Below are 144,179 nucleotides of genomic sequence, written 5' to 3'. Positions count from 1 at the left end.
AGATGTGGATTACCACCTGTTCGCCTTTGAGGGACACACCAGTCTGGGCAGTTGTGACCTGCAAAATGAATGTTATGGCACATGGCCTGTGAGTTTGGGAAAGGAGGTCATATATTGTGTGTAGTGGTGTCATAAAATTATTTTGTTGTATCAGAAACAGCTACATGTTATAGGAAACAGTATTAGCAACTATAATGCTACAAGAATAACCTTAACGTATGCAAACCGGTGAAGTAGTCAGTTTATTACTGGCTGTGGGTATGTGTTGCCTTGCCAAATGTGATAGCTCTACATATAGGTCCTATAGGGCTGCCACCATTCCAAATGGCCAAAGTGGGACCTGCTCTGTAGAAATGTCAGACGTACCAGGGCAGAACATACCTACAGCCATGCATAGTACAGAAATATACATATTAGCACAAATCAAAGCTTAGTCTAGCAGCAGTCAAGTTGCTTATGCTACTTCACATAACATATCGACGTGTCATGTATACAAGACCCGCTACATGCAACTATTACAGACACGTAGAATATAAGAATGTCCTCTAATCAGGACAGTTGCAATGGCTAGAGTATTGTCACATGACACATATGCGTAATGAGGGACTGTCCCATGCAAAGTGGGAAAGGTGTTACTGCTACAGTCTCCCGTCGTCCAATCTAAAAGGTGGAAAACCTACATTAGGTATGCGGTAGCATGACCCGGCAGAGAGCTGCGTTAACCAAATAACATTCACATGTCAGCATTGCAGAGTATCGGTTCCCATGTATCAGCCAGATGGGAGCAGATTGTATGAGGAACAAGCATATAATATGATTATGTCACTGGACAGGCCACCGAGTCCATACAGTCGAATGCCTGCCATCGCCTAATGGTTAGACATACCCGATACTGTAATCATGTAGTCCGATGTAATACGCATCACAAGGGATCACACACACCCAGCGTGAGTGACAAATGTAAGCACAAATGTCGGTGAGCGGGTGTAAGCGTGTTTGTCTACCAGTATGCCAGTAGTGCACTGTTAAAGAAATGTGGAGTCTAAACGGGTATAAGGAGCTGTAACCAGAGATCAGCAGTGCTTAACACCGTGCAAACCCATGCACAACTGCTCCCACCTGCTGGAATGTTATTTACCCACTCCGTATCCACAGGCGTCGTTCTGTCCGCAAACAAAGAACCGTCCTTTGCATGTGTTGGTAGCAATACCCTGCGCACATAGCTCATGTGAATTATGAATACACCATGGCATATGTACAGACAATAGACCACACACATACCATACAGCACAGTCATCCAACAGTATAGCAATGTACTGGCAGATATGTCCGGACCACTGGTGTTTGCAGGCCTGGCCGTCCTGTGTTGCAGTGTGTGAGCATGCCCAGTATGACTGTTACGCATGTTGTCAACTGACATTACCGTCATACCGTCATGTGTGTGAGCATGCCAAGTATGGTCAACTGGATTGCATGTGTCACATGTCCAGATAGTCAGTACTGTGGTGCCAACCCCTGCATTCTACACCAACAGGTGGCATGCTGTGTCTGCAGGGTAGCTAATGGTCATGTGGCATTGACAGTTGCTACATTTCTGCATAGCGTGGGGGGACATCCATCCGCATCCACAGTCCTACACAGCACCGGGGGTGGTGCACATGACTCTCACATTTGTACATTGGAAGGGGAGCACAGCTGACAGTTGTACACATTTGCCACTACTGTACTGGTATGCCAGGTACTCCATGTCAGTGTGCGGACCTACCTAAATTGCTGGTTGGAGGCATACCAGTGTACGTCAGATCCTAGCTTTAATTACCAGCATAGTGGTGTCAGACGTCCTAGCTTTCACAACCTACATCCAACTGCCTGGCCTGCTATAGTCTGTGTGTGTCTGTGGGGGTTGGGGTCATTCATTGGGCATATCCAGAGGCCATTGTATATCATTTGTCTGTAGTGGTCTACACCTGTCCAGCTGTATGGAACGTGTGTGGGCTGTATGGACACACATAATGTTCGGCCCATAACCTGCAGTGGGTTAGGACACCCTGTGTACTACCGGCTACTATTGTGACCCCAGTATGTGCTACAAATGTCATGGTGCCACTATGGACGTGTACTCTCTGCTGCCCTAACATTCGGCCACCAAATTCTCTTGTATGCTCACATCCATACCATAGCAATGGGTAAATACACATTCTAATACAACTGCCAATTGTTAGGTCGATAGACGTACCTTGGGTGTGTTCCAGACCTGAGGATGATGCTGGAGGGCTGCCTATGTCAGATGCACACAGTGCACTTCCTATACATGGCTGAGCACAGGTAGTGTCATGTTTGGCATCTATTGTACTGTGTGTGAGTCAGAGAGGGTGAAATCCCTGGGTACCTACTGTGTCATTGCATATGCCTTGTGTTGCCTCTTTGCCAAGGGCAGGTCATACTGTGGACGGCCCTTTCGCCTACTGGGCCCAGCTCAGGTAGTTCCTCCTCCAGGTCACACTGTGCCTGTACAGGCCTTGGCAGTGGTGGTGGGCCATGTGGCCCTGCCCCATGCTGTTCCTGCTGCAACTGTTACTGCAGGATCAGATTGTGTAGCATAGTAATACCATAACAATTTGTGTGCATGTAGCTAGTGAATACTGTCGGGATCCACTGGATGTGTCCAGATATCAGAACCGTGACCTGAGCATCCCAAACACATGCTCAATTATATGTCTTGCCTGTGCATCTGCCTCATTATGTTGTGATTGTTCAGGTGTGTGTGCATTGCTGATGGGTGTCATCAGCCACGACTCCAGTGGTTACCCAGCAACTCCCACTAGGAGACTGTAGGGGATGTCCATATTGGCAAAGGTGTGGTACAGCTGTGTCAGATGCCATATATCAGAATCGTCATAGCTTCCAGGGAGACAGCACACACATTCAGTTTAATGCCCTGGCCATCGCATATGGCCTAGCTGTTGGAGGGTATGCTCCTGCAGTTAATGTAGGCCCTACCCCGCTCACTGGGTGGTGCTTTGATGCATATGTGTTTGCAGGCTATAGCACCCAGTACCCCAGGGTAGTCAGCCATGTGGTAGAAGAGATGCATATTGCTGGTCTACTAATCACGTGTGTTGAGGACATGTACGTCCTCATTAGCATGTGTTGACATGGTGTCTGTGAACTGGTGCAATAGGATGCAGATGCCTGTGAGATCCACATGATATCCCCAGTTGGGCTTTGGGAGGTACCTGTGGCTAGTATACCTAGGCCAACACATACCGTGGTATCCACTGTGATGGGTTTCCCTCGGCCTGTTTGATGTGTCAGGTGTGGCAGGCACAGGTCAACAAGCCGCTGTAGGAGGTCTCTGTCCACCCCATAGCGCTCCACTATCCCCAGCTCATGTAGCCCGTGGTAAGTCACCCTGGGTCTATAAAGTCTTATGTCACCCCAGTAAGGGTTGTTCGGCAGCATACACATCCTCACTGCCCTCAGCCTCCTGCACATGTTGGTCTATGTTGCCTGCTGCAGCCCTTCTCATTTGGTTGGACTGTGTTGTGAAATGTCTCCACATGTATACACCGGTGGTGTAGATTGTGGAAGAAACCTGTGTGTATGCTGCTTGCTCACATTACCGTACTGTTCATGTGCGGGCTGGCCATGTCATCTGCTGATTGTGCTGATCATCACCTGTTTGTGCAGCCTGTTCACCCTGACTACCCCACTACTGCTTTTGTCCCTCCCAATGTCACCAGGCAGGTATAGACACACCCCTAGTTTAGGCGTGCTAAGGCAGGAGCACTCCCGAGGCACAGGTCTCCCATGTACGTACAGTATGCCTGACCCCCCTCCCATGCTTTCATCTATATTCGAGCCCTGCACCCAGCTATCTACACACATACACTCCAGGGATCTGCATCACACCCTGGGGATAAATAGGATACACTATTGTCAACCTCATCTGCATAGTATAGTCTTCTAATGCGTAGTTATATGACCCATACCGAACCTCCAAATTAATAACCACTGCTTACTGTCACTCAGATCCATAGACAACTGGTTACAGGTGCCTTACTATCACCATATTCGATGACCCATGGTCTTCCCAGCAACAAAATAACTGGCGTTTACACGACTAGAACCCAGGACCCTGCACACCACAGATGATGTACTTTACCACTACGCCATGGCAGATATACATACATCCAAGGTGATCATGTACAGATCATCCAGCACAAACATTCAATAGTGCTAATGTCCACATACATATATGTATATATCTATGTCTATCTATCTATATCTACATATATCATATATATTAAATATATACACACACATATATATATATATATATATATATATATATATATATATATATACATACATACACACACATATACATATACACACATACGTAGATATTGCATTTATATCACAACGGCAGACCACATGACACCAAAGCATTAGACAGGAATGAAAAGGAAACTACACGTGCCACCTGCATTATGTAGTGTTGTTACTAGCAAGGCAAGTGTGTTTCGTTGCGTCACACGGGTCAGACTGTATTAAGGGTAAGAGTAGGGCTGCTGACATTTACTCACCAGACCTATTGGTGAATGTATGTGTTGACAACCCAGTGTCTTGGCCGATTATGCGAGCTGTGGACACTATATAGGAAAGCAACAAAACACACTCAACACATCCTGAAGCTAGCCACCCACAGATACCAACACATAGGGTATGACTGCCAAACACACACACCTGCCATGCCTTGGAATCAAGCCCCTATCTGTCTATTCTATCACACTACAGCATTATGCAGTAACAGAATGCGCTACCGAGATTTCTGGATCACAGTACTCCCAGAGGCATACTTCTAGGTGGGTGACATCATCAGCAAAGGCAAAGACGCTGATAGGGAGTGTACGGAGAGTGGGCTGTGTAAAAACATTATTCTGCCCCCAGTCAGCTGGATACACACACGGCAAGGCTGGGATTTGAACATAGAACTGACTACCTTATCACACTACAGCATTACCCAGTTACAGAACGCACTACTGAGATTACTGGACCACAACACTCCCAGAGGCATACTTCTAGGTGGGTGACATCATCAGCAAAGGCAAAGACGCCAATAGGGAGTGTATGGAGAGTGAGCTGTCTAAAACATTATTCTGTCCCCATGCAGCTGGAAGCACACACACACACACGGCAAGGCTGGGATTTGAACATAGACCTGACTACCTTATCACACTACAGCATTACGCAGTTACAGAACGTGCTACCGAGATTACTGGAAAGCAGCATTCCCAGAGGCATACTTCTAGGTGGGTGACATCATCAGCAAAGGCAAAGACACCAATAGGGAGTGTACAGAGAGTGAGCTGTCTAAAAACATTACTCTATCCCCAGGCAGCTGGAAACACACACACATGGCAGAGCTGGGATTAGAACATAGACCTGACTACCTTATCACACTACAACATTACACAGTTATAGAATGCGCTACCGAAATTATTGGATCGCAGCAGTCCCAGAGGCATACTTCTAGGTGGGTGACATCATCAGCAAAGGCAAAGATGCCAATAGGGAGTGTACAGGGAGTGAGCTGTCTAAAAACATTATTATGTCCCCAGGCAGCTGGAAACATACATATGGCAGAGCTGGGATTAGAACATAGACCTGACTACCTTAACACACTACAGCATTACACAGTTATAGAATGTGCTACCGAGATTACTGGATCACAGCACTCCCAGAGGCATACTTCGAGGTGGGTGACATCATCAGCAAAGACAAAGACACTGATAGGGATTGTATGGAGTGTGATCAGTCTAAAAGCATATTAGTGTCCCAAGGCAGATGGAGATGAACACACGGCAGTGGTGAGAGCAGGACAACTGGCTATCTATGGAGCACTAGTACAACACTACTTTGATACGAGACACGCCACAGACAGTACACCTTGCAAGACAGTCAATATGACCTACTAGGAATGCAGACATCGACATGGATGCTGGCAGTTACGGTGTACATAGCTGTGAACCAGTGTGTTAAATGTAGGAATCCATCCTGACGTGGGGTATGGCCAACTGATGCTTGGATGACCACTATCGCTATACAGGATAACAATGGTCATGCCCATACACAGGGGCACACAACCGGCACAAGGTGTCACTGGGCATGCTCACACACTTAGTGCATTCCAGACTAACGTGTGCTACTATGTGTCCATCTACATAACGGCGTACTGGGCATGCTCACACAGTAGCGAAGGGCTGTCTTGTATGCACACAGATTCTAAACAGGGAAGGGCACAGTGTGTCGATAGTCATCATTGTTAGCATGAACGCTGTACGACATATGTCTGACACCGGTCTTCTACACAACGTCTGCTGCTGTCCATCACCTTAGCTGTACCAATCTAAACCTGGCACACTAATACCACCCATGGTGTTGATCTGGCAGGAGTGGGTACTTCGCACATGTAGTACCATACATAGACAAAGAACCTGAGACCAGGTAAACACCCTGACACCTACAGGACAACTGCATTGTATGTGTATGCTAAATAGTGCTAGATGTGTAGCATTCGTAATCATAGCTGCCAATCTAGATCCAACAATGGGGAATACTGACATCTGTGCAGTGAAGAACACCTGGCATAAGGCTCAGTTGTGCACAATAGCACTACCACTGTATACCTCAGATACAGACATGTGGGCCATAAGACCGTTACGGACCGTTCCAGGTGTTAGTGTCCCCACGTATATGAAGGCCACGCACATGTACTGACCAGTACACTCTCAAAAGCCATCACAGATGTGCCAGGTGCAGATCACAGTGGTAAATGCTGCACTGTAGTATGTAGCCCTCACACATCACCTTGTCCTTGGACCAGCAACACACATCCATACATTAGTACAACACCATGTTACTCATGACCAGTGGACTGTATCTAGCTGTACAGCAACTGTGCAGACTACCCATGTACTGACAGGGTTCCATCATGTGTTATGCAATGCACTGATACCACTATTCATAACCAGGTCGGCTGTACACATAACAGGGGCCCTGGGTCTTATACAGCTGCAACAGATAACTGTTGCTGTACACCAGGTGACACACCCATGTTTGGATGTGACATACATGTAACCGCCGTGGATATGTACATGTCCCCCAAACACACAACACATATGTACATAGGATAGCTAATGCTGTCCTTCATGCAGACACATGGCTACAGCGATTACATGCATGCACATGGAAGGTAGGTCCATGGCTGTTCAATGCTAACAGTACATAAGGTAGCAATGTTGACTGAGTTAACATTCCTTCTGTACTGGTTACCCATGACAACTATCATAGCATACATCAGTCCATGTGTCATGTATGTCACACATGTTCACCAATTGCAATGCATACACACATGGCTACATGACAAGAATGTAGGATCTATACACATGTACATGTAGAGGTGTGCATTCAGCTACCATGCATGAGCAGTAGCCGATGTTTGCAGTTTATTTGTGTCTGACTACAACGTGCAGTTGCAATGCAGTCCCATCATTGACACTTGTATATGGTGAAATACTGACAATACGGTAAGATGTACATCAGGTATGGATGGATGTGTGTACATAAAGTGGTGGGCCACCTTTGCAGGTGGATGTTTGCTGAAGACAGCTCACAGGTGTGTCACAAGCTGTCCTACCATAACATGTGCAAACAGTAAGCTATGTTTCCGGTAATTGAAGGTGAAGATATACAACCTACACAGTGGTCTGGGTGTCACGGACTGTAAAGCAGTTGACACCTGTAACACTTACGTCCTCCTGTGTGCATATAGCAGCACACTTGCCGAAGGTAGCGGCGGTACACATTGTAATGCGGGCAATACTGCTGCATGTCTGTCAGATGTATCAGAAGATAGCAGGTGTTTGTTTCACAGTACTGCCATGTGTGTTTGCCTGTGTAACCATATATGCCACGTATGGTGGGGAATACATCCCAATTGTTACCCACCCCAGTACACTGTTGTAGAGATCTGTACATACTACAATGTAGACAGCAAGACATAGGCAGGGGTGGTGTGTGTATCACACACGTTAGCTATCTGTATGTGCACGACATGTGTACTCCAGTGTGTGTATGTGTATGTATGTATGGCTGTCTGGTGCATGGAGTGAGGATGTATGCTACCATTGAGAATAGACAGGGCCCCTAACCCCTCAAGGTGATGCAATCTACTACCCTGTTGATGCCGTCAGTTTTACGCATTACTGACTACCTGTACATGTTCATTCTCTGTGTCGCTTCATGTGGGTGCACAGTACTGTAATGGTGATTAGCACATAGGCAGGGATCCTCACCTCAGCACTATCATGTGCGTTACAGTGTCGTTGACCATGTGAGTGTGGGCGTTACTGTGTGTGTCTGTGTATGTCTGTGTGTGTTCACATCCTGTAATGTGACAGTGTTTTACTGCTACACAGTGAGTCCTCATGGCCCCCACCCTTGACATCAGCTAGACCGCTGTGTAAACCCACCGCACCATGTAGCTGTACCTGTGAAGTCACCTGGTATGGATGTCCCGTCCCTAGCCACCGTAGCCTAGTACACAGCTCACATGCTCCTGGATCAGTAGGTGTGAAGAGATCTATGGAATGTCAGCCTTACTAACAGTGAGGTAGAGGCTACGTATAGCATGCTGGTATTGCCATCCATGCCTGTGAGTACTCCACATTTACACATGTGAAACTGGAAACACTGGTACTTAATGGCACATGCAATTAGACCTGAAGGAGGGAAGCAGGGCATCCTTACCAACATGCTGTTACTGTTGTTACCAAGACACATACTGTGAACATAAAACAATGCATTCTAACTGCAAACACTGTCACGTAATGGCACATGCAATTAGACCTTCAGGAGGGATGCAGGCCAGCATTACCAACATGCTGTGACTGTTGTTACCAAGACACATACTGTGAACATAAAACAATGCAGTGTAATCCTGTACTACATGGTATGTCTGCTGCGTGCCAACAGTACACATCAATTGTAATATACAACTATCTCACTATTCTGTTCACCCTGTGCATCAGACCATATGAGCATATCCCTGCACCAATGGTGTGGATGACAGGGATGCGGCACAGGCATCATCATATGCACAGGGTGATAATGTTTGCCAGCGGCCTAGGCTGCACCAGTGGATGACATCATGTGTGTGGGTTAGGGCCTGTAATCTACTTGGACATGTGTGGTTATTATGCATGAGGGTGTTGGTGCCCTACAGATGTTTCTGGTGTGTGCGTGTATGTGTGCACACAGTTCTGCCATGTATCCAGCCTACACAGGGGTATTGTTGACAGCTCCAGATTGTACAGACCAGGATGTACAGCTTACTGTGTCCATCCATGGCTACATGACCTGTGCCTGCCAGGGGTTGCACGGGCACTACCAGACAGAGGTACAGAATGGGTACTGTCCAATGACACATGTCCACTGGAACCGTGTCCCCGATGGGACCATCCTGGGCCACGTCCATATGGCCTGCTGTGACCTGGTGTGGGTAGCACAGCACCAGCTGCACTGTTGCTGCTACCGGCACTATGGGAGCGGGCATGTGAGGTAGCTCGTTCGCGTAGACCTGCACCAGGTGGTGTAGCTGGCCTACATCCATGTGGCCTACGTCTCACTCCTACCAGATGTTTCAGCACAGACAGCTTACATTCATGGATTGCCATGCCATGGTCAAGGATTCCAACCATGTCACCCAATCGCCTGTCCAAAACATCAGCAATCTGCTGTTGAGCATTTGCCAATGCCTGGATGTTTTCGTTTAAAGAACGGATTGCAGCCATCTGAAGCCTCTGCCCTTCTCTGTTCTGTCATTCAGCACATGCCTGTGCCACCATTACAGTCTGAAACATGTGTCTGGTGACACCAGCTGCTGTGCTCTGTCGTGCAGGTGCTTATCGGCCAAGGGTCCTCCTACGAGCAGCACTGGCCATATGCCTGTGTGGCACATCTGCGATCAGTTCACTGACACCATGGTGTGACGACACACCTTCCGTTGCCACCACACATTCCTGTTCCGAGCTAACATATGGTAACTGTCCTTCCTCTATGGCCACTGGTGATGGGGTATGTGTTGGTATGAGAACTGTGTGCGGGGAAGAGGGGGATATAGGTGGGATGGCAACCAAAGGCACAGATTCAGCCCCTGACAACCCTGCCTGTACCTCAAGCATATGTTCATCACTGCTAGAGTCTGTGGGGACACTAACATCAGATGGACCGCAGGAGGGCAACGCACCTACATCACCTGTGAAGGCAAACAAAGACTCTACATTACAACAGAGACACACACACATACACACACACAGACACACACACAGACACACACAGACACACACACACAGACACACACAGACAACCGTGCATGTGATATGACAGAAGGAATGCAGCATGCATGTGATACAGCAGACGGCATGCAGCTCAGAAATTAACAGTGTAAGTTAGATTACATCCTTGGGTTGCACACAACAGCAAGCATGTGTCATAGCAGAAGCCATGCATATCACACAATCATGGTAGTAAGCATGCATCCCTGTGATACACCATGTGGACCAGCATAGGTTAACAGTACACATGGCTGATGTGAGGCATATGTCCTTGACATTAACATGTAGTATGACATGTAATCTGCTGATGTGTGCAGTGACATGCATACATGTTTGACACAATGGTGTCCTGACACATGTACAGCGGTGTAATGGTGTCACATTGCAGTGTTGTCTGTATGCTCTACAGATAGAATGCACTTTTAGCAGATGTGTATGACCATTGAGGGTAGTATGAGGTGTCTATATTGCTATACAGTGTGAAGTACAGACACAGTGCCATTGCATGGAATCATGAGGCGTCCCTATTGCTATACAGTGTGGAATACACATACAGTGCATATCCATGACTGCGTGCATACACAGTACAGACATACTGTGGATTGTGACCCACGTCGCTGAGGTGTATACACACTAAACCATGCTGTGACATGTGTGACAGGTCACCGGACGATATACCGATGACACCCCTGCACAACTGCTAACATGTCTTAGCTGCCAGTCAACCATGCCAACACATGGCAGACTGCTCAATACACCATGTTTCACATACATTTATGTACCACACACACAAGGTGCATGGCTGACAGTGATGTCTAACAGCAGCAAGGGAAATGTACGGTATCTCTGGCCTGATGCGGTGTCTGTGTATGTATGTGGAAGCTGTACAGGTGACTACTTTCATGCTGTGATGCAGTCATGATGTGCAACACATCATATGTGGTCAAATTAATTGACAACTCCACAAGCTGTGCACAGGCTGTTAGGATGTCCAGTGTTCCACATCTACTATACAACCATTCAACAAAGGCTATAGTTGGACCATGTGTAGACAATGTGCAACAGGGTGTACACACATACACATCACATCTACTGTGTGTTACTACATGTCTCTGGCCATCCTCCATGGCGATGTGTGAACATGTGTTGGCCAGATGTGTGTGATGGCCGTCTATGTCCCATATGACATACACCCATAGATGTCAGATACTCCAGTGTCCACAGGGTTACACAGACAAAGAGTTGTATGCTTGGTATGTGGGGTATGTTTATTGGGATAGTGTGACAATGTTGCAGCCGGACCACTACATGTCTGGGACATGTCAGTTGGCACATCACAATGTCTGCACTCATTGCAGGGGCACATTCCACAATGGTGGATCATGTGGGCTGCCCATATACCAGCTCACTGTGTAGTACTGTTTGCGTACCCCACATGTGTTGTTCTGATGTGTAGTACATATTCCTACATTGAACAACGCCTACACCGTTGTATGGACAGCTGTCCACACATCTAACAATGACAGTTACTTTGGGTTCATATTGTTGTTTCATTTGGTTTATATATATTGCACATGGGTAGCCAGTGTGATTGATGAAAGCTGCAACCTGTATATTGTGACTGGACCATACATTATGTGTACATGTGTTAACTGGCCACATGGCGAATAGATCTGTGCATTCACATGCCTGATACTTATAACTGTCTCACCTGCAATGGACTGCTGTCTCTGCGGCACGCCAGAGGTACCTGTATAGGGGTGACACAGCAGTTAGATCATTATCCATGACTGTATGACAGCTACAGGGTGCACTTTGCATGTTAACACATTCGAGAGTACAATAGCATATACTATGGAGTATGCACATGTGTGCATACACAGGGTAGCATACTATAGTATGCGGCATGTGTGTAAACATACCTTGCATATGATGTTACATTACATAGTGTACAGTGACACATGCGACTAAATGGGATATAATATTTATATGTGCAGTAGTGACTTACCAGGCAGCTCCAGGCTCTGTGGTTGGGAGACACCCACCTCCATGATGGCAGCTAGAGTTTGTGGATGCTGTTCTGATGGGGTCCCCAGGCTGGCCAGTAGCTCTTCGGTAGGTGTGAGTGGGGGCTGGGTTGGTGGCCCTCCACCTGTTCCACCTTGTTGCCTGGTGATTGCATTGGCACGCTGTTTTGCATGTTGGATCAGGTCCATGCAGTGTCTGCACACCTGCTGGTAGGTGCGGTTATGGCCACCCACATCATTGACCCTCCTGCGAAGTTCCTGCCACAGGTCATCACGCTGCTAGGCATGCTGTGGCACATGGCTGAACAGTACCTCATAGTTATCATGGAGGTATGGTATGAGGGCATCATCCTCTAAGTAGCTATATGCTGGTAGTCGTGATTGAGGCATTATCTGTAAGACATAATGATGGAGACAGGTCACAGCATCTCAGAGATGCACAGAGATACAGATGCACATTCATGTGTATTACATTTAGTACTTATGAACAGTTGTCTTTGCAAATCGTCATAACACTCACATGACTGACATGTTTGTTTCACACACATGTAACACCCGATGGGGATTGGATATTATCACCATATACGTGTGTCACCTCATTACATTGCTCATACTCCATGTGAATGCTGTCATGATGTGGGCATGTCTGTTTGCCTGTACTGGTGTTCCTACCTATCAGCACATGCTTGCATGTGTGCACATTAATGCTGTTGACCTTGATGCTGTGTATATGTCACATATCATCAAATACACTGCCTTCACGGACATGGGCAGTGACAATGCAGACATGTGCACGGAAACCTTTACAAGCATGTGTTTTGCCATATACATCTACACGGCACTGGTCAACAGTTCAACATCCTGCCACGTATCGCCGGTGTTGCACATGTGATACACATGGGACAATGGCTAGCCGGATGGTATTCGCAGGGATGGTTATCAACTATAGCATGTATGGCCAAGATCATGTAGTAGTGTGCATGCCCTGGGCCATGTATGGGCATAGGATCTCAGGTTTACTAGCTGTATCTGACAGCCATGTTCCCGGCAACAGGTGAATCAGTGCCACATTACTGATCCAGACAGTCACTGATACATCTACCATGCGGTCATCACACCATGTATGACAGAGATGACATGTGCAGCTTTGATGGACAGGGTTGCATGGTATGGCAGGTGTATGTCACATGTATGGCACAGGGATCTGTCCAGCATGTGGCGACCCTTGTACTAGGACGGTGGCTGTCCATGACGTATGTCTTTCAGATCAGGATATGTACGTGCAGCATGTCCAGCATCACAGTGTTGCACGTCTTTATGCAGGGTAGGCAGTATGCTGCATAGTGGAGATGAGGATTGTGAAGGCTGGTGATGCCCATCCAAGCATGGCCAATACCCCTTAAAGGTGATATGTGATCCGATATTGGTCACGTGAGTGCTGAGTATGACTGTCCAATGATCTCCACGCTCATGGATGGCACCCTGTCATGACGTGGGTTGCCTCTTATGACTACCTAATAGGCCTGGTGATGTCACTAGCTCAGGGAGGTAAACTGCACAGCACTATCCCTTACACACAGTGTCCATAATGTTGACCGCTGCCGAGGTGGTAGTTAATGGGTACAGGGTTATTTACATAGCGGTGACAATGCAATAAGCAGCTGTCAGATTGTGCACATATGTCACGCACCTCACCCACAAAGCCCATGCTGTATATTGTCCACAACACTGAGTGAGCTATTGCTCCTAGGTCATGGCCATTCACATTCTCACATATGCTGATGCCACCCATTTGTCTGTGTGGTATGGGCTACAATGACAGGGGAGTACAACACATTAACCCTGTTTTACCATAGCTTCCACTGGTGTGCTATGCACATGTCACTCGGACACCTTTTGTAGTGTTGCTTCTGTGAACAGGCCACTGGTAGAACAGTCCTGTGACATACGATGGTACATGTAGCATACTGAGTGTAGGTGGAACACAGTATGGGTGATGATGTCCTCTGACCTGTCACAGGTATGCTATGCAGTGTGTATTCATCGGTACTGTCATCTACATCTCTACTGCTAACAACATCTACGTTGATTAAGGTTCATAGGCTTTCAGACCATACTCAGCAGGGTAGTAGTGCTGTACCTCCCATTATGAGTGGCGTCTCCACTTTGTGGGTTGTGATAACTGTTAGTGTGATCCATTCCGTATTTACACAGACTGCCATGAACCTATGTTTTACATGGCAGTGTATGTGTAGAGCCAACTGTTTTTCCATATGTGTATTATACGACCAGGCATTTGGACAAGTCACATGCAGCCGGAGTGTACCTTGTACCATCATAGTTATGGTTACAGGGGCTCTGTCATGTTCATGGATATGTGATTGTGTACCTATTGGGGTGGCAGTGAGTTTAAACTATCCAATGCCCTATCTGTATTGCTTATTCATGCTCAGCACTTGTTCAGTACATGTACACACTTCATGAGCTACTAATTACTATATCACTCAACCCTACTCATTTCCTACAGGTAAACACTGTTTGTCCTTACATTTCCAGTATGCTTACAGTGCAACAGCTGTTGTACACACTTACCGCACATATCTTGTGAGTAATGGTTGACTAGACAGGCATGTCCAAATGTCAATTACCAGTGTTATTGCCTGTCTATATGATGAATGTGGGCAACATGTGGCAATATAGCAATCGGCTCATGTACACAATCAATGCTCACCTCATAACATACGACACTACAGCCTGTGGGAGATGCACATATGTAGCCATGCTGGAGGTAATGCTCTCTCCAACCCAGACTTACCCTGACAATCATGTGGGGATGTTAAACATTTGCAGCACACCCCACTCATCACATAGTCTCAGTAGATCTCCACCACCACAGGCCACACATAGAAAGAGTACAACATTTGTGGAGCCTCACCATACTACTCTATGTAGGCAACAGAGGCAGCCCCCATCACCAAACACAACACCAATTACTTATAGCTTACAGACTCATGTGTGCCCGTCAACTACAGCCAATAGGGTGTTATAACATACCCAACACACTAGTCATAGATGACTCTATAGGTGGTCACACTGATGTCCCACTCAGCAGGCCACACAAGGTGATAGTCACTGTCATCTGGCTGTCAGGTAACAGGATCCACAACATGACCTATGCACTCAGGTCACTCCTCAACAGGTACAATATGACTGTCATTCTCCACGTTAGTGTGAATGCCCTGAGATGTAACTTCCTGGACTACATGTACAGGGACATGCAATAGCTCTCCGATCTTGTAGCCCAGGCAGGTATCACCCTAGCCCTGAGAAGCATTCTGCATTAGTCCAGACTGATGACACAGTAGAACAACAGAATTATTCATGTCAACAGTTGCCTATGCTTCTGGTGTCATTCTAAGGGTATCCAGTATCTGTCTGCTTTGACTGACATGGTCAACAAACCACAATGCTTTGCCACAGATGGCCTGCACCTGTCAGCCCTGGGATAATGGGTAACATCTCAGGTGCTTGCTGCTCCTATACTGCCTGTTTTAGACACATTTCAGACACATATTCACCACCAGAACAGGTACAGGCAAGCAAAACCTGAGGGTATTGTTACTCAATGCTTGACATCTTCATCTCAAACGCACTCATCCGAGGCACTCCTTATAATGGACCTCTTCAATATCTCTGTGGTGACTGTGATCTGCTTCTAGACTCCAGAGAGCACCCCTGCATTGACAGGCTATTACTCAGACCACACCTTTCAGTCATGTAACCAGGACCGGAACACCCATGGCGGAGGTGTGTCCATATTTCACAGGGATGTGCACACCTCCATGCTGGTTGCTTAGCACGATGCATTGGAGGCAATCGAAGTGCAACTAACTGTGGCCAGAACTGCTATACACATTGTAGCTTGCTACGGATTCCACACCATACCCCATGGTTAATGGGCCTCATTTCTTGGTGTACTGGAAAGTAGGGTTCAAACAGGAACCACTGATGTGACACTGACACTACCCCACACCTAACTGTGATACCTACTCATATACCGACACATTAGGCCAACACTTTTGTGGGTTAATACACTCCATTCAGCTGGATCAACCTATACACAAAGCCACCAAGGGCCAACAATATCGTAGACCTGGACATTACCAACATGTGTGACTGGTGTTACACACCTGGGGTATCCCCTCGTTGGTTAGTTCCGAACATATGCTAATCACCCTTGTTATCCACATCCCGGCACTACACCCTTTACGGAAAACACAGTACAATATTTCTATAAAGCCAACTTCACACTTTGTATGACAGAAGTAGTAAACGCCATGACACCCGTGCAGATGGACAATATAGTTACAAAAGCAGAAACATTCCCAAATGCACTTCATTAGCACTTACATGACTGCATGGATCATGCTATCCCAAACAGAGCCATGACAGTACCCACCACATAACGAACACCCCTCTGGGGGTCCACCACCATGGACATACTGCACGACAGAAGGAGACAGTTGCAAAGTAGGGTACACTCCCATGGGTGGGGTAGCTCCCTAGTCCGCCTCAGTAGGATTCTGGGATCACTTCTTACATCCTCCAACACTAGCTACGTAAGCATTACTGCGACACATTCAAAGGACTACCATTAAGCGTTATGGAGGTATGACATTACTCTCGATAGCAATACCCACATCTGCTCTGACATACAACAGTTAGGCAGAAACATTACAGAACCGACTGATATTGGCAACAACCTGGCAGCTAACTTTACACCCCTCTCACACCCTAAAGGGCCTACATCTATACAGGATCAATGCAGAGTCCCTGCGGTCACAACTACGCCGTTCAGCCCTGCTCTCTCTAAAGCCTGGAACCCACACTCCATGTGACTATCCAACATCCCAGGCTGCGATTTACACAGACCTCAGAACGACATGGCTCCCCACTTGGGCACCAGATTCACTAATAGCCTTGTATCATGCATTGTGGACCCTGAATGGCACACAGCAATAGTTATCACACTCCACAAAGGTGGCGCCACAATGGACCAGAGGAACTATTGCCCTATACAGCTGACTAGACTGTTCTGCAAGGCTATTGAGAACATCATCATGGAAGTCATTCACAGAGACATTGTTGGCCTCCAAACCTTTGATACCACCCAGGATGGAGTTGTTAGGGCCACACCATGGCTCCTACACCTGGTGGAGTCCTGTGAGACAGTTACCAAGGTAGTAGATGATGGTAAGGGGGTCCACACAGCCTACCTTGCCCTCTCATTGCCTTTCAACACCGTTCACCATTCTGGTATTATCAATATACACATCCACCTGCACAGCGACCCATACATCTTGAAATGTTATGCAAAGTGGCTCATGGACAGGACACACGCAGTGAGGGTAGCATACCGCAGTTCTTACTGTACATCAGTTACACTTGGCATACCCCAGTCCTCGGTCATAGGGACCCTCATGTTCGTTATATGCTTCCCTGAGGTACAGTCTAGCACAGAAAGACTTTCCCTGAATAGGTTTCCAGACGACTGCAAACTAGGGGCCATGATTGATTCACCAGCTAATATACACACCCTCCATATGGATATCACTGTGACGGATACCTGGTGTCGGTAACATGGCCTCAAGCAGCATGGCAGATGGTGCATAGACATCCCCTTTGGATTACAACAATCACCCTGTGACTATCACATAGGTGGTAGTCCCCTACATACATAAGACATTATAAGGGATCTTAGTACACACGTAGATAACACCCACTCCTTTGATAACCTTATTGCCAAGGGGGCATGGATATCCTGCTACATGGCCACCCTAATCTGTAATGGTTTGTATCCGGAACAAAGGCTGCCATTGTACCTCTATACTCCTGACTTATGAAACACATTCAGGGGTACAACACCCCTTTGGGGTGTACATTACAGGACAGCAATGGCTTTAAATACCACAACATTAATGCACCAACAGTATTACTCACCTCCAAAGGATGGCGTATGCAGCACAACTGCTGAAACCCCAACTATAGTCATTTGCATACTGCATACTCAGAGGTGACCTCTGCTGAACATACAAGGCCCATGTCCACACCAATATTGATGGATATGCTCCACATAAGCAACATAAGCAAAAGCCACTGAGAGCGACATGCTCTGGGATATGTACCCAAATGCAATGATGAGTAGCACGTGCTGGAGGGATACATTCCTGAAATGGACACTCACCATGCTTTGGAACATGATTCCTATGTACATCAGGCAGGGACCCTCACTAGCACTCTTCGTGAGATACCTCGATGGCTGGATGGGGGAACAGACATGTACGTCAGGAATCACTGCAGTGGCTGTACTGTCCACAGGTGCAGGAAACAAATGGCTGTGCTGTTCACAGGCACAGGACACTAACCTAGGGAGGTGCCGCCAGTGACAACACTGTATTAGGGCTTACAAATGGACTTGGCCAGACAGCATAGTACCTAACTATGAACATATGAAGCTATTACATGTCCTTTGTGCATGGATAATTGAGTAGCTCTTCCATTTCAATTAGCTATCATGCTGTTACACTGTCTGGTGACTACAAGACATATGTATCCTGTTATTGTGTATTGTACAGTCCAATACACATACCTTATGTTTGCATAATATACCAGTCATGCTATGTAACATATTTGAGTTATCTACCTACAATACTGTACTTTTCACATATTTGAAACCATATCCCATAATGCAAAGCATAATTGCACAGCAGGACCACCTTAGGCATGTTATTCTCATTATACGCCCATACATATGCCTACTGTTACAGTTATGGCACATACTTGTTGGACAAACCCTACCACCAACAGCAGCTGGAGTGAAATTGTTATGTTTAAAGCCCTTATGTAGCATCCCTTGTGGTGTCTGAGGTGTTTACCTTGTGGCCCACAGCAGTACACACAATTTCTACAAGTGTTACTATGCTCAACAAGACATCACTACATAATACCTTTTCCCACTGTCTGCATTGCATACACTTTCATTAATACAGAACAGGCACTACATACACTAACATACTGCGTGTTCTACATACCTTCCTAGTTGTCCGAGTATACGATAATATCTGTGTTACTCCTTTCCTCTTTAAATGATTCAATGGTATGAGCATATGGTTTGAATGTATGGCAAGCCATCGTTTTATACGTGGATACCTGTAACATGTGGTATCCTGCCTCCAATTGGTGTTCCGGAGTAGATTATTACATGCACATCAGCTGTGCAGCTACTCCATTGGCCAATTACACGGCAACAGTGGGGTATAATTGAATACTCCACTTGGGCGTTGCCCTTTTGCCCTACCTTCGAGGGAGACAGTCTGGATGCATTGTATTGTGATGAATTGCAACAGCTATATGGAGAGACACAGATACTTTGAATTCATGTCCCCTGTGGATTGTGTGTGACGGCTAGAGTAAATAGTTCTACATGTGAGTGTAGCTGTTATCTCAACCATCTGATACGAGACTATTGCAAACAAAACCTGTAATATTGGCGTCTGTTCCATTGTACAACAGCAACGATTTCACATGGCGCCATTACAAGTGTGTCTCTCACAAGGTATGTTAACACTTCTGCAGATGTCATTCAGTGAGTGGATGTTTGTGATGTTATTGCAGTCTGTATTGCAATTGTTTTGGGTGTGGGGGAGATGTAGGTGAGTGTACATAGCAGATAAAAGTTTGTGGGGACTGCATTTATACATATTACATATGTGTGTGGGGGCCCCTTCCCTAATTGAAGACCTGTCATTTAGTAGACTAATACTATGGTTATTGCAGGCTTATTCATTAAACCATTGTTAATTGGTTTCTATATAGCATACAGGTGAGGTTGATCCTTCAATCCCTCCGAAATACATCGATATGTACTGAACTGTTGCTACATGAAAGCTGTCTCGTGTATTTCTGTCACGAATATTTGCACTCATTGCAGTTGTGTTGGTGACTCCAACTCTTTGGCTTGGGTTGCCACCTTTTCAATTGGCCATATTGGGACATTTGCAGGGCACACATCACGGTTTAGAGGCTGACACAAACCCACTGTCAGTACAAAGGATAGAACTTACTTTTGCCCTAAAATAAAACTTATTCTTGTAGCACTTTAGCTGCTTATTATGTTTCTTGTACAATTTACGTATTTGAGAGACGGACATGACTATTTCATGCAACTATTACTTAATATACGGGACATCATTATGTCCTACAATCTCAGTACATTTGCCCTTTTTAATATTTGTTGTCAGGACACAACTGGCCAAAGAGGGACTGTCCCTCTCAAAGTGGGACAGGTGGTAGCCATATGCCTAAGGCCGGCTATGACCACAACTACTGTAATAATCTACCTCAGAGTTAGCACAAACAGACCCATGATGCAAACACACACACACACACACACACACACACACACACACACACACACACACACACACACACACATTACAGTCCCATGGAAACACACACCGCACTCTCAACACGCACTTACACACACTACAGCAATCGGAACCACACTTAAACACAGTACCTACCTGGACCGCAGCACCGGCAGCAATAACTAAATGTCCCTTAACATCGTGATTATATTACTCACGATTATACTGTTCCGGTACTGTGGTCTTTCGGTCTTTAAGCCTCGTGATTACACGTGTCGGTATGTAAAGCATTCGGTAGTTGGCAGTATGCTATTCATTTGTAACTCCATGGTTGTGTACATGTCGTTAACCTGTCTATACATTCGCAGATATATGTATTTCCGTATATATCGCCATACATCTCTCTATCACCCTTTCTATCCCTATTTTATATATATATATATATATATATATATATATATATATATATATATATATATATATATATAGACAGGGAAAAGGAGAGAGAGTGTACACACCTTTCACTGGGTACATGGTGGTGTATTCTGTTTGCTGAACCACGCCCTTTTGTGTTTTAACCTGTCACAATACACACCTGCCGTTGGTACATCTCAGGTAGCTTAGTGGTAGGTGATTGTGTACATGGTTGCGTGTTCTACTCCTGCCAGTGGTCGTTTTACCTCTCAGAGCAGGCACTGCTAGTACATGGGTGAATAATGCTGGTTTCACCTGTTCTGGACATCCTTGACCATGATCTGCGCGGAATTCGGCAAAGCTTACACCTGTTTTGCGCATATCTGTGTAGTCTTGTTTAAACGACGCTTACCGTCACTTGCCGCCGCATAAACCCGCTAACATGTGCTTACACGTGCTCTAATGACCTATATCCAACATCCATTATTCGTGCCATCGGGATTACATAACGGACCTTGCAGGACGTGGAACCAGGTACATACACAGCACAGTCAGTGGCTTTACCACTTGGTCATCTGGTGTTTGTACAGGTGTTAATGGTGTTTTGTATGTGGACTGTACTACGGCTGTTCCTCCATACTGCAGTCAAATGTGTAACTCAGTTAGTTTACATATGGATGATACCACATCATGGTATGTCCAAGTGATGTTTAATGGATGTGCTCCAGCATTGGGGATCTATGTCAGAATGAGCCACACACTGTAATGTGCTACACCTTCACACAACCATAACTGGAGAATGCTGGGGTGGGGGAGACCTGTCATGGGTACTCCCCATGCTTTGGCACTACATCCCTAATTACATTATATGGAGGCCCTCATTAACACACCGGGGAATCCATACAGAGTAGGTGGGGAGCAGTGGTTACACACGTGGATCCCGCAATTGGCTCTGCTCCACAGAGGGACAGTTGGTTGACCGATGGGATGGTGATAGCAGACACATTTTGCTGCTGAATGGCCTCTGACAATCGGGCATGTACTTACCGATGTACCTAGGAACCTATACATACAGTATCAACATATGCTGTTAGCTTCGTTTACTGTTCAGGTGTTGACTTTCCTTGTTCCAATAGCTGTTGTGTGTGCAATAGTTGAGGGCTGCCTATATAGGATTCACACAGTAGGCCACCTATACATTACAATTTGCAGGTGGTCGTGTGTGTGTGCCATCCATTTTACTGTGTGTACAGGTGGAGAAGTGTGTCAGTCTGTAGGGGCCTACACAGTCAGTGCATGTGCTATACGTTTCCTCTTTGCCAAGGCATGGGCATATTGGGCATGCCTCCGTCTGCCTACTGGGGCTGGCACAGGTTGTTCGTGGTCTGAATCCCTCTGTGCCTGTGATGGCTTTGGCAATTGCGGTGGGCTGTGAGGGCCTTCACCATTATGTTCCTGCTGCAGCTGTTTCCGCAGGATCATATTATGTAGCATGGCACATACTATGAAGATGTGGGCACACATGCCTGCAGAGTACTGCAAGGCTCCACCAGATATGTCCAAGCAACAGAACTGTGATTTCAGCATCCCAAACACATGCTCTATGATGATTCTGGTTTGTGCGTGTGCCTCATTATGGCATTCTTGCATGGGTGTGTGTGCATTTCTGATGGGAGTCATCATCCACGGCTCCAGTGCATAGCCAGCATCCCCCACAAGGTGGCCATATGGGATGTCCCCCCTGACAAATACCTGATACAGCTGTGAGGCATGCCAGATGTGGGAGTCATGGTAGCTTCCAGGGCTGCCAGCACACACATCTGTGATAATGCCCTGGGCATTGCACACGACCTGGCAGTTGATGGAGTGGTATGCCTTGTGGTTCATGTAGCGCCTACCATGGTCTCCGGGTGGTGACTTGATATGTATGTGCGTGCAGTCTATTGCACCCAGTACCTCTGGGTAGTGTGCCACATGGTGGAAGAGACGCATATTGCTGGCCAACTCCTCCTGAGTTCGGGGGAAGTATATATGCTCACTGGCATGTGGTAACATGGCATCCAGGAACTGGTGGAGTACCCTGGATGCTGATGCCTGTGAGATCCCCATGATATCTCCAGTTGGCCTTTGAAAGGTACCTGTGGCTAGTATTCTCAGGCTTACACATGCCTTCGTGTCCACTGGGATGGGTTCCCCTCTGTTGTTTCTGGCTCTCAGGCGTGGCCGGCACAGCTCAACTATTTGCTGTATGATGTCCCTGTCCACCCTGTAACACTCTACTATCTCCAGATCATGTAGCCCCTGGTAGGTTACCCTTGGTCTTAACACTCTTCTCCTCCTCTGGGGCCTGAGGTGGTTGTCAGCATCATCCTCCGCAACACCTTCAGTCTCCAACACATGCTGATGAATCACAGCTATGGCAGCTCCCAACAAGTACATTGTAAAAGTTCCCCGTCTGTTTACACCGATGGTGCAGTGTTTGGGAAAACACAAGTGTGTGTGAGGTGCCTTCACACTTTATACTATTGTGCTTTGAACACTGATGATGTCATAGGGTGTGTATGTACATTCGGAGCTGCAGGGTATCTTGTGTTTTACCACAGATACTGCTATTGTGCTGCCTTTGGTGTTAAATTACATTTAGCTGCCGTGGATTTCCTCTTGCCCTTGCCTCCACTTTTCTTAACGATTCCCCTCCCATTGTCTGGCATGCATCCAGCAGCCTGCTTTCTTGTGTTGTACTTTCCCAAACCAGGATTGTCTTGCGAAATGTGTTCTATTGCCAATCTACTGCAGGTTTGTTTTGCTCGGCAGTTACCGTTCTCTTTTCTTTGCAATACGCCACCTACCCTATCTTGTTCTGCAGGTTGCTGCTAGCAGCCTTGTTAGCTGGCGTCAATTGCCCACTGTGAGTTAATAGGTGTTAATTGCTCAGTTGTACTCCAATTACCCTACTGTAGCATTTCCTTATTGTCTTCCCCTAAACTTCCTTTTTGGGCTGTGGTGCGTGGTGCGTGAGTCCGCTTACCGTGTTTCGGGCACGTTTTCATCCACGTACACATGTGCTTTCGGGCACCATGTGTGCTCTCAGCTGAGCAAAACTATACCTACATCCACGCCCCTGTCCTGCAGCTTTGCTTAGCAATGGGCAGCCCGGATTTGCATTGCTCCAATGTGCTTACAGCTGCAGTGGCACACCCCACTGCTGATGTCATGTATTCCTCCAGACCACTCCTCAGTGTTGTAGTGCTGCGCCGTATTGTACATCCTTAGGCCGGCGGGACATTTGCGATTCACTATTACTTGCCTCATTTGCATGGCATTGACTACTAATTCATAGTTACCGCACCAAACACTGTCACAGGCCCTTAGCAACCCTTACAGTTTGGTTGTGGTGTAACATGCATACCATTGACTATTATGGTGAAATCATGATTTGTGTTACATTGCTATTTTATGACATTTGTATATGTTTTCCTTGTGTTCTCATTTGCGCACACATGCCCTACAGTTGTACTTTGCGTTACTGTGGCCATGACATTAAATGTTATTTTGTATGTGTTGTGCATCTTTTCTTAAGGCATTGGCTGTATATTTAGCAATTGGCATATGTTAACTTTGTAATACATGAGTCTGGTCCACTTCCAAGGCTCTGATGTTCTGTTTGTCTACATGTAAACCATTTTTTTGGTTTACATTTCTGTAGGCTTATGCTACGCCTACGCCACTTCATGAATTGCTATGTACCTTCATTTGCATGCTGCAGTACTGCGCATGGGGTGATTTGCATGCCTACGCTGGGTGCTGCACAGATCTGGCGTATGCTGGTAGTGCACGTGGAATTGGATCGTACCTGAATCGCTCGGTGGCCATATTTGGCATTATACCACCTACGCTACGCCTGCGCCTGGCGCAAGCTTCATGAATCCCGGAGCTTGTTATTAGAGTAAACCAAGAGTATTAATTCAGACATTCACCTGTGCAAAGGTAAGAGAAAACATATCAGGTCTACATATGTTATGATCTGTGTACTTTTGCACCCCATTCCCCACCTCAGCAAACCAAGATTCTAGCCTATTAACTTAAACATGTTTTTGCCTAGCCTTTTTTATCTTTTGCATTGTAATGTCTATATTTCATAGTACTAAAAAAGAAGAAAGAAAGAAAGAAAATAAGTATCTGTTTACTTTAGTATGTCTATCCCATACAAGTTGTTTTTTTTTGGCTTTTCCAGTAGATTTTTACGGTGCCGAGGTGCCAGCACGATGCCCAACCTTCAACGAAGGCATGCTCATTCACGCATGTCTTTCGAATGCTACTTGACCATGGGGAGGACATGCAGACTCCACACAGAAGGCGCTCCAGCCTAGAATCGAATGGAACAACTGAAAATGCTTTACTATAAAACATGCAATTATCATAAAAAAGTTTCATAGAACTACTGTTAAGAACAGAAAATGTTATATTTACAGTTGCCTTTTTCTTTCTTTTCCCCCTCCCTTCAGTGTTCTTCCAAACATTAATGACATGAAATGAAGCAAATGACTTTTAAGTTCTGCACAAGTTTAACAAAGTCAACAAAAGTCCTTTCTTTCCACTTTTTCTTATACAGCCATATTTCACAAATGTGATTGATGATTTGCAGCCTCATATTTATTCACTAATTTCCATGTTGCTGGTCTTCCTGTTCATCTTCATCACCCAGTGCCAGACTCCAGTTCATTTCCGATGTACTCCTGATTCTTCTTGTCAGCACCTGTGCTTTTCACTGTCTTTCATACATTTTCTTTTGAAACAATGGAAAAAGGTTTCACTGGTGGTCTCTGTGTGCTTTATTATCAGAAGAATGAGAAGCAGAGTCCCCTTCTGCTTGATGACTTACTGTTTCTGGATAACATTTTGTATTTCTTCCTTAGCCTGTTCTGCATCACAAAATTTACTTTGATCCTCCAGGAAAAAAATATTCTGAAGACAGCTGGATACAGCAGCTTGAATCTCACACTTGCCTCTTGACATTCCCTGACTGCTGGAATAAATGTGTTTCTCTTCTGCCTGTTGTACAGTGAATAATAATTTTCCACAAACACTCTATTATTTCCAACTTTTAATATTTTTCCATTTTGACACAGTTTGTCAGGATTAACTCTTTCTGCTGTTAGGTTTGTGTCTTTGCTAGTAAAGGTCTTAGCCACTTTCTCATGACCAGTTTGGAGCATACACACAATCTGCCCTTTCAGTTATCAGTTCATGCTGTGGAATACCATTCCACTTGCTTATTTGTGCCTTCATAACATGAATACATATTTTCTGACTTTTCTCTAAATGTCACAGACATCTTTGATGCTGCATTCAAGTAATCTTAAAATGTAAAGTAGTTTCTCTGTTAGAGCAGAAAATCTCACATTTTCCCTATGTGCTCTGTCCTCTACATCTACCATTTTTTGAAACATCTGCCTTGAGCAGTCTCATACTCAGCCAGCCTTTTCTTCATTTCAACCTCGGATTTTTGCAGTTTTATCAGCTCATCTGAACAACTGTTTAAAGCTTTTTTTTTAAATTTTCTAGCCTTTTATTATTTTAGTTGATATATCTCTATCCTATGACTGGCTCATATGGTACTAATGGACAGAGGCAGCTCCTAAATACTTTGTCCTATACATGGATCCCCTCAAATTATCTATCGTTTGATCCTAGTTATTCTCACTAGAAGTAATATATAATTATCGATCATGGCATGAGTGAGGCCAGTGCCAAATGGGATAGGTTAATTTAAAAATCCAAACAAGAAATTGGCTAGTCTTAAAATGGACCACAAGGGCAGCTAGCCTAATAGCTAACCTGTCAACCTATAAACCAACAAAATTTTGAGTTCTTGGTAAACACAAAATATATTTTATTACCCTGATCTTATAACCTTTTACTGCTCTTGTAAAATAATTTTACATATGCACCACCTATCACATTGCTTTCCACAATCTAATGATTAAACAATTATCATATTAAACTCCATTACTACCAATAGTTTTTTTTTAAATCAACATGTTGTTATTGTCAGTCTTTGAATCATACTATTATTCATTAAAGGTCTGGTAACCCATTTTGCTCTTTCCTTTTCCTTTAATAAAGAATTCTCTGCATATTTAAAGGAAAACTCCAACTCCACCTTCTCCTACAGTTTAACTCAGCTCTTGGGCTACTTTTCTCCCTACAATATGATTTCAGTATTGTGTAGGTACCAGAAACCTGCTTGTACTTTATAAAACTTTCATTTCCTTCCCCTGGAATCAAAGAAAGGGATAGACCACCCACTTTTTTTTAAGTTTAACTTCTCACATAATATGCAGAAGAAACTGTCTATACCTGCATAACATACCATGGACACTGAGAAATTTGTAGTTAGGTACGGCTGACAATAAAAAGACAGAGAGGTGTGGAACTGTTTTCCATTGACTTTATTGTAGAGAGGACGAGAACTTACACTGATACACAACTGCTTCTAATGTAGCCATGTCTTTCATAGCAAAACAGAGAAATTATATCAGTCAATGGTTCAAAGACAGTTGTTACCTCTTTTGACAGATTTACATAAGCAACATCACAATGCTGAAATGCTAAGCTTTAAACTTTAAATATTTGTTGTTTATACTACTTTACATTTTAAGATTACTTGAATGCAGCATCAAAGATGTCTGTGACATTTAGAGAAAAGTCAGAAAATATGTTTTCTTGTAATTCTTCAAAGTATCAATGCATTTACCAAAGTGTGGGGAGAGGGAACTGTCAATTCATCTTGGACTACAAAAAAGATCAAAGGCCTTCAATTTAACCATGTTTGATTGCAGCTGTGTAACTCCTTTGTATACCATAAAGCAAGCCCTGAGACACACACATGATGGCAATTCAAGAAATAAAATAATTGGTCCTGTTACAGAAGGTATATAAGATGACAGTGACTGACACTAATCCCATTATATGTCACTGGTATGGGAATACATCACTACTTCCTTATGTCTAGTTTGACTCATATAAAGCAGACCTGAAATGGATTATGGGAAAGAGAAAGGCTAAAGAAGAAGAAGATCGCGTTAATATGTCAAGCCCTGTTGGCAGCCATTTTGCAGAAAACATAGTAAAGTTCTCTAAGAAGCAATCAGGTGTTAAAATAGCTTAGAAAACAAAGATAGAGTGAAACATGGATTTTTTTTAGTTCTAAGGTAGAATTTTCCTTTACATATTGTTCCTTTCATCTGTTTTGTATAAACAACTGTTTCATATTGCTCATTTGCACAAAATATCTGAAGTACACAGCCTTTCTTAAAGCCCTGTAAAAATCACACTTGGAACATTTCTTACTGTATGGTGAAATGGGATAGCTTTTAAATTTTAAATATGTATTAACATAATTTCTGTTTCAGCTTGCCGTGCATACAATATTTTATTGATTTGGGTCTTAAAACATTTAATTTAAGGTAGAAACTTTTTAAAGTGGATTTTTTATTGATTTATCTTTTGAATGTAACCTGCTATTGTCTTAATAATTATTGCCACAGTATATTTCAATTTATGCTGAGGGAAATGTATTAATGAAGGCATGTACAATGTTCTGACTGAGCTTTTCAGATGTTATCATTACTGCTGTATACATAGCTAGAGTACAGAACAATTTGACTAGAGTTTCAGCAGGGTACTGCATTACTGCATCTGTGGTGCAAACTAAGCATTTGTTATACAAAGACAAATAGTACACTGAAGTGAGAGGCAAAACTGTTGGTTAATGTTTTTTTGGAAGTACTAGGTTTCTGCAAAATCATAGCAAATGCTCAAAGTTTTGGAATTTTCCATGCAGCTCTTGCATGAACTGTAGGTGTGGTGAACAGACTATAAAATGTATTGTGGCACGTTCCCCTTTAACGAGGAAATGTCAAGAAGTGTTATCTCTTGCGATATCATATGTCTGATCTATTTGGCTGTTTGTACTTGTTTCACGTGTGCATGAGTTAGTGGAAGCTCAGATGGTTGCAAAAAGATTCCACCGCTTTTACTGAAAAGATGAGTTCTTTATTAAATTAAAAACATCATTTACATATTTACACCCTATTATGTATATACATTACATATCTTATTTGCAATACATGCACATTCTTTTCTTTTTTCAACCCGCAATCTACAATGCCCCCTTTAATATGTACAAATTCAAGCCTATTGCTCAACTGGAAAGGCCCCAAAGATTTCTAACCAAGAAAATTGAAGGTCTTAAATCTTTCAACTACTCCAACAGATTAGCATGGCTCTCCTTATGCTCAGTAATCTACAGGTTGATGCGAGGTGACCTGTGTCTTACTTTTCAAGTCATGGAAGACTCAGCCCTATTTGACCTCCTATTTCTTTGCAAAACAGTGGCTCAGCAAACACCTGCACTTAGGACCTAAATCTACACCACCAAATAAGACTCGCTGGAGAGGTAGGCTTGTAACTCAACGTATTCCTAGCTTATGGAGGTCAAAGTACTACTTTGGCTACCTTTAAGGCTAGTCTTGATTATTGGAGGGTTAGACACAAATTAACACTAGGGTTATCGTGTACAGTCTTGCCCAGTTTGGGGAGTGAGCATTATTAATTGCTTGATAATGATCTGCTTAAAGGTGTATATGGCTAGATATCTTATGGTTCCAGTTATTGCTCGCCTAGTGTGTTCCTGTGTTTATATGTTCCATATAATAACTTTATTCTTAGACTCTGTCACAATACTTACTTCCCGTATTTTCCCATTTGTTTTTTTTCCAAACTCTCATGTACATCTTTATATTTCTCATGTATCGATGTACCTAATCACTCCCTTCATATCTCAACACCAAAAGTAGAAAAATGTACCTAGAATCCTCAAAAAGTAAAAATAAAGTTTATAATTTATTTTCTCTTCCATCTGATTTTTATATATATATATATATATATATATATATATATATATATATATATATATGTGTGTGTGTGTGTGTGTGTGTGTGTGTGTGTGTGTGTATATATATATATATATATATATATATATATGTATGTATGTGTGTGTGTGTGTGTGTGTATATATATATATATATATATATATATATATATATATATATATATATATATATATATATATATATATAAAAAACCTATTAGGGCCATTGATATCCCTTTTATTAAATACATTTTTTTCTGAAATTTATTCTAAATGTTTTTCACATATTAATTCATTAGCATCATCATTAGCCCCCTTTTCCCCCATTTTTCTACATGGGCTCAAAGTGCCTTGTCAACTGTCACTATATCTCACTCTCCTATCTTCGTTGACAGTCATGCCTGACAGTCACAGGTCTTCTCTTACTAATACATCCATCTCCTTGCTAGACTCCCACATTTCTTCTTACCTTCTTCCTGTCTGCACAAATCTTCTATACTAGATTGTGTTCTGCTTTTCTGTACATGTGCCTGAACCACTGTAATCTGTTCTCTTTGACCATCTGTGCAATTTGAGCTATTTTTGCTTCTATACTGATGTCCTCATTTCTACATCTGTCCCACAGTGTGCATCCTACCACCCATCTCAGGGATTTCATCACTAGCACATCTAGTTTCCTTCAGGTTTCTGTACCATACAGTAGTATTGGTTGCACCACTGTTTTGTACAACTTACTTTTCAGCTTTGGCATTCTCTATCATTCAATGCGCCCTGACATTCTTTGTGCTATTTGGCTGCAGCCCCACTGATTATAGCTTTGACCTCCTCATTCAGACTTCCCTTCTACTAGATACTCGAAGCTGTTAACCTGTTCCTCTATTTTCCATTCTATCTCACTTCTCATCTTCTTCTGATTTCCCCCATTCGCTGCCATTATAACTGTTTTATCTGTACTTAGTTTCATCCCATGTGAATTTCATTCCCCTATCATTTGCTGAAGTTCTTCCTCAGAGTCTGTCAGTAATGACAAATCGTCTGTTTACAGCAACTTTGTTAATCTATCCCCCCAGGCTGTTTGCTAATGTAGTCCACCACCAGTATGACCAACAGTGGGCTCACAGCTGAACACTGATGTACAAGCACTCCCACTGGGAACCCCCTCTGTGAGACCAAATGCTGTTCATACTTGAGTTATTTGGTCCTTGCACATAGTCTGAACTAATTCTATCAGTGTTTCTGGGACTTCAAACTACAGCAGGACTGCCAAAATCATCTTTCTTGGTTCATAGGTTCATACTAGGCTATCTGCCCTAGGGCATTTATAAGCCTAGCCAGAGTGTGTTTGGCTTTCGCCAGCCATTTTAAATTAATTTTACTGTGCCTCTGTCTAACAGTGACACAGAAGTGATACCCGGGGTAAACCTACGATCTCCCATCCACTCATCAAGATTCCTCTTGAAGAGAGTCAATGAGGGACTCTGCCTAACCTGGACTGGGATTTTATTCCAGAGTGAAGGGAGCCTCTGGGTTATGAATCTGTCCCTCCAGCATGTCCTATTTATTTCAGTGCTGAGGTTGAAGTCTCTCGAGTGCGTAGCTCGATGGGATTTGGATTTTCTGAGGTGCAGCATGTCAATTAATTCCGGGTTGGACATGGCTTTATACATCAGGCACAGATCGCCTCTGAGCAGGCGGTATGCCACTGAGTAGAGCTGGAGTTTCTTTAACTGGGCAGCATATGGCATCTGTTTGAGCCCTTTGATCCTCTTGGTGAGGTACTTTTGGGGTCTTTCCAGTTGCTGCAGGTGTCTGGTAAGGTACATCCCAAAAGGGGCATTGTACTCAATTATGGGCCTGATGAGGGATGAGTAAAGAGGCACGATGACCTCCCCTGAACTAGATGTGAATCCCTTCATGATTAGGTGGGCTATATAAAATGTTTTTCTAACCACTTTGGCCACGTGGTTGTCAAATGAGAGATTGCTATCAACTTGGGTCCCCAGGTCCCTAATTACTTCTTCTGTACTTAATGGATTACCACCTATGTGGTAATTTGTGGGCACTTTGTTTTTGCCAAAGGGGATGACTATACATTTTTTGGTGTTTAGCTTGAGGCCATGGCTCTGGCACCAGTTGTCTGTTTCTATGAGGCCCTTTTGGAGGATGCTTGTGTCGGCTGGAGAGTCGATTATGGCACCCAGTTTGCAGTCATCTGCGAACTTGGTCAGCCACAGTCCTTCCGTGTTGGTCTGTACCTCTGAGAAATATATACCGAACAAGAAAGGTCCCAGGACTGAGCCTTGTGGGATGCCACGTGTAACTGGTTTGGAGTCTGACATGGCTCCAGCAATTCTAACCATGTGGGTTCTGTCCTTGAGCCAGTTTGCACCCATCTAGTGACATAGGGGTTTATATTTAAGCTGGTGAGCTTATCTATAATGCCCAAGTGGGGTATTGTATCGAAGGCTTTTGCGAGGTCCAGGTAGGCTGTGTGGACTACCTTCCCCTCGTCAATGGCCTTGGTGACTGTTTCAAAGAAATCGTCCAGGTTTAAGAGGCAGGATCTGCCCTTAACAAAGCCGAACTGGGTAGGATCCAGTGTCTGTAGGTCCCCAATATCTTTATTTATGAGGTCCATGATGATCCTTTCCATAGCTTTGCAGACCAAGCTAGTCAGGCTTATGGGGCGATAGTTTCCAGGATCCGTTGAGGCACCACCTTTGTGGAGAGGGACCACTGTTGCTGTACGCCACTCTTTGGGTACATATCCTGTAGTAAGGCTGAGACTGAACAGTAGTTTTATGTTTGGGTTTAGCTCTTCTTGGAGTTCATGTAGGACACAGCCTGGGACACCGTCTGGTCCCATTGGTGCTGTGTTTTTTGCTTTGGAGAGGGCGGCTCTTACCTGAGCATCTGAGATGCCGGGGGGCAGCACTCTGCTGGGATAGATATTTGCCCTTTTGGTGGGGAGGGGGGGGGGAAGTTTGCGCTGAACCTGTCAGCTAGGATGATGGCAATGTCTGTGGGTTCAGTGTATTTTTTGTCATTTTGGACTACTTCTGAGCATATCTGGGAATTCCCACCCAGGTTCCTAACATAACTAAAGAAAGCCTTGTGATTATCCTTAGTGAACTGTGCAATTTTTCTCTTGAAGCTGGCCGTAGACGATTTTATGAGTGCCCATAGTTTTTTGCTAATACTGATCAGAGATGCCTTCCCTTTTTGGGATTTTGCTCTATCATGTAGTAGCTTCCACCTTCTATTGTATAGTTTGTTTATGGCTGGGGTCAACCAGACAGGACGTCTGCCTTTGGAGGATTGGGTCTTGGTTTTATTTGGGATTGCATGACCCATGCATTCCTGAAGGTGTTCATAGAATGCATTTATAAAGGATTCTGCGGTCTGGGACATATTTTCCACAGGCCCGGGGGCTTTGAAGGATTCCACCTCGGTTTTGAGGAGTGTGAAATTTGCTTTAGAGAAGTTTTTTACTGTGGTTTTCTGGGCAGGGGGTGGGGTCGGGATGTGAATATCCAGTGAGATTAGTTTATGGTCTGATCTTACCAGTGAGGGATACACTTCTGGTCTGGAGCATAGAGTCCCCATGTTGGTGATGATCAGGTCCAATATGTTTTCCCCTCTTGTGGGAGTGGTAACAAGTTGTTCCATAGCATTTGAGTTTATAAATTCTAGGAACCTTTGGGCTAGGGTGTTGGAGCTAGAGTAATGCTCCCAGTCTATGTTTGGGTAGTTGAAGTCGCCCAATATAATGGTGTTTGGAGAGACCTTCATATTTTCCAGTGTTCTCAGGAAGGCCAAGTGGGGTTCCTGGGTTTGGGAGGGTGGTCTATAGCAGGCTATAAACTGGAAGGCAGTTTTACCCACTGTTAGTTGCACATAGATAGTCTCTGATGCTTCGTGCTGTGCCACCAACCTGGAGGTGTGGGTATCTTTGACGAATATTGATACTCTCCCTCCTTTTGTGGTTCGGTCCAAGTTTTGGGGCCGAAAAGCATGGTATGAGGTATAACCTGGTAGTGCTGGGGTGCTCTCAGGAGCCTTGAACCAGGTTTCTGTTACTGCACAGATATCGATGTTCTCCATGCTAAGGAGAGTTTCTAGTGCATGCATCTTGAGGTTTAGACTTCTGGCGCTTATCTTTTGTTTTCTCTTAGTCTAGGAATGCCCAGTTGGACTGTTTCCTCATCTGTAGCTTCTTCTCAACTATCTCTCTCACTGCAAACATTGGGTCATTTGTGATGCATCCTGTTCTGAATCTGAATTGTTCATCTCCCATCTTACTTTCTACTACCTTGTTTATTCATTTATTAATTACCCACCCAATCTAACAGGAGTTTGGTACCTTGGTGATGCCTACAATTGTGAAGTTCCCCTTTGTTCTTGCACACTGGCACTAGTATGGTTGCTCTTCAGTCATCTGGGATATGACTTTTTCTCTCTCTCCATACTGCTATGAGTACCCTCAGGAGCCCTTTCTCCCCACCTGAGGGTTCCAGTACTTGCCACTAGTCAGTCATTTGTTCTGCAGTGGGGCTTTCCTGCCCTAGCTGAGATCCCTATGGTCCATTTGTTCCTCCATGGGAATCCCTGTCAGCCCATCCATTCCCCTAGCAGAGAGAGTATTTCGGTAGGGAACAGGCCAGCTATGGACTCACCATAACTGCCTGGTCAGGAAGAGGAGACAAGTTTGCTCCCATACACACCTTTTGTTTCCACATCTGAGCAAAGAGGTCTCTGGCTAATGTAGTATAAACAGAAATGGCTTCTATATGTAGGTAATACACTCAGCTACTGAAAAGTGACACCAATACCATGGAACTCCCTTCCCCCAGGATAATGAACTCATGTTAGCTGCTGAAGCTCATCCTCCCTCACCTATTCCCTCAAGTGCCTGTGTGCTAATTGAATGTGTTCCACATGGGCTATAGCGAGGTTTAATCCCTCTTTGTCAAGGGACCAGGCTCCCCAATCTTTTAATCTTGTCACCAGTTCCCTAAGTTTACTCTTTATTTAAATTCAGACCAAAATGTCATTCTGCTTCTGTCATTCATTTCTTCCATTTACATCTTATTATGTGTCGCTAACAGGAAATCGTCAGTGTAGGCCAAAGCCCAAGGCACCATAACAGTTTCCTATAATTCCCATCTAACACAATTTAGTTTGCTGTCATAGTCATCAATGATTATATTCAGAACTACAAAAAATAAAATGGCAGTAATTAGGCAACCTTGCCTTACCCCTTATTCACTCTTAGTGTGTGTCCTACCCTTCTGTTTGTAAGTAACTTGACTTGTATAATTTTATATTGCTTTAAATTCAAAATCATATTTTGTATATCTAAACATTCAAATATTTACTTACGATTTATGTTATCAAAAACTTTAGTTATGCAAAATGCCACAAACGTACATTCATCTTTTTTCATTGCTATTTTATCCGCTACTTCCTTACTCATAACTAACATTTCTTTTATCTTCATTTTTATCCTGTACATTATTTTAGGTACTAATCCGTGTAATACATGAAGCAATGTGTTTGAATTATTTTCTTTAATAATTTATTGTCCACATTGCACAAAGCAATGGACACCAACCAGTTCCTAATGTCCTCACTTTCTTATTTCTTTGATATAAATCTCATTACTGATTTTCCTATACTCTCTTCATGTATTTCATTTTTAAACCATTCGTTTAAAAGGTGAACAAAGCACTTTTTTCCATCACTAGATAAATTCTTGTAAAAAAATCATAGCTTATGCTGTCCATTCTAGGAAAATTATATTAATTAATTAATTAATTTATTTATTTATTCATTTATTTATTTATTTCAAAACCCTGTTCCATGCTTTCTCTGTTATTCCTTTCTGTAACCCTTGTGTCTGTATGTTAGCTAATGATTTAACCTCCTACTGTTAAATGAGCTCCACATCCTCTTTGGTACAGTAATTTGGTTATTAAATAAGCTCCACATCCTCTTTGGTACATACTTTGTTTACACATTCCTCTGGTATTCCCATTATTTGTTCTTGCACACACATTAACATTATCTTTATCTTTTTAACTCCTCATTACATGCTCTTCCTCTTCATTTTTTGCTTCACCAACAGAGGAACCTCTTTTTACATTTTAAGAAAAATCTCTGTTCAAAATAATTTTCATTATCTCTTTATTCTTCTCACACAAAATCATTTCAGTGTTGTAACTTTTAATAGTGTTGTTTTTCTGTCAAACTCTCATATTTAGTTTTAGTTGTTATATGTTCTCATTTATTCTTCTTTTTAGTTCCTTATCTCATTTTATATAGTTACTCTTATAATTAGCATTGAATATCACCAGCCAGTCTTACTATCTAATATAAAATTCTTTCAGTAGTTTGTAGTCATCCCACAATTGTTTAATTTGTTTTAATAAATTTTAATTTCATATTCCACCCCTACAATATACACATATTCCCATCACTTTTAAGTCCTTTCCAGTTCTTATTATACTTTCATTTCATCAAACTGTTTTAAAATAGCACAATATTACTAACTTCTTTTCTTGTTTTTCATTTTTTTTAAATATAAATTTCTATGATTTATTTTTACCGTTCCCTTATGGTACGTTTAACCCTTAGTTGCTCCAACCTCTATACTTTCACATTTAATTATTTCCTGAAATCTTTTTTTAATAACCTTTCTTCTTTTCCCAGTAATCATCTTGTATTACAGTTTGAATCTCCAGTGAATAATGCTGCCATGTTTATTACAACACATCTCTTTATTTCTTCAAATAAAACATTTTTTGTAAGTTTAATGTAGGCAAAAACAGCTATTGATCTTATTTTTTCATTCTTAAGATCTAAATCAACCACTAAACCTCTCCTTTTTTATAGCTATTATGTCTAGTACCTTGTATCTTTTTCTTTCAATAAAATAGCAATACCTGAGCATGTGTATCATCAAAGTCCATCTCGCTTTGCCCAATTAAATCAACTCACACTCTCTTCTCTGTTCAGTAAAAATAAATCTGGTGTCTAATAGACACATTATATCATATTTCAGCTGCTTATACTGTATAAGTACAAGTAATTTCCTGAAGGGATTCTTTAAATGTTAGCATTTAACTAATGCATAGAAGAATTAGCCTCCCCTTATTGCAATATTTTCTAAGTTTTTCTCTTCCTTCTTTATTTCTCTTTTGTACTCTATTCCCTGTAATACTTTCTTCTCTATTTTCTGGACTCTTCTTATGTACATCATCTTCCTTCTTTGCTCATTAGTATTCAAATATATTCTGAGACCCTACAACCATTTTTTTCAATTACAATATTAGATATGATGTTTTATTCATCTCTTCAGCATGCACATTTCTCTCCACTATCACATTTGCTCTTTTCTGTTTTGTTTTCAACATGATCATACTGTATAACATTGCCATTAATTATTTACATTGTGTTGTTCTTCTATGTGAACAAACCATAACTACCTCAGAATTGCAATTCTTCTAAGCATATCTGTTCCCGCTACCCTATGCACACCTCTTTTAAACCGAGTTACTAAGTGTTCTAAATCACAAGAGATGCAAAAAAAAAAAAAAAAAAGTGTCTGTCCCCAGTGGCTGAGTGTTCCTCTCTCAACATTAATTATCATTACTAGTATTACATTAGTCAAATGAGAAAACTTGTTACTTCCCACTTCCAAGGAAGCCACAACTTTCCCAAGTCATATTTCTAACTTCCTATATTCTTTACTTTTTCATTTTTTTCATTATCTCCACTTGCATGTATATTTCCTTGTACTTTTTTCTCTAAATGTAATTTACCATTTAGACCATGTATCATAAATTGGTCTAACAGTTATATACTAATCACACAACTGTTTTCTTTCACTTTCATCCATTCTCTATTACAGATAACTCCTGTTAGCCATTTTACAAATTCCCATTCTTTAACAATATCTTCATTTTCTCCAAATGCTGCTAATACTACTGTGTGATCAGTAAAGTTTGCCATTTTCTTTAACTTTATTTTCTTTCAGTCTTTTAGACATAAGTAAATAATCAGTTTAAATTCTGATATTCCCTGTGACATACATATATTAATTCTTCTTTCTTATTATTAAACTTCAATACTTTATCACATCTAAACATGTTTTAACATCTTCAGTACTTTTCCTTTTGTCATCCAGAAATTAAAAAAAATCTCCAACCATTATATCCATATTTATATTTATAACCATCTTCTCATTCTTCTGTAAATGTTCTAACACTGTATTTATTTCCTTTATTGGATACTAAAAGATCCGGGGGGGGATTCAATAAATTATTTTTACCATGTGTGCATCACGGCACAATGCACACATGGGCGCAGCAGGCTTTAGGTTCAGTAAACTCTGTATAGGGGCGCGAAATCACTCGCAATCACACGCACTTACATGCAAATCCAAAATTTTTGTGGAATGCAAATTACGGCATAAGTAGCTGAAATTTATGCTAATGAAGCAAACTGGCATGACTGAGTGAACAACCTAAAAGAAAACTATGTAAACTCCTTATACGTGTTGGTAGTGTACGTGGAAATTTTCCATGTGCAGGAGTTTACACGGAAACAGGGCCAATAAAAAATATAGAAGTTTGAACAGAATTGACCTTAACAGAAAACAGCAGATATATTTAGGGCTAAATACACATGGTGGATGGCAGAACAACAGTAACTGAAATAAAAATGTAATTTTTACTGCCCTGACATAAATGCACCTTTGGTCTTCCACCCCCAAACTAAATTAAAAACTTGTACATAATGGAGGCTTTTCAAGATGTAAAACTGATGAAACATATTATTATAGTTTAATGTAAGCATAATGTGTTCTGTATCACATATATAGGCAGAGTAATACCCTGCCTTATGTTTACAATATTGTGCTCCCGTGCAGTTGCCCTGCTTACACGGCTACTAACCATGTAGAATTCAGGCTGTTAGCATGGACATTATGTAAATAAGGCCAAAAATCAGTAGACTTATTGAATCACCAAAACCAGTAACCATGTAGGGATGTTCAGTCCGCATAGGGATCTACACACTGTTTATGTTTCCAATGGATGTCAACAGTGAGTGCTGACATCACAGGAGTGTATCAGTTTCCATTTTTTTTAATGTCAATATGAGCTTTGCAGGGAAGTATGTGTACAATATACAGTCCATGCTTTGATAGCAGTATACATTTTTATGCAGGTGGTTGTGTGATGAATAACCCCAGTTCTGTTATGGCAAGTTGCTTCTCTGGCCAAAAGGAATGAGGCAGCCATCTTGTTTGCTGAAGTTGTATTGCTGTTGAGGGTTTATGATGCTGATATAAGTAGAAATTTTGGAGGTAGATTAGCAATAGGTAGTGTGTCATACAGACTTTTACTGTGTCCCATACTGTTTTCATCTTTGTCTTATTTTAATTGCACATTTGTAATGGTGCACCGCGTGTTGCAGTTTCGATAAGGCTTAGCTAGTTTGCGTGACACGCAGCATTGCAGAAACAGGAAAATCAGATAAGATTTATATCAGGCTGCCAACAGAAAATGGATACATTTAATTGCTGACCTTAATAATTACGAAATCCCAGCCTGGAGTAGTGATAGGAGTGGGCTACAGTAGTACTTATATATTAAATAATATGAAGGCTCAGATATTAGCAATGGGCTTCGTGTTTGCACCCTGCTTATATATGCACAAACAGTTAAAAGAGGCAAACTCACATGTGTGTACACTTAGCGCATTAAGCATTGCATTTGTACTATGGCTAACTATTACATTACATACATAGATCTGTGTTCTTATTGTTCTATAATTCCCAGATGCTTTATCTGACCTAAGACTACATGTGTAAACATTGCAAACTGAGGGCACAATAAAACTATATGCACATACCTTTAATATCCAATTGTTTCCCCACCACCAACCACACCAACAATCAGTACAATTCTGGGGTTTCCTTAATTTTATAACAGATATATCAAACACAAAACAAAATGTGTAATATATAATGCTGTGTGCTCACAGGCTTTCACTGCCAAACTCAAACAGACATATATGCTCAATAAGGGGACTTGTTTGGTACACAGTTAGGCTTCTAAACAGTATACTAATGTTATAGTACTAGCCTCATATGACACTAAGTAGCGATGTGCCTATGCAGGCCTCCCAATCTATTGTTCCCCACATGGTTTGCTGATGTCATCTTCTATAAGTTCACCTGCAGTCTCACATAAATCAAACTTGTGATGTGGTGCTTATGTTAAATGCTGTGTTCTGCAGTCTGTGAACTTAGGTAGGAGTTTGTTTCTCATTGCAGTAGACTGTGAGTGTGAGTGTGTGTGTGCGGGGAGGAGGGGTGTGTGTGTGTGTGTGTGTGTGTGTGTGTGTGTGTGTGTCTGTTTGTGTCCATAAAAGAGTGTAGAGGTGTGTATTCCAAACTGACATCTAAAGTGGCATGGTTTTGTAGTGTTTTTGTGCTTGCATAAACATCCATTCCTAGCAGGCCTCCAACCTCTTGTCCCCCACATGGCCTGCTGATGTCATCTACTATAAGAACACATGCAATCCTATTAAAATCAGACTTGTGCCATGGTGCATGCAATAAATACTGTATTCTGTAGTCTCTGTACTTAAAGAGGTAGGGGTTCTATTCTCACTGCAGTCAAGTGTGTGTGTGTGTGTGTGTGTGTGTGTGTGTGTGTGTGTGTGTGTGTGTGTGTGTGTCTGTAAAAGAGAGTGGAAGTGTGTATCCCTAACTGACATCTCCAATGGCATGGTTTTGCAGTGCTTTTGTGATTCCGCAAACATTCATTTCTAACACGCCTCCAACCTCTTATCCCCCACATGGCCACCTGATGTCATCTTCTATAGGTTCACCTGCAATCTCACATAAATCAGACTTGTGCTGTGGTGCTTATGTTAAATGCTGTGTTCTGTAGTCTGTGAATGTGGGTAGGGGTTCATTTCTCACTGCAGTAGACTGTGAGTGTGTGTGTGTGTGTGTGTGTGTGTGTGTGTGTGTGTGTGTGTGTGTGTGTCCATAAAAGAAAGTGGATGTGTGTATCCCAAACTGATATCTACAATGGCATGGTTTTGCAGTGATAAACATCCATTCCTAGCAGGACTCTGACCTCTTGTCCCCCACATGGCCTGCTGATGTCATATACTATAAGAACACATGCAGTCCTGTTAAAATAGGACTTGTTCCATGGTGTGTGCATTAAGTATTGTGTTCTGAAATCTTTGTACTTAGATAGGTAGGGGTTCTATTCTCACTGCAGTCAACTGTGTGTGTGTGTCCATAAAAGAGAGTGGGAGTATGTATCCCAAATTGACATCTTCAATGGCATGGTTTTGTAGTGTTTTTGTGCTTGAAGAAACATCTATTCCTAGCAGGCATCCAACTTCTTGTCTCCCACATGACTTGCTGATGTCATCTACTATAAGAACACCTGCAGTCCTGTAGAAATCAGACTTGTGGTGCAGCATATGTGTTAAGTACTTTGTTCTGTACTCCCTGTACTTAGATAGATAGGGATTCTATTCTCACTGCAGTTAACTGTGTGTGTGTGTGTGTGTGTGTGTGTGTGTGTGTGTGTGTGTGTGTGTGTGTGTGTGTGTGTGTGTGTGTGTGTGTGTGTGTGTGTGTGTGTCTGTAAAAGAGAGTGGAAGTGTGTATCCCTAACTGACATCTCCAATGGCATGGTTTTGCAGTGCTTTTGTGATTCCGCAAACATTCATTTCTAACACGCCTCCAACCTCTTATCCCCCACATGGCCACCTGATGTCATCTTTTATAGGTTCACCTGCAATCTCACATAAATCAGACTTGTGCTGTGGTGCTTATGTTAAATGCTGTGTTCTGTAGTCTGTGAATGTGGGTAGGGGTTCATTTCTCACTGCAGTAGACTGTGAGTGTGTGTATGTGTGTGTGTGTGTGTGTGTGTGTGTGTGTGTGTGTGTGTGTGTGTGTGTGTGTCTGTGTGTGTGTCCATAAAAGAAAGTGGATGTGTGTATCCCAAACTGATATCTACAATGGCATGGTTTTGCAGTGATTTTGTGCTTGCACAAACATCCATTCCTAGCAGGACTCTGACCTCTTGTCCCCCACATGGCCTGCTGATGTCATATACTATAAGAACACATGCAGTCCTGTTAAAATAGGACTTGTTCCATGGTGTGTGCATTAAGTATTGCGTTCTGAAATCTCTGTACTTAGATAGGTAGGGGTTCTATTCTCACTGCAGTCAACTGTGTGTGTGTCCATAAAAGAGAGTGGGAGTATGTATCCCAAATTGACATCTTCATTGGCATGGTTTTGTAGTGTTTTTGTGCTTGAAGAAACATCTATTCCTAGCAGGCATCCAACTTCTTGTCTCCCACATGACTTGCTGATGTCATCTACTATAAGAACACCTGCAGTCCTGTAGAAATCAGACTTGTGGTGCAGCATATGTGTTAAGTACTTTGTTCTGTACTCCCTGTACTTAGATAGATAGGGATTCTATTCTCACTGCAGTTAACTGTGTGTGTGTGTGTGTGTGTGTGTGTGTGTGTGTGTGTGTGTGTGTGTGTGTGTGTGTGTGTGTGTGTGTGTGTGTGTGTCTGTAAAAGAGAGTGGAAGTGTGTATCCCTAACTGACATCTCCAATGGCATGGTTTTGCAGTGCTTTTGTGATTCCGCAAACATTCATTTCTAACACGCCTCCAACCTCTTATCCCCCACATGGCCACCTGATGTCATCTTCTATAGGTTCACCTGCAATCTCACATAAATCAGACTTGTGCTGTGGTGCTTATGTTAAATGCTGTGTTCTGTAGTCTGTGAATGTGGGTAGGGGTTCATTTCTCACTGCAGTAGACTGTGAGTGTGTGTATGTGTGTGTGTGTGTGTGTGTGTGTGTGTGTGTGTGTGTGTGTGTGTGTGTGTGTGTGTGTCCATAAAAGAAAGTGGATGTGTGTATCCCAAACTGATATCTACAATGGCATGGTTTTGCAGTGATTTTGTGCTTGCACAAACATCCATTCTTAGCAGGACTCTGACCTCTTGTCCCCCACATGGCCTGCTGATGTCATATACTATAAGAACACATGCAGTCCTGTTAAATAGGACTTGTTCCATTGTGTGTGCATTAAGTATTGCGTTCTGAAATCTCTGTACTTAGATAGGTAGGGGTTCTATTCTCACTGCAGTCAACTGTGTGTGTGTCCATAAAAGAGAGTGGGAGTATGTATCCCAAATTGACATCTTCAATGGCATAGTTTTGTAGTGTTTTTGTGCTTGAAGAAACATCTATTCCTAGCAGGCATCCAACTTCTTGTCTCCCACATGACTTGCTGATGTCATCTACTATAAGAACACCTGCAGTCCTGTAGAAATCAGACTTGTGGTGCAGCATATGTGTTAAGTACTTTGTTCTGTACTCCCTGTACTTAGATAGATAGGGATTCTATTCTCACTGCAGTCAACTGTGTGTGTGTGTGTGTGTGTGTGTGTGTGTGTGTGTGTGTGTGTGTGTGTGTGTGTGTGTGTGTGTGTGTGTGGGGGGGTGTATGTGTCCGTAAAAGACAGTGGAAGTGTGTATCCCAAACTGACATCTGCAATGGCATGGTTTTGCAGTGTTTTTGTGCTTGCACAAACAATCATTTCTAGCAGGCCTTCAACCTCTGTTCCCCAACATGGTCTACTGATAGCATCTACTATAAGAACACTGGAATTTCTGTTAAAATCACACTTGCGCTGTGGTGCATGCATTAAGTATTGTGTTCTGTAGTCTCTGTACCTAGATAAGTAGGGGTTCAATTCTCACTGCAGTCAACTGGGGGGGGGGTGCCGGAGCTGTTTCTGGGCATTACACAGAGATTGTCCTACAGCAGCCTATGGAACACTGTTCTGTGCACATTCATCATGCTGTTTTATTTACTCACTGTTATGACATGAAAGCCCAGCAGTATATACATTAATGTTATTAGTTATGTAATAAAAAAATAGTTAATGTTCTTTGTGTTGCTATGATTCTTTTAAAAAAATGGTGCTGCTTTGTTACCTATGTAATGTTATGAGCAAATAGTCATTTACTGCTTTTATTCTGTTGGAGTTGTGTTGCTCACATTATACATTGGATTCACACTTCATGAATCCAGTTCAGTTCATCTATTGATAAGTAAACATCATGACGCATGATTTGTGAGAAAACACCCCTGTACCCTTGTGCCTGGAGTGTACAGTAGGACTATATATCGTAAGGTAATTATTTCTGGTATACTTTTGAGCTTTAACACTGTTTCATTGTCTTAGCTACTCTGCTGTTTTTTGTGTGCAGAGAGCTTAACTCATTGTGGCTATAGATGCAGAAACAACAATTAAATTATTTTACCTTACAATTGGCTGATGCTATCTAGCAGAGCAAGTATTTTACAGCTCAACATAGCTGGCCAAATGTCAGTTAAATGAACAGTAATATAGCACCTAATTTCTCCACAACATATGTATAGATCACATTTTAGATAGCCCTCCTACTCTACACCACATATGTTAGTCCTCAAAAATAGCACAATACCATATACACCTATCCTTTGCTCATTCACTATGCAGATACTAGGATCACACCTCACATTATGAGTTGCCAGTGTCCCACTTTTTCATCTGATAGCCTAATTGACATATCTCTGACTTAGGGCAGATAATTCCTCAGGTCTGTACTACAACATCAATGAAGTACCATCATGGGCAGAGGTAGTCTCCAGCAAACTACAGAAACAGCAGAGACATCCAAAACAGAAGCATGGTACATCTAACACTAAACACAAAGCACACAATACATATAAAAAAGGAGCACCAGTGTCTCAACAAGGATGTGCCTAAGGCAATATTTATCTATTGCAATGGTTGTCCTTACAATTGATTGTACAGTGAGACACCTCCCCCACTCTTCAGCTTAAACAAGGGGAAATGTAGAGTTAGCTGTGTGTCACAAATAATTGCCACACCACACATGAAATCAAGTCTTTCCACAATAAGTCCCACTATTAATTCATCATAGTTGGTGTGGTATGCACAACGTGAGATGTATCTCTAGAGATTATATGGAGACAGGCATGACTGAGTTCACTAAATGTGTGCCCCAACTATGTATGTCCCTATGTGTAAACATCATTACAAGCTCACCTAGGACGACACAACAATATAAAGAATAAACAATCTTCTGAAATTGGTTGTGTCTGGTGTCATTCTAAGGGGCTCCAATTCCTCTCAGTGTGAGATGACACTGTGGATAGACCACACTGCTTTTCAAGACATGGACTTCACCTGGCACCTGTAGGCATTTGTTTGCTGGGTAAGGCACATGCATAATCCATAATGTATTCATTAGGTAATGTCACCAAAACAGAGGTTACTGTGTGAAAATATGTAACTATCACAAAGTATGGCTCATGCTGCTAAACATCAGGAGTTCACATCAGAAAATACGCTCTCTGTCAGCATTTGTCATAGTGGAAGTGGTGGATGCCTGCTCAGTTACAGGCACCTGATTCAATGATGCAGTAAGTAACCTGGCTTTGCAAGGCTACAAAGCCTTTCATACATTCAGACTGCAATTTGAAGTTCTAGGAACCACAGGAGGTGGATTATCTTCCCTCACTGAAGATATTTCCTCCTCTACAGAAGTTAGACAACATAGGCCTATGGAGTTAGTGTGATTCCAGTTTACTGTGACTCGGAAATCACAAATGTTATCGATCACTTCCATGAACAAGAAAGGACACACAGTATAGTTATAAGTACTTGTAACAATTAAAGTTGAACAAAACAACCTACCCAGATACGGTAACAACTCTAACTGCATTTATTGTGCAACTTATATGAGGCCAAACTCAGTTGCACAATCATTCCTGGACTTTGATATCTCATATGCCATGGAACTAAGACTGCAGCACTCTACAAATGTCTGTAATATTCTTGATGTAGTCCTCACAAATGGCATTGACCAATGCAACCACTCATCTGTAGGGGCTGCACTGTTTCAATCCAAGCATAAGTTATTTATTCATGATTTGTAATATGTACAGAATTAAAAAATGATAGGTCAGATGAACTTACATTTTCCAATGTATATTCACCATGCTAAGGGATGGTATAATCATCTTCCCTACTCCGGTTTCCACAGAGGACATTGAATACTATAGTAAGGAATACCCTGATAGCCTGTATAAACATCTACATGAATAGACACAGATGTAACAGACAGGATCAAACAAAAATCCTTAATAAAATCATAACCACACTAATGGATGAATGAAATTGCTTGAGTATACAGTAAGCAAATGAAGCTGAAGTCAACAAATTCAAAAGTGTAAATCCCAAACTGGAAGACTAACATCCCCAGCCTAAACAAGACAATAAGACACCTTGTAAAATCCTCACACAACAGCTATGGGAAATATATCAAACCATAGCCAACGATAACCATAAGACTTTTCTCTGCTACATCTGCAACAACATCAAAGGTATAACTCAGATGTGTACTGAATTAATTGTGGATGGTATTGCACACACTGAACCTGCTGTGTAAATTGAAAATCAGCTAGCAGACATGCTTGGAGAAAAAATACCCTCCCACACACCCACAAGCTTAACACAACACATGTCTTCAACATCACCTTCAACCTCCTTCTACAATTAGCAAGTAAGCACTGCTCTCTCCAAGAGCAGGAACACAGCATCCATGTGACAAGATGGCATTCCGACATGCGTTCTTAATGTTCTTAACCAGTGAATCACTGCATTAGGCACCATATTCAATCACACCCTGATTTGAAATCAGAAACCTATTTCACCCTACACAAGGGTGGATAAGCAACATGCACATGTATTTATAGTCCATTAAGATTCACAAGCATCAACTGTAAGACAATGGAATGGATTTTCATGGATGTCAGATACAACAACAGAGTTGATATCCAAACACTACATCTGTTCCAGCATGGTTCTCCCTAGGAAAGGTTGTGCATGCTAAAACTGTTGGTATTCAATTATGTGACCAGAGACATAGTATGTGTGCACATCAGTGATACTGTCTGTCTTGACTTGGCCAAGGCCTTCCACACAATCCCACATTTGTGCTTCAGTGAGAAGTGAAACCAGGTGAATATCAAGTGCTATGCTGTCTGGTGGGTTGCAAACTGATTCACAGACAAACACTCATTCAAAGTGGGAGAGTTAACCTGTAGGAGCAGAACCATTACCCATGGGTCACCACAGGTGTCACTGCTGTGTCCATTCCTGTTCGCCATGTATGTCTCGGAGGTCCAGACCAAAACCGTATGTCTGTGGCTAGCCAAGTTTGAGGTTGAGTGACACCTAGGTGCTATCATTTTCTCCCGTAACCATGTGAGTGCTGTTCAAAAGGGGCTTACACAGACAAATGTCTGTGTAGTTAAATGACTGTCATATAAATGCATCATCATTTCCATTGGTATTAACACTGTTCCAGATTATTATGACATAACGCTGAATACCTTAATAACCAAATATGTATCGATAGACTTTGGAACACAAGTAGACTGCAACATGCGTCTACTGTTGTTTTCTGCATATTGCATCAGATTAGCAAAGCCATTGCAATGGTATCACATTCATTTCTATATCTCCTATAGTCATCCCTCCTCAGGCCTGCTTTTGAATATAATGCTCCCTTTGCTATGCATTGTAACAGACACCTGAAGAAGCTTGACAGACATCAAAGATTTACAAGTAATATACATCATTCTATCAAACAGGTGTCTAATATGGACAGACTTATGTAGATGTCACTGTACTCAGTATGATATGGACTGCTTCAAGGTGACTTATGTATGCCTTACAGTGCCATCTGTGACCTACCTGTGATGGAAATGATGCCCCTACATATGTCATTTGGGACTACAGTCAGCTGTTAAAGGGCCATCAATGTAGAGTTACGTATTTAGGACATGCTCAACAGACAGATACATCTCCCATAGGTTGTCACACCTCTGGAGTGGTCTCCAAAACCATGTCATGCTGAGCATCTCCATGACACTGTTTCATTACAGCCAGGATGACTTGATGTAAAACTGTTAATTTCTGCCCTGCAGTGCCCCTGCTTCTCACCTGGACATGGGTAGTCCTTTCTAGACAAGTCTTGTCTATACATGATGTCTGACATTGACTTTTATATTGTGATTTCATGGCTAGGCTTCTAAACACCATCAGGTCATTAGCCTAGTAATATCCTATGTACCTATGAAGCTATGCTGATGTAAATGCCAGAAATAATGATATACTGTATTACTGTCTTTATGAGAGTTGAGTACCGTGCATACCTAAAATCCTGATCTCTCACTCTGATGTTGTGACATCTGATGTGCACCAAAACTCGGTAATTAAAATAAGTACAGGAGATATTTCATCTTGTATGTTACAAATTTCAGTTGTTACCTTTGCAACCTTTACAACAGCATCCACTGTACAGAAATGAAAGGATGACAGTAGCATCTCTCTAACTGGCCAAGTACTATATAACTGAGAGGTACAATCATCAGTTCAACACCACACATGCATATGTAATCATCCTTTATGTAAATATTCACCCTGTGCATCAGACACATAGCTTTACTATCCCCCAAATCCAAGAGATAGAAAACAGGGATATGGTACAGTTATCATCACTTGCACAGGGTGTTGTGTGAGGGTGCAGGAGGCATTGATGGACATATAAGGTGTGTGAGTATGTGTGAGTAAGGACGTGAAGCAGGCAAGATGGACGATGAAACTGTTTTTTGTGTGTGTGTGTGTGTGTGTGTGTGTGTGTGTGTGTGTGTGTGTGTGTGTGTGTGTATGTATGTGTGTCTGTAGGTGCCCTTAATGTAACATTGCTGTGTGAGTGCTGCATGCACACAGCCAAGCTCAGTGCTAGCAATATGTGTCTGTATGTTGCACAGATGTGAGTCATGCATGGTAGAGTTTACAGTTCGTCGTTGTCACCCCCCACTATGAGAACTGGCTCTGCCAGGAGTTGCACTGGCACCTCCATATCCAAGGTCAGATGTGGGGCTACTACCTGCAGGAGGAATATGTCTGGTGGATGTGCTCCCTTCATGGGAATGCCCAGGAACATGACCCCATGGCCTGCCATGTCTCGTTGTGGACAGTACACTCCCTGATAGATCAGTGGAAGTACTGCCACTACAGGAGAGTGATCAGGAACAGCCACATTGGCTCTCAGTAGATATAGTTGCTGTCTTACACCCACAAGGCCAATGTCCCCCCCAGCAGATGCTCCATTACAGACAATGTGCGTTCCATGACAGATACTCCACTTTCCATCACAGACACACCTTGCAAAAATGTGTTCTTCATCTGATGCATGGAATCAACAACACTGTGTGGAGGCAGTCACTGATGTCAGACTGTGCCACATCTAAAACCCTGACCATTTCTCAGGAGTGCCTTTTTGAAAGTGCCTGTGCCTCCATGACAGCCCTAAACTGAAGAGACACCTGCACCAGGTGGAGGATGGACAGCAGGCCTCCTCTGAGTACCCCTATCAAGCCCCCTGCATGGCACTTCACCAACAGTTTGCCTATGGCCAGAGTCTACAGGCTCTGAAGTAGCAGTAGCCACACTTCTCTGGTCAATGTCCTCACCCTCCACCTGTCCAGTACCTGTGGCCCCAGTGGACTGGAGATGTCTAGGCATACTGGCTGTGCACAGGGACAATGAAGGTAGTCTCTGAGTGCCAACCTATGTGTCAGATTCTGCCTCTGCAAGCCCTGGCTGTGCCTCACTTTGGCCACCATCATCATCAGAGTTGGATGAGACACTGACATCAGTTGGTGCAGGAGACACAAAACCATGTCCATGATCACCTGTGATAAAAGGAAGAAACCCAAGCAGACATTAATGCCTGCAAACTGTGCTGCAATATATGTTAAACAATTTACTCTGCTGTCACTATTACAGACAGTCATACCTCTCACCCTCCTAAAGTAAGGTGTCTGTACAAAGCCATAAATAATGGTTAGTCAAAGGGCCAAGAATAGGGCGAATTTAGAAATAGTGCACTTACAAACCAGATCTCTGTCATCATTATCTTATGCCCAGAACTCCTTACTGTAACGCTAAACTTTAAAATATTGTTTCTGTTCGGAGATATGCACCCAAACCCTGGCCCTTTCAATAGCATCACCCATAACACACTCCCCCATCCCTCATCTCCTCCTCCAAAATCTTAACATTATACTCCCTGAACATACACAGCATTCTCAATAAGGTGAATGAATTCTACCCCTGCACTGTCCAATACTCACCTGATATAGTAATTCTTACAGAAACATGTCTTATACCCCACAACACTGATAACAAAATTATTCCACCTGGATACAACATCTTCTGCCTGGACAGGATCCAAACTAAAAAGGTGGAAGCATAGCTATACTCTATTCTGAACAACTCAGCATATCCCCTGTCAAACTCTCACTTCCTAACTTTCAACCAGCACAACTCTTAATTGTCAACTGTAAACTTAATAGCCACAAAAAATTACCACTGATGCTATCTACATTCCCCCAGGCAATAATATATCCATACTTGAACAATGTCTCTCCTGGCTAACTGACTTCATATCTAATGAAATTATAATACTAGGTGATGTCAACATCGACTAGCAAACCCTCACTGCTGAATCCCCTAACTGCACTATAAGTTTTCACGGCTTCACTCAACTCATCACTACCCCTATCCATTTAGGTAAGACAACTGACTCTGGCACTATCCTGGACTGGATCCTTATTTCTCTAATCCTAACCTATACCAAAATCCCAAAACACTACCCGACTCTCTAAGTGACCAATTAACCACCTGCATCCAAAGATTTACCTAAAACACTGCAAAACATATAAATACATAGAACAACATACCCTTTCCAATTTTGACCCTGTGCTAGCAAATGGCTGTCTGTCTGCCATTGAGTGGTCTTTCCTTATCCACCTACTCCTTGACAAAGCCGTTCTGAAATTTAAAACTATATTTCTTGGTATCCCTGGCTCCCCACAGGAAAATTAAAATAAAATCCCACCCTGCACCTTGGCTATCAAATGCTACCTGCTCCCTAATGCTTGAAAGAGACAACACTTGGAAATACTGGTTAAAATGTAAATTCCAGATCCACCTCAAAAACTACAAGAAAATCTGCAAGCTCACTAAAAGGCAGGTCACCAGTGACAAGAAAAAACTACTGTCATAAACCACAATCTAATCATCAAAGGAACCCTAGATAATTTTGGATTAGTATTTATACAATTCTCCATCCTGGCAACTGTATGTCACCTAACCCTTGTCCTAACAGTTCTCCTCTGCAGACAGTCAACATTTTTAACTCCTACTTCATAGACTCCATCTCTCATGAACCCTCAATTGTAACACCACTAACCTCTCTCATAACCTCTTCCCTCTATCAGTACTACCACATGCTCACTCACACCTGTCCCCAAATTCTAAATAAAATCTCTTTTCAGCAAACTTAAGACATGCTCCCCCTCAGCAGACGACGTATAGCTCTACTTCCTAAAGCTCACCACTAGCTCCTTAGCCTGTGCCGTCTCCATCCTTATTAACCGATCTATCCAAGAACTCACTCTTCCCTCTATATGGAAACAATTTTATACTATTCCTATCCACAAGGGAGGTCACTCCACAGACCTCTCTAACTACTGCCTCACAGCCATTATATCCCCTCTCTCTCTAAGTTATTGGAAAAATGTATTCATAAACAACTCCTTGACTACCTCCTACAGGAGTATCTAGTCACATTCACCCAGACTGGTTTCTGCCCTTACCATAGGACTACTGCCACTCTAATTTCCTTCATACAAACTAGCGTACAAGTCAAAGATAATAACAAATTCATGTCCACTCTGTTCCTAGACCTCTCCAAAGCCTTTGACTCTGTCCCCCACTCAAAGCTCCTTACCAAATTGTCCAACCTTAATATCTGTAACCCTACCCTGACATGGTTCTCTAGCTACCTCTCCAACAGGCAGCAATCTGTCACTTAGCTCTCTTCCTTCTCCCCCTTTCTCCCAGTCAGTACAGGTGTACCACAAGGCTCTATCCGTGGACCACTACTATTCAATATTTTCACTAACTCTCTTCAGACTTTTTGCTCTCACTCCTCACTCATACAATATGCTGATGACTCTACTATCATATCAGCCTGAGACAACCTCACTGACTTTCCCTTTCTAACCCAAAACTCCTTTCAGGCAGTAGAAAATTGGCTCACCAACAATCAATTCATACTCAGTCCAAAAAAAACCTCCTATTTCTGCCTAGTCCCTTTCTCATCACAAATCATCATTCACCATCACATCACTCAACACTGTCATAAACATTGACACACACACTAAATTATTGGGTGCACTCATTGACGACCAACTTAAATTTGATCTGCACATACTAAACTCTATAAAGAAGACACACCAAAACATACCTAGGACTACTTTATAGAAATAAACATATCTCACAAAATACTCGAGACTTTCTGTAGCATATGCCTATCTTCTACCTAGCCTTCTCTATGCTTTTCCAGCCATAACAAATCTACACTCCTCTGTCAAAGCTAAGCTTGAACTCACAGCAATGTTGTCAGGTTCAATGTAAAGCAACCCTACAACTCTCACCACTGCCTTTCTCTACTAACCTTATACTGGCTAGAATTTCCCCATCTACTCTTACTCCCCCAACTGCTTCTTATTCACTCCTTCCTAAACAATCCCTCATTCTGCCCCGCCACATCTTCTCTTGTTTCCCAATACACCCCCACACATTCTTTTAGAAGCACTGACCAGTTTTTCTTAGCAATCCATAAGCCAAAAATTAAAAAATGGACAAAGTTTATATAGCTACTCAGTTGCCCTAGGTTGGAACAACCTCCCAATGAACATCATAAATCTGCCCCACACTCAATGCTTCAAAACAGCATTGATAAAAACCCTACTAAAACTAGGGTCTGTAGATGCCCAAACACTGACTAACACTGTCTGCCTCTCCCTCCACTCACCCTTGCTCTTTCTGTCCACTGTCTACTCTTCTCGGCACAATTAGTCTTACAACCTCTCCCTCTTACCTGCACGTCTCCTACTTCAGATCTATACATCAGATTTCTTCTTTCCTACCACCATTTAATTGCTACTTGCACCCTCTTCTAATCTCAGTGATGGACCACCATATTGTACTGTGTATGTCATATACCTTGTCATGTAGTTAATTCAAATTAAATGTTTCATACATGTACTATTAAACCTTGTGAGAGTACTGCTATCCTACCACTGTAATCAATTTCTGTAAGTGTCTTTTCCCCAGGCCTCCACTGAAAACGGGCCTTCTCTCAGATGGACATACCCAGTTAAGAAATGTCAAAATAAATAAATAATGTTATGTCTGCAAACTTTCATGCCTTGTCAATTATTTGCAGGAAATTACTATGATATGAACTACAAGACAGAAATATGAGTCACAATTCTGGACATTCAGCAAAAATTTGTACAGTTGACAGGTATGCAGACAGTACAGCAATATGTACAACAGGTCTGAGAGGACACATTAGCAGATATCCTACCATTTATCTTTAGTAGTGACATAAATGTATTATGCTTGCCAGCTGCAGGAACCCTAAATCTCAGAATCCCTGATGGTCCTGAAATTAGTAATGGAAGAGATGATGGCAACAGAACCACATTTAACAGTATAACAGGGGTTAATACCTTTACTCATCTATATCTCCACCAACACAACTGTTAACAAAAATGTGGCTGACAACCTCAAAATAAGTATAAAACTGCAACTAACAAATAACTCAAACAGAAAAAATTGCACACACAGATATACTATTGACACCATGTCAGAATTTCTCAGTATTCAGATGATGAGCTAACAAAGCATACCTGGAAGCTCCTCTTGAGATGCAGAAGTGGCGCCCACATCAAGAATGTACTGTGTCATTGTCTGGTGGGAACTGTCCTGTGTGGCAATGTTTGTCAGGAATTCCTCTGCTGCAGTGAGAGGGGGTTCTGCATCAGGCCCACCACCAATTATCTGGTGATCACATGCCACTACAGCTGCACACCTCCTTGCAGCTGTCATCATGTCTGTTGCTTGGTGACACACCTTCTCATAGCTGCGACTGTGTTGCCCAATATCATTAATACGCCATACCAAATCTTCCCACAGGGCTGTCCACTGAACCATATTGGCCTGCCCTCTGGACAGCAGTACCACATGATGTTGACATAGTCCTTCGATGATGAGATCATTCTCAGCCTCAGTAAATGGGGGTCTATGTCTAACAGGCATTTTGTGTCCTGAAAAACAGTAACATAATGACACATATAAGGATCACATAACTAAAAATAAACTGTTTACAGATACAGCAGTAAATGAAGGCTATCAGTCTTCCCCACTTGGTAAATTATAAATATTCAACAGTGGTCAAAATATAACAATGGAGGGTACAAAACAAGGAGAGTAACAAGAGGGACATACCATTGTTTGTGCCGTAACAGATACTCAACTATGCTCACCCACCCAAATTAACAGTCCATTGTAGTTTGTGACATAGCAGGAACTCATTATTGTCATCTTGCTAACCAAACAACTGTGACATGCTGCAATCAAAGGTAATTTCACTGAAACATGTGACAGGACTGGCCTTAGGTCAACTGGCACCCTAGGCAAAAGGGCTCCATGGCACCCCCCCACACCACCTGGTACCCCCATCTTGATTTCCCTACACCAAATAAATACTGGAAAAGTGCCCCTGCTAGAGCGATGCCCTAGGCGGCCACCTAGTTGGCCTATGCCTAAGGCCGGCTATATGTGTACATAGTTATCACACAGCATTATATTTTTAGCATACTCTACATCCTTCATACCTCTGATATAGTTTGAAAACAAGGCCATGCCATGATTACAGTTCAAAGACATGCATACAGATTTACGGTACATTATCCTTAAATACATTCCAGCATATGCATTATATAGGCAACAAATTGGATACATACTTGCTGGAGTACAGTACTCCCCTGTAAAGATTTAATATTTAAAATGAATGTGTAACTGAGTTCAACAGTACAATAACTCTCATTCACATCAGTTTGCCTACCTACACATTTGCCTTTTTATAATGGAGTACATTAACTAATTTATTGCATTTATGCTTGTCTGTGCTTCATAGATGCTAATTACAGCATACGCAGCTGAAGTGCATGCTAATCAACCAGTCTTGTGGAGCTAGTCAACAATATATAAAGCATCGCTGTAGACTCCATGCTTGTTTCTTTTATGTGGATTGTGAAAATAGCGGAATGAAGATACAAAGTAATCAGTGACAGCTAGTTAGTAGCTGATGCTTTTCTAATACATTTGTCTTTGCTGCAGGCTGAAGACAATGCTGCTGCTGCTATTGCCAATAGCCATAGACAATGATGGTGAAGGATTTGCAGGTCAAGGACACAGTTCAGGAAGTGTACGACCTCCGGCAGCCTTGAGGCACAGCCAGAGCCAAACACAGAGAACGCATCACAGTGGAAGGTATGTGTTGAACTTAGAATCTTAGCCACAGGTACCTTTTACAGACTAACACGGGAGATGCTTGGTGTGTAATAGGCATCAGAATCCAGGATCTTCCAAACATTCCTACATGCTATACTACAACATGGCTGACAGCGCATATATTTTATCATTAGTTCTGAGGAAAGGGTCACAAGAATGCTACAACTGTACCCCGTATCGCACTACCCTTAAGTGATGTGTGCCATACATCACTGTCATGTACACATGAGAAAAACACCTGGAGAACAGGGTAGAGTCAACATAAACAATAAGGTCTACCACTCGAACAACTGCCATGTCATGGAAATCATCTGGAATGTGTGTGCTGGCAATCTTTCCAGTTAACATGACTTCCATATGTGCCACATCTCCCAAGTCCACCAGATGTGTGCTATGAGGGATATCTCACAGGCTCAATTAGGGGTGGATGCATGCTATGCACTCTGGTCATGGGAGCTGAAACCCATCAGAAATGCACACACAGTGGAACACCTTAATGAGACACACAGCCCAAACTGCAATGCCATAGAGCCTGTTTTCCAGCTACTGCATTCATAGTGCAAGTGCCTACATACCTCTGGCCAAGGGCACCATTACAATCTATTGACATGTCCCTCAATTGACATGCCCCTCAATACTCATAGTATGTACTATGTTACCCAAGTTAATCTAGTGGGAACATCTGCAGCAGGATCAGCAAGGGGAAGGGGAACACATCCTCCCAACAATGCTAAGGTCAACACAGCCACAGGCTGATGATTCAGAGGAGGAACCAGCAGCAAATGTGGTTGTAGGCAGACATAGGCATGCTCTGTATGTCCTTGCCTTGGCTATGAGACAAGCCATAGCACACTGACTCACCACCTAGGAGCCTAAAACCATCCTCCTACATTACTATACTTTAGTACTAGGGAAGCATTAGAGATAACAGTTCATAGGTTCAAACATAAAACCTATGTTTTATTATGTATAATTTTATATTGCCTTGTTGTTAAATACATTTTCATGTCTTATTATTTATCATTGTGTAATTATATGATTTGTTACTTTTATGATAATTTATCATATTATTATTTCATTTATTTAATTTTATTATTTCCATTTGCTTTGTTTATGTTTCATTTCATTATTGATTTTTAACTTTATGTATGTTATTACTACAGCATAGCAGGTAGGCCAGTTCCCCGTGATCCGCCTACAGTTGCTCCACCGGCTACAGCACCAAGGCCCAGCACTTCTAGGCTGCAGCCTGGCGGCAACCTCCCTGCTGCCCCTGCTCTACCTGGACCCTCAGGTAGTTCTGCCCCAGAGGATAGGGCTGTGGTTCCCTCTGGGAGCAGAGGCAGAGGGGGTGATTTGTCACCCGAGCTGAACTGCCAGGTCTGGTGCATTTCAGTGACTGCACAGATATTAGTATCTTCCCAGGTGAGTAGTGCTTCCAGGGAGTGCAGTTTCATGTTTAGACTCCTAACATTAAGCTGCAGAACCTTGAGTTTGTCTTGAGTGGATTTTGCTACTTTGGAAATTTTATAGTTTTGACATAGCCTAAAAAAGGCACTATGGGGGAAGCAAGCACCTTAGCCAGTATCTGAAAGATTAGAGGAGACAGGTGCGGACCATCTCTGGCAAAGCAGTGTGGCCTGTCAACCATGTCTTCCTAGGCTGACAAATACTGGATCCCCATGGATTGACACCAGAAGCTAAGTCAATTATTGAAGTCAGTCATTTTTTATTTATATTGTGGCATCATCCTGGGTGAAGATAGAATGCTGCTTAGGGCTAGGGTCATACCTGCCTGGGACACGTAATCTGAGAGTTCAGTCATGGCTCTCTTCATATAGTCCAGGGAGGTACATCTCAAGTCATTCACTCCAACATGGGCAATGACAGAGAGTTATAATGGTGCTTAACAGCAACAAACATATAAAGGAGGCTCCAGACCACAGCAAATCCAAGCATTAATGTATTTATTCGGTAAAAGGTGAGCGCTTTCGCAGCCAAAAGGCCACTTCATCAGACAATGCATAAAACTCATTCATACTATTTAAATACAAACTAACCAATCAGCATGCTTCTCCACATAATAAAAATTAACATTTAAAAGAGCATTTCATAAAAACATTCAATAAAATATGCACATTTTATTTATTTATTTCCTAAGTGGTCTATTTATCAAAGAGGGTTTAATAGAAATGTTTTCATTTAAACCACTTGCCATGTTAGCCTTTAGCCTAATAATCCCGTCCAGTTCTTTTGCCTCCACCCTATTTTTGACAGCACCCCCTCTATTTCCTATTGATACTTTTTCTATAACCATAAATCTAAATCTATCTGTGTCGTCTGTCTCCATGATATGTTTAGCTAGAGCATTTGTATCTGCTCTTCTATGAATGTCATACATATGTTCTCTCATTCTATCCCTAAGTCTATGGATAGTCATCCCTACATAAAATTTGTAGCAGACATCACAGTAAGCCAAATAAATAAAATTTGTGGTATTACAGTCAGCTTTCCCCTTAAATTTCCAACACTTCCCTGTATCTGGGTGTAGGAAAAATCCTTTAGTATCCACTAAGTCACAGTGATTACAATTACCACATGGTAGTGTTCCAGTTATGTCTTCTTCTAATGAATTTAACAATTCAGTGTTCCTGGGAAAACATAACATCCTTTTTAAGGATTTATTATTCTTATATGCATATCTTGGCAAATCCCCCACTATGTTCTTAACTAACTTGCTCATCTGCACATAAGATATTCCAGTTTCTCTTGAATATATTTTTAATAGATCTATGTTACTTGAGTAGGTTACCGGTACTCTTAGAAAACTTCTATCAGATTTTCTATGTTTTGCCTCCTCAGGCATCTTACTTGAGAAGTAAGGTTTAATCATTTCTCTGTTTTGAACAGTTGATGTCATGGTGGGCTCTAGCTCTTTTGGATTGTACCCTCTTGCAACAAATTTATTTTCTAGTTTCTTTATTTCTTCTTTAAAGGCATTATCATCCGCCATAAGCCTAGATGTTCTATGTGCTTGCCCCTTTACTAAGTTGTCAAAGACGTGTTTCAGATGCATGCTATTTCTATGCAGATAAGCATTAACATAGCATTCTTCCCGATATATTTCAGTTGAATACAACTCTTTTTCATTTCTTAATATTCTGATGTCAAGGTAATTTATATCCTTAACTGAGAATTTAGCTGTGAAGTTTAAAAATTCCGTACTATCATTTATTTGATGTATAAAAGACTGCAACAGGTTCTCTCCCCCTTCCCATAGAAGGAAGAGATAATCCACAAATCTTCGATAAAATATCACTTGAGTTTGTAGTTGGGACTGCAGTATATTATATCGTTCCCATATAGCCATAACGTTCCAACTGTCTATAAAGTTGTTGTTCAAACAAAAAGATGTTATTCTCAAGGATTATTTCCATCAAGAAGCATAAAAATTCAACTGTCTTAAGGTCATATGTACTGTCCTCTATTAAGTATTGTTTTAAAAGTTCTATTCGTAAGCCATTCGGAATGGCTGTAAATAATGATTGGACATCTATTACAACCATTAAATATGTCTCACTTGGTACATTCATTGTGGTATATTCATATAGATCTCTTAAAAACTGTTGATTGTCTCTCAAAATAGTTGAATTTTTCCCTAATATAGGTTTCAAATACTTCTCTACATAGATAGATAGAGGTTCTGACATGCATCCACCCCCTGTCACAATGGGCCTCCTGGGTGGTAATACTGGGTCCTTGTGTATTTTCGGGAGCCCTTGGACTAGGGGAATGAGAGATTCATTAATCACAAAATAGTTAAACAATTCCAAATTAATAGTATGAGTTTGTAAGCATTCATATAGTGCTTGTTGTACTCTGTTAATGATACTATTAACATCTTCTAGACGAACAATCTCATAAACATTAGTACCGTTAAGCATAGAAATCATGACATTTCTGTAGTAAGTGTAATCCATCACAAGCATAGGACCCCCTTTATTGGCTGGTCTAATACTAATCGATGTATCATGCTGTAATACTTTTAATGCATTCTTTTCTTTAGCATTCAAATTTGCAAAACATTTAGTATGTAACCTATCTTCATGCATGCTGTAAATTTCCTTTATACAAACTTTTTTGAAAGTTTCTACTATGCCATTATTAATCGGTATGTAGCTACTTTCCTTCTTAAAGGTCTGCACATTATCAGCATCATTAATACTATTGAACTACAGTTTCAACATGATATTACTAGTAAATGTTTTTAACTCTATGATATTATTGGTTAATGTAATTTTTTTAGCTGGTATGAAGGACATACCTTTATTCATCAAACTCAGTTCATCTTGACTTAATTCTCGTTTGGATATATTCCAAACTAATGTTTGTCCCCATGCTGCCACATTTTCTTGATGGTGAGCATGCTGTTGTCATCTGCTAAGGCTTTCCTCTTCACACGCCCTCTGTGTTGCTGGCGTTCGTGAAAAGACATTGCTTTAATAGGATATGGCAGAGTGAAATTACCCCCTTCTGCTAGTTGTAAATGTTCATCAACATAAGTATCAGTTCGTTCATGCGCCTTCAGCTACATGTCTTTGAGTCTCAGAGGCGAACTGCTTTGAAATACTCGCAACTTCCCATTGCGTATTAACAGGATCATGTACGGTTTTCTCAATGCTACTAGCCCTTGCAGCAGCATTATCTAAGGTGGTATTTTCTACTCACTCAGATTGTACAGTAGTAGTAGGCATAGGAGCAGCTGCTTTCATATTAATTGTTAAGTTATTACGTTGCTCTTCTCGAGGCCAATCAAAGACCCTCCCATTTGCAAAATCATGAGTATCACTCATGATTTTCTTTCTTTTATAACCCAGTAGTTGCTTCTCATAATCTGCAATGTTCCCAAGTACCTGATCCACCTTCACATCAAGCACTGGGGGTGGAAACCTACTGTATAGTTCACTTTGAGATTCACATACCTTACTAGCTAATGTTTCTTCTTCTGGTGTGAAGAATTTAATTAATAAACACATGTAGTTCTTGTTAGTTTCCAGATTTATTTTCTGCCATTCAATCAATAAATCTTGGTATACATCTCCATGCCTGGGCATATTTAAAACTCTAAGTCCACAATGTATAATGTTAATTTTAAGGCATGCTTCAAAGTAAAATATTTGAGAATGTAAACAAACCAGTTTATGAGCATCATTCTCAAGTTTAAACAGTTCTCTTTCAATGCTAGGGAATCATACTCACAATCTTTTTCATTTTGATCAGCAACTGAAGGTATAAAGTCCAATAATGGATAATAAAAGAGATTAGTGTTTGGTGGAAGGAGGAGAGGGTTGTCTGTGTACATGAGGCAATTGTAACATTGCCTCAAAATGCCCAGGATTCACCAGTTGGACTGGAGAGTACACCTGAAACTGCCCTTTGGATATGCCTGGATAGGTACAGTGTATTGTTTTACTGATTGGCTGGTAAGGTCGAATAGAGACCCTTGTCCTTCTCTACAGTATAGGGGGGGTCTAGTGCTAAGGATTATTAGTGCTTGCTATGTGTTTTGAGTATGTGTCGGTATGAGAAGTGAATGGTTTGAGTGCTTAAGTTGAAAGTTTGTCTAGTTCCAAGGGAAAATTTGAAGAGTAGGCTTTGTGGAGCCGGGAATAGTTATACCCTAGCTAACTGGCACTGCCCGGCGTGCAAAAGCACGCAAATGCGGGTTTTATAGCATGGAAATGAAAGAGATAGAAATTAGCCCAAAATGGCCAATAAACTACTAATTTCTGGGCAGAAACCACTCCTCCAGGGACAGATAGGCCACTCAAAGCTCCCTCTCTCACAGTGAACAGAGAAACTTCCATCAATTCAAGTAAGGTATGGGCAAACACAGAAACTTGTAACATAGCCCTGAATTCAGCACTAACCTGAAAACTGGACTATACTAGTTAGAAAGGCGGGAAAACAAGTTTTTTTTTAGAAAATAAAGCAGATACAATCAAAAAAACACTTTAAATGCACAGAAATGGCTATCACACTTGAGTGTGTAGCCTACAACAGTTAAACAGGTAATTTAAACACAAAAATGACTTTGTTAAAGTGCAGGCAGTAAAATAAGTACAATATGCAGCTGAAACAAGCTTTTTAAATCACAGAAACTCTAGAAAATCGGCGTTTTATGCGGAATTAGCTAAAGGCAGCAAAAAAATGCAGAAAAATGATACGTAATCTCTTCAAAGTCTCTCTTTTGTCTATCTGCTGCTGTAGAACTCTGCAGGGCACCAGGCAGGAGCTTGCTGAGCTGTATACTAGCACAAAAACCTTGTAAATGTGGGTTTTATAGCAGGGAAATGAAAGAGATAGAAATTAGCCCAAAATGGCCAATAAACTACTAATTTCTGGGCTGAAACCACTCATCCAGGGACAGATAGGCTGCTCAAAGCTCCCTCTCTCACAGTGAACAGAGAAACTTCCTTCTATCCAAGTAAGGTATGGGCAAACACAGAAACTTGTAACACAGCCCTGAATTCAGCACTAACCTGAAAACTGGACTATACTAGTTAGAAAGGCGGGAAAACAAGTATTTTTTTTTCAGAAAATAAAGCAGATATGATCAAAAAAACACTTTAAATACACAGAAATGGCTATCACACTTGAGTGTGTAGCCTACAACAGTTAAACAGGTAATTTAAACACAAAACCGACTTTGTTAAAGTGCAGGCAGTAAAATAAGTACAATATGTAGCTGAAACAAGCTTTTTAAATCACAGAAACTCTAGAAAATTGGCGTTTAGGCGGAATTAGCTAAAGACAGCAAGAAAATGCAGAAAAATGATACTTAATCACTCCAAAGTGTCTCTTTTGTCCCTCTGCTGCTGTACAGACAACCATTTAATCCTCAAAGAAACAAACACAGTATGTGAGAGATGCACATACACAACTTAACCGGAGGCAAAAATTGTGCATACAAACAAGATTGTCAAGAACATATACTAAATTCACCACACATAGTGTCCACCATACAGATAGACTGACTTATGTTGAGCCACTAAACAGCAATCTTCCAACACCTAAAAGACCTTGCAAGCTTATAAACTGCAATGCCTGTCTTCAGCAGTCTCTAAAAGTACTCACTGAAAGCAATGCTAAACACCACACATATGCCTGCACCCATTGGAGCCCCAAGACCAAAGCACTTAAGGCAAGCAAACACATTACCCAGGACTCTTATCATAGGGGACTCCATTGTACAGCACACAGATGCCCCACTCACCAGACTGAATAAGGAGAAGGTAATGGTTAGCTGCTTATCTGGAGCCAGGATCCACCAAGTTACACATGCATTCAGTTCACTACATCACAGGTACCAGTATGATTCTATCATAGTCCATGTGGTTGTTAATGACTTGAGGCATACCTCCCGGACTATATGAACAGAGGCATTACTGATCTCTCTCTCTCTCTCTCTCTTTTTCTCTGAATATGTGTCTCAGGCAGATATGCACTTTGCATTGAGCAGCATTCTACTTTGACCAAAAATTATGTCACAGTATGAACAAAACATGTTTGACTTCAATAATTGGCTTAGTTTCCAGTGTCTTTCCAGGGAGTTCAATATTTGTCAGCATGGATGGACATGGTTTATAAACCAGCTTGCTTTGTAAAGGATGGGCTACACCAGTCTTCCCTAGCCTTCTGAATATTGGCTAAAATTATATTCACCCCCTTAGAACTATGTTTAGGCACTGGGAAACTGACAAACCAACCAACATATCAAATAAAACCAAAATAAATCTAAAGGTATTACTGTTCAATGTTGAGCTTAAACAAGAAACTCCACACCCTACAAGTTCTCCTTACTGTGGATAATATAGACATCTGTACCATTTCTGAGACATGGTTTAAATCAACAGAAAGTGCTCTGGCAGAGCAAGGCTTCAGTGCCTTCTACACATTTAGACTGTCGCAGAGCAGCAAAACAATTCCAAAGGCACACCAGTGGCTAATAATCCAAAACTTCAATGTAAAAAAAGAGACCTTTATTGTAGCAGAACTTCTCAACACACTAAGCGCTTTCACGTTATATAAACGCTTCTTCAGACCTCAACATAATACAATGAATTTCATGTCTTTAAATACTAAAGTCACTAGAGACTTAGCTAATTAATCAATTAAGCGATGTTCTAAATTATTAAAGTGCGAGTGCTCACTGAATATATAAATGAAAGAAACATAGAATACATAATAATTTATACACATATATTTTAAAAAACTATCATAAAAAACTGTTGTAAAAATTCTTATAACACATTAGGGAACTTAATGTTTAAAAGCCTTGGCTGCTAAAAATGGTTTCAGAGTAATTTTTTCATTTAGACCATATTTATGTGCCTGCAGACTAAGAATCCATCTATTCTCAACCTCCTCTGTACGATTCTTAATGTTCCCTAACCTGCTACTTTTAACCAATTCTAAAACTTTAAACTTAAAATGATGTAGGGACCCCTTCTCCATGACATGTCGTGCTAATGCATTGGTCGTATCTTCCTTATTGACTGCATATGCATGCTCTCTTATGCGTTCACGCAATGTACAGTTTGTTTTGCCTACATAGTACTTCTGACAAAGTTGACATTGTGCCAGGTAGACTAAATTTTTAGATCTACAGTCAGCATAGCACCTAAAAGTATAAATTCTTCCAGTATGTGGATGAATGAAGGCATTTTCTTCTGTTATGAATCTGCATTGGTTGCAAGTTCTACAAGGGAATGTACCTGCTCTCTGAGATTTTGAATGCTCTATATCTGTTCTTTCATAGCATAAGAGCCTCTTTAAGGACTTCATGTTCCTATAGGCTATGTTTGGTACCTCTTCAACCAAGGTCTTAATACTCTCATCCATGACTAAAATTTTCCAATTGTTTTCTATGATCTTTTTGATCTGGCCATTTCTATTGGTGAATGGTATAATAAGTCTATTCTTCACAAGAGATGGCTTCTTTCTGTCTGTAATGTTAGTCTCTGTCTTTTTGTAATAAAATGGTCGACCCTTGTCTAATCTTATTTTGTCACTTATAGCTATGGTATCATGTATCACTTTCTTATTATATCCTCTTGATATAAAATTCCTTTCTAGACTGTCTTTCTGATTTGTAAAAGCTAGCTCATCAGTAGTTAGCTTGGATGCCCTAAGTGTTTGATTCATGACTATGTTCGAGTAGATATGTCTAGGGTGCATGCTATTATGATGAAGGAGGTTGTTCCTCCAGCATGTCTTCCTAAACATTTCCGTATTAATACCATTTGGTCCCTTGGTCAACTGAACATCAAGAAATTGTATTATCTCACGTGAGTGAGTACTTTGAAACTCAAGAAAGTCAGTGGTCCCATTCAAATAACGAGTGAATTCAACTAGATCTTGTTCTGTCCCTCTCCATATCAAAAAAACGTCGTCCACAAAATGACTATAATGTATTATATGCTGATTAAATAATAAATTGTTCAGTACATAAGCATCCTCCCAATATGCCAACACTAGGTTGGCATAGGAGTTTGCACAAGGGGTTCCCATTGCAACTCCCTTTTTTTGCAGATAGTACTTGTTTCCATATACCAGAACATTATTTTCTAGTACTATTTCAAGCAGGGACATCCATCTAATAATTTTATTATTTTCTATACCATTCTTCAACAAAAATAGTCTCAAATACTCAATGCCTGTGCTATTGGGAATCGACGTGAACAGAGATTTCACATCTAAGGTGACAAAAAAGTCATATTTTTCAATTGGATTCTTGTCATTGCATCTTGCAAGATTCTCTATAAACTGTTGTGTATCTCATAATATATATTCAGTGTTATTGACTACTGGTTTGAAATGCTTGTCTAGAAATATGGACAGTGATTCAATCAGCCAGCCTTTGCTGGAGACAATTGGTCTTAAAGGTGAATCATGCAGTTCTTTGTGTATTTTAGGCAGGCCCCTAAACGTAGGAACTAAGGGGTTTTCAATAAGGAAGTATCTATATAATTCCATATCAATAACATTACTAAGGGCCAAGTCATATAATTGTCCATGTACACCCTTAATCAATTTATTCAGCAAACTTGCATTTAGGGGAATATAAATGTCAACCTCTGCAAGCATCAGAGATATTTTCCTGTTATACATCTCCCTATCCATGATGACTATGGCTCCCCCTTTTATAGACTGTCAACTGCACAGACAGGAACAAAAGGTGGAGGTGTCTCAATCTACAATAGCAACAACTATAACTCTAGGTTGGTTAAACAGGATGATGTCCTGGAGTTCATCCACATGCAAATCACCATAGACAAAGTTCCATACAATATCCTAGCAAGCTATATGTCACTCTCTGTGTCCCAAGATTCTCATAGCTCATACCTAGAACTACTGGAGATACTTACCATTAAACCAAATACCCTATTCATGGGAGACTTTAACCACCCCTCTATAGAATGGGAAACATACACTGCCTAAAACTCACAGGCACAAGATTACTGGAATTTATTAGCACAAATACCCACCAGAAGTTCAAACATACTGGACCTAGTACTCAACAATATGGAAGAGAACTGCACCCCCCATGTCATATCCTCATTGGAGATGTCAGACCACAAAGCTGCCTCCTTCAAACTAAAAATCAACTCGGTAACCCCAGTAAACCCTGTAACAGTTAGGAACTATTCCAGAGCAAATTACATCCTATTAAATAAGTTTGTCAAAATTCAATGCCCCTCCTAACCTCGAGTTCACAGCAATCTATGGAGAATTGTTCACAGAAGCCCTGTACAACTACGTAAATGGCTGTATAGAGGGTGTGTACCTACTACAAGTAAGTCCAAACAAACTCTAAGAGCAAGCCATACTGGTGGAATCCTAACCTTAAAAGGGAATGTAACAAAAGGAAAAACGTATGGCTAAAATCAGAAAGAGAAGCTCCAATAATGAAAATAGATCTCTCATTAAAGTAAACAGGAAGATAAGAAGTACAATTAAGTCCAACAAGGACCTTCTACAGCTATGTCCATAACCTCAAAGCACACAGCACTGCGCCGAATTGGTTGTCAAGGATGCTACCTTCAATGAGCACATAGCGAATCTGCTAGCTAGCAAATTCAACTCAAATTTCATCCCCAATTCCCCCCATGAAATATCTACTAGCATAATTACCTCAAACTGTAAGCAGGGAGCTGGTCCTGGTGACATTAACTGAGGTGAAAAATTTAACCTCAGTGGGCCCCAACAATATCCTGGGGATGTCTAAAAATAACTTGAAACATGACCTATCAGGACCACTTGAGTCACTTTTCAACTATAGCCTCAAAACAGGCTTTATACCATGAGAACGGAGGACTGCAATGGTTATCTCACTGCTCAAGGGTGGACCATCAACCAGCTACAGACCCATTAGTCCGACTAGTCTTGTATACAAAGCCAATGAATTATCATAGAAATTATCAAAAAAATACATGTGCCCAACCCAGTTTGGCTTTGTTAAGGGAGGGTCATGTCTACTAAACCTGGTAGACTTCTTTGAGAAGGTCACTAAGACAATGGATGAGGGGAACACAGTGCACACCACTTACCTGTACCTGGCTAAGGTGTTCAGTACAATACCCCACTCTGGTAGAGTTGGCAAACTCACCAAACTGGGCATAAACCCCTACATAATTCAATGGATTGTCATGTGGCTCACAGATAGGACCCAGGAAGTCAGGATTAGTGGGACCACCTCCCAGCAGGATACCTCAGGGCTCTGTGCTGGGACCACTCCTATTTGGCATCTACTTCTTAGAGGTAAAGGCTAATGTCTAAGGACTGCAAATTTGGAGCTATCGTAAATTCCTCCTGTGACACAAACATCTTATAAGAGGGCTGACACAGACAAATGACTGGTGCCAAAGTCACAGATTAAAACTCAGTGCCATGAAATGTATTATTGTCCTTTTTGGGGAAATGGCCCGGCTGATCATTCTATCAATAAGAGTTGACCTGGTTGACAGTAATCTGGACTTTAACCAACATGTAGCCAAGGTAGTGATAACATCATTCTATGTCCCCCAACTTATAAGTAAGGGCATGGCAATTCAGGTCCAAGGAATTCATAGTCCCACTTTATTCTGCCGTTATCAGACCCATTATCGAGTACAATGCCCCCTTTGACATATACCTGACCAGACGTATACAACAGTTGGAATGCCCGCAAAGGCTCCTTGCCAGGAGAATCTAGGATATAAACATATATGGATCACCTTAAAGCCCTATCTCTATACTCAGTCTCATACATGTTACTGAGAGGCAATCTATGTCTGATATAGAAGGCATCCCTTGATCCAGCTCTGATGAACCTTTTACACATCCACAAAATTACAGCATCAGAAACACAAGATCCAAGGATTTACGTTTTGCTTACAACATAAATAGGACATGTTGGCGAGACAGATATGTGTTTCAGAGGATTCCCATGATCTGGAACAAGCTCTTCATCCATGTGAAGCTGAGTCCATCCCTAACCATATTTAAGTGTAACCTTGGCCTATGAATGGGAAGTTAGAAATTCACCATGGGTCTGGTCCCCATGTCTTTTTTAGACAAAGGCAGACAGTAACTATGCCTGAGCTATCATACCCTTCACATAACCTTTAGAAACTTCCTAACATACCCCCTCCTTATAAACACCCATGATGCATAAGGACACAATTGGGTTGGGTTGTTTGGGTAGGCTTATAAAGGCCCTGGTGGTCATTACCTAGTATATACCTTTGAACCTGTGAACTTATGAGATAGATAAGCTACTGAGAGGTAAAGGGATTTCTTTTTATTGGTGCAAATTTTTATTAGAATCAGTTTGGGAGAACATCTGAATGCACATTAAGTGTGGCTATGGGTTGTGATTTTTAGATGTGATTTATATAGAAGGAAATTACCACTACCATTTCTTAGGCCTTGTCTAACATCCATGTAGTAGTTGCATTGTAGGAAAAAGTGGTGTAAGTAAAGGTTGTACTTTTTAGTGGAGAATTCTGTTATGGCTGCAATATCTGGGTCATGTTGTGAAAGTGGTGAGCTTATCTTGTTTAATTGGTTTTGAAGCTTTGTGCATTTATTAGCTTGTGTGAGACCATGAAACGGAACCTGGTCAGATTTGGCATTGCTTCTTAATAGTAGTATTAGTATAAAGGGTCTGAATTTTATGAAAAAAGAAATGTGATTGGAGGGGGAAGGGAGGTGAGTAAGAATTCCTGTGAGATGGTTGAATATTGGTGGAGTTGGTGGTACCTAACGGTGGGATAGGAAAGTGTAAGAGTGAAACTGATATGTAGGTCACGTTGTGTGTTAAGAGGAAGGAGGAGGTTGAGTGTGTGTGTGTGTGTGTGTGTGTGTGTGTGTGTGTGTGTGTGTGTGTGTGTGTGTGTGTGTGATAAGGACATTTTGATGGTGTAAAGAGGTGTATGTTTTAATGTACTGTTGTTTTGTGTCATATTAACATGATGGGCATACAAACTCGGAAAAAAAGATAAAAGTAAAAAAAAATGTATGTCATCCCTTACTTCAGTGTCATCTGCTTACAGGTATGCAACACTTCAAGCGTCAACAAAATGCTACATAACAAATGGTAGCAATCCATTTTATCATTCTAAGTAATGTAAAAAGATATTTAAGAACATGCAGTGGAATTTTTGCAAGCATATATTTGCAGAAAATAAAAAAGGAGATCCTCTTGAAAGCTTTCCAGATGAAATAAAGCAACCTACTTCATGTAGCACAGAAAAAGTGTTTTGCAGGCTACAGTAGAAACATTTTGATGCCTACATAGGAAAAAGTAAACTAAAACTAATCTGAAAGAGAAAGGCTGGGTAAAATTATTTTCTATTAAAACCTTAACGTGTTCAGTTACACTTTATACATGCATCATGATAGGAGGTAGCTGAAGTGCCATGTTGTATTCCCCCATCATCCATATTTTATGTGGGCAACTTCTTTAATAGAAAGATTCATACAATTTTCATTAATGATCTGCCATATAATTCCACTTCATCCATTGGTGAAGTCACTAAAGGGATTGCATGAGGATGGGTCCATAGACTTTAATGAGTGGGGTCCAGCACATGAGCTATGATGTATCCGTACCAAGACTGTCTCTCAGCTAATCGCACCACTGCATGATTAAGTTCACTGAAAGCTGACCTGATATCAGTGTTGGAAAGTCAGTATTTTATGAAGAGTTTTTATTGAAAAATGTGCCACTTATGTTGGGAATGTCATAAAGTGAGGAAAGTGCTTTATAGCACTGTAAGTACCACATGCCAAGGTGCTTAGAAGAAGTAAAGAAACTGAGTGCATATGCTTCAATGGACACATTAGTGCTACATATTAACTAAAATGGACCATCCCACATGTTCTAAGGTATGGAAAACACAGACACTGAGTGAGGAATGATAGACTGTATGACAGAAAAAAAAGTGCCCAAATGCTGCAGCATGAGTCATACTTGCAGACAGAGTGCTTTCATTCCAATAGTAGGAGAGCTATAATGACAGCTTTCAACTTCTACTGTTTCTAAAGTAACTTTAAATAATGGTGTTTGAAGTTACAAAACTAAGATGGACTATTATGGATAATGGCAATAAATATGTGTGTAGCATGCACACACACACACACACACACACACACACACACACACACACACACATATATATATATATATATATATATATATATATATATATATATATATATATATATATATATATATCCCAAAGTGCAGTCACCACGGCTACAGTCATAAAACATTTTGGTACTTATGTATTATCGCAACCACATTCCAAACAGCTGGATAATACGCAACTGCCAATAGCAGCTTAGTAAGTGTATATTAGAAAAATTATTTATTGACAATTCATGTGTACTTTTAGGCTTTCTCCACACTTCTTGTCTAGCAGGTTGAGTTCCGTTAAATCAGGAGCCAAATCGGTCAAAGTGGGGGGTTGGGACACAAGTCTGTCATTGATCCTGTGCTGCTTGCAGGAAAAGTCTCCCAAGCCTATGTGTGTACTCCAAAAATAACTGTTCACTACGAATGAATGAACCAGACTTGAAAAGTATTAAACCATCTTAGGATAATGCTGCAACATAAATACGCATTGTTTGGAACCGTCAGCAAAGACCGCTATTGTACAAAAGAAGGAAACGGCAAACACTGAAAATTAAGGATCTAGATATGGGGAGGGGTGTCCCTTACAGCTGCAGAAGTTGTCAAAAGGACATCTACAGACCATCATGTAGGTTTGGCTGTCATTTCTTTATTTCTGCGTAGGTCAAATGCTGTAGATTGACAACATTCTGCATAATGCATACTGAACATTTGTTTGTGCTTGTCTAATGATGTAGATATAGCTTATAATGAATTAAAATGCTTAATTCAGACATTTCACAGAATTTAGATATGACCAATAAAAACATTCAACTGTAACCTTAATTCCACAGCAATCTGATGCTATTCTGTGCCATAAAGCACTTCTGTCTGAACAGTTTTCTGGCATTTCTAGTTATTATTTTCTGCCTTTGTTTCTGCTGAGGCGGCTTTGGAATGTGGTTGCGATAATACGTAAGTATGAACATTTTTAATGAAGAATATAAAAAAAGAATGAGCACTTTTGGGTGGCTTCCACCCCTCTTCAGATTCAAAAATGTCTGAACAAGCAAGAAATATTTATATAAATCCTGTCCAATCACATTTGTCTGTTGTAATTATCAACCAATAAGAACTTATTAAAATTTAACCAATAAAGGTGCTAGAATGGAGTACTTAACCAATTAAAAATAGTCATTTAACCTGTAGTATTATGCATACAGAGGAAATGCTCCATCTAAGAACTTATCATTGTTACTGAGAAAAATGTGTGTCTAAAACATATATAGAATGAATACATAGCTATATGTTTCCTATAATAACCTCTAAATCACAAAAAATAAATAAAAATAATCATTAAGAGTAACAAATGTGAAGAACGTTCACAGACCAATCATCAGGCTAATACCAGTGAAAAAGCCAATAAGATAACAGCAGTGTAACAAACAATGAACTATGGTAAAAGCTAGGTCTGATCTGAATAAGGATGGCATGGAATGCAAACAACCATCAAGTTGTTTAAATCCAAGAATAGACCAATGGAGTAGATAGCCTATGTCATAACTCAAATTGAGATCTTGACCAATAAAGGACTAGGGGGCAAACAGCCGATCAAATTGTTTAAATATGTGTATGAACCAATGGGACAGCCAGCCAATGTCATAACTCAAGTCAAAATCTCATCCAATGAAGGACTAGAGACCAAACAGCCAATCAAATTGTTTAAATGTGAAAATAGACCTATAGCATAAATAGCAAATTAAAAGAACAAAGTACCCAGCTTTATAAAAATTGATCACAACTGTAGTATTATAAATACAAATAAAATACTCCAACTAAAAACTTATCATTATTACTTAGAGAAGTGTGTCCAAGACATATATAGAATGAATAAATAACTGAATTTCCTATAATGACCTCTAAATCACAAAATAAAGAATACTCATTAAAAGTAACAAGTGCGAAGAACATTCACAGACCAATCATCAGGCTAATACCAGCCGGAGAGCCAATAAGATGACAGCATTGTGACAAACAGTAGACAATGGTAAAAAGCTGGGTCTAGTCTGAATAAGTATAACATGGAATGCAAACAACCAATGAAGTTGTTTAAATCTAAGAATGGGTCAATGGAGTAGACAGCCAATGTCATGACTCAAATCAAGATCTTGACCAGTAAAGAACTAGGAAGCGAACACTCAATCAAATTATTTAAATATATGTATAAACCAATAGAATAGTCAGCCAATGTCATAGCTCAAATCAAAATCTAAGCCAATAAAGGATTAAGTAGCAAGCAGCCAATCAGATAGTTTAAATGTAAAACTAGAACAATAGGATAAATTGCAAATTAAGAACAGCAAAGTGCCCAACTGTGTAAAAGTTAATCACAGCTAAACAGCCAATGCTCCTGATATTCCAGACAGTCTCCAATCAAAGTACTAACCAGGCCTGACCCTGCTTAGTTTCCAAGATCAGAAGCATTCAGGGTAGTGTGGCTGTTGGTGATTCAAATCTGAATCTCAACCAATGAACCGGCAGGAAAGAACAATATATAAAATTCTTCATGTAAACATCATGAATTTACCAAAAAGTAAAACAAGTTGAAAGGACTCAATCATAATCTTCGCCACTAATTAAAGGATAACAGTCATGGAGCACAAACATCTAGTAGCCAGATATAAAACAAAGTCAGGCAAAATAAGACAAAGGTTAAGTGACCTTGACTTATAGTGTTTGACAAGAAAAAGCTGAGCCACCAATAGAATATGCCCAAAAAATGGCATGTGTAAACTGAAGTTTAAAAGTAAACATTGCAATGATATATTTTAGAAAATATACAATGTTTAGCATTTGAATGGCAGCTGTAGCAAGACATAGTAAGATTCTCATTTAATACGTCATTTCTTCAGTGCTGGCTTCAAAGGTATATTAGAATTCAGGCCTGGTGTTTTGTCTGCCTGTAGTTCACTGATCCACTTCATTTCAGCCAGTTCAGTCATAAGTGCTATGTCAACACCTCCAATATCACAAGTTATTGTTTATAAAACCATAAAATGGAAAGAATGGTAATCATTGGTTGATACATGCCGCACAAGTGTATTCTTCATAGCCCTGAGCCTCAAATCACTCACATGCTTGGATATACATTCTTTAAAAAGTCTGTTAGTTGCATAAGAATTATAAAAATGCCACACTGTTACATGTGGTATTTTGTTTTTTGATGTTTCACTTTAGGAAAAATATCTGGAAAAAGTTTTAATATTGATGTGGTGTTCATACAATGTTACAAGCTAAAGTGAAAATGTCATGATTTCCTGTATGGTGAGCTGAGATAATCCTTCATTCTGTACACTTTAAACTTCTCCTGTGGTGCTTGTGACTAATACTGTGTTCTGTAGATTATGTAACTAAATAGGTAGGAAGTTCAAATCTCACAGTGGTGTACTTCTGTGCATGACTGCAATATCAGCTACATATAGCTTAGTGAAAAGGCATGCTTTATCAACTTCCAGTCAGGGGAAAAATGTATAGCTTATCTGGAGCAAGGATCCACAATATGATGCACACACGCAGGTCACTGCTCCACAGGTACCAATACTATTCTACCATAGTCCATGTGGGGGTAAATGACCTGATACGTACCTTACTGGACTATATGAAAAGAAACATTATGGAGTGCTCTGAATATGTGCCACAGACAGGTATGTGTCTGCCAATGAGCATGATTCTACCTTCACCAAGGATGATGCCACAGTATGAACATAAATTATTGATTTTCATAACTTACTTAGTTTCTAGTTTCACTCCAGGGGAATCTAATATCTGTCAGCATGGGAGGACATGGTTAGCAGATGACATTGCTTTGCCAAGGATGGTCTGCGCCTATCCCCTTTGGATTTCAGATATTGGCTAAAAGTTTATCCATCCCCTTAGAGCCTTTTTACGGAATGTCAAAATAACAAGACTGCCAAAAAAGAAATACAACTCAAAGCGACATTAAGGTATTACTAATCAATGTTCAGAGCCTAAACATTATCTCCTGATACACTCAGTCACTATCTTTCTTGATAGAGCAGAGCCTGCAGTCACTACATCTGACCTCAATACTGCAGGAGGTCTGTCACAAGGCCCTACCCTACAAATTAACTGATAATTTTGCCATTGTAAAATAGCCTGTGGTCACTGCATCTGACCTTAATACTGCATTAGCTCTGCCATAGGGGCCTACTCCTAGAGGTTTACTGAGAATTTTGTCATCGTATAATAGCTTGTGGTCACTACATCTGACATCGTTACTGTAGGAGCTCTGCCACAAGGCCCCACTCCTACAAGTTTGCTGATAATTTTGTCATTGTGTAAAAGCCTACGGTCATGCCACAGTACTCTACTCCTACAAGTTTACTGATAATTTTGTCATTGTGTAATAGCCTGTGGTCACTATATCTGACCTCGATACTGCAGGAGCTCCACCACAAGACTCTACTCCTACAAGTTTACAGAGAATGTTGTCATTGTATAATATAAACACATTTATCCTGAAGAACCTTGCTGTGTATTAACTTTAATTAGACAAATACATGCCTGCCCTGTGTTTGATATTCTCTGTCAAATAATGCATACACTCTAAGGACCTCTTACTAAGCTGGCCACTATCTCCTTTTCTTGACCAGTAGACTGTACAGCATATGCCAGTTATTTAGCCACAGGAAATGACAGAAAACCTGTTTTACTTTGTATCCCTTTGTTAATTGCTTTTTACTGGCTATAAACTGATTGCACTCAGTTATAATTTAACCCTAGTAAATACACTACCACAGGTACAATGTCAGATTCTCTCAGTGATAATCTCCCAGTCTATATGACCAGACATTTCACACATCCAGTTAAACAGCATATTTATAAAACAACATGCAAACTTTCCAAGTTTAACCCAGAAAAGTTAATTACTGCACTAACATCTATTAACTGGAACTTCCTAAAAAGCTTCCCCCTAGACGATGCTGTAAATGTATTCAATACAACTTTTCTAAATATTCTGAATAACCTTGCATCTCCTAGAAGGAAGAGAATAAAAGAAATAATTCAATCTGACTATCCAAAAGGAGTAGAATGTCAATGCAAGATAGAGGAAAAAGCATGAAAAGAATGGCAAAAATACAAAACACCTCAATATCTTGAGAAGGTTAGAATGCTTCGCAATTGTACTAAAAAGCTAATAAATGAAGACAAAAAACTATACTATAATAACTTTCAGAATAATACTAAACACAACCCTAAAAAAAATGGATATCCATTAAAGAAATCTTACATTCCAGCCAAAATTCAACCCAAACCCCTCTCCCAATAACTTACCAGTCAAAACTGCAATACAGGTCAACTCTTATTTCATAGATAGTATAGCATCTATAACCAAAGATTCCTCAACATCTAATCCCAACTCTGCTCATCAGCCACATATCACCACATCCACTTTCACCTTCAAACCTGTGCCCATGTCCTATATAAAACTACTCTTAAACAAAAAAAAAAAAAAAAAAAATACTTAATACTTAAAAAAAATAAGAAATACTTTGAGGTTTATTGATGCATATTTTTGCTAGACTGTTTTATTCTTTTTCTTTTTTTGTGTTTTGTTTTATTTTACTGTTTATTCATCTTACTTTATTGCATTCTATTTAATTTAATATGACCACACATTGTTGTTTTTATATATAAGTAATTTATACATATATATATTCTGACATATAATATTGCAGAACAGAGGGAAACTGATATATTGGACTAAGTATAGATTCATTGTGACTTTAAGAGACAGTTATGCTGTTTGATAGAGACAGGTGTTTTTAATTAACAAGTTAATTGCATTAATTAAGTAAAGTAATATACTATTTAAACTGAGCTGCTTCAATGTACATTGAAATCTGAGTTCTCTGTTTTATGGAATAAAGAAGAAGTTTGCTTTATCCTGGACTGATTTTGATTCTGTGGAAACAGTGACTGAAGTAGCCGTTTTGTTCTGGTTCACTTGTGTTCTACATTTGTACTCTTAAACAAACTTAAACCATTCTCTTCTTCAGCGGATGACCTTCCAAGTGAGCACCTAAAATGGCAACCAGTAGCATTGCCTATCCTGTCTCACTCCTTATAAATAGTTCAATCCAGGAATCCCACATTTCCTCTCTCTGGAAAAAGTTGCACATTTTCCCTCTACACAAAGGAGGAAATTTGACAGACATTAATAACTTAAGCCCTATAGCAATATTATCTCCTCTTAACAAAATAATTAAAAAATGTATTCAAAAACAATTGTTAGACTATCTCCTGCAGGAAGAACTCCTATCCCCTACACAACATGGCTTCCATCCTCCCCGTAGAACTAGCACTGCCCTTCTAACATATATGGATACTGTCAATAAAGGTAAAGATAATGGCAAACTAGTCTCTTCCTTATTTCTAGACTTGTCTAAAGTCTTCGACACAGTTTGTCACAGCAAACATTTATTTCAAATGTCCTCACTAGGTCTCTCTCAGCCCACCCTTCTGTGGCTCAAAAGCTACTTGTCCAATAGGTATCAGTCAGTAAAATGGCACTCCACACTCTCTCCTTACTTCCCAGTCACCACCAGTGTACCACAAGGCTCTATCCTTGGTCCCCTCCTCTTTAACATTTTCTCCAACACCCTCTATATATCCATACAACAGGCCACCGTAATACAATATACAGATGACTCCACTTTCATTTGCACATCAGATAATGTGGTACACCTCCAAAAAATACTCAAGAGGCTTTAACAACCACTGAAACATGGCTTCATAACTCACAACTCATGCGCAATGCAAAAAAAGACCAGACTACTACTTTTCTTCCACAAATCCCTCTTTCTTGAAAAACAAAATTTAGTCCTCGCTGTTGATAATATAACCACTGAAGTCACTTTGCATAGCAAATTATTAGGGGTGCTAGTGGATGATAAGCTTACATTTGACCTGCATATACAATATTGCATAAGAAAAACTCATCAAAAACTAAGGATGCTTTGCAAATACAAAAACTTCCTCTTTGATACAACTAAAACTACACTTGCCACTGCTTATCTCCTCCCCACACTTCTTTATGGCTCTCCCATCCTTAATAACCTCCAGGCTTCACAAAAATTAAAATGAACAATACAATAACAAAGCTACTAAATTTGCAGCAAATACCCCTTTCAGAACCCACTACTGTATAGCACTAAAAAGCCTAAATTGGTTAGAACTACACAGTTTCATACCACTTTTAAAATTATCCAGCATCCATCTGCCTGTCCAGCACTAAAAACTATTCTACACAGCCATGCTTCCTTTGGCCATTGTAATCCAGTGACCAAAATCTCCTGTCTGTCTACAAACCTATCAAATCCGCTGGGCATTGTTTGTACTCATGTGACAAAGGGAAATACTGCCAGCCCAGCTAGCTGAAATTTTGTAAATAATCATATGTCATTTGTGAATATCAGCATGATTCATATGTTTGTCTTACAAATGTATTAGAACTGTATGATATGTGTATATTAAACTGCTGGCACTGAAGTGTGTATTGAACAGGGTTTGTACAGTGCTGAGCCTGGATGTGTGACCACAGTATGCCCTGCTGGATTAGAAGAGAAATGTATATAAACTATTGTACATGTGTAAATGTATGTTTTAACAGTGAGAACTAGAACATAGAGAGTTAACTTGCAAAACTTCAAGATAATAGTTGAAGTTAAATTGTTTTATGATTGATGTTAATGTGCTATAAAAGTTAGTTTCAATGCAGCAAGGAGACAAGATGTCTAGAACTAGGATGTCTTCTGCATTATTTTGTAAGTGTTTTATTGTTTTATGTCTTCCAGCAGTTGCAAAGATCTGAGAGATATATATTTTTCACAGGGAAATACTAAAATGTTGGTAGTTTCTGACAATGGGGGTTTAGCTTGGGATCTAAAGTCAGGTGACAAAAAGTGAAGTTATCCAACTAACCCAGCAGTAATGTTTGATATTAATTTAAGAGCTCTCTGCGAGAAAGAGAAAGAGGGCATTTTGTATTTGTCTTTTACCTGACAACATCCACTCACCTCTGCACTTGCCTTGCTGTAAGTAAGGTTTTAGGGCATAGTAACGCTTTTAGATTCAGATAGGAATATAGCAAACTATAGTTTAGATGTTGTCTTTATTTATTTGAGACTGTCCTGCAATGTTGTTTTAAATATTTTCTGTGATTCTGAACTCTAATATAACTGATTACTTACTGAGTATTGTCTTGTTCTTTTATTATTTATTATTAAATATATTTAAACCTTTCAACATTGGCTGGTCAGTTTAGAGATATTTAAGCTCTTAGTGTACTTGCATATCTATTTGGAGACACTGTACAGGCCACTCCTAATAGCCTGGCGATTGGTCTAACTACCATTTGGATTTATAGTTTACACAGTAGGATTGGACACCCTTTGTTAAGGGCCTTAGAGTAGCTGATAAAGAGTGGCTGGTGTCAGTTGGAACTACCTTATAGACTGGGCAGAAAGGGGGCATAGCTAGTAAACCTGTGCCAGCCTTTCCCAGGAGTGCATGTGTGTGTGTGTGTGTGTGTGTGTGTGTGTGTGTGTGTGTGTGTGTGTGTGTGTGTGTGTGTTTGTATATAAATCAAATATCAAAGGGTGTGTGTGTGTTGGCTATTTGGGCAGGGACATGAAGCACTAGTTGGACAGAGAGGGTACTGAAGATCTTGATTTGGCCACTCAGCTAAGATCTCAACCCTATAGCTGTGCCAGTGGGGAGTCTTATCAGAGATCTGGAGAAAGAGAGAGAAACCAGCCCCAGACTGACTGTGATCTCTATGTGCTCTTAAGGGAAATTGCACTTTACTGTGTGTGTACTTGTTATCCTCACAGTGTGTATGTTCCCAGCTGTTGCCAGTGGTGAGGATTGAGGCTCCTTGATTACTGGGCCAGTGCTGAGGCATCAGAACTCATACAAAGTTCTTAAGGCCTGGAACCCCTTACTTGTATCCATCAGGTCAATAATCACCCTCCCATCTTTCAAAACCACTCTGAAAGACTTCCTTCTGGCTCTGTTCTTGCTCAAAACCAGGATAAACTATATCCTTAAATGTGAACAAGTACCTTTTCATTCCTTATACCTCCGTACTCTACTTTCTTCACATACTTCCGTACTTCTATCAAATTGTCTTCTTTTCTCTCTAAATATACCATAAGACTATTTTCCCCTCACTTCATATTGCAATTCCTGTTTGTATTAGACTAACTTACACTTAATTTCTCCACAAACTGCCTAAAATTTGTCTAAATATTAAATGATTGTCATATAACTTGTATCAATTCTTAACCAATGTTTTTATATTATCACTAATTTGTTATAATTATTTAAACTGCAGATGATTTGTTTTATTTTTAAAGATTGTACAGTTATTGTTCTTAAAATGTTTTGTAATAATTTGGAACTTTTCTCTCCCAGCCTCCACTGAAAATGGGCCTCTACTCAATAGGACTTTCCAGGTAATCAAGTGTCAATAAATAAATAAATGAATAAATAAATACATAAATATGTAAACAAGAAACTCCACACCCTACAAGCTCTCCTCACTTTGGAGAATATAGACATCTGTGTGGTCACCAAGACTTTGCTTAAAGCCATAGAAAGTACTCTGGCAGTGGAAGGTTATAGTGCCTTCCATACATTTAGACCAAAAGCAGCATAGACAGGGGCTAATGGTGGAGGTGTTCTGCTCTACATTAGCAAAAAATACAACTTCAGGTTGGTTAAATAGGGTGATGTCATCCATGTCTAAGTCTCCACAGACAAGGTTCCTTACCATGTCCTGCCAAATACAGGTCACCCACTATGACCCATGAAGCTCACAACTTTTAACCAGACTTACTAGAGGTGCTCACTATCCAACCAAATACTGTATTCATTGGAGACTTTAACTACTTCTGTATAGACTGGGAAATATACACTGCTTCTAACTCACAGGCACATTTCCTGCACTTTATCAACACAAACACCCAGGACCAGATAGTGAGCACTCCAACCAGAGGATGAAGCATATTGGATCTAGTACTTACCAACATGGGAGAGCATTTCAGCCCCCCCCCCCATTTCACATCCCCTTGAAATAAAAATCAACATGGACACCCCAACTAAACATATAACAGTTAGGAACTATTCAAAAGCAAACTACTTCCTATTAAGTGACTGTTTGCCAAAATTCATGGCACCCCCAACCCCGAGAACACAGCTACCTATGCAGAATTATTTACAGAAACCCTGTACAAACATGTAAATGGCTACATCAAGGCTGCTGAGCCTACGAGAAGTAAGCCCAGATCTGACATCAAGAGAAACCCAGGTGAAATCCTTACCTTAAGAGGGTATATAACAAAAGAAAAAAAACCATGGCCAAAATCAGGAAGAGCAACTCTCATAGAGATAGAGCTCTGATTCAACTAAACAAGACACTAAAAGGTCTAATAAAGTTCTACTAGGCCAATTACTAGGTCAGGATAGCCTCCCAGGCTAAAGGACGATCACAAAACATTCTTCAGCTATGTCTGGAATCTTAAAGGTAATACTCAACAGTATGCAGAACTGGTGGTAAATGGAACAACCTTCACTGACTTGGGTGACATAGTGAATCTACTGGCTGATAAATTTAGTTTTAATTGAACCCCCTAATGAGATCACTTCTAGTATATCCTGCCAATTTCAGCAAGGAGCACATCCTGCTGGTGCTCGCTAAGGCCAAAAATACTGCTTCAGTGGGCCAAGAAAATATCTTCAGTAGCCTCCTAAATAGCCTAAAACAAGACCTAGCAGGACAAATCGAGGCACTCTTTAACTATAGTCTCAAAACAGGTTATGTGCAAGGTGAAAAGAGGCCTGCAACAGTTATCCCGCTTCATAAGGGTGGACCATCAACCGACCTCGGGAAGTACAGATCCATCAGTCTGAAAAGTCTGATGTGCAAAGCCATGGAACTAATCATCATGGAAATGATTAACAAAGACATTGGCAACCTACAGACACTGGATCCATCCCAGTTTCGCTTTGTTAAGGGAAGCTTTTGCCTACTCAGCCTAGTAGACTTCTTTGAGAGGGTCACCAAGGCTATAGATGAGAGAAAAATTGTGTATAACATGTACCTTGACCTGGAAAAGGCATTCAGTACAATACCCCACTCAAGTATTGTTGACAAACTCTCAGAATTAGGCATAAATCCCTCAATAACTCACCTGGATTTCTGAGTGAGACTACCTCCACCAGGAGAATGGTCACCAGCAGAGCACCTTGGGGCTCCGTTTTGGGTCTGCTCCTGTTTGGCATCTACTTCTCAGAAGTAAAGGCTTATGTCAAAGGCCTCTGGCTCACAAGTATGCAGATGACTATAAATTGGGAGCTATCAAAGATTCCTCCCATGAGATCAACATCCTACATAAGGGTCCAACACAAACAAATGACTGGTGACAAGGCTACTGATTAAAATTCAGTGTGAAGAAATGTATTATAGTACCCTTTGGGAAATTGTCCACCCAAGCTGATTACTCCATTGATAAAATACTCCATTGATAAAACACCCTTAAGAGATGACCTGATAGGGATATGTGAACATATGTAGACAGCAATCTAGCCTTCAACCAATATACAGCCAAGATAATAAGAAGATGATTCTCTGTTGCCCAACTCATAAGCAAGGGTATAGCATCCAAGTCCAAAGAAATTGTAGTTTCATCCTACTCATCCCTATCTTGTCCATCAAGGAGTACACTGCTCCCTTTGGCATGTACCTAATCAGGCATTTGTAGCAGTTGGAATGCCCTCAAAGGTTACTCACCCGGAGAATCCAGGGTGTACTACTGAGATCACCTTAAGGCCCTATCTATGTGCTCAGTCTCCTACAGGTTACCGACAGGCGATCTATGCTTAGCGTATAAGGCATCCTCTGATCCAGATCTGATGGAAGTCTTGCACATCTGCTAAATAAACAGCACAAGAAACACTAGGTCCAAGGACCTGAACTTTGCCTGTGACATAAACAGAACATGCTAGAAAGACTGATATGTGTCTCAAGGGATACCTGTGCTATGGAACAAGCTCCATATCTATGTAAAGCAGAACTTATCCTGATCACTATTCAAATGAAACCTTGATCATCAGATGAAAAATCACAAATTCACCCCCGGGCTGGCCTCCCATGTTCCTGATGGACAGAGGTTAAATTAATCTCCAACTAACATACCCCCCATAACCCTTAGCTACCTCTTTACTAACATATCCCACTATATAGATGTCCAAAGAACTCTAGGACAAAACTGGGTTGGGTTGCGCAGCTAGGCTTGTAAAGACACTGGAGGTCATTAGCCAGGTATAAACCCATGAACCTAGTGTTACACCATGTTATTAATGCTATACACTGGCTTAGAATGAACTCTGCATAAACATGTAGAAATGAACTAATGCCTTGAGAAAGGGACTGTGGCCCTAAAAAGTACAGTTCATCTAGTGTATAATAAATTGCTTTTTGTAGAAGATGCAGTAATTTTATACTGTTTTGAGTCAAGCTTAACAACATTACTTGCCACCTTCCATGCGTGTTCCTATAAATATTTTGTTTAAAGATGAGAAAAAGTCTGCTTGATATTCATTTGGTAATATTTTTGTAACAGTTAGATGCACTTTTTTTTTTTTGCAGTGACAATCCTCCTACTCAAAGCCAACATATGGCCGACTGAACTGAGCTGCACTGGTTATATGTCAAGGTCACCACTGACTTTGGCTCTTAGCACAGCAAATAGCTTGTCCTCCCTCAGTGCTCATCGCTATTCCTGGACATGTTCTACTGTTAGCTCTCTTGCCTTGAAGGGTTTTTGCCACTCTAACTGAAAATACCTAATCAGCATGTGAGTACTGCTCATGTCTCAGCACCTGAGAGTGCAGCAGCTGTGCAAGGTCATTATACAGTGGCCAATTCTACAGCTAAAGTATGTGTAGATGGACTTCTACCCTCTAGTGATATTCTGACCTCCTGTATGCTGCTGTTGTATGTTATGAGGTATGGGTTACTACTGCTGTCACTTTGCACCAAAACTAGAAAACACCCAACAGGGTAACTTCATCCAAACTCTGTCCACTGACATAACCAAACTGCTCTGATCTATGAAAAAAACACAGAATAGCAAAGATATTCAATAGCCTAAGAATATAATTGGCTGTGAGAGGCAGGAGCTGAGATGACTAGCTGCATACTAAAAGTGAACAGAAAAAAACCCACATGACCATAAATTTCTCTACAGTATTAATGACAATGCATTACTGTAAATGTGTTTGAAATTTTTGTATATTTAATTTGCAATACCTCAAAAAAGGTCAGATGAGGATATCATGTCGATGTGATTTTATTATTTTGTATCATAATGAAAGAACATTAGGCAGCCAAAACATTTCTGTTGTATTTTCTTTAACTTACAGTTAGAGTACCGTGGCTTCTTGCTTTATTGATATCTAGCAGGAATATAATTTTGCCATCTCTTTAAAAACCTTTTCAGGTGCATTTATATGGTAGAATTGAAACAGTTGTTCATGTCATTGTTTTTGTTCAAGCTCAGAACTGTAATGCCAAGCTATGCTTTCTAGCTGAGGTTTGAAGCTGGTTATCTCCAACTGTTAAATTATACTTGGAAATAATTATTGATCCTGTAGCTGATAACTGTAACAGAAATCAGCAAACTTTGTTTTCTTAATGCTCTAAGTTTCATTTACCCCTTCCATATTCACTGAATTGACTCAGATAAAAATCTGCCTGTAACATATGTAACAAACAGTGTGAGAAAAATCAAAATGAAATATTGTTAGATTTCACGGAAAGCCAAATTAGCATGAAAGGAATGTGGGGCAATACTTAAATCATAGTACATGTGTATGTGGCATTTTTGGGGATGTACTAAGGGAAAAGAAAAGCACAATGAGAAGGGAAAAAAACGTTTTAACATCTGGTTGGGGTTGTCTTAAACTTTGGAGCCAAAAAGCTTAACATTTGGAAGGATTGTCTTTTAAACTTTGGAGGCTTCTCTTAAAGGTCATATGTGGCAGCTGCTAAAATTTGCAGTAACTCGATTAGTTTATGACTTTTTATTTAGATAGGTAAATATATTAAGTTAAAACATGATAAAATATTGAGACAGATGGGTTAGATACATTTGGAGTATCAGACAATGCAGGTAAGCAGACCTGGGAGGTGTCAAAGAGCTACAACTTCCACCATGTATTGTGCTTTTATTAAATGGTCAGAAATTAACTCATTACTTTTTCACTGGTTTGTGCCTGGATTTATAAGTGTTACATGTTGCCATTGAATCAATTGTATCTTATTCAGAAAATGATGGTCAACCATAATGCTTATGCACATCAGGCCAAGAATGTTATTCATAATAAGGCATTAATATAGATAAAAACCTTATTCAAAGAAAAGGGCTTCCAGATGCATTCCTTATTTGAGAGGGTAAACAGTAAAGGTTTAGTAATGTTTGAAGCTCGTATTTCATATTAGTTGTGCATTATGTTACAAAATTATATTATTTAGTTCTATACTTTTTTTATGTTAGTGGAATGTTTCTGAAAAGGTGCACAGAAGACATGCATTTGTTGTTTTAAAGAGTAAGATGCCCCTAGGCACTTTGTTTTCTGTGTTGGGATTTTAGTTCCCATTGGAAATGGAACATGCTACTACACAAAGTTTAATTATTTATTTTATTGATTGGTTGATTATTTATATATTTATTTAAACTTTTTTTTAACTGGATGGGTCCAGGGCACCTTTTCAACCAGGATGCCAGAAAAATATAATGGTGCCAGTATAACCACTATTATACAGAGGTAGGCATTGTTTTATACAGACAGACATTTCAGTGTCAATGGATACGTGCATACAAGGGCATTATACTTAATATGATCTTTGTAGTGGTGTATTTTGATTGTATTTAGTTATTATATATGGCATTATACATAAACCCTCGAAAAGGAACACCAAATTCAATTACATTCTTGAGGTTTCCTCAGAAAATAAAGATACATGTGCTTTATGCATGTGCAATTGTATGAACTGAATAACAGTGATATACATGAGAAGCATGAAAGGAGAGAAAGAAGGTGAGTGAAAATACAGGGTAAGGATTATCTCTGGGAAAGGTCGGGGGAGTGAGAGTTAGATGGAAGAATGGAAAGGGTGAGCCAGGGGAGAGAGTCGGAAAGGGTTGATAAATACAGGGAAAAAAGAGGTTGTTTAAGAAAATCACACATGTCAATAGACTAAAGTGATGCTTTAATTATTCAGGATGTAGGATAACTGCTTACTAACTGGAGCATTCTCTTTGTCTTTTGTCAAGTAAGGCTTTAACTGTTTTCTGAAAATAGGCAAATCGGTTTGATATCTAAGGTTAGCAGATAGAACATGATGCCAGGGAACACCTGTATGAAGTCTAAAAACATTAAATGAGAATGATTAATGAATTTTCTGGCTTACTATTTATGCATTTATAATTTCTTAGTCTAGTACGGACATATAGACAAAAACTTTTAATTGTCAATCACCAAGCCTGCTGGGATAATTCTTTATACTCATAAAATAATACCACTTACTTTTAGAAATGTCGATACTAGGAGGTGTCATTGTTAACAAGTTAAAATTATACCTGCCCATTGACACTGCAGTCAGAAAGACACACTGCAAACTAAGCTGACTATACAGAGCAAAGCAACTGCTATTTGGTCATAGTTAAAAAAACTACGACCTCCCTTCTCCATCCTACCCTCCTATATGCCTCAACAATATTCACAATTGTCAACTCTTTCACCAAACACAAACTAGAAAGCACCTACAACAAAATTAACAAATTTGCCAGCAGCCTCCCAAAATGCTGCCATAACTGTACGGCTCTCAACCCCCTTAACTGACTTGAACTTTCTCAACACATCACCCTCTCCCACCTCCTCATAACACACAAAACACTTCACCATCCACTTTAAAACACCGTCACTATCAAATCTCATCCAATAGCATATATCAATTAGAATGCTAAGACCCTTAGAACTTAAACTAACAAATAAATCTTGTAATTATTAGTGATTCACTATTATCTATTGCCCTCTCCAAGGCATGGAACAAACTTCCAAACCACATCAGGCTTTTAAATAACCTGCAACAATTCAAATCTGTCCTGAAATATCACCTTGCAACAAATAAACTATGCAACTGTACCACATCTCCAGTTTGATATACTTAATCCTAACTCTGTCCACTATGGATAGTATAGAAGTGTATTAATGTAGCCTTTTTGATTCTATTCAGAATATCTTGAAAACATGTATTTCCTTAATCTGATATGCTTTGTAAATAATGTTTGTTGATTGTTTGCTTTGAAATATTTTGTAAATAATGTTTGTTGACTGTTTTTATTTTGAATTGACAAAAACATATTTCTTTCCTTGTTTTGGAGCTTTTTCCCCCAGGTTTCCACTGAAATGGAAATTTTAGTTCCCAGGTGAGCTTTCCCAGAAAACAAAAGCAAGCAAATAAATAAATATTAGAGCTGGATATTATGTGACTTGGAAACTTGTTCCATTGTACATGCAAGTGGAGACTGTGAAAATTTTCTTATGGCAACAGTTGTTTTCCTTAACTTAATACTATAATTTTACATCAGTAAGACACACAGAAATAATGCAAACATTGTGCCATAAGATATTTTAATTACATTGGTATATGACAGCAAAAGGACAGGGATATACCTCTCAACCTCTTAAAGCAAGAAATCTGGACAAAGCCATTAATAAAAGAATGACAAAGGCACAAAAATAGGGAGACTTTTCAAATATTGCTCTTACCAAACTTAGAAAGTTGATAGAATAACAGGTTTTACATTAGAATGAATTTTCTGAAGGGGTATGAAGTCTGAAACTCAAATGTCTGCCATTATTTTCTAACTTCGTCTTCACTGATTTGCCACTAATTTACCAGGAAACCACAAGTTTATGAAAAACGAACCAAAAATATGAAGAAAATATCTGGACATTCTGCGAAAGTCTGTACAGTTGAGAGGTAACTCAGGGAATAAGAAAATGAAATAAATAAAGCAGTCATATTTTTCATTTATTGAGATTGCCTTGTATCTGGAGTAGAGGAAGTTATTATTTTATTACCAAGGTACATCATGTAGCTTTAAGCTGTAATAAACCTGGTTTACTCTTATAACACTGGAAACACTATTCAAATAATTCTGAAAATACAAAACATTAGAGTCAGTTTGCACAGCAGGGCAGATTTTACAGCAACCCGCCAGCATACCAATGTGCTGGAATTGCCAATATAAAATGTGAATAAAAATTATCAGAGCTGAACCTGAGACACACAACTAGGTAAGGCATTTCAACCAGATGTTCTCTGTACAAGAGCTTTAATATTTTATCATTTAAGAATTATTTTATCCACTGAATAATATGCAAATTATTTTGTAATTTCTTTAAGTAATTGCCACATGGAGTATATAAAAACTTTGCCATCTCAAAGCTAATTTCATTCCTGTATGAACCAGTGTCCATCAAATGCTGACTCATCGATGAGTATTATTTTTGCAAACAAGAACTACCTACTTGAAGTCGAACCTGACTGAGACCTACTATAAACTAGTCCCTGAGGTTCTCCACTCTCTTTCCTAATGATACTGTTTTACACAATTTTAGTAAATGAGATATCAGAATAAGAAGATGATAGTTATCTGCATTATCAGTGTCCTTCTACATTGAAGGAATGTGTTTGGATGCACTGCAGTAATAAAGTGAACACATTTATTAATAAATCCCAACTGTTATCAGTAATGTATTTATTCCCTCATTGTATTCACAGGCATCAATGAGCAAATAGCAGACCATCACATTGTCAAGCTCAAAACATTGACTATGGAGTGATTGACTGCATATACTATACACACACACACACACACACACACACACACACACACACACACACACACACACACACACACACACACACACACACACACACACACAGAAAAATGTGTGTTTGCATGGCAAGCTTTGCCCCCACAGCCCCAACATGGTCACTCCCACACTCCCTTAGTTAGTGTATACACTAAATCCATAGCTGAACAAACATCCCAATCAGTCCAATAAGTAAAAAACATTATTGCATGCAATTCAACAAGTCAGTTATTTGATCAAAAGTAAAGTTTCACTTCATAGTTCATGGATTACCTGACCTTTTGACAAAGTGTCCTGTTACCATTCATCAGAACTAGCATTGTGGATCACTCACTGGTGGTCCCAATAATTGATTTTATATATTTTTTTAAGGTTTTCCATGGAAGTTCAAGACATGTCCAATTTAGTTTACTACTGGAGATGTAGAAACTGGGTTGTTTACATTAACATAGCTAAAATGCTGAGAGAAATACCACAAATATGAACATATTTAAGAAGAAGTGCATGCCAAGTATTAAAGCTCCATTTTGAGTAGTAGCAATTTTCAGTGTATTAATACAAATGAAAAAGTAATTTTTTAAATCTGAAACCTTAACTGTCAAGCTTAATTTGAAATGTTTTCTTTTTTCAACATTTGGAGTATTAATTTAGAATTTTTAAATTATATCATCTATGAGATTAGCTTCTCTTTATAACTTATAGTAATTTATTCTTCTAAATTTATGTTGTTTGGCATACAGAATGCATTGGTGAGTTATACCATTGAAATGACCCCACATTACTGCATATGAAATGTTGTTAACTGTATAATTCAAACCATTCTTGTTTAGATATTTTTCTTACAACATTATAGATAACACCATGGAAATTATAAAGATGATTAAGCCTTTATAGTAGATATTTTCCTTAGATAATATTTTGTTTAATAATAACATTTGCAGAAAAACATAAAGTGGGGATGAAGAGAGGATAACTCATATGCAATGTTAATCATGAAGAAGTATAACATGTCAGCCTGGGGTGGATAAAGAAGCTGTTGGTGTAGTTCTGTTATGCAGAAAAGGGCTGCCATTAGCCTCTCCAAGAACTGAGGCTGTTGTAGTAGTTACAGTTATTATTTATTATTATTATTATTATTACTAATATTATTGTTGTTGTTAATTAATTTGTTTATTGCTAGTGTTTCCCCCACCCTAACCCTATAGCTGAACCAGTCACCTGCCCCACCGAGCCATTCACTTTCCTCCATGGTGCACATCCATTTAACACTGGACATTACCATATGTGAGTCCTCCCTTTAAATAAAGAATATTTGTTGTATCAGAGCTTTCAGTCTTATGTAGCCAGCAGTGAAGGATGACAGTCAGGAGCCTTGCAAATAGTCATCTACTGCTGGTGCAGCTTTTTTATGTGCTGTCCCTGTCCCCACTCCAGCAATATCTAAGTTCCAGATGTGTACATTTCTGGGCTAAAATGTGTGCACACATCATGTGCATACAGAGTCCCCAGCTGCAGGGAATGCACATAAGCTCAGTGGCACATGTGATAAGTATGTAGCACTATAGTATATACTTGATAGGGTAGTGCTCACTCATCAGGCTTTTTTTACTACTTTTGTACCTCCTAGCCTCCATCAGGTGGCACTCATGCGCTGGCCAACAGTGTTCTGCCTGAGATATGTGAATTGATTATGTTTGCTCATTTCCATTATTCCCAGCTGACTCTTTCAGTACCTGGATCACTAGTTGAACCAGGGATATCTGATGCTGACTCTGAGCTTTGTCATTTGTGTTACAGAACAAGCATTGCATGTAGCAAAGTCTGAAAAAAATCTAACTATTGTAGATGGATCTACCTAGTTAGTATGTCACAGGCTGTACACGAAAGTCTACCCACTTGCCATTCCCTGAGAAGTTCCATGATGCTGCTTATGAAGTTAATTTAAATATGTCCAGGACTATATTGACCTTTTGGGTATACGCATACAGACAGACACACACACACACACACACACACACACACACACACACACACACACACACACACACACACACACACACTCGCATAGCCCAGGACATAAACACAGCTGCATATACATGTACAGTCCAAGAGACATACAAAGCTGCTTATACATGCAGAGTTCCATAAATGTTGCCTATACATACATAGCTCAAGACACATACATAGCTGCATGCACATGCACAGCCCAGAATGCATACAGAGTTCCATTTACCTGCACAGCTAAAACATATACACAGATGAATATGCATATGCAGTCCAAGACACATACACAGCTGCATACACATGCACAACCCAGAATGCATGCCAAGTTCCATTTACATGCGCAGCTAAGAACATGTACACAGATGAATAAGCATATGCAGTGCAGGACACATACACAGCTGCATACACATGCACAGTCAAGGAAACATACACAGATGGATGCGCATGTATATCCAACTTCTCAGTACATAGCTACATACACAGTTATAGCCCAGGATATGTATATAGCTGCATACAGACATACAGCTTAGGATATCAGGATATATATATATATATATATATATATATATATATATATATATATATATATATATATATATATATCACTGCATAAACAAGTACCGCCCAACACACACACACACACACACACACACACACACACACATACACACACACACCTGCATATGCCCAAACAAATGTGTATGCATGCATAGCCCAAAACACATACACAGCTGTATATGTAAATGCAGCCTGGGGCACACACACACACACACACACACACACACACACACACACACACACACACACACACACACACACACACACACACACACACACAGATTTGCATATGCATGCACAGCCTAGGACACATACACAGCTATGTATAAATGCACAATCTAGTACAGATAGAGAGGTGCATATATGGGTCTATATTATTTCCTTGAAAGATGTCTCCATCGAATAGCTTTTCATGGATCACTACTCACTGAACAGACGTTCAGTGAATGTTACAGTCATTGAACTTCTTTCCTAGGGAAAGAACCTACTTGGCCACCAGAGCAACTGTAATATGAACAACATCATTTTACACTCACGAAGGTGGGGGTTTCACCCCCCCACACCCCCCTACTTATATATACCCACTCTGAGAGTGCACTACAGTGGGGAAAACGGCTAGTTCATAATGCTGGCCACCTGGTTACTTTCCCAGGGAAAAATATTGATGTAGTGATCATTGCTGAATGCAGCATTTGATGTAGTTGTGTCGATGAACAGGAATTTGAGGATATAATATAGGTCTGCATATACATACACAAAGGCAGCACAGTGGCATACAGACAGAATTGTCACCTCACAGCAAAAGGTTCTCTGGTCGATTCTTGGCCAAGATGCCTTTTGTGGAGAGTCTGCATGTCTTCCCTGTGTTCTTGTGGGTTTTCTCCAGGTGCTCTGGTTTCCACCCACATTCTAAAGGTATGAAATAGGTGGATTGGACCCACACAACTGGCAATAGGAATGAGGGTGCTTGAGTGCATCTATGGTATGGAAGAACAATGGCAGCAGGGCTAGCCCCCGGTGGTTTTCTCATTGGCTCTAGATGATTGTTACTGTTGATGTTTTAGCCTAAGCATATGTGAAAACATGAGAAAAAAATCCCATATGAATATGCAGCCCAGGACACATACAGATATGCATATACATGCACAATTCAAAACACATGCAAAGCTGCATACATGTGCACATTCCAGGACACATACACAGCTGCATATCCACACTCAACACAGGGCCCATACTCCGCTGCTCACACACACACACACACACACACACACACACACACACACACACACACACACACACACACACACACACACACACACACACACACACACACACACACACACACACACACACACACACACACACACACACACACACACACACACACACACACACACAAGCAGCTGTATACACATACACAACCCAGGGCATATACATATCTGCATACACAGGACACATCTGCATCTACGTGTACAGCCCAGAAGACATAATATATATATATATATATATATATATATATATATATATATATATATATATATATATATATATATATAGTCCAGGACACATCTGCAGCATAACCTGAAGATACAATAGTACCATATTGTTGTGTGAGTGTTATAGTGTCATCATTCAATAAATTAAAGTACCTGTGATAAATTGTGGAATTAAAATTACAAATGTCCTCTTAAATGGTACTTAGGAGATCAAGTGTAAAGCATATAAGGTATTTTTATCTTCATTTTACATTTTGAATTATTGCTTAATGGGGCAAACATATTAGCTTTGATATTTGAAGCTGTATTGAAGATTATGGATTTAGCTTTGATTAGCATAACAAATACAACAATTAAACATTAAAGGTATGTTTGAAAAATCAGGATATGTCATGGTATAACTAGTTTAGTATTTTACAACAGAGAACCTAAAAAGTTAAAAAATGCACTTTCCAAATGTGTGTGTTTTTTATAATAAAGATAATGTGGTTGCCTTAATTTATTTATGCTGCTATTTGTAGTTGATGTGTCTCTATTTAGAGGCCACAATTCTCCGTGTGCCCTCTCAAGCGATAACAGGCTTGTCAGCTGAATAAAGATGAAAATAGTACTCAAGTTTTTTTTCGCCTGTCTCAAAGGGGTTTATAAATTATTGCATCTACACTATTCTTTTATTTTGCATTTTTTACCATAATAAAAGTACTTAAGTTTTTTTTCACCTGCCTCAAAGGAGTTTATAACCAGTTGCATCTATGCTATTCTTTTATTTTGTATTTTTACCTTAGTAGTTATTATCCGCAATATTCAAACAGTGTGGAACAGGCAAATGTATTTTAGCCACAGTGTTTGGAAATGCATTTAAACTGAATGCGCTACAGATGATTATGCGTTATGTTGTTGTGTCTTGAAATACTCCATTTGTAAAACTGCACGTCAATTTTGTTGATGCTTGAGTTCATCAAAGCTCACTTCATCATAGATGATGTGTTCTGTTGCGACTTCTCAGGACTCGAAGAGGGAAGAGATGACTTTTATGTTTTTGTACATTTCCCTTTTTCTCTGAGTTTGTAGGTATTATATTTAGAGATCAGGGGTGTGAGTGGAGGCATACACCTCATATCAGGGCTGCAGAGCACTGCATCACCCCTGCAAAAGCTATTATTTTGGAGTGTTTATGCTATTTTGTACAGTGATATTTTAAGAATGTGATGTCACTGAAGTTAAACAGTGTTGTAATGCTTTGACTACAGGAATTCAAGTTAAATCCATCTAAATTTCTTTCTTATCCTTCTGGGAATGCTTTCTATTTAATCAGGTAAAAAACATTATTGGTCTGCATTCCTATTACTGTTAAACACGAAACAACTAGTGAACAATACAGAGAGTGAATTATTATTGTCAACAGATTAACAGCATAGCTAATCTTTGAATAATTGCAAGATGCCCTTAACTGCTTTGAAAATGAAGGTCATGATGTCATCTAGAGAATCTAATGAAACTAAAGGCTGAAAGGGTTAAGTAATGTGATTAACCCTTGCCAGCCATCTACTGATCTTTACAGTATAGAGAGCAATTGAGGGCTCAACATCTGCTTCCTCAGTCTAGCCTAGACTTTCCTTTGAAGGTGTTGCTTTATTTATTTTTCAGACACTTTAGGTGCCTGCATTTGAATTAATTGCAATGTCTTGTCTGCAGAGGCCGAAGTGAGTTAATTGCTTCCACGATGTAGATAAGACAGTGTTAAGCGCACATTCCTCGCATTGCAGAGGGTCTTCTATGTATACTCGAAATATAATCAGAGCTGTATGAAAGGAAACAACTATATTAGAAGATAAATATTATCCTACATCACTGTTTACATTTCAGATCTGTTATTCTCCTAGGTCACCCATGGAATATTACATAGCTTGCTACAAATTGCTGGCAACAGTCAAAAACAATTATAAGCATAAAACTCTTCTGCAAAGAATTTAAGTCCTAATTGTGTAACAGTTTGAACTGCACAAATAACTCTAAAATAAGTATGATTATATAAGTTTTAAATTCTTGAAGTCAAATGGCCAAGGACTTTGGTACAGTATTTTCTGAGACAATATTGCATGTACACTTATATTCCTATGAAAACCTTTTTTTGAAATTTAAATATTTCCATGGCAAGGTCATCAAAAATCTGTAATCAGCATAAATATTATCTTTATATGTAAACTGCACAGTGGTTTAGGTACTAAGATTACAATTAGAGCCAGTATCAACACGTGAAATTATGGACTGGAATGTGATGGCTGCATACAAAATAAATTTTAATGTAAAATTTGTTATTGTTTTTTTTTTTGTATGATTGTTCTGTTGTGTCTGTTTGTGTTGATTTATATTGTTTTTTTTGTTGTAATTTTAGTTTGTTAATGGAGCTTTTCTCCTCGGGCCTCTGCTGAAAATGGACATTGTATCCAGCCAGACTAGCCCGGTTAACAAATGTAAAATAAATAAATAAAAATAAAAATAAATAAATAATAAATTGCTTTTACTCTCTTATGTAAGTTGCTAAGTGTTGTATATTGATCATTTGATGTCATGTTACTTTTTAAATAATCATCCTCATGCGCTTTTCAAGAATTGACATGGAATCTGTAACATTCACATGAATTACTGTTAAAACAAACAGAAATGACTTTTGGCAGGATTCTATAAAGCCTACATGGTCATTTTGATGTGCACATGACCACAACAACTTTTATATTCAGCAAGTGCTGTGTAGAGTTGTGCCCCCCTGCGCAAACAAGGTAAACACCTTGGCATCTTAATTACACTATAAGCAGCTGAACTGTATGCTAATCAATCAATCCAACATAGTGGAGCTATTCAACAAGCTATAAAGCATCCGTGTAGACTCCATGCTGGTTTTCCTGCAAATTCCAAAACCTTTGGAATACAACCACTGAAAGGAGTCTGCACGGACAGAATGTTAGGGGCTGTTGCTGCTTTAATTCATTTGTATGTGCTACAGGCTGAAGCCAAAGCTACTGTTGCTGCTAATAGGCCTAGGCTGAGAAGGAGAATAGTTTTCAGGCCCCATTTAAATTTTTACAACCTACATCATGTGGAAATTGTAGAGAGCTACAGGGTGGACAGGGACACAGTACAGGAACTCTGTGATCTCTGCTGTCAAGCCAGAGCCAACCAAGGGGAATTCATCCCAGTGCAGACAAAGGTATTTGTCGCCCTCAGACTCTTAGCTATGGGTACCTTTCAAAGATAAGCAGGGGACATGCTGGGGGTGTCACAGTCATTAGTGTCTAGGATCCCCCACCAATTCCTGAATGCTATGCTCCAACATGCCAGTGACCACATTTATTTTTCCCTTTAGTTCTGAGGAGAGGGCCAGAAATATGCAAGAGATCTACCCTGTAGCACACTACCCTGAAGTACTGGGTGCCATAGATTGCACACATATAGAAATGAAGGCATCACCCAGGGAACAGGGTAGGCTGTACATAAACAGAAAGGGCTACCAGTCTATCAACTGCAAAGTTGTGTGTAATGGCAAGAGAATCATCTTCAGCATGTATGCTGGCAACTCTGGCAGTTACCATGACTCATATATCTGGCACACCTCCCAACTGTACTAGGTATTTGCGAGAGGGATATTAAACAGGGTCATCTAATGGGGGATGCAGGCCATGCACTGGAATTATGGCTGATGACACCCATCAGAAATGCACACACACCCACAGAGGAATTTATTTATTTAACATTTGTTTGTCAGGATAGTCCAACTGGACAACAAGTGTCCATTTTCAGCGGAGTCCTTTGGAGAAAAAGTCCATATGTTTACAGAGAGAAGAAAAAATTATAAAAGAGACATTACAGAGCAGTAGCATACAGATTGTAGACTTTACAGCAGTTAGTATACAATAAGTGGATATTACCCCTTTTGGTTGAAAATACAAGTGTGCAAAATATACAATGAGAATAGATAAGAACCTGATAGAGCATTGCAAGATATTTCACAACTGAATAAGAGTATATAAATGTTTAAGTTTCCTTATATACATTCAAGCAAATATACATGTAAGAGCATATACACACATATATACATACACACACACACACACACACACACACACACACACACACACACACACACACATTTACATATACACACACTATATCTATATATCTATATATATATATATATATATATATATATATATATATATATATATATGTATATATTATATATATATATATATATATATATATATATATATATATATATATAAAATATATATATACACACACACACACACACACACACACACACACACACACACACACACACACACACACACACACACACGCACACACACACGTACATACACTTATATATGGGTTATTGCTCACACATGGATAGGTATAGTTAGCTTGTGTTGTTTGTGTTGTCCAGGACAGATGGGGTGTAGAAATAGTGCGTGGACAAGGCTTCAGGGGGCCAATTGCAGTTGCAGAGATGGTTGGTGAAGAGGTATGTTTTAAGTAGACTTTTGTAGGATGGTGTGGAGTCTTGTAGTCTGAGGTCAGGGGGAAGGTTGCTCCATATTTCTGCTATTTTATGGGCAAATCGTGACTCCCCGGAGTTGTTTTTGCATGTGATGGTTTTGATTAAGGCTTTGTTGGAGGACCAAAGTTGTCTGTTTGAATTGTAGAAGTTCAGCATGCCAGTCAGATCAGAGTTTTTCTCGGGATAGTACACAATTAGATGAGCTAGGCACATGGTCAAACCAAAAATGTCACAGAGCATGTGTTTGGGCTGCTGAAGTCACAGTTTCACTGCCTAGATACATCTGGGGGAGCCCTGCAGTACAATCTTTGGACATGTACAGAAATCTTCACAGTATGTACCATGCTACACAGTATAATCCTCAGGAAACAGCTTCAGCAGGATCAACAAGGGGAAGGGGCACACATCCCACCACCAAGGCCAAGGTCACCATAGCCACAGGTAGATGAAGAGTCAGAGGGGGAATCACCAGCTGCTGTGGATGTAGACATGCTCAGTATGTCCTCGCATTGGCTAAGAGACAATGCGTAGCACACACACTCACCACCTAGTGGCCTAAAACCTTCATCCTACTCACATACATACAGCAACATTGATGCCAGGCAACTCACACAGCCATTACCTGCCCATGTATTGGCTGTATACTGCTTGCATCAGACAGAGTCAGCCCTGAACTAAAACTGTGGCAACTGCTGCATTTACAAGGTAAGCCCTGAACCTGGACTGTATTGCTTAATAATCTGACTGTGTGGCATATCCTTGTATTTCATTAATTGGTACAGTAAGCAATAAAAGGTGGGAGATTTGTACAGAAATGACCTTAACATGTGACTGCAGAGACTTATTTGACTTATATATCTCCATTACTAAGTAGTAGGCCTCAGGCATCAAAGATTCAGACAGTCATACCTCTCAAAAGTACTGATGATCACTGCATTCCTTCCAGTTAGCACCATATGTTTGTATTGGAAAATCATTAAAAAGAGAAGGTAGGAAGTAACGATACACATTGCAGTTTCTGACTTCACAACCCTCATAAGATCATTCACTATAATGTGGGGAAAGTTTGATGCTATCAACTATCTCACTTTCCAAGGCCAATATAAGTCAAAGGTACAATTACAAGTTCAACACCACAAATGCAGATATACTAAGCATTAAGTTAGATATTCACCCTGGACATCAGATACAAAGCTTATGTATCTCTGAATTCAAAAGATAAGAAGCAGGAATATGGCACAGTTATCATAACTTGCACAGGGTGTTGTGCGGGGTGCCAGGAAGTCTAGGTTGACAGAAAAGGTCAGTGAGTGTGTGTGAGTAAGAAAAAGAAGCAGGAAGACATTTGAATAAACTGACAAATGGCTAGTGAGATCAAATGAGTAACTGGTGTGTGTGTGTTTATGTGTATGTGTCTGTAGGGGTCCTCCAGGTGAAATTGGTGAGTGAGTATCTGCATGAATACAGCCAAGCTCTGTACTGGCTCTATGTCTTGGTATGTTGGACAGGCATGAGCCATGCCTGGTAGAGGTGGTAGCTCACCATTGTCATCCCTGACCACAAGAACTTGCTCATCCATGAGTTTTTCACACCTACAGTCAGATGTGCTGCTACTACATCAATGTGACTGATGTCTGCTGGATGAACTCCCATCACGGGGATGCCCAGGACCATTACCCCATGGTCTGCCATGTCTGGGTGTGGACAGAAAACTCACTGATGGAGCAGTGGAAGCGCTGCCTCTATGGGATCATGATCAGGCATGGCTACATTGGCTGATAGCAGATGATGTGGCTGACCTACGCCCATGAGGATGCTGTTTCCCTCCTAGCAAATGTTCCATCACAGATACTACTATTTTCAATGTGTCATTTATCCGATCTATTGAATCAGCAACACAGTGGAGGCAGTCACGCATGTCAGCCTATGCCACCTCTACAACCCTGAGCATTTGTCTGGAGCACCTATGGGAACATACCTGTGCCTCCATGATGCCCTAAACATATGTTGAGTAGCACAGGAAAAGACACCTGCATCAGGTGGAGGAGGGACAGCAGGCCCCCTCTGAGCACCCCTATCAGCCCTCCTGAGTGGCACCTCACCTACACTTTGGCTACAGCCAGAGTCAATAGGCACTGAAACCAAAGTAGACACACTTCCCTGATCAATGACCTCACCCGCCACCTGTCCAATATCCGAGGGCTCACTGGAATGGGTAGGCATAGGCCTACTTGCTGTGTCCAATGGAATTGTAGGAAATGGCTATATGTCAACCTCAGTGTCAAACTCAACCTCCTCAACCCCTGACTGTGCCTCAGTTTGGCCGCCATCATCATCAGAGTCCTGATGTACTGACATCAAGTGGTAGAGGGCCCACACTTTCACTGTCATGATCACCTGTAATGAAAAGCAAGAAACACAAGACAAAATAAATACCTACACTGCTGTGGTACAATATATGCTAACAAACTAACAGTGGTGCCAATATTACAAACAGTACAGCAATACCCACAACAGACCTGACATCAACAGCACTCAGTAAAATATTTCTTTCAGTTGCTCAACAGTACTAACATAAAAAATATTTGCCTTACTATCTGCAGATGAGAGCCTTCTCTGCAATCGAGATGGGCCTGGAAGAAGTTAAGCAACAGGTAAGGGCAACCTTATCACAATTAAAAGTAACACAGGTGGTAATACTTTCACCCATTTATATATCTATTAAGTATACTTTCACGAAGAAGGTGGCTGTCTACTCAAACCTAAACTAGTAAGTGTGGCTATCTTTAACCCCCCCCAAAAAAAAAAATACATGTGGCACAGAAGTAATGTATTGATTTCAATTGTTTTACTATATAACAGTATTCAACTGTTGAGATTACAAAGCCTAACTGGAAGATCCTCCTGGGACATGCTTGCTGTCTCTGACACTGTTGCTCCCACATATACCTCTCAACTGTATGGATTTTTGCAGAATGTCCAGATTTATGCCTCATATTTTTGGTCTGTTTTTCATAACATTTTGGTTTTCTGATAAATTAGTGGCAAATCATTAAAGATTAAAATTAGAAAATAATGACAGACATTTGAGTTTCAGAGTTCATACCCTTCAGAAAATTATGCTAATGTAAAACCTGTTATTCTATCAACTTTCTAAGTTTGGAAGAGCAATATTTAAAAATTGTCCCTATTTTTGGGCCTTTGTCCCACTTTTATTTATGGCTTTGTCCAGATTTCTTGCTCTAAGAGGTTGAGCGGTATACCCCCACATCCAGGCCACACTATCTTTTGCCAGATTTGCATCCTATTTGCCATATCTCCTCACCTCTTTCCAGCAGAAAAGTACCACATTGCCTAAAGGCATCCACTATGACCTGGTTCTCAGCATTGGTGAAGGGGAGGTCTCTGAGGATTGACAAACCTGCATGGCATACTCCTAGGCGTCCTAAAAGACAACAGATGAATAATACACATAAGTATCACATAAGTACTGAATAATTGATTCCAGATAAAACAGAAAAGGTAGACATTCCGTATTACCCCGTGTAGAAACATACAACAGTCTAGAGCTGTGAAATACTAACAACAGGCAGGAAGCAAAACAAGGAGAGTAACAAGAGCAACATGTTCTTGTATGTGCCAGAACAGTAACTCACCTTTGCTCCCCCTGCAAAAAAGCAGTCTATCCTTGTTTATGCCATAACTCCCCTTTGCTCCCCCAAAAAAGAACAGGAAAATGACACATTTTGGTAAAGAAAACATCACTGAAATACTAAAAGTGCTATCAAAGGAACTGTTCCTGAAACATTTATACATATTTTTCACACATCATTTCATTTTCATGTATTGCCAATCATGTATACCTCTGAAATGGCTTGGAAAACATGCCCATGCCATCAGTACACTTGTAACTAATGCATACAGATAAAAGTGTAAAAGCCTGTGCTTCAAAATTTTCTTAAATACATTCCAGCATATGCAGTATGTAGCTGACCAAATGGAAGCATACCTTCTGAAGTTCAGTACTCCTCTGTACAGATATATCCTGAACAAATAGCATTATGTGCAGTCTTCCCAACATAAACAAGTCTCCTCACCATCAGTTTGCCTAGCTACACAGTTGTCTTTTTATATGGTGCAGATTCAGGAATGTTAGCACAGTGACTATGCAAATGAGGTATGAACTCTTTAGAATTGTTGAATCCCAAAAAATTGGATCCGTGTAGGAGATGTAAACATAGTGCAGGTACTCCCTCAGTGTTTAGTTTTAATGGATTGCAACTGTGAATGAATAGTGGTTGGGAGAAGGAAAACTCAACAGCACTGCAGGCTGCCTTACTTCCACTGGGTGTGTCAGGTTAGATCTACAAAGTATCAGATATAAGGTTGGAAATGCAAGTAAGCCTCACACAAGCCACAGGGTCTGTTTCTTAACATCCAGCCTGCCCTTCATTTGTTGGCAAATGCATATGATATTATTTCCACTTAATATCCTCACACATTTTAAGGCCAGTGAAATAAAATGGCTTACATGCTACATTTTTCAGATTACTGCTCAGATAAATGAAGAATGGCCAACAAACACAGAAATGCAAGACAAAGATGTATATTTGCAAGCGATAATCATGACAGGCTATATGATCACTATGTGCACTACATCCAAAACTAATACATGTACAAATTGCACTTGTATGGTTTAATATCACTGTAGCTACTGTTGCAATTGGTTGTGTGCTGACTGAGTTCTGTTCTTTGTTAGGTAAAACAACAAAAGGCCAGTAAATCCACAAAAAAGTGTTATAAAAACACTCTAGTGCTTTGGCAAGACAACTGTCTTCAAGGAGTTCAGTTCTTTGCTGCAAAGCTGTTTGTGTGACAAAAGGGGATAAGGCACCCATCCTGTGTTCTGAAGGTGAAAAGCTCAAACCCAGACCTATGTAGAAATATCTCATGTGTACTAAAATTTTCTAGTGTGTATGTCATAGATTTAATTTCAGCTACCTCTCCCTTGTTTTTCTTTTTCTTTTTTTTTGGGAGGGAGGCAGTGTTTGCACAATGTGCAGCTTAGTGCAAACACCGGAACAGGAGAAAAATGAATGTCAGGTTTGGCTGTGCTTATCTCAGTTGTGCAAAGCATGGCAGTGTGCAAACTGGACAACTGGCCCACGCAGGAACCAGACAGGACCCAGACAGCCAAAAACAGAAACTGGATGCATTCAATTAATATTACTGGGCATTGCGCAAACCTGCTGAATGACATTGCACGATGGTTAACAGCGAGACCTTAAGAATGGTTAGTAAAATAAGGAATGTCATGTAACTAGTCCTGTTGCAGCAGATGTAAGTGTAGGACTGAAGTACAGATGGTCCTGGGTTCTAGTACAGGGCACGTAACCTTTATTTAAATGTTATGACATTGTAGTTTATAGCAATGAACAGCAACATAGACACATGTTTTCTCAAACTTCTTGTGGCAACATATATAAGTATGGAACTGCCATACACATGGCCATAGGTTTGAATTTAGCATATTCCATACACTTTTACTGTTGTTCCACTTCCCATTATATTCACTCTCACTTATAACACTTGACATAATGGAGCGGATACACATTACATGTATGAGGGCTGAGACACTAGTTTTGTGTCACTTATTTATGTATATATCTATGTATTATCACATTTTTTATCACATGTATGACTGTGGGTATACTCTGCACTATATTCCTGAAAGTATATTTCTGCTATCTGGACTGGCATGGCCTTCACATTTGCCTAACACACATACACAACTGCCTGCACATCCAATAACCTTGAAATTGCAACTGCAATTATGTAACGCTTCACTGCTTACCATTTTTGTACTATGCTTACATGCAAATATGGTGCTTTGGGATACCCACTGCCGAGCACCATATTTGTGCATTGGTAAGTGGAGCACAACAGTTTCAAACAGTGTGTGCACTCCCAGTAAATGCAATAACTGGAACCGGTGGGAAAGCATCACTTTCCATTGCTCTAGATCTACAGCAGACATGGCAGGCATTTGTGGGAAAGGTATCTCGCTTAGGACACAGAAATGGGGTGTCTAGGAGTCCAAGATTTTTACTGGACTCCTAGTTAAGAACCACAGTACCAGGCTTCTGCAGGGGGACTATTCTGGCTCCCAGTATAAGTTGGAAGCTTGGGATAGTTTAGTTCAGGCTGTATCCAGTGCCACCTGTATCCCATGCACTGGTGACCAATGAAGGCATTATTGCAATGACCTACAGAGGAGGAAGAGGATACCCTTGACCATTGGATCAAGGAATTTAGGACTGTGGACATCCCACACCCATGTAAGTATCAACTACAGAGAGTACTTGTAAGACTTAAACGCTGAATATAGGCAAGACTGGTACTCATAATAGTATTCTGTCCTGTTCTGTTTTTTTCCACAGTTGCCAGTGATTGAGAGGTCAATTTCTGAACCCATGGGGCTAGATTGGTGAGAATGAGGGAAGCATGTGCTATGTATGCAGCAGAAAATTAGCATTATTGTAGCATTAAAAGTTAAAGATAGCTTTTTTGATTTTATAGAGTTTTATTACATTGAGCATGCATATCTCAACTGCAAAAGCAAGTATGCATGCATTTGTATTTTCTTTTCTTTTCTTTTTTAATTTTATTATGTCATCAAAATGTGTCCATGTCATCCATATGTACCACTTCACTAAATGCTCCACAACACAGTGGAGTAGGCCTGCCCACAGGATCTGCCTGCCCCCCCTCTGCCAGCTCCAGCACCATTCCCCTGTATCTGCTGCCCCTGCACTACCTGCCCCCTCAGGGAGTCTAGTGGTATATTCTGGAAGTAGTGGCAGAAGTGGTGATTTTATTACCCTCATTGAGTTGCCAGGGATGGTGCATAGGGTTATGTGCCTCACTGTTGGTGGATGCCTATGTGGGCTGGAGAGGCTGCTCACCTTTATTTTGTGTGGTACCAGGAGGAGGAGAAGAAGATGTCAAGCACTCCCAGGCAGTGGTGGAGTGAGGTGACAGTGATGACAGTCCAGTGGGTGAGAACTCCATTTTCACTGTCACCCAGCTTGATGAGGATGGATTTTGGATGTCCTCACCCTCACCCCAGTCATGGTGCCCCTTAAACTTTTGTGTCCATCACTGTCCCTGCCTCTTGTCTTGTTGTCTTGTCTGTCTGCAACTGCTTCCTCACCTACCCAATTTACCTGACCCAGATATTCCAACATCCCTTCCCCAACATTCTTCTCTCTCTCCAAAACAAAACCAAAAAAAGAGCACCTGTCTCACAAAAAAACAATCATCCCATACATAGCTCTCCATTTCACACACGTCTTCTTGACACATTTGCTTCAATGCAGTTGGCTATGCAATATGTCTGTGTTGTGGTGACCCCTCTCTCTCTGGAGGCAACAGTCCAAATTCAGTTAATATTTTCCACATATGTTGACTTTACACTGTTAAAGAAATGGATAGCTATGGTTCTTTCCTATCTCCCTCCTGCACATTCCTGCCCTGCTTTTCCCTTTGTTCTTCCCTTTGCTTACTCCATTTTACCACTGCTCTATCTAGCCATTTTTGCATGAAGGTGCACCTCGCCCACCAACTTGCAGCAACAGGGAACAGTGACAATGTATTTATATGTATTTAAAAGTATTAGCTATGGCAGCAATGTATTTAAAAGTATTACATACATCTCTATTCAAACCCAGTGCCATCTGGCCCTAACAAGAAATGTATCAATGCATTAACACATGCTGCTACAGAGACAGTTAAGCAGCAGGTGTATTTCATAGATTCAATACTAACTATCAGACTTTAACAATGCTTCTCACATTTGTGCACTGCTTACCTATGCACAAACATGTATATGGTGCATGCATATACACTTTGGTAACCATTGTGCAAACTTGCTGCATACCGTGCTATGGAAATGTACATATTATGCTGTATTACTGCTGTTTACTGTCCATTCCCTGTGTATGGCATGAAATTACATGTGTAAACACTTTAAACTGAGTGCTCTATCTAACAATATGTTACATATTTACAATACACCCATCTGTTGTCACACTCTAACCACTGCAACCCTGGTGTCTCAGTACTTTTTCTATACATCTATCAACCACAGTACAAAATGTAATATCAAATATGCCCTACCTGTCCCCTCAGGGTGTCCTGCCCTGGAGGCTGGTCTAGTGGTATCTTCTGGGAGTAGTGGCAGAAGTGGTGATTTTATTATCTGCACTGAGTTGCCAGGGATGGTGCATAGTGTTATGCACCACACTGTTGGTGGATGCCTATGCTGGCTGGAGAGGCTGCTCACCTTTATTTTGTGTAGTACCAGGAGGAGGAGAAGAAGATGTCAAGCACTCCCAGGCAGTGGTGGAGTGAGGTGACAGTGATGGCAGTCCAGTGGGTGAGAACTCATTTCTCACTGTCACCCGGCTTGATGAGCATGGATTTTGGATGTCCTCACTCTCACCCCAGTCATGATGCCCCTTAACCTTTTGTGTCCATCATCGTGCCTGCCTCTTGTCTTGTCTGTCTGCAACTGCTTCCTCAACTATCCAACTTACCTGACCCAGGCATTCCTACATCCCTTTCCCAACATTCTTCTCTCTCTCTCTCCCTCTCTCCAAAACAAAAACAAAAAAAAAAAGAGCACCTGTCTCACAAAAAAAAAAAAAAAAAAAAAAAAATCATCCCATACATAGCTCTTCATTTTGCACACATCTTCTTGACACATTTGCTTCAGTCCAGTTGGCTATGCAATATGACTGTGTTGTGGTGACAGTCCAAATTCAGTTAATATTTTTCCACATATGTTCACTTTACACTATTAAAGAAATGGATAGCTATGGTTCTCTCCTATCTCTCTCCTGCACATTCCTGCCCTGCTTTTCCCTTTGTTCTTCCCTCTGCTTGCTCCCCATTTCACCACTGCCCTATCTAGTCATTTCACCTCTTTAAGCCATTTTTGCATGAAGGTGCACCTCACCCACCAACTTGCAGCAACAGGGAACAGTGGCAATGTATTTATATGTATTTAAAAGTATTAGATACGGCAGCAATATATTTAAAAGTATTAGATACACCTGTATTCAAACCCAGTGCCATCTGTCCCTAACAATGAATGTATCAATGCATTAACACATGCTGCCATAGAGTCAGTTAAGCAGCAGGTGTATTTCATAGACTCAATACTAACTGTCGGACTTTAGCAATGCTTCTCACATTTGTGCACTGCTTACCTATGTGCAAACACGTGTATGGCGCATGCATATACACTTTGGTAACCATCGTGTAAACTTGCTGCTCGCAGTGCTCTGGAAATGTACATATGCTGTATTACTGCTGTTTACTGTCCATTCCCTGTGTATGGCATGAAATTGCATGTGTAAACATTGCAAACTGAGGGCTCTATCTAACAATATGTCACATATTTACTATACACCCATCTGTTGCCACGCTCTAACCACTGCAACCCTGATGTTGCAGTACATTTTCTATACATCTATCAGCCACAATACAAAATGTAATATCAAATATTGTGTGCTATGCAATGCACATCAATCTAGTAACATGCAGAACTACAACTATTGACCCATATGCCTAAAAAGAGTTATCTACAAGGCTAGGGAAGTAATCAGCATGGACCATATTTAGAGGGACATAGGTGACCTTCAACACACTTGACCCTACCAGTTTTGTTTTTGTCAAAGGTAGATCTTGCTTATTGAACCTTTTGGACTTCTCAGATACTGACCACAAAGACCTGGATGAGGGATAACAGAACATGCCACCTATATTGACTTATCCAAGGCCTTTGACACTATCTCCATTCATGTGTCAGAGTGAGGATTTTCCATGTGGGAATTAAGCCATACAGTAGTGCAGGGATAGGCAACTGGCTCACTGACATAACACACACTCTCAAAGTTGGGGACTGCATCTCTGCCAGTAGCCAATTACCATTAGAATACCACAAGGATCTGTGCTGGGCCCTCAACTGTTTGCAGACTATTTCCCTGAAGTGCAGGCAATGGTAGATGGCCTGTGGTTTACCAAGTTTGAAGATGACTGGTAACTGGATGCACTAATACAGTGTCCTCCAGTGATGGTAATATATTACAGAAGTGGCTGCCACACACAAATGATTGGTGCCAAACTCACAGACTGAACCTTAAAGTGTACAATGCCTTATCGTTCCCTTTGGCAATGAAGTACCCCTGCTAATTATAATATATATAGCAGCCATCTAAGTTCAAACACAGTGCTGTTAGACTTGGGAACACATGTTGATAGCAATCTCTACTTCATCACTGTGTGTCCATAGTGGTGACACACACATTCTGTATTGTGCACAACATATAGATGGACATCCCATCCAAGAGCAGGGAGACCATAATTCTACTATATTCTACCCTTATCAGTTGAGTACAGTGCTCCCTTCTATTTGTACTTCACCAGACAACTACAGAAATTGGAGAAATCACAGGGTTGTGCCTGGGAGACTCCAGGGCCTCCAAACATGGCATACATGGAAAAACTGAAAGACCTGTCAGTGTACTCAGTATCATGCAGGCTGCTGAGGGTGACCTATGCCTGCCTACAGAGCAGTCTCAGACCCTGCTCTACTGGAAATACTAGACATCTTCAAATCAAATGGGGCAAGAATAACTTGACCCAGGTTTCTCAACCTAGCCCATGACATAAACAGAAGATACTGAGGATTTAGATATGTCCCAAAATGACTCACACTCCTCTGTAATAGTCTCTCAGTGCATGTGAATCAGTGTTCCCCAATGACCCTGTTCAAGCGCAACCTTGACTACTGGTTGGGTGATTGTAAAGTCACCTATGGGGTGGCACCTGTGTTTCTCATGGACAGGGCCAGTTGGTGCTTCTCACAAAATTGCTCTAACAATGACCATCCAACTATGCTCAGTAAGGATACTTCTGATTTTACACAGCTAGGCTTCTAAACACTGTAGGGCCATTAGACTAGTAGCCTCCTATGAACATATGAAGCTATGAGCCTATGCAGGTCTCCCAACATTTTGTCTCCCACATGGCCTGCTGATGGCATCTACTATAAGTTCACCTACAGTCTTGTACACGTTAGACTTGTGCTGTGGTGTTTGTGTAATGGACTGTGTTCTGTAGTCTGTGTACTTAGGTAGGGGTTCTGTTCTCACTGCAGTCAACTGGGTGTGTGAGTGTGTGTGTGTGTGTGTGTGTGTGTGTGTGTGTGTGTGTGTGTGTGTGTGTGTCTAGCAGAAGAGCAGAACTGTGTATCCTGCAGTAACTGCTCCAGTCCCATGGACAGTATTTTGATGCTTGCACATGCCTACACATCCATTTCATGCAGGCCTTCCAACATCTTCTCTCCAACATGCACTGCTGATGTCATCCACTATAACATGGCCTGCAGCCTTGTAAAGGTCAGACTTGTGCTGTGGTGCTTGCATAAAGTACTGAGTTGTGTAGTCTGTGTACTTAGGTAGGGGTTCTCTTCTCTCTGCAGTCAATTGGGGCATGTCTGTCTTTAGAAAGAAAAACAGAAGTGTGTATCCCACAGTTACTGTGCCAGTACAGAGGACTGAAAGTATTTTGATTCTTGCAGATGCCTACACATTCATTTCATGCAGTCTACCCAACATCTTGTCATCCATATGGCTTGCTGATGTCATCTACTATAAGTTCACCAGCAGCCCTGTAAAAGTCAGACTTGTGCCATTGCTCTTGCGTACAGTGTTCTGTAGTCTGTGTCCTTAGGTAGGGGTTCTATTTTCACGGCAGTCAAGAGTGTGTGTGTGTGTGTGTGTGTGTGTGTGTGTGTGTGTGTGTGTGTGTGTGTGTGTGTGTGTGTGTGTGTGTGTGTGTGTGTGTGTATGTGTATGCAAGCATTTTACACCAGCATGTGGGACACTGTTATATATTCTCCTCAACAGACACTGCTGATGTCACCAGCTACATCATATTTTTGGATATGCAGTACTTCCACAAGGGCAGGGTCAGAGACTGGCCTAGAGCCCAGGCATAAGTCACCTTATCCTATACAATAAAGATGACAGTGACATGGCTTTTAATCTATCCACATACATCATGGTATGGTTTGTAGACCCTGTGTTATCTTGTTGACAAAGTCCTGTGGTCTCTTCAGCTGCTACATGTGTCTGGTGAGATACATGAAAAATACAGCATTATTCTCTATTAGTGTTGTGATGAGGTTTGACTAAAGTGCTGGCATACAGTCCTAAGATCTCAATATAATGGCATGGCTTATGATGTGCACAGTATAGGCTTTCAATACTAGTGTGGGGACTTGGTGGTAAAAGTTCAGATTGCTACCTACATGTGTTCCCAGTGCTTTCATGGCTGGGTTTCTGCATAGCAGGACTGTTGACAATGCTGTGATTAACATGGCATTATACATTTCAATTGGACAACATTGCAAACATACATTCTGCATTTATTTGTAGATTGTGTGCTTTTGTCAACATTTAGTTGTGTGTGTTAGCTCTTCCTGTACTGTCTTATCACCATTGGTGGACTCAATGATTGCACACAATATGCAAGAATCAGCAAACTTGGTAAACCAAAGGCCATATACTTTAGCTTGAACTATCGAGAAATAGAGTTCAAGAAGTGAAGGGTCAAGCACAGATTCCTGGGGTTTGCCAATGGTGACACTACTACTGGTACGGATTGATTCACCAACTTTCACATGATGTGTTCTGGCAGTGAGCCAGTTGGTTACCCATCGACTGACATAAGGGTTAATCCCCAGATGGGAAGTTTACAATGATATCTGCATAATGGATTGTGTGAAAACCCTAGGCCAGATCACGATAGGCAGAATGCACTGGCTTACCTTCATCCAGGCCAATCACATGGAATCAATGGACTGTGACAACATCACAGATCCCCTATGGCATGACTCAGCACATACATCTCCCTGATATTGATGAATACACAGTTGAAATAACCTTACACATGGCGTATGTTCCCATACAAGAGTGTACATCAACATATGTCCACCTGAGTTGGGGGACAACACCTGATGCATGCATGCATAGAGACATCCTGACTCTTCTCAGCTGTGAGGTAGAGCAACATGACACTCTTCTCAACTGTGAGGTAGAGCAAACATGTCATCATAGGGTCATAGGTTCATAGGGTCATAGGATGATACTAGGCTATTGGACCGGATGCCCTTATAAGCCTAGCCAAGAATTTCACCCATGTTCCCACAAAGTCAGCACCTGTTTTCCCTGTCCAGCAGGGACACAGGTGGGATCTCAGGGGTATATTTTCTATTTCCCATCCAGTCGTCCAGGTATCTCTTAAAGAGGGCTAGTGAGGTACTCTGCTTGACATGGAGAGGAAATCTATTCCACAGATGGGGGAGTCATTGGGACACAACTCTATCCCACCAACAAGTTCTATTAATGTCACAGACCAGGTTGAGACCTTGAGTGTGGGTTGCGTGAGTGGAGTTTGACTTACAAATATGCAGCAACTCCATCAAGGCTGAGTCTGAGATGACCTTGCATGCCAGACACAGGTCACCCCTGGGCAGTCTGTATGAGTAGAGGGACAGGGCTTTTAACTTATCTGTATAGGATAGGTGTTTGAGACCCTGGATTTTCCTGGTCAGGAACCTCTGTGTTCTCGCAAACTGCTGCATGTGCTTGGCAAGGTACATGCCGAATGGGGCATTGCACTCAATGATTGGTCTGATAAGGGAGGAGTACAGGGATGTTATGACCTCCTTGTTCCTGGATGAAATACCCTTACTTATGAGATGGGCCATGTAGAAAGCCGTCTGTACAATGGAGGCAACATGGTGGTTAAAAGTCAGGTTGCTATCAACCTGGGTGCCCAAGTCCCTCACAACTGATTGCATGCTTAATACATTGTTATTAATTTGATAATTAGTGGGAACATTTTCCCCAAAGGGGATAATGATGCATTTCTTAGCATACAGTTTGAGGCCATGGACCTCTTTTACATGTTCACTAGTAATAATACAGGTGTATGCAACAGGCCTGTGTGAGTTGTTAATGCTACATCAAGTCCATTACATCTGATAGATGTCCTCAAAGAGGTCATCGAGGGCATGCATGATGACAACAGTATCATTTTGTGGAACTTGACCAGCTCAAGGCATTTGATAGAAATCCACACTGAGGTATTCAATCAACAGTGTCATATGTGGCCGTAAACAGCTATATCACCAAATGGGTAGACCAGTGTATGACATACATAACATCTCACTGTGCTGAAATGTGTGATGTGACCTATATCTCAGGTCTAGTGATCAGGTCGGTATATTAGGTGTATCTGCTAGGCCCTTTCCTGCCCATTAGTTAAGTGCTGGACATCACAGATGACATACACATGCTGTGTCCAAACAGCTGCCTGAAGGACTACAGATTGTGGGCAATCATTGACTCCAGCTGTGAAATTAGTATAATGCAGACAGTATAAACACATATCAAAAACTGCTGCCACAGCCACAACACTTGTATTGACAAGAAACATGGAGGGATTTATTGAATCAGGAAACAAACACACCACCCGGGTATAATCACACCCTATAATCAGACCATTTGTTATGTGATCTGTGTCCTGGGGTAGATGGTAGATGGTACATCCATCAGCATGTGGTCACAGTGCTGTCCAGTCATGTTAATGTAACACAAGTACTGGGTATGTGAAAGGCATATACATTAGAGGCCATAATACCTTCATGGTTCCCAGCCTTCATCACACAAGTAACTGTGTACAATGCACCTTTCTTCATGTACGTCCTTACACATCTTCCAGTGTTGTGTAACTGAAGTGTACCACCTTTGTCACACTGCACTGTCACACAGCTTATTGGCCATGGAATATACATGACTGTATGATGGTGCAGAACACCAGTCAAGTTGTTACACCAAATACCTGTGTGCTACTTGTTCTGCTTATGCACGCACCACATACCTAGGGGTTTGACAACATTAATAGCATGTATATTATTTGTGACAGTGTGGATTGTGCCTTAAATATAAATATATATATATATATATGCATGCCATGAATTCAAGGCAACTAGTCTGTATTGGCCATACTATCGCATACAGGTATAGCACTGTCCCTCATAACACCTCCTGCAAATATTACAGTGCCAGGGCAGTGTGCATGGTTAACCTCATAGAGTATGGATGTATCATAATAGTTGTTCAAGTATGTGTGTGCAGGATCATCTCTTATCGTTACACATCACATATGTTATGTCACAGGAATGGGATTAAGGTTGGTATTATTCTGATATTGTCCATGACTGTCGTTGGTTCTTGTAATGTTTTCCATGATCCTTTACCTGTGGCCACCTTGCTGGAGACCTTTGCTGAGAGTACACTCATATTCAGGCTTATCAGTTTGCACAGCTTCACAATATGCACCTTACCCCAATTGTATGTCAGATCCCTGATAGATGCCCTCTGCATTATTAATGTAAGGATTTTTATCTCACACAGACATCCTCCCCATTGTTATGTTAACTTGTGTAACAGTCACAGACAACAAATTTTCACTGTACAAATATATTTGCTTGGTGTTGCTGTTACAACCATCTTCCATTGATATGTCCTCCTCTGCTGTATATAAGGGAGTTTAGCCTGTCCTCTTTCCCTGTGTTCATTCCTAAAATTCATCGATGTGTCCCTATTCAATCCACACACTTCCTCTGAGTAATCATTTTACTCGGTAGTCCATGTCCTGTTGCAGATCATTAACAGTACAGAATGCCAGGAATGGGGTATCACAATACTCTGCACTGTAGGTACACTGTCCTGTACTGTGTCTGTACCATATACTTCACATTCATACTGCTCAACTGTCCAGATATTCCCAGGATGTCCAGATGTTTTCCTTATCAAATTTGTGGCTTTCTGCTATACCACTGGGATGATCTGTGGACTGATGTGAATCAATATTACATGCATTTAAGTGCATACCTCTCAACTGTCCTGAGCTGTGCAGAATGCCCAGTTTTTCTGTCATTTTTGTGATCTTTTCCTCATAACATTTTTGTGTTCTGGCAAATCATTGGCATATCATTGTGGAGTGAAGTCAGAAACTGTTGACTGACATTTCAGTTTCAAACTTCATGCTCTTTAGAAAGTTTACAGTAATGTACAACCTATTATTTTATCAACTCTCTAAGTTTGGAAATGTAATATTAAAAATCTGTTCCTATTTTTGGGCCTTTGTCCCACCGTATGTATGCCTTTGTCCATATATCTTGCTCAGAGAGGGTGACAGTTATGTTTGAGTTTCATTCTACCACATTTCTATGTGACATCTACGGCAAATCTGTCTCTGTTTCTGGTTAAATGTCCCCACATTATGTTGATCTTTGTGGAGATATGTTGTACTGTCATATTTACAGCTATCTGTGAAGCCCTGGTTGCCACTGTGGCATTCTACACAAATCTGCGGACTGTAGGTGCTCTGCTTTAAACAGAATTGTATTCGCATTTGCTTACATGGTTTCCTGGCCAGCAGTACTGTTGCCAGCCACGAAATGTAACTTAGGAGTGCCTTGTGTCATTAATATGCATTGCTCACTACTGTTCTCTGTGAACCTCCATGCAAACATGTAAACTCCTTGTAGGCACTGAGCAAAGCCTACGTGGGGTTTATTGAATCCTGGGTGGTTGATTTTATATGTATCCAAAACACAGTACTGGAGAAATACAGAACACTCTTGTGCAAACTTTTGTTTCTGCTTGCATTAAATCAAATCCCCTGCTTGGGTAGTCCAAATACCTAGGATAAGAAAAGAACCCACAGTCTCCTGATATTCCTGCATGAAAAGTCTGTGTGATCACTAAGACCTTGTTACAGTAATACATCAGTCCTAGATTTTTTTCCTTCTCAGGTCCTTTATGAGTTTATAAGTTCATAGGTACTTACTAGGCTATTGATCCTTGAGGATCTTAAAATGCCTAGCCTTACAGTTTCATGATATTTTTTTATCCCTTATATTTTGCATTCAAATGACCCAGAGGTAGGAAAAACAAAGATATGTTAGGACATATGTGCTTTAGGCTTCAAACTTGACTACACAAAAATGTGGCAGGAGTGTATGACATGACAGATAACATATTAAATATTCCTGTGATTAATAATGGCTGTATTAATATGACAAGGAGACAGTTCAGTGGTCTTACAACGTAATCTTTAGCATTTCCATTGTTCAGCAAGTGTTGCCTTCTTAGAAATTATATTTTACAATTTTTTACTCCCACTAGTAACAGTTACCAGTGTTTCTATCAGTGGAAACTAGAATTAATTTCAGGAAAGTTCAAGCCCCTAAGTGGTTAAATCGAGTTACAGTATATTTGCATGGTACTGTGGAAGTTTGCACTAATACTGTCTGGGCAGTGGTGATTGTTGGGAATGATATATAAGTGCTACTGGGATGGTGTTCACAATTTATTAAGGCCTTTAATTTAGTTCATGCTCTATCTTTTGTCAGTCACCTTTTTGCTTATTCAGGCTACAGGCTGAAATTCCAGTAAGCAGAAACATGTTTGGCTTCTCTTTCACTCTAAGTCTAAAGAATATGCAAAGCAATTCCATGTCATATTTAACTGTACATATTTCTTATTCTTTTGTTTGTACTGTCAAAATAAATGTACTGAGAACCAATGACTGTAACTTCAGGCACAGACGTGTTCCAATTACTGGCAAGATGCCAAATCATTTTGTTCTGGATAACATCTCCCTGAGTATAAATAAGCACAGAATTCTAAATTATGTCATTTTTGTTGAACAGATATTCATTTATGATAGGAAAATCAATCACATTCAAAAATTAATGAAATATTGTGCATTATCTTGGCTATGTTTAGATGGCAACATCATACAATCATTTATATGAGTTTGTGCAAAGCAGTTCCTATAGAAAAAAATTTTTTAACATTACAAAAATGTTGTCTTGTGAAGCTAATGGTGACCTAAGTGCTGCTGTTGATAGATTACATCAGTGTCAGGGCCTTCGTGGCTACAGAACACACTACAAGTAGAGATGTGGCAGCCTTTTAAGATGGAAACCTGATAAATGTTTAAGGTTTAAATACATCTGTTAAAATAAACTTCCAATCAGTGGGATAGTCAGTGAGAATAATGTACCAGAAAGTAACTGGTGCTTTGTTGTAGAGTTAATTACATGGGTGACAGACCCTGACAGAGATGAAATCAATCTAAGTCTGCTGAAACTCAGTACCTAGCTACACTTCCAAACTGTTTAGTCCAAGAAGGATGTGAGCATATTTACAAAAAAAAAATAAATAAATAAAATAAAGTAATAATAATAATAATAATAATAATAATAATAATAATAATAGAAGAATAAATAAATAAATAAGTAACAATAAATAAATACATTGCTGAAGAGCTGGGAACATACCTATCAACCTCAGAGCATTACAAATCATAGCACTGGATTTCAAAAATTACAGCAGAGGGTCAAAAAGAAGAGCACATTCTTGTTTTACACAATAAAAAATGCTCATATACTAGAACCTACATAGTTATGGTCAGATAATATTTGTATATGTTTAGTTAGTGTATTTAATAGTATTTATGCATATAAATAGGTCTGACTTTTATGAGAAACGTAAATCTCGGAGGGGCAAGACTAAATGTGTGGGCCAAAATCAAATGTACAATGCCTAAACTATAACACTATGCCAAAATCATAGCAATCACATGCACTATTGTCATATGCACTATGCCTGAACCATAACACTATGCCCAAATCATTTTCATTATGTCTAAATCATAGCAATATGCCTAATTATAGCAATTATATGCACTATGCTTAAATCATATGCAATATGTCAAAATTGTAGCACTATGCCAAAATCATATGCACTATGTCTAAACCATACCACTATGCCAAACTCATATGCACTATGCCTATATCATAGCACTATGCCAAAAATCATCTGCACTATGTCAAAATCATAGCACTATGCCTAAATCATAGCACAATGCCAAAAATCATGTACACTATGCCTAAAATACAGCAGTATGCCAAAATCATATGCACTACATCAGAATCATGGGAATATGCCAAAACCATATGCACTATGGCTAAATCATAGCACTTTGTCTAAATAATAGCACTATGCCAAAATCATATGTAATATGCCTAAATCATAGCACTATGCTAAACATCATATACACTATTCCTAAAATATAGCACTATGTCAAAATCATAGCACTATGCCAAGATCATGTGCACTATGTTGAAATCATACCAGTATGCCAAAAATCATATACACTATGCCAAAAATATAGCACTATGCCAAAATCATATACACTATATCTAAACCATAGCACTATGCCAAAATCATATGTACAATGCTAAACTTATATGCACTATGTCTAAATCATAGCACTATGCCAAAATCATATGCAGTATATCAGAATCATAGAGCTATGCCAAAATCATGTGCAGTATGCTTAAGTCATAGCACTATGCCAAAATCATATACATTATGCCTAAATCATAGCAGTTTGTCTAAATAATAGCTCTATGCCAAAATTATATGCACTATGTCTAAACCTTAGCTCTATGTCGAAATCATATGCAGCATGCCTAAATCATATGCATCATGTCTAAATCATAGCACTATGCCAAAATGATAAGCAGTATGTCAAAATCATAGAGCTATACCAAAATCAGGTGCACAATGCTTAAATCATAGCGCTATGTCAAAATCAAATGCACTATGCCTAAAACATAGCACTATGATAAACTCAGTTGCACTATGTCTAAAGCATAGCACTATGCCAAGATTATATGCACTATGCCTAAATCATAGCACTATGCCAAAATCATATGCAGTATGTCAAAATCATAGCAATATGCCAAAATCATGTATACTATGCCTAAATCATAGCAATATGCCACAATCATATGCACTATGCGTAAAACATATCACTATGCTAAACTCATATGCACTATCCGTAAAATATAGCACTATGCCAAAACCATATGCACTATGTCTAAATCATAGCACTTTGCCAGTATCATATGCACTATGTCAAAATCATAGCACTATGCTAAAATCATATGCACCATGCCTAAACCATAGAACTATGGCAAACTTATATGCACTATACTTAAATCATAGCACTATGCCAAAATCATATCACCATATGAAAATCATAGAGCTATGGCAGAATCATGTGCGCTATACCTAAAACATAGCACTATGCTAAACTCATATGCACTGTACCTAAAGTATAGCACTATGGCAAGATCATATGCACTATGCCTAAATAATCATAGCACTATGCCAAAATCATATGCACAAAGTCTAAATCACATAGCTATGCTAAAATCATGTGCATCATGCTTATGCCTAAACATAGCACTATACTAAACTCATATGCACTATGCTTAAGGCATAGCACTATGCCAAAACCATATGCACTATGCCTAAATCATAGCACTATGTCAAAATCATAGCACTATGCCAAAATCATGTATACTGTGCCTAAATCATAGCACTATGCCAAAATCATGTGCACTATGCCTAAATCATAGCACTTTGCCTAAATCATAACACTATGCCAAAATCATATGCATTATGTCAAAATCATAGCACTATGCCTGAAATTATATGCACTATGCCTAAAATATAGCACTATGGCAAACCCATATGCACTGTGTCAAAATCATATGCCAAAATCATAGCACTATGCCAAAATTATATGCACCATGCCTAAATCATAACACTATGCTAAACTCATATGCACAATGTCTAAATCATAGTGCTATGCCAAAATCATATGCACTATGCCTAAATCATAGCACTATACCAAACTCATATGTACTATACCTAAATCATAGCACTATGCCAAAAATATATGCACTATGTCAAAATCATAATGCTATGCCAAAATCATGTGCACTATGCATAAATCATAGCATTATGCTGAAATCATATGCACTATGCCTAAAACATAGCACTATGCTAAACTCATATCCACTATGCCAACATAATATATACAATATGCCTAAATCATAGCACTATGCCAAAATCATATGCACTATGTAAAATCATAGCATTATGCTAAAATCATGTGCACTATGCCTAAATCATGTGCACTATGCCTAAATCATAGCACTATGCCAAAATCATATGCAGTATGCCTAAATCATAGCAATCATGTGCACTATGCCTAAATCATAGCAATTAAGAGGTATGGCTTGGAATGTTGATTCTGAGAAATATTTTATAATGAGAAGGAGAATAGAACAACTAGACTGAAGACAGAAAGCTAAAGACTACACTAGCCTGGGTAGGGGTGACAGGGAGTAAGTAATAGTTCTTACTTTGGTGCTGCTCAGTTTGCATTAAGATCTATCTAAGTGATGAGTCTTATCTCATTTGATTTGCCCTTACTGCTGTCTTTACATGTTTTGTAAATAACAGCCACCAAAACTACTTTAATTTGCTATGTCACAGCTATACACAGGACCCTTTGAGATCTTGGTGGACACGTAAGCAGATTTCCATAACTCCTCTATGCAACCTTACACATGACGAACAAATGTGTTTTGGTGACATTTTAATGGCAGATAAGAATGGTTTGGTCTACTCTGTCTGCCTATTCCCTACCTTCTAAACTAGCAGCACATCCTACTTAAGAATCAGCTTATTTATTTTTCCCTACTCCTCCGGATAAGAATTGTCTAATATCTGTCCTTGGAGTTCCTGATTATTTTCAGTTTTTGGTACTACCTTTTCATCAGAAAGGCTGATCCAGTCACCCACTACCCTTTCTGTAAAATACTTCCTAATTTCTCTCTGGAACCTTCAAAGCAAAGCAAACTTTATTGTCATTCAACCATATAGAGTACAGCTGAATAAAATCAACCTTGTACCTTCAAATTCTACCTATTTGCTCTCGTGTATCTTTTTTTAAGAGTGTAACTGTGCAAGCTCTGTGGATTCCCTTGAATGTTTTTGCATTATTTACCCTTTTTTTTCTTTGACACTGAAAGCCTATCTGATAAGAAGAACTCCCCAGAGTTGCACACTATAATCTAAATTTGGTCTTGCCAGCTGTCTGTATAGAGGGATAATAATTTTTTTTTTGTGGTGATACCTTTTCTTATGCATATTGCTGCTACACCTGTCTTCTTTAATGCTTGTTACAGTGCTTGCCAAACTTTGTCATCTGCTCAAAGTATCCAAGGTCCCTTTCTACTTGTACTGGATTTCTTTCTTTATTTATTTATGTATTTATCTTAGTAAACTTGACTGATCACACTGGGCAGGACCTATTCACAGAGGAAGCTCATGAGAAACATCACTAAAAAGTAAAAAAATGGTCTGATTATGAACACTACAAATGTATATACAATCAAAGACGCCATTAAATTTCAACATTGGCTTTGTGTCTAAAGAAAAGACCTGATGCTGTAAGTCCTAACACTTTGAAACTTAAACCACAATTCAGAGAAATAGCAGAAAATTCTGAACCTCACTTGTTTCTGCAGGGGATCCTCTGAGATCCCCATACTTCAGAGTAGGGGGATTACTCTGATATACTGCAGTCTTAGAATTAGTTCATATTCTCCCTATTTGCACTTAAATTCTAATTGTTCAGAAGATCATTTATGATCCACAGACTTCCAATAGGCATCCTATAGCAGCAGTAGATGGCGGTACAATAAGGTGTTACTAAGGTGTTATTTACCCCAGTAGAGCACTGTGAAATTCATAATGTTGTCTTGTTGTTTGGTACATTTAAACCAACTGCTGCAGCACTCCAAACTATAGCCAAATGCAAACAGTGCTCTGGTAAAAATAAATAAATAAACAAACAGAGTTATAAAGTGACAAAAGGTAATAAATATAAGGATTAACAGAATAAGCTAAGAGCAGAGTGAGATGCATTACTGCTTATATGAAAACCTTTAGCTGGAAAATCCATTAACGCTTAAAAGTACAAGAGGGCTGGTTATTAAGTGCCAGCGTGTGACCTACTTACTGTATAATTTAGGTACCGCTAGATGGGAAGTTTTAGGTGATTTATGTATACTGGCAAGTGTGTGTCATTTAAGCTGCCTTATTGTTGCAGGACAATTGTTCCTGAAAAGAGCTTTGTGAGGCAACACCAGCAGCAGCAGCTGGTTATCATGAGTATGACTTGGCAGGGTTAGACATCCTAGACATTTTAAGTGGGACAAATACTATGTTCTATACTGTGACCAGGAAAATCTGGATCTGCTGTTATATATTCAGCTTGAAGTTTCTTTTCAGGTGTATCCAGGGATGTCTGTCAGAATGATGATCTAAAGAACAGACTAAAGATTAGTACTGTTGTTTTTAGCCTTAGACTAACTTGAAGGGGGAGATGATGGTTTAATCTATATATTTGGTCCAGACTTTTGTTGACTTTGGGTGTTACAAATGTAATTTGCTTGGATAAGGAGAGCTTGCTTTCTATTGTAGACTGTCAGGTAGTAATATTCTTGAACTAAATTGGTATGAGCTTCATTTAAAACAATTAGCACTTAGATGAGTTAGTGTTTGAATCTAAACTCTGTGATGCAAAAACATTGATTTTTATGCTGTTTGCCAAAGCTAGAATGACAAGGCCAAGTCTGCGAAGCAATAAAAGCCTGCTGGAGGAGGAGGAGCTTGACTGAGGAAATATCAGATCAGCTGAGCCATCAACAGTGCAGTGTTTCCCCATGTCAGCAATGAAAACTCTACACAGAAGCAGTGAACAGGGTCTTGAGCTGCTTTGGACCCCTTTAATTTGCTAAGTGTTTTGAGTTATGTAGAACAGTGATAAGCAGCTATCACATTCACCTTTGATACCACAGTGATCAAAAGGCTAAGGGTTCTATCCCTACAGCAGGTACTTTGACTCATTTATTCCAATAATGAAGTAATACTGTAGCATATGTGGTGCTGCACACTTGAGGTGTCATCTGTCAGGTGACACTTTAAACTGAGGCTCTATCTGTATGAACTTATGGCACCTCAACTGGGTGTTAAAAAAATAAAAATTCCATGTTGCTTATCAAAGAAGGAAAAGGGGATTTCCTTTGTATGCTGGACCAATGAATCCTAATTAGTACTCCTTCAACGTTACTGCTTTCTATATGCATTGTTTATTCATTTGTTTTTCATTAAAATTAAACTCCCATCTTCTAGACCATTGTTCTGACATCAGTAAGTCCCTTTTCATCCTTTCTACTCTTTTCTCTATACTCACCCATTGGTAGCATTGGTAATACCCATCTAAGGTTAGCTAGCTAAGATATCCAATACAAAAATAAGACCGCTAGAGGAATTCAATTTTTCTAGTATAAACCTGCATAAATTTACAAATTCCTTATATATTTGTATTCTGGTTAAAGAATTTCTATCTGGAAAACATGTGAATTAAACCTAATAAGCACTGCTGGTAATATCTTAAGTACTGAAATAGATGCAAACAGCTGTATTTGTTTTGAGTTATTTTTAACCAAAAAACTATTACTGAAACACTTAAATCTCATATCCATATTCAAAGTACGTTATAGCACTTACTGAATATTTGAGTAAGCATCCCACTGCAAAATGTAAGAGTAAGCTATTAATGAAACTGAAGACCACAAATGATGCTGTAAATTATACACCTCTAATCATAACCAGGCATTGGGATGAGATATTGTATTCTAAACATATTCTTGGTATCTATCATTTATCTTGAATGATAATATCATTTCTTTTAAGAAGCTAAAGTCAAATTTGATTTACGCGAATCTGGTACATTTGATTTTGTTATTTCTTCTCCAAAAAGCACTGGGACTATTGGAACCATTTTATGATGCCTCTGTTACTTCTTCTGTAGCTGCTGCCCTGACAGTGGATAATTGGTGGAGAATAATTCCTGGAATAGGTGCCATAGCATTGCAGGATGGTATAGACAAGATTATGCTTCTATTTGACCTGAATCCTTTGGAACAAAAAACAAACAACTAATATAAGAAGAGTGGACAGGAGAGATAAAAACTCAAATTATACTGGCTTCCCAACTATTAGATTGGCGAACTGTGCATGATATTTTCTTTACTCCATAGAGTTTACATAAGTTTTACTCAGAAGTTCCAGATAATTGCTATAGGTGTAATTTTATCACAAAAAGGGCCAGGCAATATATAGTAGTGGTAGCATCTCCAAAATGTATAACTCTAGGAAATGGTTTGGAAATTGCTTTTCCTTTTTTTTATAAAACAAAGTTGGTAATTAGTGACCAAAGGATTTTATATGTTGTTACTCTTTCTGCGCATATTCTCAAATCTCATGTCTTCATATTCCAAAGTATATTAACAGTAACAGGCAAATGTATTGCAAAAAGACTGAAAGAAATCAAGCCATTGTATCTGATTTTTCTGGTGCAAATGTTTGCTTGATTACCTTTGTTATTAAGAGACAATAATATATAAATGTAAATTAAATTCAGATAAGTTTTTTGACTAAATTCATAAGTTGTTTGTATATTTTTAGGAAAGTCATGTTTCTCTACACAGTTAAAATATTATTGTTTATAACTGAAACAACATATTGTTTTTAAATTATACAGTAGATCATTTATTATGTCTCACTGGGTCTCTTCATCCCTCCCTTTTCCCTTGTTATCATGTCCTAGCCTTTCTCTTTTTTTTTTTTGTTTGTTTAAATTTTAATAAAAATATCTGAAAAAGGAAAATGGTCCCCTTGGAATGGTCTGCCACCATGGTTATGAGATAATCAATCAATAAATGAGCTAACTGTTGACAAACTTGGAAATGGAGTAGTTCTCCCAATGAAGCTGCTTTTCTGTTAACCCTGTATGTACCTTACCAAACACACGCAACAACTGGAACATCTGTGAATGTTCCTTACAAAATGAATACAGAGCATAAACAGAACATCTTATGCAGATCACCTCAAAGATCACCTCAAAGCCCTGTCTTTATATTCAGTCTCCTATAGACTACCTGGTCTACAAGGCATCCCTAGACCCTGTTCTGATGAACATTTTGCACATCTGCAAAACAAGCAGCATTAAAACTATTAGATCTAAAGACATAAATTTTGCTTGCAACATAAATAGGGTATGTTGGAGACACAGACATGTATCTCAGAGAATTCCATTTCTGTGGAATGGGCTCCCCATCCATGTGAAACAAAGTCGCCCCCCAATTCTAATTAAGTGCAACTTGGACCATTGAATGGAAAATTGAAAATTCACTCCTGGTCTAGCACCCATGTCTCTGAAGGACAGAGGTAGTCAGTAAATCATGTAATGACCAGCAATTAACCCCTATATAAACATCTAAAACATATAATTTGTGGGACAAATTTGGGTTGCATGGTTAGGCTTATATAAGCCCTAGTGGTCTTTACCCTAGTATACACCTATGAACCTATGAAGAAGAATCCAGTTATATGAAAATTCCAAGTTTATGAAAGATTTTTAGGTGGGAGCAAAGACCCCTCTACAAGAGGGTTTTCTGTCTGCACCTCATTACTTAATATAACTATCTCTGAAGTCACATAACCATAAGATAAGTTATACAACCCACTGAGAAATTCAAGTATAACTGGACAGGTCTCTTGCATTTTGTCAAATATATATCTGGTCAGCAGGGGAGATGTTTATTGTCAAGTGTGTGTTTTGTCAAGAGAGCTGAGTGGACTTGGAGGGGGTTACAGTGTTTGTGTGTGTTAATGAGTAAGGGTTAGGGTCAGGGATTGGTGAGGTGTAGGTGTTGTATTTTTGTGAGTGTGTATATTTTAGGGTTAGGAATTAGAGTAAGGGTTAGGTAAGAGGATAGATGTAGTGTTGTTAGTGTGTGTGTGTGTGTGTGTGTGTGTGTGTGTGTGTGTGTGTGTGTGTGTGTGTGTGTGTGTGTGTGTGTGTTCTTCTGCCCTCCTTAGTAATGGGTGCTAACCCTAACCCTAACACTGCCCCTTCTCCCAACTCTAACCCTACACCTTATCTTAATAGAAAACTTCCCATAACACTGCCACTATTCAGATGAGTTTTAGACTGGGAGAGGAAATAGTTTTCCTTTGTTGATCTTTTTAGTTTGATGTTTATCTTGTTTGAAATGATATATGTTCACGTTTTTTGTCAGTGTTTTTGGTTCTACATTAAAGCATTGAAAGTGAGTTAATAAACTAACATTATTAGTGACTTTTCCCCATATTTTTACATAGGGAAAGGGATGTTTATGAGTGGACTGATGGGTTATTTAATGAATGTAGGGGGCAGAGGAGTGTGAGAAAATAAAAGATCATAAAACGTATATATCCCAGCTGACCCAGTCCTTTGACACAGAGGGGAAAAAGCCCTGACTATACCCCATATGACATGTGGTTGACAAGTTAATGGGTGTTTGGGGAACAGACAGGGGATGTTGTGAGTGAGAGGCTGATGCCAGTTTCCCCATCCTGGGGATATGAAGGCTGTTAGGTTTACTGCAGTGGTAACAGTTGCAGAAGTCCAGGTGCATCATGTCCAGCAAGATGCTGACCATGCCCACTCTGCATAGTGGTGAGCCAGTAAGGAAGGTGGTTGTGAATATGAGGTAGTGTGCATGCAGCTCCCAAGAAGCAGCAGCTGTGAAAAGCGAAAGCTACTGTAGGGGTGGGGATAGGATTGGCCAGAGGATCAATAGGCTGGCCTACTCCCTAAACCCCAACTTTTGCTTCCATCAGGGAACAAATGTGCTAGAGGGCTCTTGCCCAAATGGAGATATGAATGGGTCAACAGAGCATGGGAAGGGGGAGCTATTAAGCAGATCTCATGGATTAGGAAAAAATGGCAAATGTGCAGGATAGTCTGTCACTAATGACTGTTACAAATCTGACTATGGTATTGGTGGGTTCTTTGTCAGCCCTTCTTAGCAGATCACCTGCAGAAGACCTCATATATACAGAAGAACAGGACAGGAGAGGAGGGATGTATAACACCAAAAGTGCCTTAGGTCTATTTGTATGATTTCAGTCATAGAGAATGATATGAGAAATAATTATGAGGGAAAGATGTATGTATTTCTTGTTGATAATGCTATGCTAAATGGGAGGCAGCATATTTACATGGAGGGGAGGCCACACCAAGCGAATTTGTTACGATTGTATGATTATGAGTGACATCATGCCTGTGAAGTTGCTGTACACAGTTTTAGCAAGGTGCTTGATTCTTTGTTGCGCTGTATGTTATGAGAAGTCCAAAGGTGTTGGTTACAGGATTAAAAGATGGATAGAAAGTGGCTGAAGCAGAAGGTGCAGCGTGTAGTCATGGCGGGTAGTGTTCCAAAGGGGGTCATTGTAGAGGTGTGCTTTGTTTAATGTTTATATATCATGCATCACACTGCAGCTGATGGGCAAAAGCAAACTATTTGATGATGATGATAAAATGAATGGTAGTATGTTGTGGAAATACTCTGAAGAGGCAGCTGGGATGTGATGATTTAGGCTGAGAAATGGCAGCTGGGGTGCCCTGGTAAGAAGTAGAAGGCTTACCCTGCTCCCATGATGTACAGGAATAATGCTCTAACTGCAATCCTGACCACCCATGTTTGATTAATGGGCATGGGGGCTGGGCAGCATACAGCTTGCCAATCTAGGTGGTGGCTTGGCCTGATGTTTGGGATAACACTCATTGGCAGGGCTGGGTGGCTCAGCCTGTGTAGTTCAGACCAGGGAAATGTACTGCTGTGGTGTAGCCACACAGGTCAATGGGCAGTAATGCTGGGAAGCTTGCTTACTCCTTCCTCAAGACTGGCAGTGTTAACATCTTTTGGAAGCTTCTGAGGGGGTATTAGGACATCCTGGGGTTAGGAGGACTCCCTGATGTCTGCCTCGATAATGACCTCATAACTGGCTCTTGCCTTACAGAGGAGTGAATGAGCCAGTGATGGCTCTAGCCCCTGTGATAAATGAATGGCCTAAATAGGTTGCTGATGGTCAACAGCCAGAGGGTTTTAGAAGAAAGAAATACAAGGCTTTACACTTCAGATATAATCCTTGTATAGAATATGAGCAGAGGGTCTGATTCTTGTTTATGATATAGAAAATATTGATGTGCATAGCTTTTGAGGGGCTTTGAATCATAATAGACAGTGTTAGACAGTAGTGAGTAAGGCAGACAAAACGTGTGCGGGATTATACTGAAGAGGTTTAAATCTAGGGATAGTGAGATGATCTTGCCTTTGTACAAAGATCTGGATAGGCTATGATTTGAATACTGCATGCATTTTTGTTGCCTTTTAAAGATGGGGAGTTCAGACTAGGGGAGAAGACCTACAGAAGGGTGATTAGGGTAACTAAATGTGTGAAGAAAAACAAAATCCCGAAAGAAGTTAGGCAGCCTTGGGTTATAATGACTCAAAATAAAGAGATAGAGAAGAGAGAGAGAGAGAGACATGATAGATGTGCATGAATCTTTAAAAGGAAAACCTTAAGTAATATAATTATGTAAAAAAGTCAAAGAAGAAAAACATAAAAATGTATAAACCAAGGGTAAAACTTACACAATAGGCACAAGGAAATATTTATTTATTACTGAGATGAAGGTGGACAGGCACAAAAACATTCTTTTTTGGTGCTGAAAAAGGAGTTGACAGGTGGCTGGGGGGGTGATATTTAATGGGGTAAAAACTGCTGTGAGGTGCTAAATGATACGGACAGAGCTGGTGGACAGTGCATGTCCTGTTGGCTGCTTTAGGTATGCTTCTCTGTATCATGTAAATTGTTGCTAGTGACATTAGTATTTTAAATTTTATTTGTGTCATACGTATAGTCAGTTATCACATTATATTGGTTTTATGGCTTCTGGAGGCATGTAGTGAGAATAGCTAACTTTGCTTTTTAGAGCAGGATGCTTAAAGGGCAATTTAGAATCTTTTATTTAATTTTGATTTATGAAGAAGTGTGTTCTTTTTGTGGGGCTCTTTAAAAGATTATTTCTTTCATGTTTTTTTTACAGTACTACTACGTATCTGGGTGGACTGAAAACTATAAAGCTGAGAGACAATTGCTTTTCAACACACCTCTGAACTATATAAAAATCAGCTTTGAACATTATTTATTTTATATTTATACAAACTTTTTTAAAGAGTGATGTTGCTTAGTGCTTTCTTAGATGATCTGTAAAAGTCGTGACGTCATATGATTTCTGGAGTTTAATTAATGGAAAGTTAATATATAGCACTGATATTGACTTAATTATTTTTTAACTGGCTATAGGATCCAGAAAAAATCACTAGTGCTCACATAAACTGTTTTCAAGTAGGTCATTTTATGCAATCATGTAAAATATGATGCTGAGATAGTTTTAGTTACAATAAGGAAAACCTCATTAAAGGCTAATTTGCATATCTTTGATTCGCAATTTTTTATTCTAAAAGCAGTTTGTGACAATAATTTTCTTTTGATGGAGCATGCATTGCACTGGCACAGGCATCCCCCATACTCTTTCACTCACACCTCCACACATTCATGCCCCCCCACACTCACATGCATTCCTATACTCACACAAACATGCAGCTGACATCACACCCTCCCACTCAATCAGCTTCATAGATACACTCACTCATTCCCCTACATGCATGCTCCACCTTACATGCACACACACACAGACACACACACACACACACACACACACACACACACACACACACACACACACACACACACACACACACACACACACACACACACACACACACACACACACACACCCCTCCTGCCTGCCCCTTTCCTGTGATCAAGGCAGACACTCACTCGCACACACACACACACACACACACACACACACACACACACACACACACACACACACACACACACACATTACTGTTGTGCTGAACTTTGCTAAACCTATCTGTAAAGTGGCTTCTTCTATTGACTATGATGGGTGACTGCAGACATTTTACTGATTTTATTTTTTGGCCAGCTGTGTTAGTTTGCACAGCTGAGTGATTCTCTAATTGTTCAGGAATGTAAATGGATAGTTGCTGGCATTTTGGGGGTTACGTACATGGCTAATTGGCAGTGGCCACTCTCCATGGATTACCTTATTATCTTCTGGCATAGCAGTTGAGATTATTCTCCCCGTCAGATCTTCTGCTGTTGGAAAATCTCTGCAGTAAGGTAATCTCTGAATCAGAAAGAGTTACTGTGAGTGGTTTCCTGCCCATGTCAGGGCTTACTGCTTTCAGTAAATCTTTTTGAAAATCAGCAAGAGTATATGGCCTGACTGAGCCTTCTGTTGCTCTTTTAGCCACAGCCTTGTTAATAAGGGTAAAGAAAAAGGCTATATATCTGGATAATTTAGAATATCTAGCTAAATTGAGAAGCATATATCAGTGGCATAGCTAGGGATGGGTGAGGTGAGCAGCCGCAAAAACGACCACAGAGGTTCCAAACATGGCAAATACGATCTTTGCTTTGTTTTGTAGCTTCGTTTATTCTAAAAAATACAAACTGGTAAGCGCTTTCACGGATACAGACTCTGCTTCATCAGACCATGTTAAACACATTGTAACAGATGACTATTTAAATGTTCAAGCAGCCAATCAAGTTCATGTCTAAAAAGAGGGAGAGGTCAGTCTAGAGCAGATAAAAACTGTGGTACAAATAAAACTTGTTTAGTGCTGACAGTTGAAAGCAACTTATAGACACATTGTTAAAAACCATGAACTGATATAACCTTAAAAACAAAGTACATACATATAAAAACAAATTGTTATCCAAATAAATAGCTGCATATTGTTTAAACAACAGTGACTAGTGATAAAATCACCTAAAAATCCTACTGATTCCTTGCTATATCAGCATAAGCACTAATAAAACAAAGCAATCGATCTATCAAAAAACTCTCAGATCAGAAGTAGTTGGACTGGTATAACTATCATGTAATAATAATAAAAACTGCCTAATACTAAATATATAAATGACCAAGAGTAGAGATAAATATGATGTATAAAAATTGTGACACACATATGCTACCTACTACATAATTGCGCAATACAATTGTGATAATAGAACACCGTAATCAGACATTTCAATAAAACATTGATGTTGACATGCTAACAACAAGGGCTAGCGATGTTTTAAAGCTCTTGCCTTAAGGAAGGGTTTAATTGATACCTTGCTGTTCAAACCTGGGGGCTTGTCAGCTTGTAACTGAATAATCCATTTCTGTTCTATGGATTCAGTCTTGAAGTGAGCAGCCGCCCTGGGTGCAAAGTGTTGGGAGGTACGATCGGTGCATGCTAACCCAGTGCAGTTACATTAACCGTGATCAGAAATGATTGCAAGTAATGCATATATGTCAGAATATGTGTTGCATAAACAACTGTAGTAACTGCTTGTTGCTACAGTTTAAAAGGAAATGAGGGTTTTTTGTTATAACCGAAGCACTTTAGCTTTCACTATGTATCTTAAACTATAGCAACATTTGTGTGTGCGCGTATGTGTGTGCATGTGTGTGTGTGTGTGTGTGTGTGTGTGTGTGTGTGTGTGTGTGTGTGTGTGCATTTTATTTATTTATATAATGTATCTTTGATTTCATTTTGGTTACTGGATCATTCTAAAGGAATATTCAAATTCCTTTTAGAGACTGACCCTAGACCATAATGAATTAATGAATTAAGTGATAGTCCTGCTAACAGAGTCCACAAATCAGTTGGAAAAAAAAAAAAAAAAAAATATATATATATATATATATATATATATATATATATGTATGTATGTATGTATGTACATGTAAGAGTCTGTCAAACACACACACACACACACACACACACACACACACACACACATGCACATTGTTTTCCAGGTGCGTGTATGTGAATCTTAGAATTTCTGCTCATACAAGGCAAATGGCACTGGCCTACACTGTTGAAGGTAAGAGTGTCTGTATGTGCATTGCCTTTGGAATGCTGCTGGCTGAAGGCCAGCATTGTCCATCTAGTAAAGGCATGCTGTGAACTGACATTGACACTTATTTGAAATAAATTCTGTGAGTGTTTGCTGCATGCTTAACTGGCCAGCATCACTCCTAAACTTATGGATAGGATTACCACATGGAATGGGAGGTATGCAAGTTACAGATGGGAATTAGTAAGAAGTGGAAAGGAAAGGAATTTGGTTCACTCCATGTGCTCTACATTTGCAGCCTCAATTTCTTTTTTCAGTTTGTTTTGAGTAGTACACGAGTAAATGTAGAAGGCATGTCACAATCACTTTGCTGGCCAGGCATCATATGCCCTCAATGACTAATGCATAAATGTCGCTTTAAAATATATTATTGTATCTTGCTAGAAACGACTCTAACTTCCATGCAGAGGCAGGTACCACTTCTTCTGTTGATGGTGTCTGTGTGCATGCGTGTGTGTGTGTGTGTGTGTGTGTGTGTGTGTGTGTGTGTGTGTACGTGTAGAGTAATTTTAAAATTAAGGAAGGGTTGAAGAAAAGTAGGAACAAGCATTTATAACCATTAAAATGTTAAAATTAGTTAAGAGACGTGGTTAAGGTCACATATACCCCAGGGATTACTTCAGTGTCACTGCTTGACAGAGGCACAGAAAAATGATAGGCATAGTTTTTGTTCAAACTAAAGGGGTGGCGAAAGCCACATAACTATGGGCTAGGCTTATAAATGCCCTTGGGCAGATAGCCTAGTATGAACCTATGAACCTATGAACCTATAAGACAGGCAGCACCATTATGAGATTTCTTGTGTGCAGGATTACAAGTTTGCATGGCTATATGAGCATGATTTTATAAATGATGACATACTTTAAAGGGTCAGTTTATAGTTTATTTTAAAAGGCATGGGATAATATCCAGCTTTATAGCAGCTCAATTTCTTAAACTATTTATCTTCCTGACTCTCACTGATCAGTTAGTTTTTACAGTTGTGAGCCTAGCTCCAATATGTGGTTTAAAAGTACTAGAAAGGCTATTAGCTCCTCAACTTTTCTACATGTAAGTAATCTAAAAAAATGACCTTTGAATGTAATGTTGTATGTCTACCAAAACAGAATACACATAATAAGCTATTATGGAATATAACTGTTATAAAATGTATTTCTGCTTAGTCATGAGATGATGGCCACATAGCTTGTTACTTGAACGATAAAGCCAAGGGTCAGCAAAACTGAAATTAGTGCAAAAACATGGCTTTGGAAACAGCTTTTGGGCATGATTTTTTTTCTAGACAGTGTTCATAAGTATGCAGGTTAATACTTTATACTAGAAGGCAGATAAAGAGATTATTATCCTAACTGAGAAATGTTCTAACTCCAGTTCTGATACTGAATATACACAGTTGTAGTGTTAGGGAAGCAGGTGTGAAAATATCTTCATTCACACCAGTAATGTTAGAACGTAAGGAAATCCATGACTAGAATGTGGCAACGGAAATTCTGTAAATGCCATTTAAAAAGTCCAGTGAGTTTAACAGCCTGCACAACCAAAAAGATTTGACCCTAATCAAATTACTGAAGTCCTCCCAAGAGGACAACATGTTCTAAATGTAGAAACTGCATGATGTTATCTTACTTAAGCAATATGACATATATACATTTCTTTACGTAGCTTAATTACTTATCTATGTCTGCAGAGTATTGCTATACTATAAAAGCGAAGTACTCTGTCAAATATAGGGTTAGAATGAATAAGGAGCATTCAGATTTTTTGGTGAAACTCAAAAGAGTTGGAAAACTTGATTGAACATTTTGGATTTGTGACTGGCTCCAGGACTAAATCAAGGACAGAAAGAGCAAAACACAGATACCTGTGTGCAATGTTTCTGAGATGTACCAGCACAGTTGTGGTATCTGTCACCAAATACTGTCTACAACAAATGACCTGTGGATATCTAAGTACATCTGAATAAAAAGTTACAGTAGGCTGCGATTCTGTCTGTTCACTGTTGCTCCCCAAGAACAACAGCCATTGTCAAGACAGAAATGCCAGTTGTAAGCTATGCTTTGATAATTAACTCTTCTCTAACTACGAATCTGCCTTTGTACTACTGGATCTCTTGTGAAATGGCAGAAAACAAGCAGCAACTATATACAACATTACTGACATAATTACTTTGGCTCTAGCTACACAAGCCTTACACTTTGGAAATTGTCTGCTCCCAAGTTGTCATCTGCCTCTGAGGTTCTTTGACCTCATTCCTTCTCATGAGCGATACCTGTGATGCCATCTATCACTGAGACAACACGAAAACAATAGGTAATGGATTTTGCCTGAGTAGACTGGTTTTGGGAGTTTGGTGATGTCATTGGTCAGTATTTCTCAAAGAACAAGTCAAACTGAGTCAGCTTAGTCAATCCTAGGTGCATACTGCAGCACTCCAGAGTATATATTATTGCTTTAAGGTATTCTTTGAAGTATAAATGGGTGCAGGCAAAATTTCGCTAAGGGGCATGGCTGAGCTTTAGCCACTTTGAGATTCTCCCCACACATACTTCATAGAGTGCTGTGTTAGTACCTCATGTGTATTCGAAAACTGACAGGATAATCTCATTTATACATTGCTTATTATAGGTTTGGTATCAGTTCAAATGTTAAGAGTAGAATATGGCCATACCTACACAGTTCCTCCATTTTGTTTAAAGGGAGGAATCATATTTAATTCCAGGTGGTAATGTTTCACTGGGATCTTACCAGTTTCGTGCTTGACAGCTGTGATTACTTCCCATCCTTTATTGTATCTGCAAGTGTTCACAACTCTTGATTTTATTGTGTCACCTGTAGTGCTGTCATCAAAGGCATTCTCAAGGGCAGTGTGGCTATATTTTATTTATTTATTTTATTTTTTATTTGTCTTTGATTTTAATTTATTTTTCTTTGATTTTGGGAAAATCTGATTGGTAAAGCGCCTTTTTAGTGGAGGCCTAGAGTGAAAACCTTCACATGATGTACATTTGTACAGTAAAAATATACTGCATGGCACTGAGGTTTTTATAATTTAACATGTGTTAAGGACACGCGATATTTCCAACATACTAAAGTTGCACATACCTGTAGAACATTCATTGTTTTATAATTTATGTATAATGTCACACTGAAAATTTAATACACAGACAGAAGATGAGGCATGTGTATATTTTATCAGAACAGTTATTCACCTGAGGTCTGTAAACAGGAGAAAAGGTGTGAGAATTTTACGGTACTCACTTGATTTAAATGCAAAAGGAGGATACTTGGTAATGGTGCTGCTACAACGGCAGGATTGTTTTGTTGATAGGTATGTTTTGACTTGGTTTTAAAATACAGGGCCAGATTCCAAAAGACTTATTCTCAGCCTTGATTCTGAAACGTTTGATCTCAGTGCAAGTGATTTACTTTTGTGTAAGGCCTATCTATAAGCAGGATTACACTGGGTTGCAGATTCCAAAAGACTTGCTCTTAGTGTGTCTGTCCTGATTCTGAAAGACTTGCTCTCAGCATTGAGATTAAGCCTTTTTGGAATCAGGCCCACAAATAGGAAAAAATAAGCATAAGAAGTAGGATTAGTAATGAGAGGGTTACAAGTGTAGGACAGTTTCATTCACATTTAAAAAAGAAATTTTAAATTGTAGGTGAGATATTTTGATGTTTTTTGTGAGACATTTCCACAGTTTAGCAGTGTAGACAGAATATATGCAGTCACCAATATGATTTTTAGATTTTTGAGTAAACATTAAGTGTTGGTAGAGTGAAAACAATTTCCTTACGATGCATACCAGTTTAATAACAGGCTTGTGGCAGGGCATCTGTGTGGAATGTAGGGGATGTTGTGAGAAGCCTTAATATAAGTGCAGGTTAATAGATTAGACTGCTCTAGCCAGTTAAAGGGATGACGTGCAAGTCAGTGATATGTTAATGTGTTCAGTAAATGTGATTTCTTACAAAATTTACAATCTAATTATAAAACTGCCCCAGTTTGGCTAGTTGAGAGGACTGTAAATTAATTAAAATTGATGAGGCATATTGTAAACTAGGGAGTACACAGGTCTGAGCATTACATTCATGCTGTCTCAAAAAATATTTCACTTTATGAGGGAGTCATAATTTATGGTTGTTTTTTGAAGTACATATTGGATACATTGACCGAATCTTAATCTGTGGTCAGTGGCGGGTATACTCAATAGATTTGTGCTTTGTACTACCTCAGTTCTAGTAGTATTTACTCAATTATTTACTATTGTTACTAATTATTATTTTAAATTATTATTATTCGTTTGCCGCGGTGGTGCAGCGGTAGCGTTGTCACCTCACAGTAAGAGTTTCTCCCATTCGATTCTCGGCTGGAGCGCCTTCTGTGTGGATTCTGCATGTCCTCCCCGCGGTCGAGTGGCGTTCGAAAGACATGCGTGAATGGGTGTGCCTTCCTTGAAGGTTGGGCATCGAGCTGGCATCTCGGCACCCGTAAAAATCTACTGCCAATCATTAGCGGACCGGAGTTCCACTGTGATGACCCCTAACCGGAAAAAGCCGAAAGAAGAAGAACAACATTTGTTCTAATAGTATTTACTCAATTCTAGTAGTATTGACTGATAATATTTTTAAATTGCAGTAGTATGATTGCTGGTTTGGGGGTGAAAATACCATTAGTTAAGTTTTCTTTGGATTTAAGAGAGGTTTGATTGCTTTAGTCAGTATTCAGTTTATAAAGAATACTGTAGGTCATCTTGCAGCTGTTTAAGTAAAGAGGTTGCACATATTAATGCAGCTGCATATTGTATTAGATTTGCTAGGGGACAGGCTGCTAAGTATTTTATTTATAAATATATGAAAGAGTAAAAGTCCTAATACTAATCCTTGTAGCATAACTAATGGTGTTTGCTGAGTTGACAGCTCTTCTGCCCATCATGCACGCTATGTTCGATGGCTACGGAAGATTTAAACCAGCTGATTGTATAGCATATGAAGCTCAGTTCACTGAACATAAGTAATAGTATGGGATATAAAACCATATCAAGTACTTTCGATAAATCTAAAATTGTGATGCCAATATTTGACCTTTATTTCATCTGTTATGAATATAGTCCATGAAAGTTAGTAATTCTGTTTCTGTAGAGTGGTCTGTGACTGCTTCAGCACTGAGTAGGACAGGACATGTACCTTGTGGTTGTTCATTCTGCTCCCTCACTCTCTGACCCTGATGACTCATAGTTAGCAATGCATACAAGCTTGCTTCACTGAATCAGCTATATTGCAACTTGTAGAATTAGACAAGTTCATAGGTGGGAGGTGAGATAGTCATCATAGCACAGTGTGACAATATGCCAGTCTCATATATTATGGGGTCAACTTAGAAAATACATCAGAATGCTGCTTCACTGTTCTTATGAATGAGTGCAGTAGCATATAATTTATACATAGTTAAAAGAAAACCATCAGTACATCCTTTGTACTTTTATCTTCTTTTGGCTAGACTGAAGTTGTATCAATGCCAACCAGTGAAATGCCATGGCATTGCAGATGATGTATTATGATGGCAATGATTCTCCATGGCTGACGGAGGAGAAAAACTCAGACTTGTGCCTTTCCCAGTAACTACTTGTATCATGTTGTTAAACAGAAGTCATTTACTGGATATGTGTACCAAATCTCCATAGGATTACAATGCTACTTTCTTAATTTTGTTACAAATTAGGTTATGACAGTACTGCACTGACATAACTGATTTACTAACCCAGTACTGTGGGAGAAAGAGAGAGAGATGCCCATTTCTAAATACTTAAAGGATGCATCTTTGGAACTGTATATGTGATAGTTCACAAAAAGTGTCTGGACTCAGCAGGGTACAGGCCTGATGCTGTCAGTGCCTTCATATGCTGTTTTTGAGACCTTAGGAGTTATATCATTCCACTTAACATCTCTGGCCAGATCAAACACATATAAATAATATTCTTTTCTCCTCTTTCTCATTTCTGCTGACATTTTCAACTATACCAGTGAACATGGTAATACAGAGGTTAGAAACAAGGTAAGTACTCAGACCTATACTTACCTGCAGACAGTGTTGTATAAGCTGCATAACTTATTAATAACAGAATTATGGAAACTGGTTTATTAAGTCCAGTAATGTCTTCACTTAGTCCCTTATCCAACAAAAAAATATAAGTCTGTGTGTTCTCATATAGAATGATCCTTATTCTATTACATTGTTATCCCTTATATGATTATCACACTACTAATAGAAAAACCCACAGAGAGTCACATGGAAAATTCCTGCCCCCTCCTTGCCTTATTTGTGTTACTGCCCTTACACTATGATTCCCTGTACAGCCACAAAGCATTCTTTAGCTATGTCTGCAATCTCAAAGGCAATACACAATTGTGTGCAGAGCTCATTGTAAATGGAGCCACCTATACTGAGCCAGAAGATATATAGCAAACCTCCTGGCTGATAAATTCAGCTCCAATTTTACTCCTCTCTCCCCCTCAACCTTCCCTCAGGAAATATCATCAAGTATAACTTCCCCTACTATCACTAGGGAACAGGTCCTTAATGCTCTCCCTAAGACCAAGAACACTGCATCAATGGGCCCATACAGTATCCCAGGATGCCTTCTACATAGCATGAAACATGACTTATCAGGGCTTCTGGAATTACTATTTAACTGTAGCCTGCAAAAAGGCTTCATGCCTCATGAATGGTGAAAGGTAACAGTCATCCAACTACAGACCTATAAGTCTCACTAGTCTTATATGTAAAGCCATGGAAAGAATTATCATGGAGATGATCGATAGAGATATAGTAAACCTCCAGACACTGGACCCAACCCAGTTTAGTTTCATGAAGGGCAGATCATGTCTACTCAACCTGGTGGACATCTTTGAGAAGGTCACCAAAGCAATGGATGAGGGTAAAATCATTCACACTGCCTAACTTGACCTGGCAAAGGCATTTGACACAATACCCCACTCGGGCATTGTTGACAAACTCAAGAGGTTAAATACAAACCCATATGTCACCCAGTGGATAGACAACTGGCTCACAGACAGGACCTAGGAAGTTAGAATTGGGGAGTCCACCTCTACAAAGAGGCCAGTTCAAGTGGAGTCCCTCAGGGATCAGTCCTTGGACCGCTCCTTTTTGGCATTTACTTCTCAGAAGTCAAGGCCAATGTCAGTAGTCTCTGGCTGACTAAATTTGCAGATGATAGCAAATCAGGAGCTGTCATTGAATCTCACACTGACACAAATGGTCTCCTGGAGGGGCTGACACAGACAAACAACTGGTGTCAGAGTAATGGACTAAAACTAAATGCCAAGAGATGCATAGTAGAATCCTTTGGGAAGTCATCCATTCCTGGTAACTATCATATTGACAACACACTCCTTAGAGATGACCCAGTAGTTAGGGACACACATAGATAGTAATCTAGCCTTTGATCATCATGAGTCTACAGTGGTGAGGAAATAATTCTATGTTGTGCAACTTATAAACAATGGTATGGCATCTAAGTCCAAGGAAGTCATTGTTGCACTGTATTCAGCATTCATCAGGCATATCATTCAGTACAATGCCCCCTTTGGTATGTATCTAACCAGGTATATCCAACAACTGGAACATCTACAGAGGTGCCTCACTAAAAGAATACAGAGGACAAGTAATATGTCCGATGCAGACCGCCTCAAGGCCCTATCCATGTATTCTGTCTCCTACAGGCTTTTAAGGGGAGATCTATGCCTGGCATACAGGGCATTGTCAGACCCCACTCTGATGGACCTCCTGCACATCCACAAAACAAACAGTACCATAATTATCTATTCTAAAGATGTAAAGGAGTACCACACCCACAGACTCAAAAAAAAACATGTTTATTTTGTCATGGCTTGATGTTTCCTACATTTTAACAGCACTCTGGTACTATTTACAGACCTCATCCCTAGACTGTATGTCGGCCCCACTAAACATACTACTTACTCCACACCTTTTCCAACCCTCCCACACTGATTATCACCAACACAGATTGCTTCCAACAAGGAGTAGGTCTTACACCTATCTAAAGCATACTAAAATCATCACAAAACTAAATAAGCTCTACCAATCTATACTAAAAAACTCATAAGTAGAGGAGACATACACCCCAATCCAGGTCCAGCCACCACAAGTCACCCCAAACTCTAACCAAATGAATACCCTACTCCATAGGCAAAAAACACTCTGCTCATTCTCAACCTAAACATGAGAAGTATCCTCCATAAGTTTCATGACCTACATGCTCTATTAGCTCTATACAAGCCAGATATTGTCCTACTGACTGAGACCTGGCTAAAGCCCAAAATTCACGATAACGAAATTACAACTCCTGGGTATAACATGAAGGACAGACTCGGAAAAAAGGTGGGGTAGCTATAATGTATAAGAACCACCTCAGCCTTGAACAACTAGACATTCCCCTCCCAGATAGCAACACTATCGAACTCATTCTTGCCAAGCTTAAATTGAACCCCAAAAACATATTCATATCATAGGAGGATACATACCCCCTGGAAATAACATTACAATTATGGAAAACCTACTAGAATGGGTCACAAACTCCCTACCTCAAGAAAATATCTTACTAGGTGACTTTAACATAGATTGGCTCAACTGTTCTAGACAAAATCCAGTCACCCACATTAACCTCCATGGATATACCCAAGTCATTACATCTCCCACCAGAAACGATAAAAGAACCAAACACCAGTCCGTACTGGACTGGATACTAACATCCTACCGTCCCTTGTAGCCCAAGCTGGATGTCTTCCAGACATTCTCAGCGACCACCAACCAACATATCTACTGAGAACCAAAACCCCCCATATATGCCAAGTAACATACAAATAAATCAGAAACAAAAAGAACGTTAACCCTAATGCCATTATCAATGATTTTAAAAGTTGCAACTGGACCCCTTTAAAGCGATTACCACTTGATGAGGCAGTGCAACACTTTAACTCAACCTTCCTAAACATGCTGAACCAACATGCTCCCCCCCCCCGAACCACTAGAATAAAAGCCAGGCATGCCCCTGGTTAACTAAGGCCACCAAACCTATTCTCAAAGAAAGGAACAAAGCATGGGAACAATTTTATAAAAACAAAACCCAAATAGAAAAAACAAAAATGGTTAGAACTGCGCAACAAAGCCAAAAAAAACTCATCAAAACAAACAAAATCACCTATTACCAAAATCTACAAGAAAAACATGCTGGAAACTCCCATAAATTCTGGGTTGCAGTCAACTCTGTACTGCAACCTGGGATAACTACTGCCCCCACACCCAAAACAGGAAACAACAATGACAATATCCCCACACAATTTAACAAATACCTTACTGAGACAATCCAGGCCCTAGCTAATAACCAAATAAACTCTAATCACCCAACCCCAACAAACACACCAACCAAAATGGAAACACAAGCTAGTAGCCCCCACTTTAGCTTCCAACCAGTATCTATCAAAACCATCCAGAAACTCCTCCAAAAACTCAAACCTACCACCCTGGTGGCAGACAACCTACCTGCAGAATACCTCCAAATAGTAGCAACAGCCATAGCCTATCCAGTTGCTATTCTCATTAACAGATCTATCACAGAGAGTAAAGTACCCCAGCTATGGAAAATCTCCCATATCATACTGCTACACAAAGGAGATAATTCCTTTGAACTTAATAACTATCGTCCTCTTGCTATCTTATCACCCATATCTAAAATCCTAGAAAGGGTCATACACACTCAACTTATTAACTACCTCCTAGAAAACAAACTACTGTCTACAAACTAGCATGGTTTTATGACCTTCCACAGTACATCCACCCACTTATATCATTCACTAATACCATTAATTACCATAGAAACAACAGAAAACTTGTCTCAGCCATATTTTTAGACTTATCCAAGGCTTTTGATAAGGTTAACCACAATAGATTTCTCAACTCATTCTCTACCTTAAACCTCAGTTCCTCCTCCATCACATGCATGAACCAACTATCCCATCTACTACCAGTAACCTTAGGAGTCCCTCAAAGCTCCATTCTAGGCCCATTGCTCTTCACTCTATTCACCAATCAGATCCCATCCTCCACCCCAGGGCCTCAGTTATTCAATATGCAGATGATAAAACAATCATATGTGCAGCCCCCACCCTAGACCATCTCTACTCACAAACACAAGAGCCCTTCTCACTAACAGAAACCTGGTTCACTAACCACCACCTCATTCCTAACCCAAATAAAACAAAATTACTGCTATTTTCCTCTCATAGAACCCCCCAACAGATAACTTCACAATAACCTCTGAAAACAAAATAATAATCACCCCAACTACCCACACCAAACTTCTAGGCATTGAAATAGACAACAACCTAAGATTTGACCTGCACACTGCCCAAACTATCAAGAAAGTCCATAAAAAACTTGGCCTGTTCTATTGTAACAAACAATTCCTCACAAACCAATCCAGAACCACAATAGCCAGGTCACATCTGCTATCTACCCTCCTCTATGCATCCCCAGTCCGACCTTCCCAAATCAGACCTAAACAAGCTAGAAACCTGCTACAATAAGATAGCTAGATTTGCTACAGCATCCACATATAGGACACATCATTGCACCTCCCTAAAAAAATAAACTGGTTAGAACTTCCTCTAATATTTCAACTCAATCAACTATCACTAGCACATAAGCTATACTACTACCCAGACAAAATCCCAGCCCTCCAACATCTTATACAACCCCACACCACAAGAAGAACCTTGAGATTCAGCACCCTTAATCTTCTAGAAGTCACCAAATATAACAATGAAACAGGGAAAGCTCTCCTTAGCTACTACATCTCCAAACTCTGGAACACTCTACCAGCCACCCTTACATCCAACACCTCCACTACACAATTTAAAAAACTCCTGAAAACCCACCTTAAAAACAACCAAAACAAAAAGAATCACTGAGCTCACCACCAAAGGCAGTACGCATGGAAACCAAGTAAATGTAGAAAGCAAACATTTTATTTTGTTAATAAAGGAACTGATTTTAACTATGTCAACCATTATATCGCAGCTTGGGTGGCAGCAGCAGGTTTGCTTTCTACATCCACCTTAAAAACAACTGGCTATGCTCCTGTAATACCCCTGGGTAAAGACAAGGATACAAGTAACAATTATACAGCAGAAAACCAATGAATAACCAGCTGGTAAATGTAAACGGTTCCACCAAACACACAGAAGCACAGCAAAAATGACAACAGCAGCAGTTGTACGAAGTATCGCTTCAGACCACATAAAACATAAGCCAGTAACTTTAATAATCGGTAAGCGCTTGCACCACTACATTGCAGTAACAATTGTTTACATAGCCACAAACCAAAGTCTCCCACCGAGTCATAAATCCTAATGTGACCTATGAAAGCATTACTGCAAAATACTGTATCTATAAAATTCTAAAGAAATGCAAGACAAAATTTATCAAGCTACAATTTACCATAATGTACTAGAAGTGTGCTATTTACCATTATGCACTAGAAGTGTGTTATCTCTGTATTTTAAAGAACTGTGTTATCTCTGGAAGTTTGTTATCTCTATATTTTAAAGAACTGTGTTATCTCTGTATTTTAAATAGTTAATTGTCTGTGGTAGTTTATTAGTGTAAGTATACAGAACTTTTCTCCCCAGGCCTCCGCTGAAAATGGACATGTGTCCAGCTGGACTTTCCCGGTTACCAAATGTAAAATAAAATAAATAAATAAATTTACAGCATTTTAAATATTTTTATACGTAATTCCAGAGTCTGACTGCATAGGGTCTAGCATCTTGACGTAGTTTTGATTTCAATCCATTCCTACTTTTTCTCTAATTGGAAGTGCAATTGTACTTTCCCCACCTAGCCTTCTTCTCTCTCTACTCTAAATTGTATTTCCATACTACTCCTATTTTTAACAGCTTAGCTCCCCCTGGATATTACTCATTCTTCAGTGTTATCTTGTGTACATAATGTAAATATTGTAAAGTTTGCTTTCCCTTTTCTCCCCTCCCTAACATTTGTACTTGTTCTGCCATACTGCCATAACAAGACTCAGATTCTATGTAACCATTGAGACACTCATGTCAACATATGACTCACATGCTATGTAACCAATGTACCACATCATGTCTCTGATTTATAATGTATCTGTTTCTTTGAATCTTAATTTTAATCTGTTGTGTCTTAATGTTTACTATGTAATGTGGAGCTTTTCTCCCCGGGCCTCCACTGAAAATGGGCTCCTGAGCCCAGTGGACCTCCCCGGTCATCAAACTGAAATAAATAAATAAATAAATAAATAAATAAATAAATAAATAAATAAATAAATAAATGTCTCTGTTTTTTCCTTGCTGGTATTCCTAGCCCTGCACTGTGATTTTCACAGTACACATTAAATTCTCTGTCTGTTTGTTGCTGGTATTCCTAGCCCTGCACTGATTCCCTGTACAGCGCACATTAACTCCTCTGCAGTTCCTTGCTGGTATTCCTGACCCTGCACTGTGATTCCCTGCACAGTACACATTAACTTCTCTGCCTGTTTGTTGCTGGTATTCCTAGCCCTGCACTGATTCCCTGTACAGCGCACATTAACTCCTCTGCAGTTCCTTGCTGGTATTCCTAGCCCTGCAGTGTGATTCCCTGCACAGTACACATTAACTTCTCTGCATGTTCATTGCTGGTATTCCTAGCCCTGCACTGATTCCCTGTACAGCACACAGTAACTCCATTGTCTGATAAAGACTTCTGTGGAGGGGTCTACTTCATTTGCCCTAACTTCCAATTGACTGACACCCATTTGATTGAGACCAAATGACCGAAATTTAATTTGACCGACACTTCATTTGCCTGACACTTCATTTGACTGACAAGTATTATTGGCAAGTAAATGGAATATGTCCCCTTCCCCACTATAGTGTGACCCTGGAGTTAGAATATATAGTTAGGGGGTGTGGGGAGCACAGCCCCCCACAATGGGGGGCGAATCACCCCACTTAATTCCATATTATATTGTTTGGTTTTGCTTTCATATTGCTTAGTAAAACAAAAGTAAGTGGGGGCTTCGACCTCTCACCCCACACCCCCCAACTATATATTCTAACTCCAGGGTCACACTACAGTGGGGAAGGGGACATATTCCATTTACTTGCCAATAATACTTGTCAATCAAATGAAGTGTCGAGCAAATGAAGTGCCGGGCAAATGAAGTGTCGGGCAAATGGGGTCTGGCAAATGAAGTAGACCCCTGTGGAGACATAATATGGGCTGACTGGTAGGCATTCATCATGCCTACCCACTCTCCTTTCTGGAACCTGTCCTTCTACAGCAGTGATGGTGAACCTATGACACCCGTGTCAAAGGTGACATGCCATGACATTTTGGGTGACACTCCAGCATTCACCAACACCTGAGTTACCAAAAATACTGCTTCTGCATTTGTTACTCTTGTGAAGTGCATATAATTATTTTGTGCCAACAAACAGTTCAACAACACTGCTGCAGGGGTATGGAAGTTATTAACGTTAAAGACTATTTCAGTGTACTGTCTCAGTAGAATCTGCAAAAGGCAGTGCTGACATTGTTTTCTCAACGTGGTTACACTTCTGCAAAGGGAAAGTAGTCTGCATTTCTAAGCGTGTGCTGTTTTATATTTCTCTCAACTGTCCCTCTTAATCCCTCCTAAAACTGGTGACTTTTTAGACCAAATGTTGTGTCTTTCGACTTTTCCCGGTTAGGGGTCGCCACAGTGGAACTCCGGTCCGCTAATGATTGGCAGTAGATTTTTATGTGTCGAGTTGCTGGCCGTGACGCACAACCTTCAACGAAGGTACGCCTATTCACGCATGTCTCCACACAGAAGACTCTCTAGCTGAGAATCAAACAGGAACAACGTCTTACTGT

The sequence above is a fragment of the Protopterus annectens genome, chromosome 1.part0 (genome assembly GCF_019279795.1).
Source record: "Protopterus annectens isolate FY-2018-M chromosome 1.part0, PAN1.0, whole genome shotgun sequence".
NCBI lineage: Eukaryota > Metazoa > Chordata > Ceratodontiformes > Protopteridae > Protopterus > Protopterus annectens.
This window is presented reverse-complemented; position numbering follows the sequence as displayed.